This window comes from Pholis gunnellus, assembly GCF_910591455.1.
Source record: "Pholis gunnellus genome assembly, chromosome: 16".
Lineage (NCBI taxonomy): Eukaryota > Metazoa > Chordata > Actinopteri > Perciformes > Pholidae > Pholis > Pholis gunnellus.
In genome coordinates this window covers 11,801,676-11,945,854 of record NC_136543.1, presented here as the reverse complement: position 1 = coordinate 11,945,854, position 144,179 = coordinate 11,801,676, and the positions used below count along the sequence as shown (strand labels likewise).

General features: G+C 42.4%; 7 protein-coding genes across 8 annotated transcripts in view; 3 read left to right on the top strand and 4 right to left on the bottom strand.

The window, feature by feature from the left end:
• The window catches only part of rp9 (RP9 pre-mRNA splicing factor), a 5,891-nt gene extending 257 nt beyond the window's left edge, over positions 1-5,634 (top strand). The window contains exons 1-6 of the mRNA XM_079176496.1: positions 1-30; positions 243-273; positions 402-531; positions 2,360-2,451; positions 2,774-2,835; positions 4,952-5,634. The exon at positions 1-30 is cut by the window's left edge and continues 257 nt beyond it. Coding sequence (XP_079032622.1) covers positions 1-30; positions 243-273; positions 402-531; positions 2,360-2,451; positions 2,774-2,835; positions 4,952-5,141 — 535 coding nt within the window. The 3' untranslated portion in view covers positions 5,142-5,634. The remainder of the gene's footprint in view (positions 31-242; positions 274-401; positions 532-2,359; positions 2,452-2,773; positions 2,836-4,951) is intronic.
• A 25,921-nt stretch (positions 5,635-31,555) lies between these two features.
• On the top strand, positions 31,556-105,014 carry elmo1 (engulfment and cell motility 1 (ced-12 homolog, C. elegans)). The gene is made up of 22 exons (XM_079175710.1): positions 31,556-31,659; positions 40,261-40,448; positions 46,131-46,171; positions 46,365-46,437; positions 46,522-46,572; positions 46,713-46,882; positions 49,787-49,822; positions 51,371-51,470; positions 51,851-52,002; positions 52,179-52,257; positions 53,676-53,726; positions 54,194-54,316; positions 55,367-55,495; positions 58,543-58,647; positions 60,064-60,172; positions 74,766-74,902; positions 92,346-92,509; positions 95,099-95,211; positions 99,318-99,425; positions 100,447-100,529; positions 102,685-102,762; positions 103,519-105,014. The coding sequence occupies exons 2-22, from the start codon at positions 40,371-40,373 to the stop codon at positions 103,717-103,719; spliced, it is 2,181 nt and encodes a 726-aa protein (XP_079031836.1). The 5' UTR covers positions 31,556-31,659; positions 40,261-40,370; the 3' UTR covers positions 103,720-105,014.
• Positions 105,015-114,925: 9,911 nt separating this feature from the next.
• Positions 114,926-126,098, bottom strand: pex1 (peroxisomal biogenesis factor 1). The gene is made up of 24 exons (XM_079176150.1): positions 125,947-126,098; positions 124,858-125,004; positions 124,615-124,698; positions 124,317-124,431; positions 123,453-124,132; positions 123,229-123,348; positions 122,971-123,091; positions 122,703-122,809; positions 122,451-122,536; positions 122,210-122,342; positions 121,920-122,016; positions 121,092-121,262; positions 120,822-120,976; positions 120,466-120,652; positions 120,147-120,313; positions 119,219-119,353; positions 119,070-119,134; positions 118,792-118,934; positions 118,077-118,180; positions 117,751-117,927; positions 117,136-117,378; positions 115,935-116,126; positions 115,598-115,728; positions 114,926-115,185 (listed from the first exon to the last, which is right to left on the bottom strand). Exons 1-24 carry the CDS (start codon positions 126,052-126,054, stop codon positions 115,101-115,103), a joined length of 3,753 nt encoding a protein of 1,250 aa, XP_079032276.1. The 5' UTR covers positions 126,055-126,098; the 3' UTR covers positions 114,926-115,100.
• A 175-nt stretch (positions 126,099-126,273) lies between these two features.
• rbm48 (RNA binding motif protein 48) lies at positions 126,274-128,040 on the top strand (the record flags this gene model as incomplete). The annotated part of the gene is made up of 5 exons (XM_079176151.1): positions 126,274-126,402; positions 126,564-126,754; positions 126,841-126,986; positions 127,208-127,791; positions 127,902-128,040. The coding sequence occupies 5 exons, from the start codon at positions 126,274-126,276 to the stop codon at positions 127,962-127,964; spliced, it is 1,113 nt and encodes a 370-aa protein (XP_079032277.1). The 3' UTR covers positions 127,965-128,040.
• On the bottom strand, positions 128,028-131,649 carry clxn (calaxin). Of its 2 annotated transcripts, XM_079176152.1 has the most exons (7): positions 131,436-131,649; positions 129,489-130,891; positions 129,071-129,229; positions 128,810-128,914; positions 128,565-128,713; positions 128,278-128,382; positions 128,028-128,185 (listed from the first exon to the last, which is right to left on the bottom strand). In XM_079176152.1, exons 2-7 carry the CDS (start codon positions 129,550-129,552, stop codon positions 128,138-128,140), a joined length of 630 nt encoding a protein of 209 aa, XP_079032278.1. In that variant the 5' UTR covers positions 129,553-130,891; positions 131,436-131,649; the 3' UTR covers positions 128,028-128,137. The 2 variants fall into 2 exon arrangements, 1 of the variants encoding a protein (XP_079032278.1); XR_013767452.1 differs by lacking the exons at positions 128,028-128,185; positions 128,278-128,382; positions 128,565-128,713; positions 128,810-128,914 and having other exon boundaries at positions 129,109-129,229.
• Positions 131,650-132,797: 1,148 nt separating this feature from the next.
• sytl1 (synaptotagmin-like 1) lies at positions 132,798-139,649 on the bottom strand. Its single transcript, XM_079176513.1, has 16 exons — positions 139,618-139,649; positions 139,189-139,279; positions 138,558-138,684; positions 137,070-137,221; positions 136,846-136,960; positions 136,708-136,765; positions 136,590-136,626; positions 136,466-136,506; positions 136,188-136,292; positions 135,853-136,019; positions 135,656-135,758; positions 135,215-135,376; positions 134,773-134,851; positions 134,592-134,691; positions 134,048-134,253; positions 132,798-133,219 (listed from the first exon to the last, which is right to left on the bottom strand). Exons 3-16 carry the CDS (start codon positions 138,680-138,682, stop codon positions 133,077-133,079), a joined length of 1,593 nt encoding a protein of 530 aa, XP_079032639.1. The 5' UTR covers positions 138,683-138,684; positions 139,189-139,279; positions 139,618-139,649; the 3' UTR covers positions 132,798-133,076.
• Positions 139,650-141,881: 2,232 nt separating this feature from the next.
• Positions 141,882-143,288, bottom strand: cd164l2 (CD164 sialomucin-like 2; the record flags this gene model as incomplete). The annotated part of the gene is made up of 5 exons (XM_079176269.1): positions 141,882-142,045; positions 142,254-142,295; positions 142,385-142,477; positions 142,704-142,790; positions 143,210-143,288. The coding sequence occupies 5 exons, from the start codon at positions 143,286-143,288 to the stop codon at positions 141,882-141,884; spliced, it is 465 nt and encodes a 154-aa protein (XP_079032395.1).
• Between the last annotated feature and the right edge of the window lie 891 nt (positions 143,289-144,179).

Below are 144,179 nucleotides of genomic sequence, written 5' to 3'. Positions count from 1 at the left end.
AGTCCAACAGCTGAAACACGTCGAGACGTTGTGAGTAATATATTACCGAGAGAGTTTCTGCTCAAACCGGTTAAAAAGTTACCTGAATGACGCATGTAACTCGTTACTGCAAGTATTTTACACTCTTATTGTAAACTAATTCATATTTGAGCAGTTAAACGTTAGGTTTACGTGTGTTAGCTTCTACGTTACTTCTGCAGTTACGTAAAAACTAACGTCAGTATTATCTTTCTTTGGCGCAGCTATGAGAAACCTCCCCCGGGACTCATAAAGGTATAACGTCCCATTCACTGCACCACAAGCACATTTTAAAGAAACAGGTCGTTGTCGGACTTGGACACGCACAGTTATTGTTCTTTATTTCAAAAGACATGCTCAGAAAGTGACAGTTGCTGTTGCAGGAGCACGAGGACAAACCAGAGGACTGTATCCCCGCCGAACCAGGAAATGAAGCAGCCAGGAGCTTCCTGGCGAACGCGCCCACCAGGGGGCTGTGGATGCCTCTGGGGAAGGAGGTGAAGGTGATGCAGTGTGAGTACACAGCTGCACGACGAGAGAGAGAGATCACTGTCACATCTGCAGTTTATACAATGCAGTTTAATTAATCTAAAGCCTCTTTCTCACTGGACAAGAGAAACCCCAGTAACATCCATTGACATCTGGCGTTTGCAGTCAGTGGGAAAAGGTCACAGTCGGCATTCCTTCCCGGGACAAACAAATCCGCAGTCGTCTTGGATATTTCTTGGCTCTGTTCAGCAGTGGTGGAAACACGACACCCGGGTGGACACGCCGGTTTTCGCTCCGTTTCCTGCGCTGTGTTATGGTGAAGTTAATATATAGTCAGTCAAAATCAACAGGAATTTGGAGGTTTATTATCATTTATTCACGTACAGAAACATACAATTAACATGCTCTCCTCTAAGCCACCAGACTCCAGTCAGACCACAGTAATGTTATGTGGCTGAGCGTCGTAAAGCGCACTTCATTCAAACCCAACAGAAACAAAATAGAACTTATTCCACTGTTCCAGAAACCACCAACTCTGGTTTGAGAGTTTGACAGAGAGACTGAATAAGTTACAGATAGTTCAGGTACTGTAGATACGAGTACATCTCCAGCTGTGCGGATAGGGGACACATGTAGCTTAACAATTAGCACCACGTCTATTGTTTGTCCGCGTTGCTAGAGATTAATAATGGTGTTGGTGGAGATTACCTTCTGTCTTTGTGGTCAGACAAAGACTGTCCTTATTTTCAGTGTCCATTCATTCCTCCGTCCCACTCATTTTCATGCTGCATGAACAGCCAGGGACTGAGGGAGTCACACACATACACACACACACCCTGTACACAAGTTGGCATTTGTTCTACAGAAGCCGAGCATCGCTCGCTCTGCTCAATCCTTTGAGGAAGTGTTTCAACATATCATCCTGTTTTAAGGAACGGAGAGACGTCGCAGGGAACGATATGGACATGAAAACACAAGTAGAGGATAAACGGAGACGTTATAGTCTCACAGTAGCTTCAGTTATTCATGGCACCTACACTGTCGCTAAAAGTGTGTCATTTTGACACAAAATTCTTCACTTCTGATGTGTTGATCTATGATTTGTTCGAGGAGGTCTGTCTTTGATAACGAGGCAAACATTTAGTAACAGATTATTATATGAGCAGGCTTGTATGAGTATGTGATTTCTCTGGCTTTACCCTAAATTTATGTGATTTTTCCCCGCGGACATTTATGCTCCAGTGAAGGAGGGCAGTTAAGAAATAAACTACAATTAATGAAAATCTTAACTCAAGGTTCACTTACTTGCGTTCCCAGAGCTTTCAACTGCAAATCAGAGCCTTCATCAGTGAACAGAGTTTCGTCAAATGTTATTGAGTTGATTCAGTTGTCAGCCAGTACAGCCCTTAAATCATAACACGTGTGTGTGTGTGTGTGTGTGTGTGTGTGTGTGTGTGTGTGTGTGTGTGTGTGTGTGTGTGTGTGTGTGTGTGTGTGTGTGTGTGTGTGTGACAACGTAGCTTTCTCTGTTTGCAGGTGTCGGCTGTGAGATGCAGTTAAAAGCTCAAGAAAGAGCTTGCGAGTGATATTTGAATTAAAGATTCAGAGTGTTAACAAAGCAGCAAACAGCTATTTACTGTATAAATACATAGAGGATTAGTGTCCACCTGAGCAGAGAATGAAGTCTCTCCCTCTGTGTGTGTGTGTGTGTTGTCAGCAACCGTTTAAAGATTATTTTGTAAAACCACTGTTCCCAAGGTCAGCAATGTACTTCCATGCCCATATCTAATCTATTTAATAGCAATGATGTTGCATCAACTACACAGCTTTATATTGGTTTCCTTTGCCGCAGGTTGGCGATGTAAGCGCTACGGCCACAGGACGGGAGACAAGGAGTGTCCGTTCTTCATCAAAGGCAACCAGAAACTGGAGCAGTTCAGAGTGGTGAGTTTGTTTAGTTTACACTGAGGAACATGTGCGGAGCAGACGTCTTCACACAGCCTCTTCCAATGTGCCCCTAATGGAGCAATAATACACAGCCTCTGTAACATTACCATCAATGCAACTGTGTCATATTTTCATACCTCGTACTGTCATGGGGAGGTTTTTTAGAAAAATGCTGACACAACACTAGAATCGGTGGTTGGAATGCGTCGATGGGATAATTTCCTGGATCTAATGTGAATCGTAGCAACTGTTAATTGAACTATGTGTGATTTTAGTTTCTTCACAGTAGGTAACGACAGATTTTATTTTGTTCTTTTAGGCTCATGAAGACCCGATGTACGACATCATTCGGGAGAACAAAAGGAATGAAAAAGAAACCAGGTACACACTTGTTTTTTTTTTTTTTGTCTTTTGCTGTAACTTCCCTGAATAAGAGTCAGAATTTTTAAAAGTGAAATAGATTGGAAGGACAGACAAGACAGTTTAGAGGCTGCTGTCAGACACTTCTCCCACAGTGGAGTGGGACGGTCTCAGATGACCTGGAATCTCTCTCATGGTGGCTGCTTCTCTGTGCCCGTTTCTAGCAAATAGTGTTTGACGCCAGGGTGTTTGAATTTGATTTTTGTCTAGTATGAAGGGTCACTGTGTGTGTGTGTGTGTGTGTGTGTGTGTGTGTGTGTGTGTGTGTGTGTGTGTGTGTGTGTGTGTGTGTGTGTGTGTGTGTGTGTGTGTAAATGCAGAGCAGCAGCACATAGAGGCTTGTGTGTATTTTTTTTGCATGCATTACAGAAAGGTTATTCAAAGGCCAGCGGTGCTTTGAAGTCTGAGTTGTGTGTCTGTGCCATATTAACTTTGGCATCATCTTTGAAAGGGAAGCAAAACAGTCTGATGCCTGATTTCTACTCGTGCTGCTGTGAGCCGATGCTATTACTATGGCACTACGGTGGATTGCATGTCGCATCTCATTTATTTATTTTCTTAAAATCCTTTGTTAGTCGATCTTTGATTTATTTGATATGCGTGATTGAAAAGTCACAATTATGTGAGGCCGGACACAAGGCCATGGTACGAAGAGAAATGATGTAAGACTTGGATGAGGAGGCGGAGCTCCTGTTCCTAGAATTAATAAGGTGGTGGTTGGTGTTGTTGTTGTTGTTGTTTGAATTTGAGGTACTTGTCCCGAAAAACCCATCTCCGGTCTCTGATTCAATCTGGTCCAATCAAACTAATGCGGCGTCTGAGGTTGTCCTGTTTTTCAGCTCTGCAGCTCTCTGAGAGCTCCGGAAATCATCTCTGTGGAAGCTCGATGCAAAGCTTTTACACAAAATATCAAAAAAACAACCTCTCCCAGCTTACTTCCATATTGCATATTGTGCCTCAAGTTGTCCTTGAGAACATTTAATGATGAAATTGTAGAAATGAGCCCGTTACCAGAAGTACCTGCATCCATATTCAACAGTTTAAAACAGTTTCACTTGGTTATTTTATGATGCGCGTTCTCAAAGTGAAGTATTTTGCATAGCCCATTTATTCTTTTCTATTATCATTTGTGTTCCACAGATTGTTATATACACCGTTTGTGGTAACAGTCTCTACTGTTTGAGAGTTGGGCCCTTTTTTAAACTGGTTATTACAGCTTTTTTATTGAGATGTGTTGTGCATCATGACAAAGCCTCTGATAATCTCAGTGCGGACAGTTTCCAGGATTTTTTTTTTTATTTATTCAAAAGTGCATTTGAGGAAACCAAAATATTTAAAGCCGAGAGAGAAGAGACATTTGTATAATTCAGCTTTAGCTCCACTTTGAGGATGAGCGGTACATTTTAAGGAGTAGCATGACATCCCGAGTGCTCTGATGATCACGCTGCTTCGTGATGAGGCCTGATGGACACTTCACAAGCGCACGTCAACCGTTTTTACTCACAGAAACACTCTCTGCATTCTGGACGTCTTGTACATTTTCTGATATCATCACTCTGTGTGCCGGCACACTTCTCTGAGCTAATTAAAGGTAACGTACGCCACTGGCCTCTAATACTCTACATCTCTACTTCTTTTTATTTCACAGAGCAGTGTCGTTCTTCCTCACCCGTTCTGTGATGTGTTGCGTTTAATCTTCCTTCTTGAACCGTATTTAACTGTGGACAAGTAGATATTCAATTAAGCACCGTATTATCGTAAGTTATCTGATCTATTTTAGTGATCTGAGGACGGGACGACCCCGTTATCCAGGTGTGTCCCAGTGTGCTCTGAGAATCCTCCACACACCTGCAGTTTTAACGGGTAATTGGGCGCTGTTGAGGAAATGACTGGCAATATGTAACACGAGTAGGCAGTTGGCGAACAGTCCAGAAATGCCGGTACTAGGACGAAGGTCGTGTCCTGCTCAAGGACACTTCAGATGCTCGCCAAAACGGGGCATCCGAGTGTGCATCGGTTGCGTTTTCCCTGTACTCGACGCTAATCCCACCTCCTCTCCTCTCCTCTCTGTTTCTAGGATCCAACAGCTGCAGCAGATGCTTCAGGACACCACTTCCTCCAGTTCAGACAGCTCCTCTTCCTCGTCCGACCACCATCGCAGCAAGAAAAGGAAAAAGAGGAAGGACAAAAAGAAGAAAGACAAGAAGAGAAAAGGGAAACAAAAGCACAAGTCCTCCAAAACCTCCGACTGCTCGGATTCAGATTGAGTGGAACATGCACTACATGTACTTGTGTACTACTTGCTGTAAACACAGGAAGAGACTGAATGAAGTAGCAGCAGCGGTAGATTACACGCAGTAGTGAAGTGTGTTCTCAGTGAGAACTGCACTCTGAAGACCTTGTTTAAGCCTTTTCTCTGCTGGTTGAAACTGCGCGTGACTTCTCCCAGACGCTTAATTCTCTCCAGGGTGACGACTCGCATTTGCATCCTCTCTGTTGGATCGTACAACAACACAGAGCCATATGGCACCACTCGCTTTAAGTAAGTTTGTGCATATGTGTGTGTCAAAAAGCATTAGCCGCATGCGTAACGAATCTTAAGTGATATGAAATAAGCCCGCTGGTGTAAGAGATACTGTTCTTTTGCGGGGTCCAATAAGATCGCATGTCAGCAAATACAGCGTGTTATTAAGAGATTGTATTTTCCAACCGTATTTTTGTATCCTCGCCGTCTCGCTGGCATTAAATACTTTGATTGTAGAGTGTGTTAAATGCAGAGAGGTGGAAAAATGAGGCCGAATCAGTACAGTGATAGTTTGTCTTCCACACAAGCCTGAATGCTTGTGACTGTACACAAATATTTGGAATGATTTGAGGTTGGAATATGCTTATTTGCTCTGAAGAAAAGCCACAGAGATGGGAAAGAATGTATGTGAATGTGCTCCCTTATTCTGAGAATAAAGATGGCTCCCTTGCTCCAATGTTTACCCCGCTGTAGGCTGCAAAAACAAAGATGTTAACTATGTTGGCTTTGACTTAATGTCTACGAGACTTTTTTTTTTAATTCATATTGACGACGACTTAATCTTTTGAGGACGATGCAGTTAAACTCCAGGCGAAGAGGACGGATCATTAAAAAGTGCACCGCACCGCAGTGACCTTCCCTGGAGGCGGAGAAGCCATTTTTCTTTTGATCTCGACCTGCTATCAATCCGAGGACACTTCAGACTGCTTCTTAAGAGTCTTCTCACAGGTTTGTAACCTCAGAACGTTCCCCCACTTTGTGTCCCGAGCCGCCGGCAGCAGCTCGAGGTGCTCTTACCCGTTAGGCCACATTTTGAGGGAAGTCTGGTGCGTCTCTCCATCATGAGCGGGACTCCCTGTGGAAACTAACTCGAAACATTTCCCCTCTTTCTAATGACCCTGAGAGAGAGACAATTACAGCAGACCTACAGGGAACAAGCAAACTAGATTTCCATTTAGATTTGTGTCTTAAGCTTTCCGAGTAGCTCAAACGCTGCAGGGAGTGTGTGTGTGTGTTTGTGAGGAATTACAATCGTGTCAACGAGTGACTGACGATACAGCCACGAGAGCGTTTAACCCAATGATTGAGAGCTCTCTCTCTCTCACATCTTCTCTCCGTCCATCCCCTTTTTTTTCCTGGCGCTTTGACCAGCAACCTGAGATAAATCAACCTCATCGAAGCGGTCTGTTCCAGCGTTGACTTCTCTCTTTTCTGAGTACAACCATGAATCTCCCAGATGGGATTCGGTCACTAGCTGCTCAGAGGGAGCTTTGCGCCACGTAGAGAGAATTTAGTCAGCGGAGAGTCTTTATTGAAGCACTCTGTCTTCTTGGACACGGTGCAGGTCAGATCTAGTGCCAGGCCCAGACTCGTTGTGTTGAAGAGGCTCAGCATATTTTGCAGAACATTAAGTCTTTTGATGAATAATAATCCTTGCTTGCCCAACGGGAAAGATGCAGTAACAAGGGTTCGCTCTTTCTTTTGGTAATGTATCATCCTCACACGTGCAGAAGGTTGTGAATCAAGGAGCGCTCAAATCCAAGTGAGTTACACAAGCAGGTAAAAGTCCATTCATGAGGGAACGTTACCTTGTGAGACGCAACAAGAAACCAGAGTGACACTGCATTTTACTGGGTGCAGAGGTAGTGTGCTGCATCGTGAGTGTGCACTTTATGGGATGCACCATGCAGTAGTAGGCCTACTTCACATATGTACTGACTGTATGGGCGGGCTCAGAACCATCCCAGTGCCTCTTTGCGGCCTCAGATAAAATGGTCACATCCTCTTTAAGCCCTCTTGATGTATCGCTCTGAAGCTGCAGTCACAAAAACCCAAGGATGATCTTGTTTTGTTTGTTTGCTGATGTTCCCTATACTGCATTTTGTATTTAGACATTATTTATACACAATTTAAGCTGTTTGGATGTTGAAACCCTTCAATCTAATGCGACCCTCAAGGGTGAAACAACAGAATCATTTCAGACTATTGACTTAAGTCTGTTTACTTTCCTTCCTAAAATGTATTAAAATAACCAGTTTGCCTTCTGTTATTTTTGTGCCAGGCCTACTTGCCTTCACAGCCCATGTATGCAGTCAAATTAACAATGTTAGTGGAAGACAGGCTGGCGTTTAAATAGGCAGAGGTTAGCATCCTGTGTATTTCACAGAGAGACGAAAAACCTGAGAAGAAGAAAGATTTCTGCCCAGATTATTTATCAGGAGGGACGGGGCTCCCGTATTAATTCTCCTCCTGTTGAGTGGAGACAAGGATGGGCTGCAGGACTGTCTGCTATACACTGTCCACTCTCTCTTTCACTCATAAGCACACACTCCGGCTTTATATCAGAAACTGTATGTAATCACTGACACAATTAAAGGGAAGTGGCCTCATGTGGCTCAGTGACATAGTCCTACATCCTGCCTCGTACAATGAAATCCAATGAAACTAGAACATAATGCTGTGTAGGCCCAATGCTGAGCTAAATCAAAAGGGTTCCAGACATAATGTACCATTAGAAGGTCATAATCATACCCTCCAGTTCTCTGTGTATGTGTGTGGAGACCAGAGAGCGTTCAATAACCATGAATTATTGAAGTCATTGTTCCTGTTTGCCTTTGCCTCCTGGCTGCAAGATCAGAGGCAGTCACATCTTTGTGAGAGAGAAGATGTGGCGTCCTCATTGTTTGTTTATTCAGATACAATTTATTGTACATCTGCTTTATTCTAAAGTCTTTTGTTGAGAAGTTGTATAGGCACGGCTGCTATCCACTAGGGGAGCTCAGTTGCAACATTTAATACACATCACCCTTCTTATATCCAGCCTGTAATATTATCTCATTCTCAAAAAGCCATCAACAAAAAGCTAACTTTCAAAAGACGTAGCTACACGTGTGTTCTCTTTGTAAATTCTTAAAATTGCATTACAACACATTAGCTCAGTTAACACGTGTAACAGTTCTTGAAACCGTTAATCTGCTCTGAATTATAATAACTAGTGCTTAGATGTTTGGTAGCAATTCAGGTCCAAACAGAGCTTTCCCACTAATGCTCACTGCATAACTGAGGTGTGGTTGAGGTCTGGCTCCTTCTCACAGCGATGATCGAACACTTAGCAACAAGTTTATTAACTTGTTTAAGATATATAGAGATTTGAATTAATACAACATGTCTAATTGTAACTTCCCAAATTTCGTTTGTGAACACTGTCGTTTTATATATTGTCTTATAATTCTTTTAAAACCCTGTTTATGTGTATTTCTAATTTTGCCATATTTAGTAGATTTTGTGTGAATTCTATTTCATGTTTTATGTTTTTTTTATTGTATTTTATGTTTTTGAAAGGCGCCATACAAACATGTGACATCCTTTCCCTGCCTAAGAAAACAGAATAGTTATCAAAATAAGATTTATAACCAAAGTTGAACAAGACTGACGAAGTCAATACAAAGTCAAAACACACTTTTGTCTTCATTATCAAACAACGTGTCCAAATAAAGACAATCACAACTTTATTTATACAGCAACTTTACAAACAGGGTTACAAAGTGCTTTACAAATAATTCGAAGTGACAATAAACACTATGTGTGCCTACATGTTGAACTGCAGGGTGACATCACTCACACCATCTTGAACTATAACTTGACTTAAAAAGTAAAACAACTTCATATATTACTCAGTTTAAGGAAATCAGACCTGTTAAACGCACTCATCATCCTTAAATTCAAATATCAAAGTCCCACACATATTGTGATTCAGTTCACAGTGAAGTTGTCCGACTTCAGAGCTGCTAAAACAAAAATTATCATAATTGACTTCTTTATTTCTAACGGATGCAACGTCGCCATTCGCTCGTTAACCGGTGACTCAGTGAGAGAGGGAGCAGCCGAGCTTCGTGCATCCTCTCTAGTCTGTCTGGCATCACCGAGCCAGCCAGCAGACGGCAGAAGAAGAAAAGAGGAAGTGGAAACATCAGCGCTATCTCTCTCTCTCTCTGTGTACGGCAGAGCGGAGAGGGAGGGAGAAAACACCACTGGTAGGTGACACACACACATTCACAACACACACACACACACACACACACACACAAACTCCGGACATCAGCGCTTTAGTGGAAGAAGTGTCCTCGCGTCGTCAGGTTTGTCAGCCCGCTTTCTTCTCTTGCACACATTGTTGGTGTTTGTGTAGCTTCACTTCCCTCGCGTGTTGCGCTAAAATGTTGAAGGATTCACGGTGTTTGAGGGGGGGGGGGTTCGCTGCGCGAGCGTTTCTGTGCCAGCTATACATGGCAGCGAGACAATACTGTGTTTCATCTCGCCTGCTTTCTCTCCCCCCATGTCTCTCTCCCCCCCCCCCTCACGCCTTGTCTTTACTTTGGTCAAGTGGCCTTAGCGGCTTTGGGCGCTGCTCTTTTTGTTATTACTGACTGATGTCTGATTTCAAGCATCGCAGCAGAGACACATTGAACTGCAGTGCAACATTTAAACTGCCGCTGCATTGGTTCACCGTGCTCCGCTTTTACTTCTGGTTTGTTAAACCAATGCGCGTTAAAGCTGCGAGTTGTGTTGTGTTTGCGGCAGATATGTTTATTTTTTTATATATATATATATATATATAGACTGCAGACGCCGAGGCTGCCGCTGCTCCCCCGGCTTGTTTGTTAAGTGCATGCTGTTCGCTTGATGGGAAAAAAAGAAAAGGGAAAGAAAAAGTGGTGCGTTTATAGCTGACTGTGTTTCACCCCCACTGCTAATTAAAGAGCTGCTTTTAAGGGAGTGCGGTGTGTAACTCCTGCCCAGCTTGCATGGCCACCGTGGGCCTCTGATCAGACAGCAGTGTTTGAGCTCTGTACTCTCCTCCCATCAACTGCAAAGACACCAAGATGCGTTATAGCCTGGCAACAGTTCAGCCACTTATCGGGGTCTGGTGCTCAACATGTCTTCTCTCTTTTCAAAGCTGCACATCAGGGCTTCCCTGAAAAGTTTTCACGTGACCCCTAAATTGCTGTGTGCGTGTCAGATCAGTGTCGACCAAAGTTGTGTGGCTTGCAACCCCTTAAATCAAAGCAGCGACCCCCTCGACAACAGTTGCATTTTTTTCCTATGTGTCTGTTTTGTTATCCTGAACGAATTGTTGCACAACCCCTCAGCGCTCGCTTGCATCCACTGACTCTCTGGTGTGAAACGACTGTATTTGACCACCTTCATTAAAAAAAAAAAAGACATTTAGACATTTTATTTTTATTCTAACAGCATCCCAGAAATATTATTTACGTGGTACATCAGCGATTTGGTGTACCTGAGATGGTGCTTCTGCTTTTACCTGGTGAGGTGTGTCACAGCTGTAACCTAACAGCTGTGACACACCCAGTTTTCTTCCAACCAGTTGAGTCAGTTCACGCTGCAATTCATAGTATTTCAAATGTAGTCGGCACAAATGTCAAAATATTCAGCTGAAAGTGATTAAATGGTTGAAAAAAATGCTGCCGCTCTACGTGATCGCAGTACGAATGTGGACTTGACCAAAACCTACTGGGGGAAATAAAAAAAGAGACCCAGGCTAAACATCAATACTTTCAGGGTTACTGTGTCAGGTATGGATTCACGTGTGCAGCCACTGATCCACCACAGCCACTGTGTTTTCTCTGTAGTCGAATGCTCTTGAACAATTTCACGAAGCCATCCATCCAAACATTTCTAGGTAATCACGGCTGTAGATGACAAATGTTAGCGACAAACTGATATCGGGCTGTATATTGACTTGAAACTGCAGCTCTTCTTCTTTATGCCTTTTTGGTCCCACAGTGGTCCCCACGTTGCTCCCTATTTCCTCTGTGATCACTCGGTAACCAGTAAGAGACGGCGGCGGCATTGGGCCGCGGCTCACATCAGTGCGCGCTATCGTCTTCTCTCGGTCCCTCTGGCCCCTCCGGGCCGGCTTCTGATGGAAGCGAGAGCCCACTTACACGCCCAGTTAGACGTCCCCGTAGTGATGGAGCCGCACGCGTGCCGGCATCGCTCGTGTCAACTCGACAATAAACACATGCAAAGTCAGCCCAGAAGCACAGGCACATGTGCTGCCACGTCTCTGACACGAACACATTCGGGGCAGCTCTCGTATTGTCTTGTTCTCTCCTTGTTGTCCACGCGGATGAAGAGTGTTCTTTTATGTGCGTTTCTAGATTCTGCGTTGCATTGCGAGGTTTTTGGCCTACATTTGCACCCTGCCTATGCAACTGTGGTTGATGGTGGGCGACAGATTGATGTTTTGGTTTTTAGATCCAGGTCTGGCGCAGCTCCAGCAGTTGAGGAATGCAATTTTGAACTCGTACTTTGTCGCAAACCGCTTACTTGAGCGCACTCTCTCATTTAAAAGCGGGTATGGGAAGCTTCGTGTGTGCACGGCATTGGTCGGTAGCTGTCCGCTTTAGAATTGAAGCGTGCCCGGGTTGTTATATTTCACTTTTTATAGCCACCAGAGGGACCTCCGTGTCAAAAGGAATGCACACACATGCAAAAAAAAAAAAAAGTTTTATTAGCCACAGCAAACCTTGTTAGCTGGCTTTCCCAAGTAAATATTTCCTCATCCCTAGAGGGTCTTAAAGATCACAGATAGAAAGGCAGCGTTGCAACATGGCAGTTGAACTTGAGCGATTTTGTGTTTTTTTTGTTTGGAAATAGTGAAACAAAATCCAGGAAATCAGATTGGAGGACAGAGGCGGAGATGGCAGCTTGGAGCACTTTTTTGGGGAGAGGATGGGTGCCTGCCCGCCCCTCGCTTATTGAGTTGCATCACATACAAGATCCTGATTGTATCACTTTGACACTGCCTACTGTTTGACATCCTCTCACCACCTCCCCAAGTGCAACCATGCCAATTTCTGCCTCCTCTTGCCTGTCAGAGCTCCCTCCTCCCTCCTTCCTTCCTTCCTCCCTCCCCTTGCAGCCTGTTATCTCTCTCTCATTAGCTTACTCTCTTACACTTGCTTTCTAACACATTCTATCTGACTGTCTCGCTCATTTTTAGCATCTCTCTCTCTTCCCCCATCTCTTTGCACTTACTTCTCAATGGCTCCCTCTCGCACTGCAGCACACTCTCCCATCTCCTTCCTCACTCTCCGTTCTTGCTCCCTGAGGGAGATGGAGGTATGTAAATTGTTTTCTCCTCCATGTATGCTCGGGCCTGCTATCTGTCCATCTTAATGAACTCATTTCCCCCTTATTATCCTAAAAGATGGGGATTGCAGCATTTAAAGTAACACAAAAAAAAGAAAAGAAATCGGGGGCCCAAAGTTCCCTGTCGTCTCTCTGCCACTTTACGTCTTTATTTCTGCGCTAACAGCCATTGCTTATAGGGGGAAAGAACAACCGACTTGTCATTTGAAGTGCTGGCATTCTCGCTCGCAGTGCAAACTGGTGCGCCTGTCCTTCAGCAGCTTGAGGTTAGATTAATTTGCTGTTTCAAATGAGATGAATGTTGCCTTGCATAATTGCTCCCTGTGGTACGGAGTTAATTAAAACAGCAGGTAGGCACTGAAGGTGCGATGGGAAGGTGCCAGACAGCCAGACAAACCTAGGTGGGTGAGAGAGATCTCACAGGTACTCCTGCCATGTGCTGATCTTTAGCTTGCTGATTGTTGCCTTGGGCTGAATTCAAAGCCAGGCAACTCTTCACTTGTTAAAAAAAAAATGCTATAAATAAGAGAAACCGCTGGGAATACGCTCATGAATGCATTTCAACCTTCTACCCCCCCGTGCTTCTATAAATGCATATGTTTGTCCAAACATGAATATGAATCGGTTTAAGTGGAGCGCATCCGCAGGCGTGTTTTTCAGTCCAAGTCTAGACCTCACGCGGAGTGAAGCGGCCCTAGATGACCCAGAAACTGATACGGTTCCCTCTTGGGTGCTCGCTCTGCCCGCTGCATTCCAGCTGTGGTATACTGCCGCAGAGCTCTGTAAATATTGAGCAAGAGGCTGGACGGCTCTCTCGCCGTGTGTGTGTGTGTGTGTGTGTGTGTGTGTGTGTGTGTGTGTGTGTGTGTGTGTGTGTGTGTGTGTGTGTGTGTGTGTGTGTGTGTGTGTGTGTGTGTGTGTGTGTGTGTGTGTGTGTGTGTGTGTGTGTGTGTGTGTGTGTGTGTGTGTGTGTGTGTGTGTGTGTGTGTTTGTGCGTATGTGGTTTTTTACGTTTCTCAGCCTCGGAGCCTACTGACCCAGTAGGGTGAACGGTTCGGCAGTCTCTCGGTCTAACCCGTATGTCCCCCCCCCCCCGTCTCCAGCTGCGTGAGAGGCTTGACCTGAACTTTTGTGAGGATTGTCAAGTCGTGTGCAGGTGTTACTGGACTGTACGCAGCTGCTGTAGCAGGATTGTGCGAATGTGTCGGTGGCATCGCACCGTATACGATGTTTGGCATGTTTGCACGTGTGCTGCAGAGATCTGTGTTGCTGTGTCAGTTTGTGTTTTTCCTCCAAGGCTCCATCACTTTCTCAGTAGCCATGTGCTGAGGTTTTAGTGTAACCCAGGTGCTAAACACAGGTGTTTTTTTTTCTTTCTCATCTGCAACCTAATTATAGCTTGTGTGTCTCCCAGCCCTGTAGGTAGTGTGTGTGTGTGTAGTCTGGGTCATTTATGTTTCTGTTCATATGAGGATGGCGGCTGTCTCGCTCCCCTGCATGTCCATCAAGAGATCACAGGTGTGAGTCTGAGTCAATTCGGGCGCTACGATGTCCCCGTTTCCATTGAAAGTCTCGCCCGCTACTGTCTTCAGTGAGTGCGAGTCAGTTGAGGTTGCCCTAGTTTTCCGCACTGCTCTCCCCAAACTGTGCACTTGACTTTGAGTATCTATGTTGAACCGTTAGTTCATGGGAGTTTTTGTCTCCTGTGGTGATGAGTTTTCTGTTTGATGTCTGATTTGGGGTGGCGAGGGACTTTTATGAACCGTGTCTGTGTCTGTGTTTGTGTGTGTGTTTTAAAAATGTTTATTCACTTCACTACATTGCAGCAGTGTTATTTATCATATTGCAGAGGAAGTTTATGAACTGTTAGTGTGAGCTGAAACTTTATAATGTGCATCGGATTGTAAGGGCAGAGAGGAGGTGTCATGTCCCCTGCAGCGTTTATGTTGTGCTTTATGATGCTTGCCTGCAGTGAAAAGAAATCAAATGTCACCCAATTTATTTTCTGTCTTCTTTTTTTTTTTTTTTTTTTGGCAGAACAGAAAATACATCTCACCTACTGCTGTGTGTGTGTGTGTGTGTGTGTGTGTGTGTGTGTGTGTGTGTGTGTGTGTGTGTGTGTGTGTGTGTGTGTGTGTGTGTGTGTGTGTGTGTGTGTGTGTGTGTGTGTGTGTGTGTGTGTGTGTGTGTGTGTGTGTGTGCGCACAGTGAAAAAAGCCTGGAATAACCAAAGTAGGGTGTTGGATTCACTGCTCTGCTTCACTTACATTAAAGAAACGAAGAAGGTGGAGTGCACTTGAGGGGAACAGGCCTCATCATATCAAAATAACTTACAATTTCTGGATAATTTTACCTTCATCTTATAACTGAAATGCAAACTCATTAATGGGAACTCAAGCAATTTTTCAGTCTGTTGACTGTCTCGAGGAAGAAGTAGCTAAACCAAATCTGAGGCACAATTGGTTGGGTTTGAAGACCACAATGTATACATTTAAAGATAGGTATACAGTATATTGAGCAATATGTTGATATATTGAGTGTTATCTTTTCCTGATATTTTATTTATTTATTTATTCAACCCTGCAATATACTGTCACGATATCCAATTTGAGGTATTTTGGTCAGAAATATTGTGTTATTAGTTTGCCTCCATATTGCCCACCCCCAGTGTGTATATGGATGTAGATGTCGGGGTGTGTGTGTGTGTGTGTGTGTGTGTGTGCGTGCGTGTGTGTGTGTGTGTGAGAGCTTTGAATCACATGTTGAGGCCAGGGTCCAATCAGAGGTCAGCTGCCTGCTGTCTCTCTGCGTCTCACAGGTGCACACACACACTGATGATCTCGTCAGCGACGCCGTCCCGTGATGAGAGTGGACAGCACACACGGATGACTGGAGGTTCAGTGAGGTGGACCGGAAATAAAACTAGCCTGTTGTTTTTCTGGGTGGAGGAGGAGGAGGAGGAGGAGGAGGTGCTGACACTGTTTCTAAGAAACCTACAGACGTACTTGTTTGTTACTTATTTTACCTTTTTTTTCATTGCCAACATGCACTCTATTATCTGTATATCTGTCTTGTTCTTGTGCTCCCCGTCTTTCCTTTTTCTTTCTCTGTGTTTAAGAGTCCGTCTAAGCAATTATTATGGCGTCTTACTTTGCTTAGATTTATGTATTTGCTAGAAAAAGACTTGATTTATTCCTTGCTGTGACTGAAAGGAAAGCAAAAGACACTGGTAACGTGTGTGTGTGTGTGTGTGTGATCTTTGATATCGTTGATGGTGGTGTTGCCTCACAAGCTTCTCTAACATTTCTTATTATATACTTTCCCCATGCACTTGTTTGCTTACGGCTGCAAGCAAGCTAGTTCACTTCAAGTTATTTCTGTTAGGAAGACCGGAGGGTAGACCGAAGCGAGAGGTGCAATAACGTATTCAAAACGCATTGCATAATTAATGTATAGGCTTGAGATTAAGGATTTGAACCCATTCTGTCACGATGCGGGGCCTCTGCGATGTCGACGTGCTGCGGCAGTGTTTTCCGTGAGACTAGTCAAGGCTACCTCCTGAAGAGAGAGACGAGATGGAGGAGGAGGAGGAGGAGGAGGAGGAGTGGAGGGCCTCTCGCTACATGCCAAGGCCACCGGCTCGCTCTCGCTCTGTCTGGCTGGGGAACCGCAAGCCTTGGATTGAAGGTGTGTTGCTTTATGTGGGGGCTGCCTCTGAGTCTCTGAATAAATCACAACACAGAAGGACATTCGGAAACAAGACACTTTGATATCTCTCTCTCTCTCTCTCTCGCTCGTCCTTCTGCTCTCTCATGTCTCCCTTGTACGACTTTACTAGCCGATGCCCCTATCTTTCATTTATAATTTTTTTTTTTTCGCATTCTCACCCCTGCTGTCACTTTTCCTGCCTCCTCTCCATCTTTCACTTGTATGATCTCACCAGAACTTTCAGAAGGACTACTGCATCTACATATTGCTCAGTTCCTGACCCTTCGCTGCCCACACATTGTCCACCATCAGCAGCGTTCAGCAGGGCATCTGTAATATATCGACCCGTAAGGCTCCGGTGGTCGTCTCTCCTGCCGCTGCTTTTACGCTCGGTAGCAGCCTGAAGTGTTTCTGTTGGCTCCCACCAGCCAGTAGAAACCCGCCGTAATCACTCTCGCACCCCGATGCTGCCTTTCATCCCCCTGTTAGCAGCAAGGAGGTGTGATCTGTGGCTGTAATTCATCCGGCAAAGCACCCACTGCATGTGGAAGACTTCCTTTCGGCCCACCAAAGCCTTGCTCAAGGGGGATGTTGATCCCCTCAAACGGGTGAAGCTTGACCAGAGAGCTAATAATGAATAGCTCCTGTTTTCTTAACGCTGTGCAAAGCAGTCTGTTTTGTATCCACAGTGTTTGACAAAGGAGGTTTTAAATGAGTTTCTTTACATTCTCCAGACACATATGAATGGACGTTCATAAACGATTCATCAACTCTTTATGAGTCTCTTCTCTGCTTGATGTTGCGGGCTGATTAATGGCAACAATGTGTGAGGCCGTTGGCTCGCTTCAAGCATTAACACGATGCAGGAAAGAGCTTTTTCTTTTTTTTCCTGTTGGGAAAGACAGACATCCAGTTAGATTTTTCTTCCTCCTGTTTGTGCTTATCAGTGTTTTTGCTTCCTGTCATTCCTGACAGCCATGTTGTTGTGTCTATAGACAAAGGTTTTCCCCGCCATCTGAGACCAAACATCAAGGAGCGCTTTGTTGTCTCTCAGATTCAGCCGAGCCATTGTTGTTGAGCTCGAGGTTCTGTTGCTTTTTGTGGCCTGAGCAGATTCCCCATCTGTAAACCACCTGCCTCACCCCGTGTTACCCTGGCTGGTTCCATGCTGGCCACACGTCAGTGTTTTCCATTTCCTGTGGATGTTGCACGCTGTCAGGGTGCCGAGCCCTTATCTTATTCCCCAGCTAAAAACGGAAGAATAACGTGGTACAGCCCGGCTCAGCTGGGTTTAGCATGGCTCTGAGAGAAGAGGGGTATTGTAGTGGCGGACTAGCTGGGTTTAATGTTGCCTTCAGGGCTTGTTGCTGTGTCTGTTCTTTTGTTGTCTGGAGGGGAAGCTTAAACACTCCGTGTTTGTGTGTGTGTGTGTGTGTGTGTGTGTGTGTGTGTGTGTGTGTGTGTGTGTGTGTGTGTGTGTGTGTGTGTGTGTGTGTGTGTGTGTGTGTGTGTGTGTGTGTGTGTGTGTGTGTGTGTGTGTGTGTGTGTGTGTGTGTGTCCAAATTGTCTGGCAGCGTTTTACAGCCCAGACAGTGCTGTGGAAGAAAGGCACAGGAAATACCAACGGCGTTTTCTCAACAACGGGACAGCGACCGGATGCATAAGAGTTATAAGGCATCTGGTGAAAGTTTGTGATATATATATATATATATATATATACACGAAGCAGAAGGTTCCAGAAGTAGATTTTACTAAATGTACATGCCTCTTCTGAATTGAAGGTGGAAGGAGAGCCACTTCCTGCCAACATCTGCATGTGAAGCGATCCATTTCCTGTTGACAGAAAGTGTGAGGAGAAAGGTCAAGATGTGCCGGCACAACCCAATGTAACGTGGTTAGCTGTTATTGTTTTTCAGTATCCGTTACAGGGTCGGCTGACAAGTGAAACGTGTCATGTCTGATTTCTGTTTCCATGTATTCAGTGAATAGATGTATGGGGGGGGGGGGGGGGTGCAATGCACCGATTACATCATCCAATGACATCGTACCCACAGCAATGAAAGCCTGGCCTGAGGAATGCCCTCCACTTGTGTTCCCCCCCTCCCCCCCTCTCTTTCTCCATCTCTCTGTTTCACATAAATGTGGTTTACATGCAATTAACCCATAAAAGGCGAAGTTGAGGTTCTTTGACTCGTATGCCCCCAGTCCACAAATAGCCTGACTTCAGCCACATTTCTTGTTGCTGCCTCTGTACCACAGGCGAAGCCCTCCCCCACAGATTTACTGTAACGTGACAATAATAAGGCAACCACGGGCAAAGCCTCAATGAATGGCTTCGGAGGAACCGGGGCTCGGCACGCAGGAGGGATGAAAGTGTTTCAGCAGCGGCCAGCCACCACACTGTTAGGGTGGAGGCTGAGCTGGCATCGGCACTGGCTTGTGACTGACCAGACAGGCAGGGCTGGAGCCTGTCGGTGGGTAAACATAGGGAGGGGATGGCATGGGTGTAGCATATGGTTTAAAAAGAAGTCGCGGGGGGATAAATAAATAATAGGAAGGCTGAGGGCAGCGTTTAGGGGTTAGCAAATGAATGGTTGAGCCCAAAGATCGGGCATGGAGCATCTGTCAGACAGGGAGAGGGTGCTGTGGTGAAAGGGTGTGGCATGCATGAAGCGGAGGTTGGGCAGAGAGTCTCGGCACACGGGAATGAGCAAAAGAACAATAACAAGGACCTGTGCTTCTCTAGAAGGCACGAAAGACGGAACAACGGAGAATATTTAGAACAACGGCGCCGGTTTATTATTCGTCGCGAGCATGAGCTCATGTGTTGTGGCTGCGTGCAGTGGTGTGATACTGATGAGCCGCTGGTGGTGGTGATGAATAACATTGTGCCTCTAACAGTGCACTCAGTCACTCTGCCGGATAGGCAAAGAGCAGAGAGAGGTTTTTTTTTTTTTTTTTTGGTGAAGCCAGGGTCCAGAAGCCACTCAAGACATGTGTGGCATTGGGTGTGTTTGCATGTGTGGAATTAAGGGTAGTTTGATGTATAGCCACAGCTGGGAAAGGGGGGGGGGGGGGGCTGTGGGAGAGGACGGAGAGACAGCTGGCAGAGCAAAGGGTGAGTGTAACGAGGAGCGAGTGTGACAGCCACAGTGACTCCTTTGTTCCCACTCACTTGTGCCAGTCGCAGCGAGTAGATGGCTGATCTGTGAAGTGACTGAATTCTTTCACAGCACCTAGACAAGATACACAGTCTAGCATTACACCAACTCTCTCCTCAGTGTGTGTGTGTGTGTGTGTGATTCTATACCACAGAGAGCTGGCGGTGGCGGCAGGAGGTTTCCACAAGATAGCCCAATACCATCTTCCATAATGTCAGTGCACCGGTGCATCGGAGAGCACTTATTACACTTGTGATGATAGTCATCAGTGCGAACGTAATTGTAGCGCCAGCAAAATTGAACAGTAGCCCGTTCGCTATATGCTTAGGTAATGAGTGTTGTTGAGGGGCCTGTGTTCTCTCCTGAGTTATGGTTTAATAAGAGGAGTAATTTTTGCTCCGGCGGAGGATGCGTGCAGTGGTCCTTCTGGAGGATACCGTTGCTACTATGCGCGTCGAGTCTATCAAGGCGCAAGGTCACTTGAGACGGCTTACTCCACTTTTCTTTTATTAAACCTGTCTGCTGTGTTCACACGGGCATTTATCTTTCTCCGCACGTACATTTTTAGTCCTCAATACCGGTAGCCTGTAAATAATAGACCAATGGGTAGAAGGTGTACGCCATTTCTTATTCCCTCCAACTATTAAAAGGTGCTTTTTTTTTCTCTGAAAGCCCTACACTAAAGTATCCACTCTCTTACCACCATTTAGCTTTCCAGTTATTTTTTTTCCAGGAGTTCAATAAGCCTTTTCAGCGCCTGACTTCTTCCTGTGAGTATCTGAACCATTTAGTTCAAGTAGGACATGTAAAAATAGCCGAATCAATCCCAAATGTTCTCGGGCTTTTCGCACATCTCGATCTAGGCTAGCACAACCCAACAGGGGATCGAGTGACACGGCATTCAAAGCTGGGCGGAATGACTGGCAGACCGGCACTTTGGAGGAGGTCACGTTCATTAAAAATGTGACTGGTAGCAGTGATTCGGGCCTTGACACACTTTAAAAGCCATTAAAGAGGCAGCGGCGGATTATGGTTTGTTGAGTTATGATGATGGTATGACCTTTTGGTTATGACATGCTTCAGCGGCGGTGGTAATCCTCTGAGCTAAGTGGAGACCATGTTTCCATTAAGAGCTGTATATGACGTGTTCAACGCTGCAGCGGGAGTTCACAGCGGACCAAATAATTGATTGTGCAGAAATGTCACATACTGTAAAGTGTTGTGTGATTTCCCCACGCGAGATGAGGCGCAGAAAGACCCGCAGGGCGAAGCAGCAATGTGTTTTCAGTAGCATATTTTGATGTAGGGTGCATTCATATCATTTATAGATGTTACACCAGCCAAACTTTTGAGCATCAGCTCACATTAACAACATGATATTATTGTTGCTTCAGCGCTAATGTTAATGATAGAATTGAAGACGCATTTATTTCTATTTCCTATTAAAACCTTCATGCTATCTCGTTCTTACATGACCAGTATTGTGCAGTATTTGCAGGGAGCACCATTGCATCAAAGCAAGCGCACCTAATTACTTAAATTACCAAAAGACCAAAACTGTTGCGTGACATACGTGTGTGTGTGTTTGTGTGTGGCACAGAATGATCAGAAACAAAAATGAAGTGTGTGCTTCTTTTAGGAAGACCAACTTCATATCTGACTAAAACGCGCTCGTACTAAGAGGCTTGTACTTTGGATTCAAAGATGACAATGACATGAACAACTCTGGAAGCCATGTTTTACCATAAATGCAGCGATGCAGGTTAACACTGTATGTTCATACCATCAAGTTACAACAAACACGGATAATTGGATCCAATCACGACCACACCTGACACTGTTACTGAGAATGATGAGAGACGCTGAAGCGCTGCTATAGCAGCAGTGTTCAGTGCTTCGTAGACTTATGCTGAGGTGGCACTAAACGTATCAGAAACGTTCTGTTTATTGGAGTTTCATGGGAAAACTTGCACTGCAATGCAATTACGGCGGGAGCTAAATATACACCACCCTGTGTGTGTGTGTGTGTGTGTACGACTTTCCCTGATACCATATCGTCTGAAAGCAATCCTCATTGTGTATGTTTGTTTAAACGCTGGACAAAATGAAAGCCTGGCCTTGGTGGCTCAGTAATCATTTGCAATGGAAATTCCCTGACCCGGGATGCCCAATCCTTCACATCCCATTTAACTCGATGGAGCACATGCCGGCCCTGTGGGCAGCGTTAAGCTCCTATAATGTAACGAAAGCAGGTCTGAACCTTTTAACCTCACTAAGACAGATAGAACTGTAGTGCTTTTTGTAGAACTTTGTACTATTAAAATACTCAGTGTATCATGTAACATGTTGTTCAGCTGTCTTTTACACCATTTCACAATCAAATGTTAAGCCCCTCCCGATTTAAAAGATGTGTTTAGATTCTTCTTTCTTTGGTGACTTTCACTGTGCAGAATAATGCAGAAGTTGACAATTGTCCAATATGTAAGTTGCAGAAATGTGATGTGGTAACTTGAACCCTCTGACACACACACACACACACACACACACACACACACACACACACTGTGAAGTATGAAACATCCTTTTTTCAGTATAACTTTTGAAATAAACAATATTTACATATTCATAGATTTGGGCTTTTTAATGAGGCAGAAAGAGTAAATGTACTTTCAAAGGTTTTTTAACTAAATTGAGGGGGGGGGGGGGGGGGACCCACCAGACACACATTCCAAGCAGAGTATTTTATAAGTTTGTAGTTGAGTGAAGCTGCAGTCAAGTTGTTTTTCTATGCAATTGTCAGTTAAATTCTCCTATCTTGTTTGGTGTGGACATTGGATATGTGAGGAGAAAGACAAGGAGATGAAAGCACTCGTACAGTGAACACGATGGTTTGTCTTGCGGTACAGATGAGGCCCAGTTACAATCCATCCATCTGTGTTCATACATTTTGAAAAGAGACCATAACATACGAGGCCTAACACTTACAGTAATTACCGCACTCGGCCATAGAAAAGTTCTCTTTTCTTTCTAAATTGAGTGAAACTAAGCCTTTAGCTGCAGTATTGTTCTTGCATAATCCTCGCTGCTCTATTCTGGGACTTCCACACAGCTCATGCCTGGTCTGCAGAGTGCTCTGCTCTTTTCTTTTTTTTTTTTGTGGGATCGTGTGTGTGTGTGTGTGTGTGTGTGTGTGTAAGTAACTTCCCAACGCACCTGCCCGTTTTGGTTTTCAATTAGCACACAAGCGATGTGTCATTATTATCTTCGTCATGAACAGCACTAATCCAGTTAAGGGACGGAAGAATCCCTCAAGAGCTGTATACAGTTAGCTGTGATGTGATAACCGCTGTCTGTTTTATGAATGAGCAGCCTGTCAGAGGGGAGTCTACGTCTTTTGTCCATGGCTTGTGTATGCACTTGTGGTTGTGTAAGCATCTCTTCCATCAGAACCTTTTGTCTGGTACTTTCTCCCCCCTGCTGTGATTGACCCTGCTGAATTCAATGAGGCCAGTTAAAACATAGTGAGCGAGTGGATTTTTAAGGATATCTACCTTTTTCTTTTTATAACTGAGGTAAAGCATTTCCATTTTCCAACTGCTGCTCTTGTAAGAGTTATTTTTAATTTCCGTAACAGCATTTGTATGAGCCAGACTACTAAGCATGTGGTGGTAAAACATGCCTGTCATGCAGCTGTGTTGGGGAAGAGTTATTGATTTGTGGAAACTGTAGCTGGTCATAACTTGATGTCTGTTTTTTCAATGAGGGCCTGGCTTCGTAACACGAACGGTCAGTGTTTTTATAGACAAAAGGCAGTTTATGTTTATGCTGTTGTATGCCTTCTCTGAAATGCACCCACTTAGAATGAGAGAGAGAGAGAGAGAGAGAGAGAGAGAGAGAGAGAGAGAGAGAGACTGACTCACTGTTCTGTTAGAGTAGTCAAGGTCACTTTATGATGGAGGCGTTTTTCTGCCTGTGAATGAAGAATGCAGTGCTGGTCCCTCCTGATGCTACAACGCCTCTCGCCTCCTCCAGCACACACACACACACCGTAACACACACTTCACGGTTAGACAATGGGACTATAGACCTGTTTCCATGACTTCCCTCTCTGACCAACCAAAAAGCACCATTCATCCCCGCCTCGGTCACGTGACCTGGCAGGGTTTTTGTGTGGTCCCTACCCCTCCCCTCAATACATTCACACACACACACACACACACACACACACACACACACACACACACACACACACACACACACACACACACACACATCTACACACACATCTACACAGAGGGAGTCCAGTGAACTTTTTCAGGATGGCTTGTTCCTTGAAGCGTGGCCCCAGATGCTCCAATCACTGTTGTCTGCCGTGATCAGTCATGGGGAAGCTCTGGTCAAACCATTCCTCGTCCCCCCCCCCCCCCACACGCACACACACACACACACACACTCTCTCTCTGCTGCTTTTGAAGAATTGCACTTTGATGTTGTGTGTTTTTCTACTTCACAAACTGTTGTGTCTTTGGAAACGAGGTGCACGTTTGTTGTCTCTTTTGACTCTCTTGAGCTCGCCTCAGTTTCATGATATCAAAAAAGTCGACTTAAACTTCACTTTTGATGACAAAGAACGGAAAGAGAGCTTTATTAATACTCTTCCATCTTTTTTTTTATCTCGCATGTAGTAATATTGAGCAGATAGTTCTTTAATTGGATTTTAAGATAATATATTATTATAAAATATGAATTTATGAATATAAAATAAGTAAATTCAAACTGTAATTACATCCCAAAAAAGTCATAGTTCATATTGTTTTAATATATCATTTGTTTTGCCAATAACTGCAACTAAATTTTGTTAATTTACAAAGTTTTGAATACTTTGTTACAGATTATTAGAATGCGTTGCATGTATTAGAATGATCTATAACTAAATACAAATGTGATGTTAAGGACATCCTTGCCGAGAGTCAGATGAGATGATCGACATCACTCACATCTGTCAGTTTATTATAACGGATATATTGTTAATTAACAAGTTTAAGAGATGCTGGTAGATGGGTTTTTGTTACCATTTGACTGAACTGTTTCCCCCTATTTCCAGTTTGATCAAACAGATATGAGAGTATCAATCTATCTGCTACAGATACTACACTATTGTAAAAGTCAGCCTCAAACATTGTCATTCTCTGAGTGACCGTGAGATTTTATCATGATAAGAAATGCATCGACAATACACTTTAATAGTACCAGTGTCGCTCCTGGAGTAAATTTATACCACAATAAACATTTGGTTGAATCCCATCCATAGTCGGCATGGTGTTAAGATTCATACACTGCTGCTGTTTTTAGTATTATAACACATTCTAGTCTGTTCCTTCAGGCATCCAGGCCTCTTCTTTCCAGCTTCCTCCTAATGGTCCAGCTATGTAAGTTGATTACACCAAAGACCCCACGGGCCTGCAGCCAGACCAGCCGCTGTGGAGTCTTCTGGGGACGCGCATAGCATAGCAGACATTTTTATCTCCCAAACCCACATCTCTAGCTGAGGTAATTTAAGGTTTTAGAGACCACTGTTATCAGCCTCAGAATTTAAACCAGAGGTCCATAAAAGCCTTCTGGTGAGGATCAGAATGGACGAGTGGTTGAGTGCGCAGGATTCTTTGGGAGGAAAATAATGTTGTGGTGTCTTTCATGGTAACTCTAGTCGAATTATTTGGAATGTTGCAAATCCTTTTTCTAAGGGTCTCGGCCTGCTTACGACTAAAATAGATGCTAATGTCTCTTTGCCGATTGCACAAGTCAGCATGTACACTACGTGGTACATTGGTTGCTCTCATCACAGCTAGAATCCAGCAATCCCTGCAATGTTTCCTGCTGCTGCAGAAAACTCTCAGAGTTGCGATCGAGGTTTGCATATTGAATCGGGCAGTATTTCCGTAACTCATTCTTTTAATATCTGTCACTTTGGAACAAGATTCAAGAGTCAAGACGGAGATCAAAATACACTGTGGAAAGTGAGTCTTTGACCTGGATAGGCTGCTTTGAACAGAGCTGAGAAGCCCGAGAGCAGAAGGTCACACTGTCAGTGACTTTCTCAGCCTGTGGGCTCTCACACACACACACACACACACACACACACACACACTTTTTTCTTTTCCTTACTGGCAGTGAAAAGGCTTCCAGGGTAAACACCTAATTGTGCTCCTCTTTTCTGTTTTGAAGCTCTCACCGCCGACCTTGATGCTGACTGATATTGAGTTATGTAATGGGGGAGGATGGCTTGTTATTTTTAAATCTAAAGAGAAAGAAGATTGTGTTTGAACAGAGCACATAGCCTATTGTGTTTCCGTTAGCGAGGCAATGGAGGAAAAAAAAACAACATGTGTAATGGTTACCTTACATAACACTCTCCAACACACAAGCTGTGAGTGCAGAGGATTAAAATATACACACCGGGGTATTTTTAATGTTACAGGTAATGTTTCATAAGCACTTAAATATCCCAAAATATCCCGAGTTGATTGATCAGGGAGCAGTGATGAACGACGTGTCACCATGTTTGTCTGCTCACTGTTGGATACCGTAAACACTCGATCCATTAGAATAAAAATCCAAATTAATTCAGTCATGCTGTTGATAATGAGATAATGGCACTTAGCCGTCAAACACCAAACATCTTTATCAGTGATCCGTATTTACTGAATTTCAGATCAACCACGACGACTTTGTTGTGATGATGTAACTATTTGTTAATGTAGTATTTGGTATTATTATCTCCATATATTACTTAAAGGCATAGTTTGTCGTTTTGGGAAGTACATTTATTCCGATTCTTGCCGGGAGCAGTTGAGAAGATCTATACCGCTCTCGCACCTGTGAAGTAATGATGAAGCTGGAGCCATCAGAGGGTTAGCGTAGCTTAGTTTAGCACAAACTAGCATAGAGCTAGCCTGGCTCTGTCCAAAGGTAACAAAATCAGACTAACAAGTAAAATATTGTTTGTTCAGGCCATTCTTAAACTGAGGTGTAAAAACTTCAAGTTGTGAGTTACAAATAAGTGAGAGTTGAGTGTGCAGGAAGGAAAACCTTTTGGATAGAGCAGGGCTAGCCGTTTCCCCGTTTCCAGTATTTATGCTAGGCTTAGCTAACTCTCTAGCTAGCTTCATATTTACAGTTGAATTTAATCCCAGAATAGAAGTAGTATTTGTGAAGAATTGCCCTCGTAAATAAGCATACTGGCAGATAATCACACAAGCATAATAGACACAGCAGCACGACCAGTATAAGCTTGCTGTTAGCTGTGTTCGCTGCCTCCTTTATGCCATGTTTAGTTTATTTCACTCACTGAATGTGGTGTAAGTCTACCGTGAGACGAGCAGGGAGTCGGCAGCACATTAGCCTGTATGACCATGTTCCAATTATTTCTGTTAAAAAGCATCCCAGTGGACAATAAGAGGATAGGTTGCACACAACACGTGGGCAGTGAGGCCCAACTAACAGTGTAACTCTACTTGACATTTCATGCAGTTACATAGACCCAGGAGTGTTTGGTCCAATTAAATAGCTGCTGGAGCTAACAGGTTATTAACTCTGTATGAAAGGTGTGATGTGGGCTGTATTTTACTGGGGAAAGTCTGTTCTTAACTCATCAGTTTGTCCCATTTGTGTCCAGAAAATAATGTATTATGCCACATACATGTAACATTAATGGAAAAATCTACGGCCATGTTTTCAGTTCGGTGTTTTGAATTGTCATGTCTGTAATGTAGTCGTGCATTACTGTATGTTGATGTTTTGCAGACCAGCACACAAGGTCGTGTTGATGTCCAAACTGCAACTTGACGGAAGGATCTTCTGCTGTATGTGGGCCATGATAATTACATTACATTTAAATTAATCCAGTTCAGACTTCCTCCTCAGACTTCCGAGTAGGAAGTCTGTCTCTCTCCAGCATCCTCTCTGTGACAACTAGCAGCTTATGTTAACTTAGCAACCAGCCAGAGGCCGTTGTTTATTGATCAAGGCCCAAGGAGATGGTTACTGTTGCGCTTGTGTTGTTTTGGGAAGCAGCACATCGTGTGATCAAACACCTACGTGTGAGGTGTTGTTTTGGTGATGTGCAGTTGGGAAACTGAGAGGTGGCCCAGCTTTCAGTCTACAGTAACCATTTGTAACGCGGACTGCTGCATGTTGGAATGCATGGATCATAACCAATGGAGTTTGCCGATTTACAAGTAAAGCATGTCACTCCTCTTCGAGTGGAATACATTTGGAAGTGGTTTTAAATAATAGATGATCCCCTGAGGTGTAGTGGAATTATCTTTGCCCGACAACCTTCCTCTGCAAGCCGACTGTGGGAATGTGCAGATTCAATTCACGGTTGTAAAATGGGAAGGAAAATCTGTGAGTAACAAAAAGGGCTCTGAAACACTAATTGAGCGAATGACATTAACACCCGTCTGATATTATTATCCAGCATCTGCGTTTACATTTTTACACGTTGGGTTTTCATCTGACACTCTCATTAACGGCCATTTAGAGTTGAGTGGAACCATAAACTCAAACTTCTGACTCTCCAGCATTACAAGCCTCTGGCAGTAATGCTCCACAGCTGACTGATAATGGTCTCTCTTGAATAGTACAATAACGACAAACATATAATTAGTCAGACTGTTGTAACAATGATCAGTAAAAAAACGTACAAATTGCTTGTTTCTGACTGAGAAGGGACACAGGAAATTATTATTTAATGATTATTTTTTTTATTTGAAGCACTAGGTCCAGAGCCAGCTAGCTGTTTCCTGCTGCTTCCGATCTGTCTTGTCTGCAGCTTCATGTTTAACAGACATGAGTGGTATTGATCTTCTAATCCCACTCACTGCAAGAACATGAAGTCCCCCCCCCCTCTAAGATTGACTCCTTTAATACTATAGTTAATAGTCCAAAAGGGTCAAAAAAGATACAATGTTTAAGGTTTTTAAACAAACTAAGATTCAGTGCTTTTTTAGGATACATTCCACTGGGAGCTTTTTCACGTCCTCCTGGATCTGTCTTCCTATAATATTTTATATTGCTATTTTATTTATCATTTTGCCATATGGATCGTTGGTCTATTCTGCACACAACATCTACTGCACGTCAGGGAGAGGCATCCCTCCTCAGTTGCTCTTCCTGAGTTTTCTTTTTTTTTTTTTTTAATTTTTACCCTGTTAAAAAAAGTTAGGGGTAGTTTTTTCTTTATCTGCAGCGAGGGTTGAAAAGGACAGAGGGTGTCGTACGATACAGATTGTAAACCCCCTGAGGCAGAGTTTTTATATTGGGCTATACACTTTTGCACACTGTGGTTTTACTGCGACGCAGATTTAATTTTTTCTTGCCTTGTAAATAACACAATTGCCTCTAAATCACTGCTACACCAGCATTTAAGATTCCCGTGTTTTCAATAATATCTGATTTTCACAAACTTAAGCCTTTATGTTTGCCAGGAGTAATTATGTCTCACATTTCTTTAAAACACTGCTTCAACACAACCTGCCTTGCATACTAAGGCTGAATAGCTCCTGATTGGATCAACAAACAGCCTAGACAGTCAGGTTAACGCCACTCGGCCCAAACTACAATCTGCTGCTCTTTTGAGCAAGTTTAAAAAAAAAAATCATTCAGATCTGCTGATGGAGTTTATAAAACCAGAATAAATGACATACATGGAAACATAGAATAAGCAGCAGGTCATGATAACAAACCACTTCCAGAAGAGACTCGATACACCACTCAAAAACTCTGGTATCGACCACTTATCACACGTCGGCTTTAAAGCCGGCTGTTGACAGTTTGATCAGCTTGAACTGATGAATTGTTCGTCATAGTAGACTCCAATAGTGAAGAGCATTTACCACAAAACGTGTAGAAACTTCTCCAAATACTGGTACAAAATACTGTACTTCACTTCCCTGCTTTATACCCGTAGGACCTTTTTGACTATAAATCCAAAGTATGTCAGGGCGGACTATGACAAATTCCTCAGCAGCGTTTGACCCAAATATGGGATTTAAATTTTTACAAGAGCAGCCGTCGCAGGGAGCGTAAAGGACGGAGCACAGAGACCGGTATTCACCGGGGAGCTGAGATACTTTGGATAGATGATTAAAGCTTTGACATGGAGTTGGGCAGAGTCCCCAGTGAGATCTCTGACTCGGCAGACTTTCACTCCGTTTGTAAATCACAAAAAATATTCTCAGCTGTCCTGCAAGAATTCATTAGTGGCAAAGGTCCGCTGAACTTTTTTTCACTTCCTCAGATCTCCATGAAATTTGGTCGTTTTTTTTTTCGTCGAGGCCAAACCGAAGCACATGACGGCTCGACTCAAGCACAGCCGTGTCCTCTTTCCCTTATTTTCTCTGCTTGGCACAAGACAAAAACCAGATGAGGATGGGATCGGTTTCTATTAGCGTGTTGTTTGTTCACTGGTGTTGCTGTGTTGAAATGTTTTTCTACTTGGGGCTGTGTCTTGGACGCTTGTCTTTCTGAGGCTCTAAGGAGTTTGAGTCAGAGCCGAAAGTCCTGGACGCGTGCATTTATGAGATTCATACGAACCGAGGTTGACCTCAGCATGGGTGGAGTAAACATCTGTTTTTGTGTGACACTTGCACAGATGGCCCGTTGAGCTCCCAGTCTGAAATGAAGATGTCATTGCCCTCCTCGAACAGTAAATGTTTCATTTGGGCGTTTAGCCTCTTTGCTCGTGGATCGGTGGTCGCTTTGTGACGGTGTGTAAACCGTCTGACTCGCTCTGCTGTTGTAGACTGTTCTCACTGTTGCATCAGTGGTGACGGAGGAGAAGTGAAAGCGTTTGCCAGAGAGCAGGTGATTACAACAGTCTTTGAACATTAACTGCTTCATTGAATCTAACTTTGCTGTAAAAGCGACACCACTTATTCCATGTCTGATGTACATTCCTAAAGATGTTTTGGGGGTTTTATTGTGTCTCTCACAGGTTTGGTTGACTGCTGTGAAGAGTGAGATTCACTGAATTTGTTTTCAGGGTAAATCATTAAAGCAGTGGTTAAATACACATATTTACCTCATATCTGTCCAGCAAATGTAGGGCTGCAGCCAGCAGCCGATTAGCTTAGCTAGACTGGAAATAGGGGGAAACTACTTACTTGGCTCCTTCCAAAAGGAACCATATCGACCTTTGAGCACCTCTAAAGTTCACTTATTAACACCGTGGCTGTCCCTCATTCTTTGGTACTTGCCATCATTTCCCATTTTCCAATTAATTTGAGCAGATTCAGCCCAAAACTCTGGTTTTAAGGCCCTTCTCAATACACATTTCGAATAGGAATTTAGTTTATTATGGAAAAGGCACTTTTTCATTGTTGAGACACTTTCTAATTATTTCTGTATTATGTGGTTGGGAAGTGATTATCAGGCCTCTTCCTGGTCAGCTGAAACCTGGGGAATGGCATCAGCTACAACACCTTCTCTATCTTTGGTTTCATTCATGCAAAACCTGAAGTGCATAAACTTTGCTCACGGTAGTTATTTGCGCCCGGCCCAGAAGTATTCCAGCACATAACCCCAAGTAAAACCTCAACGTCTCGTCTTTCTTCGTACGAATTAAACAAACTAGCTATAAAGTGATCAGTGAGGTTCAGAGCTGCTGCTCGGGGGGATTTAGTTTCCTCGAGACAGATCCAGGCCCGCTGTGTCCAATGCGAAGCTAACCTGTTAAAAGGCTCCAGTTGTTTATTCTCACAGCAATGCACCTGAGCAGGGCAACACTAATGATATATTTATGAGATAGGTTTGCCGTTGATTTATCCAATCATGTTTAATTGCTAGGGATGCAGGGTTTCTTTCTTCCCACTTGGATTAGGTTTTTCTTACTCGCTGTCATTTTATCTTTAAATGTTGCCGCTTTTTTTGTCTGACAGACCCGTTTCCTCTTCTCTCGACAAAACGCCTACTTCCTCCTTCTGTCTGTCTCTCTCAGCAGTCTCGCTTTGCCCGCGGCAAAGCACTGCACAAACCGTGGTGAAGTCTTTGTCGATGGCTTATGATGCTGAGGGCACTTCGCTTGCGGGAAGATACTCAGACTAAAGTCGATTAAGAAAAAGAGTCGCCTTCTCTCTCCGCTTCAAGCAGTTGTTTTGAACAAGACGTGGCTTGATTAGGAGAAGAACGAGCAAGCCAGTTTGCTGTCAAGTTTTCCGGGTGAGTCCTCACGTCTTCATGGTGTTTTTTTATTTTACCGCTTCCTTTCGCGCTGCACACAGGATGCAGTAGGCCTCAGGGTGCGGCTCCGTGCACTCTCCTGCCTCCTCTCCTCTCCAGTGTGTCACCAGTGGGCACGGACGCTGTGGTTGGACGTTTGCAGTTTGGAGAAGTAAATGTCTTGGTGCGAGCTGTGCATGTCTGCTGGCCGATCCGAGATGGGACTCAACGTGGGGTTTTTTCCACATCTAACCAGAGAAGAATTGAAACGTCAAAGAACGGATGCGTTTTGAGACCGTTGAGCGTTGTGGCCTCATGGTTTTGGGGAGGATGGAAATGTGGTTTATGTTTATGATTTTGGAAAGGCTAGAGAGAGAGTATGCTTACACTGCTGATACATCTGCTGCATTGTAAAGTAGTTACTTGGCAATATGAAGGCTCCTTCACATTACACATCATGGATTAGTTTTCTGCCCGTAGGCCTAATTTTGCCTCGTGTTTTCTTGTCCTCTGGAAAGTGTCTCCTTGTCTCTAAATGTTCCAGTGTTTTGATTATCTGGGTGTGCAGGATCCCATCCAAGTACTTCCTAATTGTTTTCTGACTCACTTTGTTTACCTCAAACTGCTGGCTTGCTCTGCTCACAACACGCTATTTAGGCTACGCTTGTGCCGCGTTCAGCAATACACTGTACAGCCTGGTGTGCAGATACTTTCTAGATGCACATGCAGGAGATTCAGCGGTGTAGCTTGTACGCGCGCGCGCACACACCAGAGTCACTCTTAGCTGGTCCACGCCTCTGCGGGAGGTCGGTCGGCTTCTGGTACCAACGTTTGACAGGATATCCTTGTTGCAATATTTTTGTGGAAACCAGTTTGTGACACGAAGAGGCCCACAGAGAGAAGTCACCAGGCTGCCACATTTTAGAAGCTGTCATACTCAATTGGATAAAATCAACTGTCCTCATTTGATGCGTTGTTGTTTAAGGAAACTTTTTGGTGTTTTCTTGGCATATTGTTAGCATGTTAACCCTTTTAGAGCATGGCACTTCCTCCTTTGGTTGAATCTAGAAGCCCTATTTCTAAACCCTGACCTCAGCCTACCCCCCCCCTTTTCCTTTTGTCTTCTTCCTTTATTTGCAGCTGTTTTTCCAGCCCTTTGTCTTAGAGCCAGCAGCCTTCCTGTGGGCTGGGTGTTGGGTATGGATGTGTATTTGGGAGGGATTGGGTATTCCACAAGAGCGTTTCTCAGATTCAGTGTTGTCTTTCTGTCATGTTGTACTGTTTTGTTTTAATATTGTCAATGATTCCAAACCAGGGGTACATACTCCAAAAATATAATGTCTTTGATAAAGAAAACATCCACATATTGAGTCAACGCCTGAACAAACTAGTTTCGATGAAATTAAATGTAAAATCTAAAAGTAAATATTGGATACAAATCAACACATTTGGATCGTGATGGTGCTTGAGGCCGTACTTGAGTTCGTCTGACAGTTTGAAACTTTGAACCAGAGATGGTACAACACTGAATTTCAGATTGATGTTAAGTTACTATGTGAGTTTGTGTTTCTGACATGCACACACCTCTCCTCAGGGGTGTAACATGACCATCCTCCGTGTGTGTGTGTGTGTGTGCGTGTGTGTGTGTCTGTGGGCGTGGGCGTCACACTCGGAGCAACAATAACTCAGTCCTCAGCAACATGTCGCTGGCCTTTTGTATCAGCTCTCTGATAAAGGATGGTGCTCTTTTTCTCGGCTGTTTCTCACACTCTCTCTCTCTCTCTCTCACTCACACACACACACACACACACACACACACACACACACACACACACACACACACACACACACACACACACACACACACAGAGGCCCCTGCGGCGAGGCGGGCCCTTTGTAGAAGCATCAGATGAAGCGCTAGAAGGGGTTCTTTTGAAATCCACCCAGCACATAGGTTAATACACACACACACACCCACACACAGACGTCTGCATATACTAGAGCATGGTTATATATAGGCCCAAAATGGTGTTGTGTAACTTGATGTTGCACACACACTCTTAAGCACACAAGAGCCATAGCACAGGATGTGACAGTTCAAGAGGATTCGTTTTTGAAGCCTAAGAAAACGATTTTGATGTCAGGGTGGCCTCATGCTCTTGCTTGCTTCATGGTATGAGTGGGGTGAAAGTGGCTAAAAAAGGAGGTTTTTACTTTTTAGAATAAATACAGCTTAAAATTGGGTGGATCTAAGTATCGAATCAGACTTTGTATCAGGACCAGGCTGCTCAGAGTGCTCCAAATGAAGTGACAATTAAATGCAAAAGCCTGAGGTCATCTTAACCTCTCCTAACGTTGTTGACATAGTTTGGGGGGGGGGAAAAGAAGGATAACAGTTTAGTAAATGTGTTCACAAAGGCTGAGCGCTGGTTGGTCACATTGACATTGTGTGCAGAAAAACAACTGCTGCCTCATGTTCTCTCACACCATCAGGGTTCATAACAAAGCCCCGGGGGGAGCTGGCAGGAAAGGATGTGCTCCACTTGGATCATGTTCCCCTTGATATTCATGCCGCCGCCGCCCCCCCCCCCCCCCCCCCCCCCGGTCTCACTCTGTTTGCCACTTCCTCCACCAGCAACTCCTTAAACATTTTTAATTACACTTCAAAGGGAAGTCACGTAAATAAAGCAAATAGGCATATTTATTTCTTCACACCACATTATGTTTGAAAGTTGTTGCAAGATATTAGAAAGTGGTGGAGAATGTAGTGAGGCAAGTGCCATGATGCCATAGTAGCAGAGTTATTGCCAGTATTAGACCTTTCTTTCTTAAACCGTTCTGACGTTTCTCTTATTCTTCCCTCTCATCTTTATCTCTTGCTCTTCTATCATCTTTTTTCTTCACTTGCTCCGTTTGCTCTTTTTCCTCTCCTTTCTATTTCATCCTCTTGTATTCATTCAGTTTATCTAAAGTTTATATTGTCTTTGTCTGCCGTTCTTTACTTTCTATTATTTCTCAGTCCTTTCCTCCCTCTCTGTGTCCTCTCATGTGTCATTTCTCACCTTCATCCCCTCTCTTTCTCTTTCCCTCCCTCTGCCGACGCTGTGACCCTCACATTGCATGAATTATTGAGGTGAAACCCGGCACTCTTCTGCTGCCCAACAAATCACAAGCCTTCTCTCTTTCTCCGTTTCCTCTCCTCTTACCCATACTCCCCTCTTTATTGATGGTTTTGTTCCTCAATTTTGACCTCGGGCACCAGATCAGATCACAGGGTAACATGAGATTTTGTTTTTTTACACTCTTTTTTTTTTTTTTTTTTGGAGCTAATCCCGAGGACGCATATGCGTCTCTGGTTACGGCAGGTGGGCGATTGCTTGAAGACAGATTAACTTCACACACTCACAGATTACAATACCTTGCTGCACTGCAGCCCGGTCGGAGTGGTGTGACGGTTTTGGCAGCATGGTGTTGCATGCGTTAGTGCAATTAAACAATGGAAGGAATGAAAAAAGAGATTGTAGAGTCTGTTTAACGTTTTTTAACTGTCTGATATGTTTTGTGGTCATTCTGCAAAAACAAGCTGTACTGAGGAGAAAGAGACTTGGCAGGAAACGGAGAAACGTCAGACGTGGTCGACCAAATGAATGAACGGTGGAAAAGAGAGGAAAAGGAAGGAAGCGGGCTCAGATCCTGAAAATATTCTTCTGTAAATACATTTAAACCTCTGGCAGAGCGAAAAATAAACACACACTCACTCAACTGAACCCGGTTGCAGTAAATCAGCTGCTCTTACATGATGGGCTCTGACAGCAGCTAGCTCCATAACAAGGTTTCATTTACACTGTAAGGAGGCTGCGATTAGATGCCAGAGCGACAGATTGGGATTTGATACACGGCCCCCCAGGCTGTAGTAAACACTCGTGATGACATGTAGAGAATATATGAGACAAACACACACACACACCTGAGAACATTAGCGTGAAACCTTGTTGCGCCGAAGTTGTTCCCCGGAGCAGTGTGTGTCGATCGCAGGAAAAACAAATGAGAGCTGGACCATTTGTAGCCGTGTTCATGGTGTGCTGGTGTACTGACTAGGTCAACACATTGCTAAAAGACTGCAATATTGCACTGAAAACATCACCTTAAAATTCAACTATCATTTGTTTTTTGTTGGTGCCTTTCTGTATTCAGTTCAATAGATGTATAGAAATCATTTCCTTTAATTTTTTTTTAATAATTTATTGCATTTTAGCAGAATACTGTGTACACTTTAATACCCGTTTATTTATTGCAAGTAATATCATTACTGTAATATTCAACATCGCCTACCGAAAATGTCCCTCATATCGTGCGTCCCTGGTGTTGAACCGCTGCGTCGCTCAATTACATTTAGCCCATTTTTAAGGGATTCACTGTGGCTGTCAGCAATGAGGTGTGTGTGTGTGTGTGTGTGTGTGTGCGCGTGTGCGTGCGTGCGTGCGTGCGTGCGTGCGTGCGTGCGTGCGTGCGTGTGTGTGTGTGTGTGTCTCCAATCAATAAGCCTCAAGGCCGTCCATCTCTGAGTCATCTGTAGTTCTCGGAAAATGATGACAAGGTGCTCGGAACACATGCACGCGTACACACACACACACACACACACACACACACACACACACACTTGCTGTCTTTGCTGGAGAACCAAAGTGAATCCTCTGTCAGAAGAAAAGCCTTATTTTTCACACAAACAAAAAAGCGTTCCACTCTTGTAAAGTATAATCTTAGTTTGGCTAATCTAACCTGTGTTTGTTTAAACCTCTCTGACCAATTTCTGCTCATGTTTCTTGTCAAGTTGGACCGTTAGCACCACATTATCAGGCCTCATAAATTGACTTTGACATCAAAATTGGTGTTAATTTTAGCAGTGCCGATGGCCAAAACTACGAAGAATGACCAAAGTTGTCATAAACTAAAATGACCCTTTTTAGGTTTGCTCTTTTTTGGAGTTGAAAAGAGTCTCCAACCATACTCGCGGGTCTGTGAGGCTCAAAGAACTTTAAAATCGCCGTGCTTGTCATCTTAATTGAGCATGTCTTTGTGCTAAAATTTACAAAAAAAACACCAAAACACAAAGTGCAGCTGAGGCTAACGAGGACGTCATTAGTTTAGCAGGTATAACTCATCGTCGATCTCAATCTCACAACAATCCCTCCATAAATATAACTGGTGAAACATTTCATTCAAAACCACAAAATGTGAACCTCATGGGGGCACAAGTTGAAAAGCCGGAGGATCAAGGGACCAAAGTTTTTGCGATTCATCCTGAGGGGAACATAAATGTCTGTACAAGATATCGTAGTAATCCATCCTATAGTTGTTGAGATATTTCAGACGGACCAGCAGACCAACATTGAAATCCCTGCAGACGAAACACGGTTACGAGTTACGACAGTCTGTCTAAGAGTGGCAGTTGTATAGCTTCAACTGACTGCCTCTCCATGTCTTCAGTCAGTATTGAGAAGGAGGATAATCTGCATAGATGACTAGCATGCTGTTCTCTGTAGAATATAACCGTATGAATCACCCATTCACACATTCTCTGCATAGATAGAGTAAGGCTCGTCTTTAGAGACATTTTCTGTTCTGACACAGATCAACAGGATGGTGCTGCTGATATTATTACAACTAGACATGTTTCTTTTTGAGCAAGTAGTCCATCAAGTGTAACTATATGTTCAGTTCAAGTTTACATCTATCGTCTAATCCCGTCTCCGTGTTCTTTCTAAGTGGCTCTCTCCACATCTTATTCACCAACTTGTTTTTTTTTTTCAACAATGGTGACCAGAAGTGATTTTTCTCTGCTAAAGGTTGCAGATGAGAGGTAACGGAGGACAAAGTGTCTCACAAAGTAGTTAACAAAAGACACAAAACCACTCTAATCTTCGATGAACACACTTGGTCATATTTCACTGGTTGGAGACTCAAAGCCGAGGGGTGGAGTGAGTCATATTTGGGGAGTTGTGACAAACGTGACTTGAGTACGACGCGCGCTTTGGAAAGAAAGATGCATCCACATCTCCGGCTATTGATGCAGCGGCTGCCATGGCAACGGGCCCTTGAATAAAAGGCTGTGTGGATCATTATGGGGTGACTCACACACAAGGCCGGGCCAGTCTCATTACGTAAACAATCTTTAAATTAATACATGCTCGTCAAACACACGCAGACTCCAGACACACGCGCGCACACAAACTATTCTGGTCCGTGTTCTGTGCACACGCAGATCAACACTCGCACTATTCTGCTCATTAGTCTTCTCCCAGGAATTACCCTGAGCCATCAGGGATTGAGATTAAATATGAAAACGGGCTTCTAAACCAGGAACTAGGATGATCCGGGAAGGTAAATTATTGATGGCTTCCTCAGTCGGTTTTGGGGACATCTCTGGTACATTTTCCACTTTGATAACTGTGTGATGGTGGGTTTTATGAGACCCCCTGCGGGCACACCCATGTGGCTTTACCCAGCTACCCCTGTGGGGCTTGGAGTGACTGATTTGGCAGTTTTTTCCACCATGGAGCTTCTTCTGACTGGCTTATTTTAGAAAGCCACGGGGTTTCAGGTCAAGCCGGCTGTCGGTGTCGCTGTCAGATATCACAGTGGTCCTCTGCACAGAAGCCAGCGAGGGGCCACCCAGGAGGATACAGGTTCAATATTTGAAGGTGTGTGTGTGTGTGTGTGTGTGTGTTCGCATGCTGGTTTTTATGCGTATGAACCAAGGACAGATTCAGAGTCTGTTTGTGCATTTCAGTTGCGTTTTGACTAGTGAAAGACATGTCGGTCTTTATTTCTTGTGTCTCTAAGTGTGGCTCAGTGGGAAATGAATGTCCAACGTAAGCTCTTAACTCGCCTTACGATCTGTCCCTCCTTGTCCACTCTCCATCCATTTCCTTTGAATCCTGTTTTTAATTTCCCTGGCATCTCTACTGCTGATTTATTTGATATTGCAGCATAAGGAGGGGGGGGGCTTGAAAGCCAGGAAAATAATAATTAAAAAGCCCCTCCCTGCCTGATAAACACCCACATCTATAGTTTGGAGAAAACAACAAACTGTCTCCAGACTGACAGCTACTGGATTTATGAGACTGAACACCAATATTTATATTTGAGAATTTATAAAGATCTGATGGCAATATATCTGCCAATATTTCTAGGACAAACACACACACACACACACAAACACGCACGCATAAAAATAACCTTTTTGATAAAGAGCCCTTAAATGTGACTATTACTAAAGATATGTACTGAGCTAGACATTTTATAGTTGAAATACTCCCTGCTGGACAAACTATGCGATGGAGGCACTGTTTCTAAATGACTTAAAAGACATATTTTGCATTTCTATACTACAATGTCTTGTTACATATCGCCTGATACCTGCAATATGCTAATATTCACAGATGCTGTATAATGGTCCTGCCACAGAAGACACAAATGTTTTCACAGGCTGTCTTGTGCTGACCTTCATGTGTTAAATTGGAGGAATACTCCTACAAGCAGAGGAGGAATCTCTGTACTATAAGCTGCTTTAAAAGCTGTTTCTTTCCTGCATTGCTTACTGGCTATTGTAGCTAAAGTGCTGCATCATCACAGAGTTGTTTCATCTCTAGAACTGCAGCGACACTTGCACCTTTTATTCCTGTTGAAATAGCTAAAAGGAGTCTCATACTTTAAGCCTCGAAAGGTGGTTTGTGTCTTTCTGTGTTTAAATGACTGAACTGAGGAAAGGACTCAGTGAAACAAAGAAGATCTTATTAAAAAAAACAACTTTTCTATTCACTCACCTGCTGTGACCTCATTAGCAGTTAAACTTTGAGTGGAATTAAGCTGTCCCACCAGCACGTCTTAATGTTCTTTGTGTCAACAACTGCAAATTAAATAGGGTGCCGCTTGGAAAAGAAATCACCTCAGAGGACGGATAAAAAAAATCAGTTTGTCTGCTTTAGTTTGTAGAACATGGTGTTGGGACGATAAAATCATTTTCAAATGCACATTCTAACTGGTATTTTGGAGGAATTTGCACGGACTGTTTAGCTTTGAATGTCAACCTTGACGGCACACAAACAGGCTCGTGTGTTCTCGTTGTGGGCTGATGACGAAGGATGGCAGGTAATGCCTGTGTGCTTTCTATGCGAGCACTGATGATAGACCTTTTATACATTGCAGCTGGGAAGCCTGACCTCAGATGGTGATATAAGGAGTCGGTGTTTGAACTTTTTGAGTGTGGGGCACAAATATCAGTAAACTGGTGTAAGTAGGTAAATTGACTCATTTCCTCGAAAACCTTAAATGTTGCGTGAAAGTGAATTATTGGTTTGAGTTGTTCAGTAGCTTCTACTGCCAATGTGAATCTACCAGCTGCACTGTACTCACGTCTTCTGTGTTTTTCGACCACGCTCTCCTCGACCTTTCTCCACAATCACATTGGACACTAATAAACAACTCCAGTAACTAGACCATGTTCTTGACTAATGTGCCTTGTTGTCTCTTTTTCCCTCTTTTCATTCCCATCCACCCTCTGTCTCCTTTTCCATCCTCTCCTTCTCTCTGGTCCTGCAGGTTTGGATGAGCTACCGCCAGAAGTAGTGACCGAGGGGTGAGGCCGCGAGACCCACACCACCCAACTCCCCCCCCCCCCCTCCCTCCCTCCCCCTCCCCCCACGTCAGCCATGCCGCCGCCGGCAGACACCGTCAAGGTGGCCATTGAGTGGCCGGGGGCCTTCCCCAAGCTCATGGAGATAGACCAGGTAGGTTGTCTGAGCACAAAAAAAAAGACTTATCGGCACACTTTACTGTCCTTTAAATCCACAGAGGTCACATTTAGACGACAACACCGAGCAAACGTTCTGTCTTTGTGACACTCTTTTGTCTGAACACAGTATTTGTACAGTAATCTGCTGCTGCTGTGGGTACAGTGAAAGTAGTTAAAATGTGTGTGGGGGTGTGTGTGTGTACTGTATGTCTTGAAGGGGTAGGCGGATGTGATCGGATTGTTCCTAACAATTATACTAATGACCAAAAGGATGTGCCTTAATTAGAGAGGTTTAAGAGGCAACACAGCCGCGGCTTTGACATGACTATGAAGACATTACATTGAATGTGATGGTTGAGGCTCTGACACACTCTATATATATATATGTATATATGACATGTTTACTGACATGACATGTTTACTGTTACGTTATTATTACACATACAGTGTGTAAAATGGCCTATTCTCTGTGTGACTCACAGATGGGCTAATGATTGTACAAGCTGTGAGTCACCCTGGCAACTGGAGCCACGATTACCCTTCTCAATGGACTAACTACTGAATGAAACATTGAACTACGGAGTACATGTGCTTCTGGGTTTGCCATGAGGTCCTTAAGGCACTCGAGTGTGAATTTAGGGATGTAGTTTTTAATGACCCGTTATCAGCAGGGTGCTGCAGTCTGAATGTCTTTCGTTTTACTCGGCCACCTCTCCTCCTCCTCCTCCCCTTCCTCTGTTTTTCTCTAATGCTCTTATCTCTCCCTGTCATCCTTCTCTTGTTCCTCCTATCTGTTGCATCCTCCCCCTTGTCTTCCTTAGCTTTCTCTCCTTTTCGTTCCCCCCCTCACTCCTCCTCCCCATCTTTTGTTGCAACTGTAATACTTGCGCTTTGCCTCCTCCACCATCAGCCCCCACCTCTTCCACATCCCTCTGCATCTCCTCTGTACAATAGGCCCTGCAGCAGCATATGGCTGTCTGAGTCATGCGATGGGGAGTGGGCTTCATCTGCTCGTGCTGTCTTGAGACCCACAGAAAGTGTGTGTGTGTGTGTGTGTGTGTGTGTTTGGATAGATGTGAATTTGTGTGTGTATTTTGTTATTTATTTATTTTTTTCCGTGGGTAGAACTCTGCATAAGTGAAATTGTGCGTCGGTGTGTTTGCGTGGCAACACACATACTTGTTACTATTCATGCGTCTGTGTGTGTGTGTGTGTGTGTGTGTGTGTTGACATCCCTTCTCTGTGTATGTGTGTATCCATCTGTATAGTGTGTGTGTGTGTGTGTGTGTGTGTGTGTGTGTGTGTGTGTGTGTGTCTGTGTGTGTGTGTGTGTGTGTGTGTGTGTGTCAGTCATAAATTACACTGTGATTTCAGTATCTCTCCAAATACCTTCAATGCCCCAAAGGCACGAAAGTCCAACATTTGTGCTGGAACGCTGGGGAATTGGTACAAGTGCAGAGTATTGTAATATTGTTTTTTTTCATCAGAAATGTAATGGAGAACAGGGAGAGGACAAGGTGTTTATGTCTGCGGGGATTTTTGGAGACAAGCAGGAGAATTTCAGTCAAACTAAAGGGAAGCAAAATGTCATGGTATTTGATACACTATTGTGTGAGGCAGTGCAAAACTAAATGGATCTTAAACCTTTTTTAAAAACGGTGTTGTTGGTTATAGAAACATCTTTGTCGTGACTGACGAAGTCCTGTGACAAAAACATCGTTAAACCTGCATTAACTGATTTGTTTGGCCACTCGGGGCAGCGGTGACGAGCCGTAAACTCCATTCGGATATTTCCTCACCTTTTGAGCTGATATGGCAAACTTAAGGAAGCAGTTGGTTATTTACACATCTAGCTGTTAAGGAGCAACATTATCATTCATTCAGATGATTGTATAAGTCTAATCTTCACTCTCTTTGGAGCTCCGCTTTGTTCTCCACCAACTCCTGAGGGAAATATCAGCTCTCGAGCTGCCAAATGTTGCACTTTGTTTACCAGCTGGTCACAGACCTTTTCTGTCTGCTGAGCAGGTAGTATACAGCGAGTTTATCAAAGCTTTGTCGTCGCAGCCGGACGACGATATTGAGAGCATTGATTGGATCAAAACAATAGTTACGGCCGAGAAATGGAAAGGATGAGCCCAAAAAAAGCTCAACTGCTGTGAAGAGCGGAGCTGCAGAGTTGGATGATCATCATCTGTTCGTTCTTCACGATGAGCAACGCACACATTTGACATACAAGTCGTCAGTCAATTCACTTCCGATATGAAAGCTATTGGTTTTAGCAGCTTTTATACATTTTTGTGGTTTGGAAATCCATCACTTTTACATTAGATTTTGTTTCCGTCTGTACTTCTCATGTGTACATTAGATTATAAAGATTACCACTTTGGAAAATCTCGTCCATGCCATGTTCTCGCATGTTTTTAGTGTGTTTCTTCATTGTATGCTTTTATGACTTATAGATTGTAAGCGCATGAAGCAGTCTTCAGTGATGAATTAAATGTTTATTTGTCGATATTCACTATAGTGCAAAGGATAGTCATCTGTAATAAATAAGTTGCGTTCTTGCTGCAGTTGAATGCGGCAGTAAATCAGACAGGGACAGAATGTGTAAGAAACCCAAAATAAGTTATTTAGTTTTTTTATGGCCTCTTAGTGTGCACATAATGACTCGAGAATAGCAGCACAATTTAAATATTTAATGAGCAGAAAAAGATGCAACAAAATGTACCCTTGTGTGTAATAACGGTTTAAAATGTGTGTAATGAATGTGCAGACGGTGCTGCCATCAGTCAGAGACACTAGCAGGAGAAGTTGACTTGTTGTGTAACCATGACCGTGGAAAGAAAGACATGAAGTGTATTTGGTATCTTCCTAGTTAGAAAGCAGAATTGTGTCGGCTAACAGGAGCTAAAGAACATCTGATTTAATACAGTGTATGTTTCAGTACACTGTAGATTACAGCTTTGCTTATGACATTTATACCAATGCACAAGGTGAACACTTTAGCTAAGGTGGTGGTGGGAAACGTGATGGAGAAGGGGAAGAGTAGTATGTAAATGGGATAGTGGAGGTAATGTGACTCCTGCATGATGAGCAGGGAACATAAATATGTGTTCAGACCTCAGAGTAATAAGATATGAGCAGATAGAGGCCATAAGAAGAGGAGAAAAGAGCTGATCAAGGGATAACCGGGAAAACATAAATTTGTAGATTTAAATGTCAAGCCAGTCCAAATGAATTATATACTAAAAAAGGATGCGTATGATTATGTTAATAATTTCAATTTATGTCAAATAATCTCTGTTGAGATGCAATTCAGAGGTAAGGGATCATCTCAAAACAACCAGCTTCTAAGGCAAGAAAAACACATTTGAATGCACAAATCTAGCACTTAATCAATTAACTGATGACACTAATTGTTGGAGAATGCAAAAGATCTAAGATGTGCACCGGTAATGCAGAAGTTAGACGTGTAAAGACTTTAAGTAACATTTTTACTTATTACAAGTTCTGAAAAGTTTTCCACATGTGTTAATCTATTATTACCTTTTATGTTATTTAAATAGCAACTAATTTAAATATTATAAATGTATTAGGTTATTAATAATACAATTTAAAAACCGCTTTGATCATGTATGAGGGAAGGAATTGCTCCAAGCAATGCACGAGTGGTTTAATGTCTTTAATAAACCGTTGCTATTTCTTTGATGAGTGAGCATATTAATGATCTGCTCATTTAAAAACCTGCAGTCGAACTAAGAATAATTCAACATTTGCTGTATAAACCTAGATTAATCTAGTAGTATGTCCTTGTTTTTTAATGTTATGTCTAAAATTCAGTTCCAACATTTTTAATACATTAAAATGTAATAAAATTGCTTTTTGAAACCCACAGATACCCTGTTCTGTTCTAGAGTACTTTTGAACATGTGTGCGTGTTCAGTGTAGTCTGGCAGCGTCCTGTAGGTCCCAGAGAGCCTGAGGATGACTGCAGTGGCGAGCGGGCAGAGATTAAGCTAATACTGCCTGGCATTATGCACACACACACACACACACACACACACACACACACACACACACACACACACGCCTTATATTTGTCGCCTCATCCCTCCATATGCACTTTGCTTGCTCGTCATTTTCCTCCAATTCCTCTTTCTCTCTGTTCAACAACCACTCTGCTGCGCTCTCACTATTATCATCCACTCTCCTCCTTCCTGTGTTTGCTGTTGTTTTCCCTTCATCTTATTCAGTTTGCGTATTTCTCATTTCTAAAATCTTCTGTTCACATAAAAGCCCACTCTCTTCTTCTGTCACCTCTCTGCCTTTGTTTCCCTGTCATCCACTGTGTGCCCGTCATCCTGCCACCATTATCTTCTCTCTGTACATCTTCATCACTACAGCTTTTGCTCTTTTGAAGCAGCCTCTCTCGTTGCTCAGGGTAATCCCCGGTGAAGCAACAACACAATCATTGTGATGGATAAGACATGGATGTAAACAGGGCTGGTAGATGGAGGAGCGGTACTAGGGGCAGTGCTGTATTCAGAACTTTTACTTTAGTAAAAGTAGCTGTGCTACAATGTGAAAGGGTTGCTCCAGAGATTGAGCATTGTTCCTTTGAAAAGTTGGGAGACTCACAGAGGACAGAATTAAGAACAACACACAATGGTCAGACTTGGAGGGGTTTAGTCTTGAGCACAGATTTCCCAAAATGCAACTGAAAGTGGGTCACAACCGCTACTTGACTTGCATGATATATTGTCCCAGAGATAATATAATACCATAATAATGCAAGTCCTATTAAAAGAGCAATGAACTCTTAATTATTTTAGAAATTTCAGACATTGATAGTGGAAGGTTAAAACAATATTCTAAATCAATAAAACATAGATATAATATATATATATCCTTATGCTGTTTATTCTGGCAACACGTTAGCTAAGATGTTGGTGACATTGTTATGAAACAAACGGGCACGTAAACACAACGGGCAATATCGAGGACAGCGAAAATGTTATATGTGATCTCCAGAAATCGCACGATAAGTCGATACATTAAAATGATCGTGACAGGCCAAACCAAAAGTGCATCAAGCCATTGAGAAGATTTTCATATTTTATAAATGGGGAAAAAAACTGAGCATAACCGCATTATGTTCCACGAAGTATCCAAAAATGTTTCTTTGGTACCCAAAGCATCAAAAATGCTTAAACAGTCACCAGCCGTACCATAGTTTAATCAATAAAAACACATTATTACACATTAACACGCTATTTTAGAAACTGATCATATGTTTTGTATGTAACTATAGCTGCCTTATGTTTATAATGAAGTAAAAAGTGCAGTATTTCCTCTCTAGTATAGATTAGACGTTCCTCAAACTCAAACTTTTCTCGGACAGTACTTGAGTCCCTTACTTTCCCGCCCATGTGGAGCAGAACATCACAGCTGCTGATCTGGAAGCAGTTTCACATCCAATACTATGAAATGAAATGGCGCAGCAGACATGGTCAGTGATCCCACATCAGACAGTTAAACACAGGCTCCTGTAGAACAGCCTCTCAGTGCGTCGGTCCTGTTATATAAAATAATTGCAGCTCGATCTGAGTTGACGACTATTTTAGGAACTCCGAGTTGGACTGTGGTCTAAATGTAGTTTTGCCTTTCTCCACAGAAAAAGCCTCTCTCAGCCATCATTAAAGAAGTGTGTGAGGGGTAAGTCTGCATTAGCTTTTTTATGTGTCTGCATGCCTTTTTGGTTGGAAAATAATTCTCTTAGGGCTTCTTGCAAAAAGCCCTCTCTCTCTATCTCCGTACTAAAATTGTATTAGCTGTATTTCACACAGTATGTCCCCTCCTTTAATACCAATTATGCAAAGTTTATTTCTCTCCATCCAATGGATTTTAGGTGGTCTTTGGGGAACCATGAAAACTTTGCTCTGCAGATCGCTGATGCCACAAATTTCTACATCACAGAAAAGGTTTGGTTATCCGTTTTTTAACTCCAGGCAGCAGTATCCAAGGTAAAAAAAAAAACTAACTTTCATTCTTGTAAATCTCCACAGAATCGCAATGACATTAAGAATGGATCAATCCTGCGCTTGACCACCTCTCCTGTGAGTTTTATTTCTTTGCAAAATGTCCTTATAACTACATAAGAGCACTGGTCATTGTGGATGCACAGAGAGGAAACTTGTTTTTGTATTATCCCAAGGCATTTGTTATTTATTATTCACCTTTCTACTTTCCACTCTAGTACCAGACTGCAATCCAGCTCCATGAACGGATCCAGTCGTCCAGCATGGACGCCAAGCTGGAGTCTCTGAAGGAACTGGCCAACGCGTCGAGGGACATCACCTTCGCCCAAGAGTTCATCAACCTGGACGGCATCTCCCTGCTCACTCTGATGGTGGAGAGTGGGACTGAGTAAGTCAATCGTCCGACCATCTCTTTTGTCGGTTTGCATTTCGTCACTACAGTGTTCTCCTTTGATTTCTCGTTCCTCTTTGTGTGAGGAATTTATTAGGGCGGCCAAGGGACAGTAGTAGATTAGAAGAATATAGATCTCCAGTGGTTTCCTATACTAAGCTCGTGATTTTTTTTTATTTCACCTGATTTAAGTCGATTGTGGGTTTTGGCAAAGAATGTCTCGCTCTTAGTTTTACCCAAATCTGAGGTCAGTGAGACAGTTGCACCGTCTATTCTGACAGTTCAGTGCCACTCCTCAAGTCATCTTTTGCAGCAGCTGGCCGTCTGTAGTTGCCTTTAGTGTGGGAATTGATTGCACCACCGACACACTAGAACTCATTATCGGGCCGTGTTCATGAAGAAAAACTTCAATTCTTACATTCACCTTGTGACACTAGCTTGCTGTGGAAATACATGTCAAACCAAACAGGAGAAAAATGACAGAGCCTCTCTTTAAATTGTTTGAGGTCGTCTATCAACAAAAACACAATAAGCCCAACCTCGATCACAATTCTTCCCGTCTCCGTGTAATATCTCTGTGATTGCACTGTTACATGTTTGAGGAAGTCTACGTCAGCTACGCCCAGTTGAGCCTGCAGCATAGCTACAGAGGCACAGCATCCACAGCCAGGCCGTGATCCCTTTACACACTCTGAAGGTGTCATCCAGAAGCTGAAAAGAGCAGAACTGGCTTGAGAAGAACATGCCCAGGGGTTCCTGTTTGCCTTCACTGACCATGATAGTGACATTACACACAACAGAGGAGAAGAGAGTTTCTGACTGTTCAGCAGATCCAACAACTCGCCGCGTGTGTGCGTTGGCAGTGGAGGGCTCCGGAGACCGTCTCAACTGAAGGTTAAAGCGAGGACATTTTTCGCTGAGGTGGAATTTCTCAGCCGTGATGCCAGTGGGAAGTGTGTGTGTGTTTGTGTGTGTGTGTTTGTGTTTGCTTGCTCCGGTAGCATGCTGTGTGAGTGCGGGGCTTCAGTCAGAGTAATAACCCAGAGGAAAGTTACAGGAGGAGGGCAAATGTGTGCGCACACAAGCAGACATATATGGTGCAAACTGGCAGGGAGGGCAGCAGCAGCAGCAGCGGTATTCAACCGCCCGGGACGCTCTCGTTTTCTGCCTCATGCATCTCTCATTTGTCATCACTTTGTACCCAGCGAGAGAAGAGCTGGACTGAAGAATTGTTTGCTTGCATAAGGAGTTTTTTCTTCAAAGACACACTCATGTTGTAAGGGTGCACTCACTAAAGGTCAAATATGCTCTTACTATTATTACTGTATATATTATACCCAAACAAGACACAAGCACACACTGATTAACGCTGGCAGGGAACTCTGCAAAGCATTGCAAACAATTATTGGTGCTGGATTCTATTAATTGAGCAACACTTTGTTAAGCTGGAGGATTTCTCCTTTCATGTGTGTACATAAAGGGTCAAATTCCGGTCAGATGTCTAATGCCGCGTCTTCAGCAGAAACCACTTAATGATCTCCCATTTCTGGGTATGAGACAGCAGCACCTCCAGCATTACGCTCACTTCTACTATTTGACAGGAAATCATTGAAGCCTCTTCTCTTTTTGCATAAATGTTCAAATTAGCAAATATTTGACCCTTATCTGATCTTACTGCTGGGAGCCATCACAGCAGCACTGATGTTGAGTCCACTCTGCTCCTGGCTCTTTCATTAAATATGTTTTTATGTAGATTAACATCACATCAGCTATTCAGCACTGGAGTGTTTGAGAGTGGCATGCGTGTGTGTGTGTGTGTGTGTGTGCGTGAGGGAGAGAGAGAGAGAGGCTCTGCTGCCTTTCCATCTCAACAGAAGGAGCTTATGAAACACAGACACACAGATAGGTATCAGTGTCTAAAACACACACACACACACACACTCATTAGTGTGCCTGCCAACCAACTTGGTGAACTGTAATTATTCAAGAGGCTCAGTGCTGGAGACTCAAGAGGGCAGAGCGGTGCTGTGATCTCAAGCTTCTACCAGAGATGTACTGTATTCATGTGGAAATAAGTTGGCAGGCTGCTGCTGCTGCTGTTGCCCACACAAAGCACCACAAGGGAAAGGCAGACGTCGCCCTCTGCTGATTAAAACGTGGAACATGTGACGTGCTTTGACTCGGTAGGTGTTGAGAATGTACAGTGCAACCTCAACCAGCTTAATAAGAGGTGTTAGTACTTTCACAAGGGAGTGCCGGAGGGATTTTAGTTCACCCAAATTAAAATAATCAACACATTTTCTCACAGATTTTGTTGTATTAGCACAGCTTTAGAGTTCTGCTGTAAAATGGAGGTGAATTTAAATTAGTTCCCTTAAAGCATGCCCGTGTCAAGCATTTTCTTTCGAACTAATTTCTACGGAAGAAGTAGCCCCAATGAAGTGTCCTCATTTGTGTGTAACTTAATTGCTGCAGCATTTTATTTATAAGACCGAATGTGTGAAATGAAAGCGTTGTTTGATCATTTCTGTGCACTGTGCATCTCTACCAAAGCTCGCTGCGTGACAGTGACGGTTGGCAGCAAACTACTTTTTCATTTGTTTCTGCTTGGCATGCTTTTAAGGTCTGAGTGGGATTACTTGTTAAACGTATTCACCACAGGTCAGTGTATGAAAGTGTATGTTGAATGAAATGTTTAAGTATTCTTGTGTCTGAATTTATACAGTCAGAAATCATTTGTATGATGTGTAATAGATTGGACTTGCTGGGGCTCTGGTTTCTTCTTTCAGGGATGTCTTGACACCAGGTTGTGATGTGTGTTGTTTCCCTGCTCTGTGATGGCTAGAAGATCTGGTTGTTTGTTTCCCAACTGTGACACCAAAGTTTCTCAAATCTTTGCAGACGCTATCAGAAACTACAGAAGATAATGAAGCCCTGGTAAGCCCCCCCCCCCAGCCGGGTAATGTCTCTGTGCTCTTCCTAACTGATGGCTGAGTCTGCATGATTAAGACTCGAGCCCATGTGCCTTATGGGAAATTATACTTCCAGGCTTCCATTTCTAAATCGGTGTCGCATTTCTTTTTTTTCTGCATGTGTTTTTTGGGCAACGGACTCAAACAACTTCCTAATTCTTCAATCCAGACTGAAAGAAAGCCAAGATTTATTTCTGAAAACTTCAAAAATAATAATAATGAATTGCTGTTTTTAAATTAAAGGTTCAATACAGCTGCATGTATTATTACTGTACTTTTGGTACAAGTCCCCCTGAATTAAATCTTGGCGTTCTTTACACACGGTGCTGCTCAGGGTGAGGGGATTGTCTGCGAGGGGCTGTTCAGCTGCTTTTCTTACTTTCTCTTCAACAACAGTAGCCTCTATCACCACAGGAACTTAATCCATCCATCAACAAGGTTTCCTTTACTCTATTGACTCTAACCTCTAATGGCTATGATTGCATGTAGCATTGTGTAGTTAACGACAGTATGTTATCTAAATGCCCAGTACCATCTGCAAAAGTCTTGTTCTCCTGTGGGTTACTAATCGCCTATTTAACTGTTGATCCACTTTAGGAATATTTGTATCTTGAATATTTCTTCCATTTTTATTTTCCTTTGTGGTTGGTTGTCCTTGCTGGTTGTCCGTATTTCAGCTCTGCAGACTAACTTTAACATTCATTATGAAATATGAAACTGCATCATCAGATTATTGCGCTCTCAAAAAGAGTTTAGATTTAATATTACAGATGGAAACATATTTTGCATTAACTATAGCACCATAGGTCACCTTGAAACATTGCAAGTACAACAATAATAACCAACAAAAGCCTGAAGGGTGCAATGCCAATCCTAAGCAGTAGAGGGCAGTATTGTAAAACCTATAGAAAACATCAGAAAGTTTAAAGCTTACTAAACAGTTTTTTTTAACACAAAATAGCAGAAGTAACTTCAAGCTGTCTAACCATAAGTTTCATTTTTTTATTAGTATTTCTAAATTCCTCACTCAGTCCTTCCAGCAGCGATGTGTCTTGAATATAACAGCTGTTTAATGTGTTCCCTGCTTTGGCCTCCTGTGACTGAGGCAGAGTGATTTATTTCTCCTGATGTTTGTGTAACTGCATGACTTCACTCTGTTATGTAGCTTTCTGGTCCTGATTGAACGCCGCACTGTGCTGCCCGGCTCCTGCTGGCCTTCTGACGGCCCCTGCTGTTTGTTTGAAGGCCAGTCTGTCTGCACTGCATCGCAAAACCTCTTTCCCATTTCTTCCTCTCTACCTGTTTTCTCCGTCTTTTTTCAGTAAGCCTGGTTGCAGAATTAATCCCGTGGTCCTCTTGCCCCCTCTCCTCCTCTTCGCCACCCCTCTCTCTGTCTCTGCTGACCGCTTATTACCCCGTTATGCTCCACGCCATCTGGGCTTTGCAGCTATACACTGTTCCAAACCATCTGCTGGAGAGACGTTTCCTATGGTCTATGTGTGTTGTCTCGTAGTTTTGGCGACCTGCTGTCTTTCACTTTGACGGCCTTCGTGGAGCTGATGGACCACGGCATCGTCTCCTGGGACACTTTCTCTGTGGCCTTCATCAAGAAGGTCAGCCAAGAAAATGTCTCATTTAACAGGGCAGGGATTTAAGGGGGACTTTGTTTACTTCCATTTATAATCCTGTTGTTATACTGCGTGTTTGCTGGAAAAGTTTAGATTTTACAGTCAAATAATGTCTTTCAGGCCCTCTGATATATACACGGTTGGACGTTTAGTATTTGCTCCTGATAGTCATGTCCACGGGCAGCACATCTCTGCATTGATGCATGTGTATAGGTCCTGTTTTTTTAAGTGTATTAAGAAATTAAGCTGTAACTTCTTTGCAAACAGATACTCCCTTTGACACATAATTAGCTGCTACTGACACAAGATTTAAAGCGTTACATCTTATAAATGATTTAGTGATTCACGATCCGTCCTTCCTGCAGATCGCCAGCTACGTGAACAAGTCGGCCATGGACACAGCAGTGCTGCAGCGTTCCCTGGCCATCCTGGAGTCCATGGTGCTCAACAGTCAGGATCTTTACCACAAGGTGGCGCAGGAGATCACCATCGGGCAGCTCATCCCACATCTCCAAGGGTAAGTGGATCTGTAGGCTGTATGGACACTTCATTAGATTGATTCATCTTTGAAGCTATCGCTGTCTCTTACAGTGTGGTAAATGCACTTCAAACCACACATGTTGCTGATAATGATCTACTTATATGTTGCGATGTATAGTTGATGTTCTTGTGTGTGCTATTTTCCATATCCAGGACTGATCAAGACATCCAGACCTACACTATTGCTGTCATCAATGCTCTCTTCCTCAAAGCTCCTGAGGAGAAGAGACAGGTGAGGCTGCAGTGTGCACACACAGCACTTACTGCATACAGTATACTGTGCTGTAAATCAGTATCATGATGTAGTGAGTGAGCTTTAAATGCTACATTTACATGTGACACATCAGCGGTTTTTTTGTACCGTGCCTGTAAATGCATGTGTTCGTCATGTGTTTAACAGTCGGGATCTAAAAGCCCAACTCACCCCCTCACCCCTTACTTTCTCTCCATTCCTCTCTGCAGAAGTGACATGCATGTGCGATGCTCTCATTTCTCCGCTCATCCATCTCCTTCCCTCGCTCACCTATGTCACGCTTTGCCCCGTAGCTGATCACATGTTCCCTTGAATCCGCACCATGGGGTCCAGCGATGGGCTTTGACATTAATAATGAATCATGCTAACCCATAGCTTTTTCTCCTGTGCAGCATACAAAGTTAAAGGACACGCTAGGCAGAAATAAGCTCCACAGCATCTCTGCATACAGATTGGAGCGCACGCAGACGTTGCAGTGCTTCTTCTTTTTGCAGAGGCCAAATGTGCATTGTGTTCTATTTTACATCCGATTTAATGCGGTTGGTTGGCAGCAACTTTATTGGGTTGATTTAGGTGATAAGTGGGCAACATGTCCTCTCGCTCAGGTGCAGGCATGTGTGGTAATATAAGTTTATTGCAGACACTTTCATTTCTGCAGAGAGGCACTTTTATAATGTGATGTTATGGGATAGTTCCTGATCGTCATGTCAGCAGATCGACCACAGATGACACATTTTAAAGCATGCAAGGGCCTAAAGACACTATTTTGGTTGTCAGTTTGTGTGTGTTTTAAAAGACAGATGACTGTGTGTGTGCATGGTAAGGATTTGACCATCGGTAGAGCTATTATTATGATCCCCCAGTGTCCCACCATTCTGCTGACTCCGTTGCCTCTCCCCCCTCCTCCCTCCACAAGCTGCACCCCCCGACAGAAAATTATTTTTTTCAGACTCTCTTTTTCTCCACATTCACTCACTCACCCTCTCTGTCTCTGACTTTGTTTCCTCACTGCACACGATATGGTAGGTTGATGAGCACATTGTGGACATCCTAAATTGTCCCCTGACAGTAAGTGCACCCTTGATCAGCACACTTTGTAGTTTGCACTGTAGAAGACATCCGTTAGTGCATTTAGTATCCATTTTTTAAGATTAAGTTCTTCTTTGGGATGGCTTTCTTGTTTCATACGGCAGCAACACTGCATACTTTGCCGTGTGCTCTGGCAGTTTCTGTTTATTTTCTGATTCATTTCTCATATCAACATAGAAAACCCTGAACAATATATTTTTTTTTTGTTGAGATATATATATATACAGTGTTTCATTTTCTCACTCTCCTTCCTAAATGATGTCCTCCTCTCTCTCTTTATCGCCCTCCCTTTCTTTCTCCCTCTATAGGAGATGGCCCATATTCTTGCCCAGAAACAGCTGCGCTCCATCATTCTCAGTGTAAGTCTAACCATTTCCATTGTGCCCCTCTGTCTCTCTGTTTCTTTATCTCTGTTCGGGTTTATGCCTCTGCACCAGTGTGATATCGAAAAGGAAAATGACACCTGCCACTTCTCCCTCTGTCTCGCGTCGCTGGTTATTATCTACTGTACTTACTGTCTCACACCTGTTCCCTTTTCTCTCTTTCATCCTCCACCTTGTGTTTAATTTAATTTCTCCCTCTCCTGTTCCCGCATCTGACTTATGCTTTCTAATCCTCCTGATTCCCTGCCAAATCCTCTTATTCTCCGTCTTTATCTCATACCGCTTTCTTTCAAAATCAATGTCTCGTCTCTCTGACCCCAAAACCCGTCCTCTCACCTCTTCGACTTCTATTTGCACATCTAACACCTCCGCTCCCCTCTCTGTCTTCCTCTCCCCTGCTCTTCTTCCTCTCCCTCCTCCCGTTTGTCCTTCACACTGTGTAGAACGTGATCCGGAGCTCCACGCCCATCAACGATGAGATGTCCCACCAGCTGTACGTCCTGCAGGTGCTCACCTTCAACCTGCTGGAGGACCGCATGATGACCAAGATGGATCCCCAGGACCAGGTGGGGGACTGTGAATGATGCTGACAGGAATGGGTGACAAATGGATGGATGGACAAATGGGGAAATGCCAAAAAGGGAAAGGAGGGAACATCATTATCTTCAAAGCAATTTAAAACATATGATTAACACAGATTTGGTAGAATGACTAGCTGACTAGTAGTGCTGTATTTTACAGACTTGTCTTAAGGGAATTTACTGAGAAAGCGATCTAGATCTACTTTGTAAGCAATCAACAAAAGGAAGCATTATAGTGTGCAACAACTTACAGGCTGGTGATATTATATAGTTCTCTTATTGTCAACAAAGCCTCTTAACCAAAACCAAATACTGCTTTAGTTTTGTCAACGTTGACAGCAATACAGTGTGTGTATGTGGGATTGATCTCTGAGCCCATGTTCATCCTAATGAAGCAACATGTCCCGTAGTGGACAACGATGGAGCTCTATGGTTTAAAGGGATGAGATATGTCAGGCTCTGGTCACACAAGATACTTAGTAAGGGATCAATTCTTACATAGGATCAATTCAATGTTTTCTTTATGGTGTTTGTTGATGGTAAGAAAAATATATCACCAGACATGTCTTTTAAAATGAGACTTTAGCAAGACAAGAATAGTAAGCAGTCAGAACGTGCCTGTTTAACTGTAGCCTACATCACACAAGAAACTTAAGAAAACCTTTTCAGGAAAAAACCAACTGTGGGCAGTTTTGGCCTGATCCGGCTGAAGAAAAAAAAATATGTAAATAGATATTCTAGGTTGCCCAAGTAATAAAAACAGTGGAGAGTCATGGCGGTTAGCCAGATTGCCTTGGGCACTGCAAGACCCCAGACAGCGGAGATGAGGCTGAAGCATTCTGAAATTACAAAATGGTGAATGGAAGAAAAGACAGATGGATTTATGAGCAGCACTTTAATATTCTTCTTCTGTGTGTGTGTGTGTGTGTGTGTGTGTGTGTGTGTGTGTGTGTGTGTGTGTGTGTGTGTGTGTGTGTGTGTGTGTGTGTGTGTGTGTGTGTGTGTGTGTGTGTGTGTGTGTGTGTGTATGTGCAGGCTCAGAGGGACATCATCTTTGAGCTGCGGAGAATCGCCTTTGACGTGGAGTGTGAGCCCAACAACAGTGGCAGCATCGAGAAACGCAAGTCCATGTACACCCGCGACTACAAGAAGCTCGGCTTCATTGTAAGTTTGGCATGTGTTTCAAAGGGTCACATGAGATTCACTCATTCTCTCGTGACCATCTCTGGCTACTACACACACACACACACACACACACACACACACACACACACACACACACACACACACACACACACACACACACACACACACACACACACACCTCAAAACTGAGATCATAAAGTAAAAGAAGTGCCAGTTTGTGTTGTTGGCTGTTAATTGAATAAGATTTTCCTTCACTGCAAAATCTGTGGATTGTGGGATTAAATAAAAAAAAAAATGTTTTCAGCAGTAAAGTTTTATTCGTAAATTATATTTCAAATATAAGAAGTAAAAGTGTTCTGCAGAAAATGACATTATTGGATTGTTAATACCGATGCATCAGTGCATAGATAGCATTTTACTGTTTATAGCTGGTTTGAGGTGTAGCTAGTTTTTACTACTTTATGCACCCTTCAAACGGGTACAAGATCAATCTTGAGGATCAGGGAGTGATAAATGTGGTAGGAAAGTTCTGCTACACAAATTCCACGTATCTGTGATACGTGACAAAGGAGCCTGAAGTAGACGCAGGTTTTTGTAAAGGGGTGCAAGACACCAACAATGTGAACCACTGGTTTAATATGAAAAGAAATGCATTTCATATTTTGATTGCAGAATCTTAAAGGAATAGTGTGTAGCATTGTGGGGGATTTATTGGCTGTAATGGATTATAATTTAAATAAGTACAGTAAGCCACCATAGCGCTCCTACACACTTGGCACTCGGGAGAAGTTCAAATCTTACACACCTTTCGCTCTGAAAAGTAACTACTGCAGTGGCTCCAGCTGTCACATAAGTGTAGTGGATGAAAAATCATAAAATGGAAATACTCTAGTAAACTACAAGCACCTCAAAATGATTTAAGTATAGTACTTGTGTACATGTACTTTGTTACTTTCCACCTCTGGTTTGTATGTGTTTCTGTATGTTAATCCTCGTTCTCTTTTACTCACCCTATTATTATTATTATTATTATTATTATTATTATTATTATTATTATTATTATTATTATTATTATTATTATTATTACTACATTCTTTCCCATCTCTCCACCTTCAAGCATGATCAAGTGTTAACGTACTGTATATGGGAGAGTGTGTGGCTTTGTGTTGTATGCAACAGTCTAACTATAGCTTAAGAACTTGAACTCGACTCACTGTGGCTCAGTGTAAGACCAGAGCTGTTTCGGGGCTCTTCCCATCCAAACTCCCACTGCAGTGTGCTCAGTAAAGATAAAGACAATTGGACTGCCTTGTCTCCACTAGTGCGGAGAAAATCCACCCGAAAATCCTTAGTCTGCTTTCCATGCTAGACAGCTTGCAACACACACACACACACACACACACACACACACACACACACACACACACACACACACACACACACACACACACACACACACGCGCACGCACGCACGCACGCACGCACGCACGCACGCACGCACGCACACACACACACACCATAGTTCTCTAGATATATCATATCACTGCTGACATCATTTGTTGGCCTTCTAATGCCTTCGGGTTTTTTTTTTTAGGGATTGTTTCACATACTGGAATATATTTGACTCGTCCATATGAGTGTGTGTGTGTTTGTGTTTTAAAAGATGTGCATACCCCTGCATGTCTGTATCTGTTTTAAGCCTATAAGGTTGCTTCCTGTCAGATATAATTACAAAACTGATGAGCCAGATCTCAGTGTCCTCCATTCCTCTTTCATCCCCTGCTTTCCCCTCTCCTCTTCCTTCAACAATCTGTCTCATCTTCTTAAACTCAAGATTAGCTTCAGAGTGATGTGTTTGCATGTGTATCGGTGGATTTAATCATTAGTCGACTGAATTCTCTGCGATGTCTGGGAAGAATTAAGTCTGTCGGACTGTGGACAGCACAGGCGGCATCTATCTGCATATCTCATACAATATTCAGATGTTATGGGAGGTGGTATTTTTGCAAAGTTTTGGGTTTTGGTGGTTTTAGGCCAAACTAAAAAGTGTTTTCTGACCATTTTTAAAGGGTAAACAAGTTTGTATATTGATTCACTGCTGTACTTTCCAGGCATCAATCAATTTCAAAATCTATTCATTAATTTCTATTCAAGATAGCTTCACTGTCCAAGAAGACCATCCAGGTCCATGCCTCTTCAAAATATCAATTTTGTTTTTATTTTTTTAGAATTCAATTACTTTTTTTTGGGCCTAAGACAATTATCTGAACCTATAAAAGAGCATTGTTCGTTTATTTGATAACCTAAAAATAAACCAAATATAGATCGACTTTTTTTCTGGACAGAGCTAATAGATAATTGATCACCGTGAACAATTTGTGGGCTTTTTATGAAGTCATTTATTATCAAGCAGCGATTTTTAGAAAGATCTCCTCAGAAGATCGTTTAAGGACATTTTGACGCTGTACAGGATTAAAAACAAACTCAGAAGATGAACAAAAAGCAAGCAGAGACACTGTGATATGAACGATGTCCTTTACAAAATAATAATCCAAAGTAAAACGATTTTTTTTGTTATGCAACATGAGAAATTTTGGTTTCAGTCTCGCACGTTTTGAAGGGGGAGGGGATATGTTGGACAAAGCTGATGTCATGTTCCTCTGTGCACCAATCACAATTTCAAGCAATATTTGCATCAGAATTGTATCACAGTTGTGAGGCGCTTACTTATGGTGCCAGGCCACTGTGGATCAAATCCAATCACACAGTCCCGACAGAGAAGATTAACGGAGGACCTATTACCTATTACAAGAAAATATCAAGCCTCTGAAAGTTGATATTCATACTGCAGTCGACTTGTAAAGTTGGAACACTGCACTTTATGGTGTGAGGTTCTTGAACCTCCAGTTGTGAGAAGGAAACTGTTTGTACTGTGTAACCTTGTGGTTGTCTGACTGTTGCTTTGCGTCGGGGAAAATAGCACATTTAGTGGATTGTACCTAGAAGAAAGAAAGATTTGGTGAAAAGTGTTAAAGTACGTGTCTCCCCGTCCTCTTGTCTCTCAGAACCACGTGAATCCAGCTGTGGATTTCACCCAGATCCCTCCAGGCATGCTGGCTCTGGATAACATGTTATATTTTGCCAGACACCACCAGGACGCCTACATCAGGGTGAGCATGCACACACTCTTTCATATGCAGTTCTATCCCATGTGGACACACACACACACACACACACACTGCTCAGTGATTTCTATGGTGTTATATTCCTCCTCGTCACCTCCACTTCCTACCAAACCTTCTTCCCTCCAGCTCATTCACTTCTTTGTAGTTTCTGGCTCGTTCCCAAATTTTCTTTCAGCTAAAACTGAATTTCATGAAGTTGCTCAGCCCCGACGATATAAATGATTTGATTCCTTTCCCTGTCGGTCCCTGACTCCTGGGTAATAGACTCGTGTGATGTAGAATAACTATAGTGAAGTGATTGTCTGCAATGGGATGACATTCACTAGATTGGTGATTAGTGTTTGAGTTTCAACTTGTTAATTCAGGTTAGTTTGAAACATTTTATGGCAGTTGTCCAGCATTCTATTGTATTAAAACCCTTTTTGTTGATTTTTGTGTCAACTGTACACATGCAGTTTAATCACCACACCTGCACATCTTGTGTGTGTGTGTACTTTCCTAATGTTAGTGTGTGACTCTCAGTCTTTGGGTTTGAAAGCGACAAAAGAGATGTCTTAGTATAAGTGTCAGCTCAGCCCTTATCAGTCAACCAGAGGCAGGAAAAACAGCCTCCAATTTCCCAAATTAAACTGTCACCAGTTAAAATGATTGGGACCTTGATGGCCTCATGTATGGCACACTGCCAACATACACATAATTAGAGTGAATTTTTTTTTTTGGATGTTGAGATTTCGTTCCCTGTTTTCGGGCTTCAATGCGGATAAATTAGAGGGTCAGATGAGGTCAAATAATGAATAAATAGTTTCGACCATAATTAAATTGTGTTTATGTGAAAAATGGCCTTTCAAGCTGACAAACCAGCCACCGTAAATTAATGCACAAATATTTTACATATACTCAGATACAAATCACTCAGAGTACAAACCTGATGCCAAGGCCTCAGACATCTTTTTTGTTATTGTAATATAAAATGATAACGTTTCTGTTTTTGGCAGCTCCTCGTACTGCAGTGTCAAAACAGACACCAATGGATGCCTCTTCCATCCAATGACACTGAATGAATGGGTTAAAAGCAGCGAGATGCGCTGTCTTCACATACAGCCGCAGGCTTTAATCTGCATCTGGATCCAGATCTATAATATAACTTAACTTCCAGGAATAGTAGGAGCTCATCACAACTTAGTCATAGCAATTCAAATGTATAATGTTGCCGTTGACTCACCTATAAATGAGCGTTCTCACATTTTCAGGATATATCAGAGTTTTGTGCCTTCATTGTCATATCTGTTATTATATTCGGAGAGTAAATGCACCAAAACGCATGTCGTCAAACATTCGACCACGTTGTTCCCGTAGTCCTGATAGTTCTTGTGTGGCTTATTTGATTGATTGTGTTTCTAGATCGTCCTGGAGAACAGCAGTCGAGAAGACAAGCACGAGTGTCCGTTTGGCCGCAGCAGCATCGAGCTGACCAAGATGCTCTGTGAGATTCTCAAAGTGGGCGAGCTGCGTAAGTCTACATAAGCCACCTTCCACCCTCAATGCACTGTTGCTGGTTGAGCTTCTTTTGCACACAGTTTCTGCGGAATGAGCATATAGACCGTAGAAAAAAAAAAAGCTCAGTGACTGCTTTGCCCAGAGATCTATATACTGAAACGCACAAAAACACAAACATCTCTATCCACATCCTCACAAATACACACTTCTTCCTTCCTGTTCGGATGAAAGCAGCCATTATGCTCAGTAATTGTGCCGCCAGGAGTTCATTATTTAGTGATGCACCTCGCCTCCATTGAGCCCCTTTCAGCCTAATATACCACCTCTGGGAGGCACACTGTGCAGAGAAAGAGACGCTGTGCCCATGTCCACTCCAAATTGATGTGCCCTTTTCATTTGTCTTTACTTGTTTAAATGGGCGAGTTGGTCTCAGTTCCGCTCCAGACTGACCCCTGTAGCTCCCTGTCGGGAGGGAGACGGCATTCTCAGCTCAGTTTTAAACGGATGTGGCCTTTTCATTTGCTCATATCTTTTCTTTTTTCATGGAGGATTTAGACTTTAGGCTGCATTGCAGGGTTATTCACTCTGGTCTGCAAATTGCAGCGAAGGACATTAGACTTTTGTCCATGAAAGAATAGTGTCCACTCCTGTATCAATGCTCAAAGAAATGTCATCCCAATTCTCTCATCTGTCCTTAACATTGCTGATAAAAGTGCCAGGCGAGGTTTCAATACAAGATAAGAAGGTGCAGGAATACTTTTTAACATTTCTAAGCATATTGTAATTTTCCTGTCCTTCTTTTAATATGATCTTATCTCCGCCAGACTCTGCTCTAATGCAAAATGTGTCCACCTTCCACATCAAATTCTGAGCACATAGTCATACAGGAAAATGGATTTAGATATTTTATTTTAACCACAAAGATGCTGTCTACACTACAAATGTAGTTACCCAACAGGGTAACTGTGTCTTGACCCGATGGGGGAGACGGGGAGTAGAGGGTTTTAGTCCAACCGAAGGGACAGTCCGACTATTCTCAAACATTTGTTCTGTGTCCTAGAAGGCTTTTTACATTGGCACATATTGGGTAAGATGTAAACAGATTCTGATATACCTATGATCGGCTGTTATTTGCCGATAAAATCTGTCGACCGATGTGTTGGTCGTGCTCTAGTCATGTCTCCTGCGGTGATGTGACATGTCGACACACACACTCAGCTTTTAGTTTTACACATTTCAGTGATCTGGTGGCTTTTTATTCCTAATTTCTGTGTTTCCGTGCATCTACTTGTGCCTGTGATGTTTATTTTCTGTGCAGTGTGTCTCGGGGCATTATTGTTATTCTGAGTGTCTCATTAGTTTTTCCCCAAATGTGCTTCGCTGCCCTTTTGATCCTCTCTCTTCGTGGGCCGAAATTGCTTCCCTTTAGTCTCTCTTCGAAAATATTGCTTTGACCTCATTCATATCCTATCGCGGATTAAGCGACCAGACTTGTCCCAAAATGGGGAAACATCTTTATCTCTAAGGCTTTTCTAAGCATGTAGTTGAAGGCTTATGCAATAGAGCTAAATCTTTAGGATGAATGCCAGGCCGTCATTATGAATAAGACTTTGTTCTTTAGAAACGTGCTTGTTCAAATAAATAGAGCTGGGCCCAGTGTAGGATTTTACATTTCATTTTTCAATATTTCAATTTAACTTATTCAAAAGATGTGAACAGAATATGCTACCCGACCTACAAATTCTGCCCCAACATTTTGTAATCTTCCTGGTTTCCCTTTTCTATCAACAAATAGCATTTTCTATTGTTATTATTATCATTAAGATGGACAATGCATTATTTTATGATTCTAAAATTTCACTGCTAGACTGAGTTCAGTTCCAGCAGTAACCTTGACTCGTAGTTCTGGGCCTTTTTATTCCCAGTGGCTGTTTATCGTCCTTTTTACTAAGGCTGTTAGCCTGGGAGACGGAACCTACTATTAATATTTATTGTGTGTGTATAGAAAATGGTGGGACAGATAAGATTGCTACAATGAATCTATAACCTGCAGAGAATGACTTATCTGTATGAGATACTGTCTGCTGCTGTAATAACAGCACATGCTAGAATAACAAGACATGACAGGTTTTCACATATACACAAGTAGGTCATCTAAAGGTATATGCAAAGGGCATTAAATAAAACAAGTCCCCTGCAGGAAATCACAGGGGACGAGATAGGAAAGACGACATTTTGGGTATATTCGTATTTACTGTGTCCCAAATCATAATGTTCCCATCCATCTTTGTCAAAATGTCCAGTAAATATTTGCACACGCTTGCCCTCACAGAGCATTATACGCATCTCATCATTGTGGGAGGAAGCCGGTACGTATAGTCATGAGCTGCACTGCATCCTCTCTTGTAGATAGCTAAGTGCATTTTCACGCACACACCCCATTTGGCCCGCGGACAATAGCGCGCACTAATTAATGTGTGAGTAGGATGAATGCAACATGGGCCAGTCAGGTGTTTTTAAATGCTTGGTGAGTTAGAAAAACGGTGTAAGTGTGTAATGCAGAGGTATGAGCAGGGCGAAATGCGAGTCTCAGCTCTACGCCGACTGTCATCGTTCGGTTGACCTTTCAGCAGCGAAACGATGAAATACCTGATGCTAACGAGGATGTTGGAAGGTGTGTCTCTGTGTAGTTTGTATCGGCTCTGATAGTGTGGTATTTGAGTCAGAATAATATTAGAAACCGTGGTGCATTATTTCACCAATAACTTGAAGTGTAACAATGACCTTTCAGGCTTTTTTTTTGTTCTGCATAAGCGGTTCCTGTCATTTGGTTCCACTGCTGTAGTCCAGACTGAAACATCTAAACTTTCGGATGGATTGCCTTTTTAATTTTTGTACCGAGATCCGTTGTGGCTTTTGGTAATCCCCTTTTCCTCCACCATCACCATGAGGTTGACATTTGTGTATTTTAGTGAAAAATTGTGACAACCATTGGCTTTTAGCTGTCATTTTAGGATTTCTTTTATTGCCAATAACATAAATGAAAGTGTTGTTCTGTTCACGAGTCTGTGTCTGACAGTGAGACAGCATGCTCAGCTAGATGTAATTTATTCATTTTATTTTTGCCAGCTGTCTTTTTACTACTGTGACTTAAAAAAAAAAAGCTTAATGGATGAATTGCTGTAAAATTTGTAACAGACCTTTATGTTCGCCTCAGGATGAATTGTAATAATGTGGTGATCCTCTTGACTTTTCATTCAGTGCCACCATCGGGCCAAAATGCCAATTTGTCCAATACTTTAGTTTATGACCAAATACCTGCAAAACTACTGACATTAGTACTTCATGTTTAGTGCTAATGGCACATGTTGGCATGCCGTCGAGGTAGCGGCACCCTTTAAATGTTTACTAGTGGAGAGCAAAACTGTGACGCAAAGCTCCTGATGGACACTGAACACTTAATCAAAGCAGACCAGAACACAAGCATTCTGTATTTCTGGCTGTTGAAGTTGCCTTTCTTCCCTGCTTTCCTCTTAAATTCTTCTCACTCTTTCTCTCTGGCTCACTCTTTTTGTTCTCCTTCTCAGTGGGTCTAAAGAACATCTGTCTATCTCAGACTTGTAATTCTTTCTCATGCGTTCACGCTCTGGTTTTCTCTTTTTGTCAAAAATGACACCGGTACACAAGCAAGTGGCATCCATTTTCAATTAAATAACATAGAAGCCACTCAAGAGTCTGGCTTTGACAATTGTCTCCGTGCTCTGTGAGGCTAACGGATCATACTTTTCCATTTAACGCTATTCTCGTTTTGAGATGTTTTGACATTTTTCCCTTTTGGTTGCTGTTGAGATATTTAATTTCTATGTAGATGTGTTCTGGAGAAAGGCGGTAAGGGAGGTAGTTTGGTTGAATCAGTTGTCAATGCTGCCGCATTCTACATAATTCATAACTCCATTCAGGTGTCTCTCTCTCACCATATTCCATTATTTCTGTTTCTCTCCCTCCCTGTTGTTGTCCTGCCTCAGATCCCTAAAAGATTAATTGTCTTGCCATGTTTCTGCTGCAACACAGGGCTCAATGTGATCTGCGTTGGTGAGGTGCCAAGCCGTGACTTTTCCGACTCTCCTCTTTAAGCGGGTCCATGGAATATTTATGACGTTATTCAAAAGAAGGGCCAGGCATTGTGACTAATGGCCCTGCTTGGTGATTCACGGTGTTGCATCTCGTTGCTGAGATGGAGAGCCTGGTTGTGAACCGTGGCAGGTCCGGGCATGGACACACACATGCTAACAGAAGAACACACACACACACACACACAGAGCTGACAGTCGCATGATGTCCTCATATTTGTGCCTTGCATCAGAGAGCCATCAGCCAAGGTCAGAACACAGGGCCATGTTCAGCACCATAGACAGGTCCGTTGTACATCTTAGGTTATGATCAGAGCACACTAACGCAATACATCATGTGGGATATTTGGATTGATTTTCTTTTTAGAGGTGACATCTGACATCTGACAGACATATATATATATATATATATATATATATATATATATATATATATATATATATATAAATAAACCCCTGGCAAAGTAACCCCTGGCAAAGTACTCAAAGTGCTTCTGTGGTTGTTCCTGCTACAGGACCACATTTGACATGCTGACTCACACGCAAAGACTCAAAAGGTGAAAACAATGCCAGCGTCTCTGTCTCGATTGGTAATAAGATAAAGTCTGACATGATTTATAGCAGTATGATGACAATCGTATCTTTGTTTCTTAAAATTAAATTTGCTATAAACTCCGTTGCTTCCTGTCAAAAAGCGGCTTCAGCTGCCTCGTCCGATTCCTGTTCAGTTTGTCTGTTTTCTCTTTGAAAAAACAAACAACTCTAACACAGTATTCACTATTCTCAAAGACCAAAAACCCTTCATATGTCCCATCACCTGATAATACCAGAAAATCTACTATTTAATATGTACGTACATTCCAGTAATCCTGTGTGTTTGTGTGTATATGTGTGTGTGTGTGTGTGTGTGTGTATCCAAACCCAGCAGGTGATTCAGAGTCATCCAAACTCATTAACTGGACAACTCCCACTGTAATGACATTCCTAAGTTGCCTGCTGTGCTGTGATTAGAAAAAACAACACTACCTCACTTACACACACACACATATGTGAAATTGCACAGTGTGAGATTGAAATGCTGTGATGTGTTTGGACTGGCCCATGTGTGTCACTGAGATACAGTTTTAGCACACACATACTGACACTTACTGTTAACGCTCACAGTCATGGTCAAGCTGAAATATCAAGTGTGGGCGTGCAGCTGGGGTTGTATAGTAAACACTAAATGGCATCAGAAAATGTCACATGTCAGATTCTCAGATTGTATAATAGAGTTTTTAAATGTGGCCAAAATGTGTGTATCTTAAAAATGAAGAGAAACAAATGTTTTCTAGTATATCATTAACAAAGGAATAGTTTTTATAGGTTTGTTAAGATAAAGTTCTCTAATAAAGTAGATGCTTTCTGGCATAGGCGCTCTGACATGTGCCATCAAACACACATGACTTCCTGCAAACTTGACAAAGTTGTGCTTGAGAACTGAGCTATAGAAGTGAACGTGTGGATCATAATGAGCACACTACAGGACTGCAGAGAAGTATAATATTCTGAATGATTATTTTGAGACATTTGGATTTTTCTTTTACGCCATGAAAACTTTCAAGCCTGTAAGTGTTTAGAAGTTAATGGACTTTAAATAGAGTATCACTTTAACAGGATTAATCACATTTCTGACCCACTGAGAGAGACATCTTTCCCACATGCTGACAAGTCATTACATTATCCAGTAATTAATACGATACATGAGCCGTAGCTTTGGGCAAAATATGGAAAAGAATATGACTTACTATTAACCCTTGTGTTCATTTTCCATATTTGTTTCAAAGATCTCTGCCACTACTTAAAGAGTCTTATGAAACATGAAGGAAGGACATGCTTAATTATAGTAAATGAATTTACCTCTCGTGATAGGTTTGTGTCCCGTTTCATTTATCATTTCAGAGAGCTCCCTCTGTAAGCTGTTGCTTCCACTAACGAAGTACCGGTGAGAGGAGAATTTGTCTCCGACATCAAACATTAGTATGCTAATGATCTCATTTGAAATGACTCGTTAAGTCTCAAGGTTTTAGCTGCTAATCCCTCCCGTAGGTCTCCTTCCATGATTCAGGAGAGAAGTGGATGATGGCGAGGGGAGGAAAGGCCAAGCGTAGAATTCCAAGTATCCCTCAAGTCGTGACACGGGGAGCTATTTGGCAGTCAGCAACCACTTCACACAGTTGTCAGTTGGAGCCTCGTTTTAAAGGAGGGGAGCCGGCTTCTGGGTTTTCCACTTGGTAGCCTCGGGCATACACCAGCAAAAGTTTTTTTTTTAATTTGGAGGGCACAAATAACAACAAACTTGACAGATGACTCCTTGATAATCGCAAGTTTTAAGCACCCTTGGAGTTTTTCAGACGTTCCCTCGTCCCCCGTCAGCTCTCAGCAGCCCTTGGTGGATTGAAGTGGTGATGAAACATCACCCGGCATATGACAGTGCTGCCACTGGCTGCTGTGTGCTCTGAGCTTCTTGGATGTAATTTGCCATCAAACTCTCACCAACTTTTCTCCTTAAAACTCTTTTCTTTCTTCAAAAACTGCACACCGTGCCCTGAACAAACTGAAGCCGTTTTCCCGAAAGGCCCCTTACTAGCAGACCGTGTCAAAGATCAAATCAGACAAAACAGTACTTTTTCACACAAATAAACAAAGTAGTTGAGTCCTTGCTGAAGAACCTGAGATCTTGTAATAGGAAAGATTGTTTTATTGACTTTCCGGACATATTAAGATCTAAATACAACACAGGACAAAACCAACAGAACATATTTGGGCAAACAAAACAATAACAAACAACTGAGTACAAATAAAGGACAATGTAAATGTAATTATTTATGCAAAATACAAAGAAAGTGCATGCTGAATATTTAACTTCTAACAGTTACAGTAGTATCTTTGTCTATTTTTTTTAAAGTTGAACTGGTTTATTTTAGCATACGTCTAAACATTTTTCTGTGCTTTCACATTCTTGTGTATGTGCACACATGTGCATGTAAGATGGAGAATGTTCTGTTTTGTTGTGTTCAAGCATTTCTGTTTCTGCATCCGGGCAAACTCCGACAGATTGTGCGTTTGTTTGCAAAAGCAATCTGGAATGATGTGCACATCACTGTCCGTCCTGTAGCTCCTGATGTATTCAGATATGAGAGGTATGAGTTGTGCTAAGTGTTTTTAATGAATACCCACAGCTAGGTGCAGTTGCAGAAGCCTTATTGTTATTTGAGAACGCATGAGTCTGTGAGAACACTACTAAATTTGTTGGACACTTGTCTCAGTGCAGTGTGCTGATGGTTGTCTCCCTCAGTCTGATTTTCTCTTCTTTCCATCTGCTGTTCTGCTATCCCTCGCTCTCCCTCTGTCCTCTAATGCATCTCGACCATTGTTGGGGACTGCATGCTAAAATGGTTTAGTTACGTCATTGGAAAGCACAGAGGACGTAAGACTTTGACTTTTCCCTGTCTTCATTCATATCTCATCAAGGTTCTTCGTATACAGTATGCTTCTTGTCTTTCCTGAAATGGAATACTTTGAAACTTAGAAATTACAAATTCAAAACTGCTTACAAATCGTAGTATTATTTGTATAGCGTTGTATTATCTTGCAACTTAAACCAGTGACCTCATTCTCTTGGCATCATTATATAATGATAATTAATTTCAGGGCAGATATACTCAAAATTGAAGAGTGAGTACAACCAAGAAGCCTTGTTGGTGAGACCCAAATATTATAAAACTGACACATTTCACAGACTTCAAATTCAAAAACCCAAAGACATTTCATTTAAAGGAGACCTATTGGCCCAGAATCCACATTTAACAGGGTTAGCAACATGTAACGTAGCTTGTAAGCTAATTAGTTTCGCTGCTGAACCCAAGTGCTAATTATAGTGGTGGTTTTTCGCATTGCTAGACAATTATAGATATTTTGAGAGAGCATCTGTGTGAGTCCTCTCTTTGTTTAACCAATGGATATACAGTATGTATGAAGAGAACTAGATACTGTATTCAATATAGTGCATCATTTATTTCAGTCTCTCTACAGGTGCAAACCCTCGTATTGCCCAATCGAACACACCGCACAACATTCTAAATCAACATTGAAATGCTGCGCTTTTTTTTTTTGGCATGTATATTAATTATCTTTAAAACCGGTAATTCTGCCGAGTTGCAGATACAAATTAGGCGACACTAATAATATTAGTGTTTTACTATTTGTCGAATTAAATCCCAGTGATGACTGCATAGGTTTGTTTATGTGTGATCTCAACATTTCAAATAACTCCAGAGCGTTATAAAGTCCAAAAATATACATTTATTGAAAAAAGATAGATGTCATTATTTACAAAATGTACATGTTTTTATCGAACTAAATATTCTGTAACCTGGGATAAGCCTTGTATGCATTACCAGTATCTGTGGTGTTGTTTGCTGTAGCATGAGAAGTGCACAGTCAGTCTGCGAAGTCATCTAGCCGACTGTGGTTTGCATCTACCTGCTGCCATGGCGTCCTGCACACACGCAAACAGTGACTGGACCGGAAAGATGGTGCTGACGCTGCTCACTGGACACACACACACACACACACACACACACACACACACACACACACACTACCCTTGTCACAGTTGGACATCGGAGCATGCTGGTATTGTAATTAAAGTAAGGATGACACTTTTTGCTGTGTATTCATCATGTGGCATAGCTGCAAGGTGACTCGGAGGGGGTTGTTTTGCTTACGTTGTGCACACTCATGGACGCACATACACACAAACAAATACACACTGGACCTTGACAGATGTCATGGTGGCATTCAGCCCTCACGTCTCTCTCTCTCTCTCACTCACTCACTCACTCACTCACTCACTCACTCACTCACTCACACACACAGACATTCACAGGCAAAGCTGCACACACACTTTTGACAACCATGCTTAGTCACCTCTCTCTCTCTCTTCAGGACTCGCATGTGTGCCGGCCAGTTGACTAATTAGATTCTCAGTTGACGTCACAGAGCCCTCACGTTGAATGGACTTTCATAAGCGCGTGACAGGCGACAGCTGTCCCACACTCAGTCCCGCTTTGCATTCGCATACACATAAACCAAGTCACCTCAGGTCACTTGAAGCGTCAGCCTCATCAGTTGTAATTACTAACCGTGACATTATCTATAAAAAGATACAAGTGTCAACAATGTTGTTGCAACATAGCTACAAAGCTATCATCTCTGGCAGGTACATCTACCTAAAATCCAATGTGAGCACTGAGATAATCAATTCAGCTAAGCTATACAAGAAGCTATTTGTTTGAATATGGTTTCACTTTAGGTCAGTGAAGCATCAGCCTCGACTACGAGTCTAGCAGCGAGGGTAACAATCTGAGAAACATCCGTGAGCATTCATTCTGCTGACATTGTGTGAACGCAGCTTTACTGTGGACAAGAGATTTTGATTCTGCATCAGAAACATTGTCGTGCGCAAACTCGTTTATTGTTTTGGTTTCACTTGACTTGAAAGTTGATACCTCACGTCCCCGTCTTCAAAACAGGTTTCTTGACCCTTGAGCTAATTCAATTTCTAATTCTGAGCACTTTGTTCCCTCAGAAGAGGCCTGCTGTCAGCAGAATAGCATTCCAATTGTCAAAAATAACTTAAAAGGCCTTTCAGATTTCACCCCAGTAGAGTGTCCTCAAGCATAATATATACTCCGTCATGTCTGGGGGGGGGGGGGGGGATTGTGTGTAGTAGTTCTTGAACTATCTCAGAGTAGTGGACGAATAGACATTTCTGTTATCAAGTAAGTGTCACAAGGCAGACGGTTGTTCCACCGAATCAGATCTATTTGTCATTTTGTAGACACAGTATTGCACGGTAACCATAAAACCATTAGCTCTGATCCATATTGGCATATGGTCCAGCACAACCTAAACTGGTCATCACAGTGTCCTGTTACCTACTTTATGGGTGGTGCAGGCACCGACCATCTGGCTGTGCAGATGGATGAAAAGCATACAGGACAAAGAAAACCCATTACGGCCCATTTTCCATCCATCTAAGTGGTCTGCTGTGGACCCACATGCTCAGCCAAAAAGAGTCATACATTCTGAATTAAATTGAGAGAGGGTTCATATCTACCCTGCTGTTTTGTGGCGTGACAGCCAGCTACCAGCAGAGGTGTGTGTGTGTGTGTGTGTGTGTGTGTGTGTGTGTGTGTGTGTGTGTCTCTAGCTGTGTGACTCATCCATCGAGAAGTGTCAGACTCCTCAGGCACTTGATGTGTCCAGTCGCCCACCCCATGTCCATGACCGCGTTAGCCTGCCTGTGGGAGAGAAAGGCTTTCCTAAGTGGAAGGAAGGAAGGAAGAGAGGTTTTACATAACCCGTTTCAACCAATTAAGAGTCCAGTTCAGTGGTTTGTGAAGTGCTTAGCCTCGGGTTTCATACCCGTTTTAGGGATATAGGTCATAGCATTTTATAGAAAAAGATCAGTTGAAGGTGCTGGTCGAATAACTTAACTGAATGAGGAAGAAAACGGTTGCTGCACTGCTGTGTCTGGTCACCTGTCAATCAGTGATGTTAGTTACAAAAGCAGTTTTCCATGAACTGCAAAGACAAAATGGCAAAAATCATTCATTCACTACTTCAGGATAGACAACCACTCGTTTACTTTATATTGAGCAGTTTGGGGATTTGATTTCAGACAAATCATCGATCGTCACTGACCGGTCTAGTGTCCCGACCCTGTGTTAGCTTTATTCATCTGAATGTACAGGGCAGTAATGGAAGTTAATGAAATAAATGAATATACCGTAGCTCACAGCGTCACTGCTAAAGGCAGAATATAAAACCATAGCTCTTCAAGGAAAAGGCCTCAAGTATTGTGAATATGTCTCTTCTTTATCTTTGTCCCCAGGTTTCCCACTGGTTCCCTGTTATCAGACATACAGACACACAGGATGACTGCGGTCACCCTCAGATCACGGTCGTGTGCAGCTCAGTGATTTGGGTCAAAATCATTGAGCAGTCTTTTTAGTACAGTCAATCCGGCAACTAAGCCCCATCAGTCAGTGCGATGGGTGGTGAAGTATTTGATTGCATAGCGGATGTGTTATTTCATCATCAGAATGATGCTGAAGCATTGCTTTGGTAGAGAAAACAAGGCTGATTTAAGGCTTAAAGCAGGAGTTACCTAATCCCTCACAGTAACATGACTTTGCACTAACACTGGCCGTCTCCGTTCAGGTGGATAATTTTAAGTGCATTTGTGCAGCGGTGAGAATGATTCAGGCATGACATTTCAGCTAGCTGGAAAGCAGCTGAAATGCTGAGAAGGGAAGTAAATACTAAATTGTTTCTTTTCCCCCTCCGTGTGGACTATTCTTCTGCAAAAACTATACATTCAAAATTCTTAAAGGCTAAATAAAATATAGTGCAGTCTGTAAGAATTGGGATAGCATTGTTTTCCTTTGCATTGGATTTGAGATGGAACAGCAACTATGAGGTCATTTGAAATATAGTGTGATCTAGACTATATTTTGTCCCATAGATTCAAGTATTACACCGCCATACTGCTGCGCTGTCATCTCGTTAAAATGCAGAGCAGCTGCGCCTAGATTTCCCCCTTCTTCAATTATTTCCTAGCGTGGATGAATTATGTTTGTTTGATGAAATATTCAGTGATCCAAACTCCACACAAGTTTGCAATAGGCGTATTACAATGCAGTAGTTTGTGAACTATTTTGAGCATCAACACACCATAATGTTTGGGTTTTCTTTTTTTGCCTCCTCGCTGTGCTGCTTCAGGTCCTGCTGAGCCCTGCGAGAGGTAATAAAACTGTCTACGGCGCAGCATGCCTTGCAAAACCTGAGGATGGAGAAATTTCTGCAGAGCCTCATGAGACGGCTCACTGTCTGTATCCCCCAAATAAGCCTTGACGTGTAATTCCCCTCACCTTGCCACCTCAGGGCTCTGTTGTTCAATAAACAGTCTGTTTAGCTCAGAGGTCACTTCAAGCTTCCCAACAACTTTTTCTAGACAACTTAAAGGGTGTTTTACTTTTTTTTAAGTTTACCCACATATCCTATTTTTGATTTTTCTGTCCCCAAGGGCAATGCACTGTTGACTAAGCAGCCAGTCATCATCTGTTTTGGCTCACCTCCATTAGTTTTCTGAGTGACTAGCGGCACCGGTAGCACATCCCCCCGGATTTCCCTCGCCTCGCCCTCCCCTTAATCCCCCATCCATCGCTCCAAATCAAGGCTCAGGTCGCTGTGCCCGTGGCCTGCGGGCATCACTCATTATACTGTGAAGTTTCAATTGGTGTCTGACCTCCTCCGTTCAATTTCATGGCTGCTTGTGGTGGGCCAGTGCCCCTGCTGCTCTGCTCTGAAACTCTATAAATGAACCAACCTTTGGCTCAAGGCCACGACTCATCTCAGCAAGACGACGAGAGGGAGATGAATTTAGTTCAAATGAATGTCAAGCCTTGTTACTCCACCTCTTGGTTAATATGGTTTGGGCACTCAAGAGTCCTGGCTCTCCCTCTTCCCCCTCTCTCCCCCCCCTCATTCTTATTTCAAACACACTCTCACACAAATAGCGGAGAGGGAAGCGCTTCAGTGCACTGCTAATAAAGAAAAGAGACCATCTATGGCTTTGGAAAATAGAAAAACTTAATCCAATTAGAACAGTGTTTGCTGGTCGCAATTTGTCTCCAAGGGGTATTCTGTGAGCTAAATTTTCAATAACACGCAGCTTTGCTTCGTTGGGGAACTGTATCTCATTCTCAGGGGCTGTTTGTCAGAAATAAACTTTAAACGCATCAACTTTCTTCCACGTCTTTGATGCAGACTCGGATTGTCTCTGTCTGTCACATCATATATTTCTCTGTACTCTGTCTTCTGGAAAATGCTGTGTTATGCTTATTAATCTAGCATGCACAAGCCTGATGATTTATTAATTGAAGTTCAAGTGTCAGAATGATCATGTATGATCATTAAACATTTGTCACTTTGAATGTAGCGCTAATCCTTTAAGCAGCAGTGTGATGATTTCATCAGTAACATTTTCTAGCTAAGTGATGTTTATCTGCAGTCGCTGTGTGTGTGTGTGTGTGTGTGTGTGGGTCGCTTGGCCCTGTTGTTGTGCATTAGTCAGGTTTTCAGGTTCAGGCCACATTCCTTCAGGCCCAATTACATATTTATAGATTGAAGGCCACCATATGGCATGAGTTGCTCAACGGAGGAGAGAGGTAACAACTAAATGGAGCTTTGGTGGCCAACTGTTCCTTTTAGTGCTGGTGTATGGACATGTAGTGAATGTGATTCAGGGTCTGATTTATTGGGATTAGATTGTTTGAGCTCTGATTAAGGGCGTGCAGTGGTAACATACAAATAAAAGCATCCAGACTACGGTCAGATGGGTCACTGATAAGGATGCGTATTAAAGAAACTGACATTCTGGGAAATACGTTTTTTTTTACCGACAGGCCTTTACACACCGGGGCATTTAAAAAACAATACTTGTACGTCAATATATATTGTCAAACTTTTGTTTTTGTCATTAATACTTTTATAAAGAACACAAATATTACGTGGCTAAAAAGGGACGTCATTTATTTCTGAGCTATTTCAATTTGATTGAGCTTTCGCCCCATGAATAAAGGCATCAACCAACCGCATTGTGCTGAACAGAAATATTAAATACATACACTTGTATTGTACAACAACACAAAGGCTTCGGGGTGTGAACCCAGAGCCATATCAATTATTAATTACCATACAAGAGGGCAAACTTTGTTACTCCTTTCCACCCTTGACAAATGCAGCACAGACCAGATCGACTCCTTCTTACCTTTCACAATAAAAGCTCTAGATATATGCACTGCGTAACAATCAAATTCAATCAGTAAAAGAGTGAAATATACAAGTTAATTAGTATATTGTACTAGCAACGAGCAGTAAACTCAACAAATCAATAATCAAAAAACGGCTATAATAGTTAAAAACAAGGGCATTTGGGTCGTAAACAATATTTACTCTGTCATGGGTTTGACAAATGGTGGACGTAATAACGTAGTAACTGGTATGGAACTGTGCCAGTAGTGTTTGCTACTAGCGACACAATGTTCAACTGAAACCAACTGCTTACCCATTACTTTGTCAATGCTTTTATAGTAATGCTAAATACCAATAGTTGTATTGGTTTTAGCCTAATACAGAATAAGTACGAGGTAATCATTGCACCTATTAGAGCATTATTTAGGGCACTAAACTGTAAGTGATTACAGTTTAGTGTAAATTAGATGCAAAGTCATTTGTTTTGTGTTTAATCAAGTGTCACCATAAAATGGATTGCTGGCACAAGCGGGCTTTATTCACTGGTATCGTCTTTCATCTAAACAGCTGCTGTACTGTAGGTGACAACCTTTCTCTCAATTGTGTCCACAGCCAGTGAAAACTGCCACGACTTCCACCCGATGTTCTTCACCCACGATCGCTCCTTTGAGGAATTCTTCTGCATCTGCATCCAGCTGCTCAACAAAACCTGGAAGGAGATGAGAGCCACAAGCGAAGACTTCAACAAGGTACACTGTGTGTGTGTGTGTGTGTGTGTGTGTGTGTGTGTGTGTGTGTGTGTGTGTGTGTGTGTGTGTGTGTGTGTGTGTGTGTGTGTGTGTGTGTGTGTGTGTGTGTGTGTGTGTGTGTGTGTGTGTGTGTGTGTGTGTGTGTGTGTGTGTGTGTGTTTTGGGAGACAGGAGTTTGAGATGAATAAGAAACGCTGTGTACCATTTTCCATGCTACATACCGACTATAACTAGGTTTTGAGTTTGTAGTGCATTCACTCTGGAAAAGTGACAAAATGAAGTGCCCTTGATACCAGTATGCGTACTTGGCTTGTTTGATTTTTTAAGTGTGTTGTTGATGGACTCCCCACAGCTGGAAAAAGTTCAAACAAGTTGTAGAAACGGATGAGACATCTCCAGGAACATTTGTTTTGTAAGTTTCCAAATTTGAAATTGGCTAATTGCTTTTCCCAGTTTGATCCATGGCAGTTTGTTTTTTTAATCATTTCCTGTTGATTTGGGACACGGCTCATGTCTTTGACTAATTATAAAAAGTTAGAAGAACTGAACACAGTAAGGTGCAACATCATAAGAAATCACAGCATGATTTTCTTTTTCTATGCAATCCAAAATGAGACATCTATTGCCAGAAAATAAGTTGTGTATTTATTTGTTCATTCACCAATGAGCGAACAGATGAACATTGTTACATACAGATAAGCTGTGCTACAGATGTGATGTATAGAGGGCCTCTAGCTGGAGCTAATTTGCAGCTCCATCCGTGCCGAGGGTTTTAAATCGAGGTTAAAACAGGCGAACAAACAAGTTGATAAAACAACATCCACAACATATATGTTCCTGTCCTGTTTTAATTGTGATTCTAAGGATGTATATGATAATGTTTAATGATATGTATACACATCTGAGCTGCTTTGATAGATATACATGTTGTCATCAAACAAGAAAAGTCTAAATCTGTTTTGATAGTTTGGACACTTTCCTAATATTGGCTTCTAACTTGAGTTGAGAATCCAAAATGACACCTGATAGATGACACAGAGGAATTACGACAAAGTAGGATTTGTGGCACGCTTCATTGATTTCTGTTGTAGACACTGGCAGCTGTCACAGTCACACAGCTCACGCTTAAATACAACAGTTTTAATCATATCTTATTAGACTGGGATTGCCAAGAGTCCCATGCAAATAGCAGGCCTGATTAAGACATGGAAATGTTTTCTTCTTGTTTGCACTGATGAACACGCTTTAGGCGTTTCCTTTTTAAGGGCACAGATTCAGAGCAAGAACTGCACACACACACATCTCAGAGGCTTTTAAGACTTTGAATATTTGTTATATTGTTGTTTTTTTTTTTCTTCTCTTGGATATGAAACATTAGCTGCCGCTATTGGCTGAGCCACTGATTAAACTACTACATCATCATTTGGAGCTCATTGGAGTCTGGATGAAGATGAAAAACTCCCTGTAAAGCTGTCTAATGTTGAGTCGGCTCACACAGGAAGGATGGGGGGGTGTGTGTGTGTGTGTGTGCCACTGCCAGACGGTGATAGTAATGAGGTGTTTATGACCGATATTGTATGTTGTGAATTCAATTGGGCATCAGATGTAGCAGTCAACAGATGCCGTATCCCTTTTCCCTGATTTGTCAAACTAATTATGATTATCTTATGGTGTCAAATACCAGACTGTCATGAGCTTTGCTTCTATTTACTGGCTTCGATCAGCATAGAAACGGTTCCTCATACATGAATGAGCCGGTCCTCACGTCTTCATTTGCTCTGCAGGTCACAAGATGTCACACTACTGTAAATATACACATATTGTGCGACATGAAAGTGATACTGTAATTGCTTATTCAGCCTCCAGCATCCCCAAAATGAAATTTCTGGAATTTCCCACATTTTTGTTTTTGAATGAAGTGATGCTTCATGTGCAAAAATGAAGTGATGCTGGAGTTGCATCATCCTACGTTATTTCACCAGCAGTACAATGATGGAAGGCCGCAGTGTGGATTTTATAAGCCAGTATGAAATTGCAAACAGACGTTAGCACCCAGATGCAAGTGAACAAAGTCTGACTTTCACATAAAGGAAATAACTGAGTGATTGTGAAATGTATTGTTGTTGGTATTTCGATACTTGCTACAGCGTTTCAAACCACTGCAAGAGGCTACAAAATGGAGAATTATAACATTGCCGTCGAGATGCGAAACAGAAAAATGTAGCCATCCTCTGTCGCCGTTGTTGAATCCACTTACAGTCTTCTGAAGTCCTTACCACCGTCTGTGTTTTTACTTTTGCCAATGTTCAGCGTGACTCAGGATGACTTGTCGTCTGTGTTTGTCTGATTACCTAAATGTTGTCACAATGAACTGAAGCTTTATTTATTTAATGATGGATATGCCAGGAGAGATGGAACCATCTCTATTAGGCTTGGAAAGACTACCACATCTCATGTTCAACTGTATTTCTAGTTCACCTTGGAGGAGAATTCAACACACGTACCTTACACACACCTCCACTAGCAAGAGATCCTATTATCCAATCCCATCCTTCACACCCCTACCTTGAAGGCGAGAGTCAGTTTCGATTGAGTTGGGATAGATGATGCTTCCCTTCCCTCTTCCCTCCCCGACCTCGTCTTTCATCGCTCTGTACCTTGGGAGTTTGAAATTCAGCAGCAGCTTGTCGATGGTAAGACTGTTTGGTCTCGAGGGCTTCCTATCAGCTAAATGGTGCGTGCAGAGCTCTGCGCTGCCAGCCTCTGACGCTGAGTGTCTCAGTTTGTATCCGCTATGAACTTAGAAACACTCCGGAGACGTCAGCCCCTCTGATGATGTCTGAACGTTGTCATTTTGTACCAAATTCTGTCAACAAAAAGTTGTTTATCTGTAACTGAAACCGTCGCTGAATACACATTTCATAAAACAAAATGTCTAGAAGATGGAGAGGAGGAAGATGTTCCTAAAAGGCAGACTGGGGGAGATCAGTGTAAATCCCGCTAAACCCTGAGCATTAGCGTGAGCAAATAAAAATGACAAATATTAGTAACGACAAGAAGAAGGAAATTAGTTTAAGTTGAAGGGCTTTATGGGGTCAGTAAAGTGACTAATGATAAGAGAGGATAAGGGAAAATCCCCCAAATCAACATTTGAAGTCGCATTGAAACCTCAATTATGAGTTTAGCCTCCCATGTGAAGCTGAATATGTGGGGTACAATTACGAGTCGGATGTGACCAAAACATAGTATAAATATATGCCCCCAAGTTCAAGACCTCAAAAGTATTATGACCGTTTTACAGGAAGGGGAAATAGGGATTTTGTTACAATCTTTTTTTAATATATATATATATATATATATATATATATAATATATATATATTTAGCAAATACCAAGAGATAACTGAACAATTGACAAAGGGAACTTAATAGCTTAAAAACATGTTTTTTTTATTCCACTGTGTCTCCAAGGTGGATATAATAAATTGTAATAACTATTTGGTATGAGTTTAAATATAAATGGAGTGTAAAACTTCAATAAAACTTGACGGGATGAAACGATGACTTTCCTCAAAGGTTAGAACATTAATGCAAGTTTGGATGAATAATGTCAGAGCTAATACTGATTTGTGTTAACAGTAAGTGCTTACTCGCCTAATGATGGATGATGCAGGCATAACTGTGGACAGAGGCTTGGATCAGTGATACATAATAGTAATGATGTCTATCCTACTTGCACTGTTTTGAAGCAGTTATTGTCTTTTTAACTGCAACCAATGGGTCATTTAAACCGGACTGTTGAACTTTGTAGTTCAGCTGCCTCATCGTTGGCAATCGATCATATAATTGGATGTTGGTGTTTCAGTCGACTAAGAATAGTATTTTTCTTTTTGATGGTGTCTTGATGAAGAACGAGTCTTAAGTTGTCATTACTCATCTGTAGAAAATAAAAGTCACAATGGTATTCACAAATGTGCTTTTGTGTTTGCTTGGTTAGCAACAATCTCACAGATATGTGTTTTGTCTTTGTTGTAATGATCTGGGATTGTAAAATGTAAATGCCACATTCGATTCCTCATGTACATACAGTACATGAAGCTATATGCTCTCGAGGGCGTGTGGAAGGATAATAAGCTGCGTCAGGATAATCCTGAGGGCGTCCACTTCAAAACACGGCTAGTTGAACGGCTAGATTTTCCTGCAGCTCCCACAGTCGCTGCCAGACAGTGACGGCACTGAGCCTTCTGAGGTGTGGAATACTAAAACACCTTGTTGGGGTTTTATCGATATTTGAATGTACGTGCTGCTGTCGCCTGCAAGTATGCAAGCATTTCTTAAACGCTAAAGGCTCTCTCAGCCGCTTGCTCTTCATGGCTGACTGAGCATCTGCCCTACACACACACACACACACACACACACACACACACACACACACACACACACACACACACACACACACACACACACACACACACACACACACACACACACACACACACACCATAACACACCGAGGCTCTTACATGATTTTATGCCCATTAAAGACAAAAGGCACACTGGCTTAAATGAAGCTTAAAAACACTGTGGCTCTGAATCCCCCCACCATCATCACACACACACACACACACACACACACACACAGAGCCAATATGCATTCATGTTGTGTGCTTGTGTGTACGTGATGTGTGTGTGTGTGTGTGTAATGGAGGCAGGTCTGATGCTCTCAGGGCACAGCTCCGACCGTCAAGCAACCGTTTCCCTTGTTTCCATAGCAACCACTGTCCAATTACCGCCGCCGCGCTGCACTACTCTGGCTCTGTTTCGGTAAGATGGAGCCACTTCTACGCTGCGCGTGTACACGCTTGTGTTACAATGCGCCGGTGCTTGTGTGTGTGTGTGTGTCTATCAGAGACGCTTTCTTGTACGGCTGCATGTCGTGTCTTCATCCAAACGTCTGGACTGAGAGCTTCTCCTCCCTCACCTCCCCGCCAGAGGAAAAAAAAGACTCCATCTCACTCTTCTCAGCCGCTTGGAGAAAAGAAAAATCCCTCACTGATGTAGCGACTTGCAGCCACTCACGATACCCCTCCTCCTCCTTCGTCTCCTCTTCTCTCATCCCTCCCCCTCTGTCTAAACCTCTCTCTCTCTCCCCCTCACACACACACACACACACACACACACACACACACACACACACACACACACACACACACACACACACACACACACACACACACACACACACACACACACACACACACACATATATCATGTGATTCACTTGCTGCACCACCATTGGCGTCTCTGATCGTGGCGTGTGTCCAATCAGGGCATAAGCCTGGAGATCAACATAAGCGAAGCAGAGCAGCCTGGCTGATGCTCTTAGAGTCACAGAGGGAGGGAGCAAGGCATCTAAAGAGGCATACAGAAATATTATAGTAAAGGGGACAGTTAAAGAAGAAACTAGGAGACTTTGTTGTTAGTTTTTTTTTATTTTATTTTTATTTAAAGGGAATGTGCTAAAAGAGAGAATTAAACAGGAAACCTGAAGGAACAAAGAGCCAAGAGAGGAAAGCGCAAAAGGAGAAGATGATGCACACGCTGCGCTGACAGACGAGTCTTCCCTTATTGTGGCTAACGCTAAAGCTAACTGTCCACAATCAGCTAGACCGCTCTTGCTAGGAGCCATCTGCTTCCTGATTCCATCCTTCCATCCATCCCCGTCTCTCGGCGGGCGCTAAAACCTCCTTCTCTGGCAAAAGCACGAGGATTCACCTGTCACTGTGTGCCACACTTGGAAACATGGAGGTGACATGTAAGTAAGAATGGAAATGAGAAAGAGAGAGAGAGAGTGGTTTTCAATTAGCATGGCTGGATGGAGCAAAGGGAGGTGGTAGTAAAGGAGGAAGAGGGACTGTTTGTGTTGTTGCCTGGCTGCAGAGGAGGAGGAGGAGGAGGAGGGGAGGGAGGATGGATGGAGAGTGGAAGGAGCGGAGAAGAAAAAGACAGGGATGGAGAAGATGGGACAGGAGCGAAAGAGAAAGAGAAGGGACAGATGGGGCTGTGTAGACTCAGTGAGGCGTAAGCAGGTTCGACAAGGACCCAGATCACAGCCTTTTCATTAACACACACACACACACACACGCATAATCTGCTAGATTGCAATTTCACCAACACACACCCACACATCTACATGCACACGTACTCACCTACCCCCATCACTCCAGGCATCATCTGTATTCCAGTGTACCGTGTGTGTATGCAGTGTGTGTGTGTGTGTGTGTGTGTGTGTGTGTGTGTGTGTGTACAGTGTGTGTGTGTGTGTGTGTATGGTGGGGGGTTGGGCTTTGTTGTTGTGAATGGGATTAGTCCACAACACCAACGCCCACCGTTTGTCACCAGAGGAATTTGATGCCACTACTACTGATCTCCTCCCCTCCACCCTGTCTCTCTCAGCCTTGGATGAGCTTCAACCAGTGTTTTAGCCAGAGCGGTTTGACTCAGGATTAGAGCGGGGTCAGCCCCAGACTGCAGAGCAGGAGTCTGTGAAATACTGCCAGGACCGGATTTCATGTGTTTCGGACAATGCACAGTACAATTGTATCCACTCTCTGTGCTTTTAAACCAGGCTTTGTACGGAGGAACTGTGTCCTGGCTACTAGATGACATAATATAATGAGTTGTGCTGAATTGTTCAGCAGATTAGTAAATCAGTCGATTTGAGAAAAAACGTATTCTACAGTACATAAAAAAAAAAAAAAGGTTTGCTTGTTCCAGCTTTAAAACATAGATGTGTTTCTTATTAAATTGACAATGATACAAAAACATTTTCTCTGGACATTGTGACGGCAGTTTTTCACTATTTTCTGACAGTTTAGCAACGAATGATTCATTCATCTAAAAATATAAACAAATTAGAAGAAGAGTTTGACGTTTTGAAGAACTTAAATGAGAAGTTTGGTGCCATTCCCATATATGTTTGTTCAATAGGAAGCTAAAGCTAAAGCTAAGCTATAGTCTATAAAGACTGGAAACAATGAGAAAAAACTTGCCTGGCTCTTACCTATGCTGAAAAAACACATCTAGCAGCACTCTAAAGCCCACTCATTAACATGTTATATTACATTTGTTTTGTTTATAACTTTACTGGGGTGCTGGATTACTTCTTACTCTGTTGAAGGTACTGTTTCCAATCCTACATGACAAGCCAAGTTCAATCCCTGAGAAAAAACGCTGTTGTGTGCGTCTGTATCAATGTCCTGTAAAAGTGCCCTTGAGCAAGAGACCTTGAACCTGGTCACCCAGCACTTCAGCTAAATAAACCAAGCACAGATGTGAAGCAAAACAGTTTTTTGCTGGTGTTTGACATTTCTGCTCTTTGCCTGAGGTGATCCAGAGGAGAGTAGATAATCAGTTTTGTTCATCCAGGTTGAAGACTGACCTGTCCGATCCTCAAAAGCCCCCCCGCAGCTGCAGCAGACCGACCCCTTCATCAACCGTCTCACATCATTTTATGTTTGGCTACCATTAAAAGTTATGACTGTGTGTTGAGATGCTCTTCTAGTTTTATTTAAGTCCGCTCGCCGCAATTCAATTAAGGACGCTTTAATGCAAATCAATGCAAATGATTTCTGGCTCTGCTCTTTAGCATTGGGACAGTTCCTCCACTTTGCCAGAAGGTTAACATGCACGCATGCGTGACTAATGAAATGGGTGTGTCTGCTGTGTCCGGTCAGAAGGGATGTGACTACGATAATGTGAGTGCAGGTGTCAAAGGTTTTTTGGGTGGACTGCCGTAAGCCAACAGCTGTGACTGCTGCTGTCGTGCTTTAGCGTGAAGCGGTACATCTATGACTCGACTCAGGACACAGTAAGCCAGCCCCTCCCCCGCTCGTGTTCTGCAATGAGACCCGCTGTTTTCTTATTCCATACTAGTTTTATTTACCTCTACAAGCCTCTAGATCTCCCCTCTCTCTGTCCTTCTCTCATCCCTTTACAGCTCTTTCTCTTTCTCTGCCTCCTGTGGTCTCTCTCCCTCTTTTCCTCCTCCTCATTCTTGTCTCTCGACCCCCCTCCACCTCTATTGTTGAATTCAGAAAGGCTATTTATATCTTTCTGCCTGGCTGCCTCACCTCCCACTCCCTTAACAAGGTTTGTTTTATTGTTTTTGCACATGTGTACGTGCAAATCGGACAGTGCGTGAATGTGTGTTTGTACATGCATCGCAATAAATGTGTGTTTGTGTTGGAGTCGTAGGGTTGTGTGTGGTTGTATCGGTTTGTTTTTGAGTGTTTTTATTTTTTTTTTTATGAGCTTGTGTAGCAGGAGCACAGTGTGAATGCCGAGCTTTGTGTCTTCTGTGCATTAGTTTGTTTTCTGTGGTTGCCTAAGGGGGGGGGGGGGGGGGGGTCTCTGATCTCAAGCAGCGCTGGCCCACTCACACTAGAGAGCAGAAACTCGGCTCGCTAATCAGACCAGAGAGATCAGCAACCGTTAGCATCAAACCATCAGAGTTACATGAGCAGAGATGCTGAGCTAACATTTTGTTTTGTTGTGTTTCAACGTGATACCCGTGTCCCATCTTCACAGCCGTTAACTGGAAATCAACAGGGGAAAAGATGAGAAAACTCAAGTTATTTATCATTTATTTACATCTGTGTTTATTGATTAGTCCGTGTGCATTTCTTTGATAAATATGTGTCGTACTTTTGTGTACAGAAATCTACACAGTGTGGTACTTTAGATTCTCCTTGCAGACAATGAAAAGTCTCCACAAAGGCCCTTGTGTTCGGATGTGTTATTGTGGATACGTGCTGGAATATGACTGCTGTTCTCCTCATTATTAGTATCACCTGATCATTTGGTTGAATCTGTTTTTAAATGAAAGCACTTTAAAGCATCAGTGCGAGGTGTGATGACGCATGTAAGGAAGATATTTGGTACTCGGTAGTTTTCTGTTTGGGGGTCATGATAGATAGTCAACCTTGCCTCACACCAAAAGCAAAAAGGCAAGAGGTCGGCTGGGCCAAAGCAACACTCTCATGAATTAAACTGCTTTCTTTTGAGTCTTGCCAAACACACGAAAGTGAGAAGTATTGTGCAGAATGAAGAGCAGCACATAATTACACAAAGCAGCTCCATAACCCTGGATGCCACGTCAGTCCCTGAGTCCCGTTGCACATGGAAATAAGATAATTTGCCGCAAAACCTGGTGGGAAATCTGTCCATTGTTACAGTATGGCTTGTACAGCTCTCCTTAAACCCCAAAATGGCCTTGCTCTCTGCAATGTCAAACATTTGGTGTGAAAGGCCTAAATAGTTGCTCTTTCTAATGTTCATGGAGAACTTGACTGACCTCAGTTTTTAGACCACTTCAGATCAAAAAAGGTATCAATGCTGATATTTCAGATATATCATATATTTCTACTCAGCAATAAGTGCATTATGGGTTGACTCTTGAATAGTGATCATTCCAGATGGGGGTTATTATATGAAATATAATGAAATAATACTGTTTTTGATGTCCTTGAATGGATGTTTAATCACAACCAATTTACTCATCCCTCTGGGACAATTAATGCAGAACGTTCATATTTCCTGCAACAACCGTGTCATAATAAAACACTCATTAATGCAAAGCTGTGCACAAGCCAAGGTCGACACTTGGCTTTCGTCAGCATTTCTTGACTCTCAGTAAGTGGCGATTTCCCAGGCGACTTTGCTCTCCAGTCATCCATGTGGGCCGGCCGTGCTGCACCTCACATGGAGCCTGTTGTTGAAAAGAAGCTCCTCTGACAGTTTGTCTGGGCTTGCAGTGCTAGCACTCTAAATATGGCAACAGCAGCTAGCAGCAACAGCCGGCGTCGAATCAGCATCACTCATGTGGAAGGAAGAATAGGATTGATGGAGGGAGGCCTCCAGATGTGTTGTGTGTGTGTGTGTGTGTATGTGGGAATATACATGGAGTGCAGTGCCCGTTGAGAACATGTCCGTTCAGAACGAGTCATTTGGATATTTAGATATGAAAAATTATTTTACTATTTTAAGTCATTGTACCCCGAATATCCTAAAAAAGGCCCTTAAAGCACGTGTGTACTTCTCCTTCAGAGGAAAACATTGTACTAAAACATTTACCTGTTGTTAACAGTCACGCGGTCACAAACATCGGTGAAAAACACCAGACCATGGTCATTATCCAAATAGGCGTACTAGTCGCTTGCTTTGACCTAACGTTTTGCACCTAAAGCATTTATTCTTTTAACAGATATTTTGCTGGCAATGACGTTACTAGTGTTCTAAGTAAGTATCAAGTCATAAAGAAGTAAATGCGCACCCAAGTCGCGGCTTATTCGCGGTCATAGCAGTAAAATAAACTCTGGTTCAATCCTACTTTCAGTTGGTCTATCTGTTCCTGTTAACTCCAGGGAAGTGAAGAAGAGTTTGGTTGTAAAGTGAACTGTAGTCAATGCGGACGACATGCTGGACTCGGACTACAGACCCTGAAGCTCCGTCCCGGCTGCACCACAGAGCGCTATTTGCGTGTTTATTCGAAGTTTATTCTTATCCACCCTATCGCATGTCTAAATTTCACCAAATTTGACAAAACTCATTCCCTTGGTGTCCCAACAATACAACCACCAAGTGTGAAGTAGATCGGATGAGCAGTTCCTTGCTTTATTTATGTTTATTGTGTGTTGGTGCTTGTTCATACTCTATAATGCATGTAGGTGAAGGATGGATTAGTATGTGTGCGGTGTAAGTGTGTGTGCGTTGAGAATGTGTATATCTCTCTTGCCTTCTGTACAGTATGTGCTGTTCCATGTAATACTGTCAAACGGCTCCCTGAGGAATTCGGAGAGAAAAGAGCTGCTTTTCACTGTGCTTTAAAGTAACATTTACCCCTTACCACTCTATTTTGTTTTAATGAAATACCCAGATACAGTGACTTCTTACATTCCAGCTATGGGGGGTATATACATAATTGAAATTTTAATGGATGAAAGTGGTGCCTTTCCACTTAGTTGCTTTCAGCAGACTTGCGACGGGGTTGTCAGGAGAGTCTAACAAGAAAAGCTGAATATGCTAAATATAATCTTGGAATCTGTCTGCAGCACTCACTTCTTGTTCTTCACCCTCTATGTATTATGCTGTGAAAGGTCATTACTAGGGTTGCATATTTTCAACATCGATTAATCATTTTGTCTGTGAAATGCCGTGCCATGGTTATGTTTCAGATTACTTATCTTGTTTAACCAACAGTCCAATACCCAAATATAGTATCTTTACAGTTGTATAAAAGGGAGACAAAGCAGCCAATACTCTCATTGTAGAAGCTAACAACCAGCAATTTTGCAGATTACTCAATTAATCAACTAATTATTTTAGCTGTAGTCAATATTTATTAAGTGTATTTATTTATTAACAGCTGTTGTCAACAGTCTTTTACTCTTCATGCTGCCCGTTATGGGACCCATATTCATTTTGTCACATTTAACTATCCCCAGCCTGCCATCCAAGTGGAAATAAAGGTTGTCCCATGTTGTCCCCTTTATGTCATCTACGATGTCTCCAACCATTATAACCGTGACTGTTGTCTCAAAACAGCTTTTTGTAGCCCAAGTGGGAAGCCTTTGAAGCACTACACTGTGTTGTGACCAAAGCGAAGTGTGTGTGTGTGTGTGTGTGTGTGTGTGTGTGTGTGTGTGTGTGTGTGTGTGTGTGTGTGTGTGTGTGTGTGTGTGTGTGTGTGTGTGTGTGTGTGTGTGTGTGTGTGTGTGTGTGTGTGTGTGTGCTGTTTAACGCCTGTCAGACGGAGATCTGAGTTTTGTTGTGTCGCCCCAAAAGTCCTCTCACACAGACTGCGTGGGTGATGGAGAGCAAAAAACCGGCACAGTTTGCATCGTTGGCATAGATTAGTGTCACTATCATTTCATAACCAGAAGTAAACTATCTGTTGCCTACATAGAGAGTGGACGAACAAGTCTCACCCTAAACCTGTAAATACTTGATTTTTGTACCAGAGTGTGGACTACACTGCTGGTTGAATATTGTTTAATGTATTAGAATATATAATTATTAACAACTGCATATTTGTTTGGTATTAAATACATAAATCTTCACCCACAGCGTCATATTTCCAGTCCTGTCAGTCCTGTTTCTTTCTAAATGTAATACAACCCATAACAGCACTCCTCTTTCTGTGCAGCATTATAGGAAACGGGCGTCCTTTCATGTCCATCAATGTGGCATTGTTTTATTTTTAATGACATCATGGTCAACTTTGAAGGAGATAATTATTAATTGAACATGCTGGCAGGAAGGGGAAATGGAATTACCATTTCAATAACATGGAAATTGTTCCCTGTATTCTCTTTTTCTACTTATTATTAAAAAACACAGGCACTAGATAATCCTTCCTTTTGTATGTCGGCAAGCATGCGTGTTTTGTCAAGGCTTTAAAGGTGCAATGTGTAATGCCTAGCCACGTGTGCTCCAAAGAAATAGGGGTCAGTATTTCACCTTTACTACTGGGTCCAAACAATCTAAATTTAATAAGCACTTATTTAAAAAAAAAAAAAAAGCCAACTTCGAACTAACACCAGGGCAGGAATACGCAAAAAAACCCACTGCTATCTTATAATGCTATTTGCGCCACTAACCAGGGACTTTACCGTCCGTCTGCGATTTGATACTTCGTTTATTCAAACTAAATTATTGAACTAAACAAAATTTCGGGCCGGACCTTGCTGGTTGACAATAAATATCTCTGCAGCACAATAAATTGACATGTTAACATCAAAACTTCTTACTTTTTCAGTCTGTTTTGATAACGTACGTTAGTAGAAAACATTCTGGCCAGATCTCCCACGTTGCACCTTTTTAAACGCAGTAACACCCCTCACCGATGCTCAAATTATCACCACGTGATATCGACTTTTTGATTGCTTTCAGGGAGTATCAGCAAAGTCATTATTCTGTGATTACCACCTTATTTGCCCACCAAAGTGCCTCTCCAGCACAATCTCCAGATTTCCCGACCCGGGCTTGAGGGGGGCGGGTGAGCATTTGACTGACAGCTGGTAAATGATGTCATTAGCATCTCTTTTAGGTAAATGGAGCAGTGGCGGGCCGGCGACAGTCGATTGGTCGGAGAGAGGGAGGGAGGTAATTTGTTACGGTTGTTGCGCTGTCGATGATGGATGGTGGGGCCACTCCAGGAAGAAGGAACTGCCCAACTGTCCTGTTTGAGGAGAGACAGAAAGGAGGAGAGTGAGGGTGGAAGAGTGTGGCAGGCGAGTCTGTGTGGCCAGCTCTTCATTACGTGTACTAGACGGCTCATGGGACAGCGTTTAATTACTTTTCCTGACACTTGCTCTGCTGTCTAACTCTCTCTCCAAAGAGCTACAAGAAAGAATGATGGCCTGTTGCCTGGAAGAGATCAGGCAGCGTGAGAGGGAATGTAGAGACAGACAGAAATTAAGGTTGACAAGCTACAGTAGAAGAGATGAATCTTGGATCAGCAGCTATGACAATAAACAGTTCTGCACTTAGACCATCTGAAGTGCAGCCGAGAGGACCGCAGTACAAAACTCAGCCTTTAGGGTGTGAGCTCACCGTGCAAAAAAAGTTTGTTCCTGCGCTGATGTCATCTCACCTCTACCAAGGTGCTCTCTGAGCGATCAGCCGACGAAAAAGAAGGATGCACATAAAATATTCATAATGCCCCACCGCCCCGTTGTGAACGGACCATGTGTTCGTATTAAATGTGATGAATATTCGGGGTGTTAATTAGCATGAGTGCAGCCACATGGGCCGACAGAATTGTTTTCCTTCCGGAGACATGACTGCAAACACGGCATATTAATGAACATTCCCCTGGGACGGCTCTGCTGGAACACCGGGGCTGGATGGCAGTCGGTCTCCAGAAAGCAGGAGGTGACAACGAGATCTGCGTTAAAAAGCTCCTAAAATACAAACAAAAAAAGTAGAAGTCTCCTGCTGATTTCATGATTTCAGTGGACAATTTGTGTGTTTTGGGGTACTGCAAATGGATATCAAAGCTCATTCTTTGTTATACAATTTACTTTATTTTTAAATGGCTTCTTGAGGAAACATGTTCTTTCTAGACACTCTGACGGACCATTAGTAATTTTAATGGGGAAATAAATTAGTTTGAGGCTTAATTATCAGGATTACGTGAGTGTGTATGTGTGTGAAAATCCATGATAGGCCACTCTGTGAAGTTGTGATTGAAAGTAGTGGATAGGAGTGATGAATCTCTCGTTGCATGATTGCAAGCTGTGGCTCCATCAATTTGTCTGCTCATTTTTCACGTCAAACAGGAGGAGGAGGGGGAGGAGGGGGAGGAGGGGAGGCTGAGGCTGAAAGGCCGGTCCTGGGGGTTGTAAATCTGCTGTTAGCTGGACACACTGTTTCTCCCCATGACAATGTGGCGTACACAATAGAATACAAAAAGCAGCTCTCTGTGGAGACAAAACCACCAGAGTTAACTTAAATGTGTTTCAAGCTGTTTTAGCTGAGGGAGGAATGGATAGCTGTCTTAATGGTTGGATAAACCGATGGGACAGACACAAATGTATGAAAAGTAAAAGTCCTCCTCTGTACAACTTGCTACCACAAGCCTAGATCTCAGCTCGCAGTCTCTGCACGTAGTCTTCTAGAACAAGTCCTCGCCAACGGGGAGGGAAGGTGTCGACCCTCGCCCTCTAGTGGTTGCTCAGTCTTCTGTGGCCATTACACCATGGCTTCCAAATGATTTTGTGAGGTTAATATTCTGCACACAGGGCCTAGAGCAGCGCTTCTTTTCAAACGGAAAAGATCACGATCTTCAGTCTGCCTCTTTCAAAGGCGATTTGAAGGATGTACTTGTGCTGAGTCACTGATGCGCTGCATCAACTTTAATGCCGGTCAGGTTTGGATCACACGAAACAGGACCTCATGTGCACAGATGCGGGTCTGAGTCTGAGCTTTGCAGGTTAACCGGACTACAAAGGGTCAGAATCTAGACTCTGTAAGCGATTCTTGAGAATCATGATGATTCTAATAGTTTGTCATATCTGGTCACTAATATGTACGAAAGCTCATTTCAGAGCTCCGCTGGTGCCAAAAAACCACATGCTTGTTTCTCTAAATACCTCTCTATTTGACCCACCCGTCCTGGTTTATGTCGCCGTATTTGTTGCCCATTTGTTAGAAAATGCACTGTGATTACCGCCTCTGAACATATTTGTATTCCAAAAGATAATCCCTGGATTAAATTGTGTAATCGGAGAGAAAATGACATTTTTCCCAGTATTTTCTGTGAGTGTTAACTTCAGGGTTTATCAGATAACGAGTTATAAATGGGTTAATTCATTTTTGTGGCACTGTACAGCAGCAGTATCTCAAAGGGGGACTTTGAGCCCAGACCGTTTCCTGATGCATTTTTTACACAGCGACTGCAATGCTGATTCAAGAGGATTATCCTCGATCGCCTTTGTTGGGTTTATGCTGTTCATATTTCATTTTTGGCAGCTCAATTCATCTATTTTGAATGCTTTCACCCCTGGCTTAGTCCGACTAGTGAGAGTTCAGAGGTTAGCAAGTAGATGAGTAATCGCCTTGCAGTAAACCTAAACAGCGAGAACAACATTACATAAGACTGTGTTTGGCTTCTTGGCTCTCTGGGTTTTGGCATAGTTGAGGTTGAGGAGCCCAGATGAAACGGAAGAGTACAGAAAAGGAGAACACACCAGTTATAAGGAAAGTCCAAAAACTATCTCTGAGTGCATACAAAGACACAAGACTCATCCTCACCCTAAACTCTTCGAGTCGACGTAGTAATGTTTGCAGAAGCTTTTTTTTATTTTTTGTGTCCTCGAGCATTTCATTAACAAGGCATGTAGAGAAAAGAGAGACAGTAGAGTAAAATCGAAGCGAACAGAAGGGAAGACGAAGTCTATTTCTTTCTGTCACCTCAGTATGATCTGATCCAGTGAATCAGCATCTGCAGGCCCGGAGGTGGCTGCTAACAAGGCTGATCCGTAATCAGGGCTGCTTGGCACGTCTGGCATCACATCTCCTGCAGTAATTCGAACAGCGCCGCTCAAACTCGCTCGAGAAATATTATGAAGCCCAGCGAAGTTTATTTTTAAAGCCAAATATCACATATAGTGCATCAGCAGGATTTACAGGCTGACGTCTATCAAAGCTCTGTAAGATACTCTCAGTTTTGAGGGAAAACCACTGTTGCAGGTGATGTCCTTCAGCATATTAGGAATTATGTTTGCTCCCTTGTGTGTGTGTACTGAATATCTTCACAAATAAATAAATCCATCTATGAATTATATCAGTGCTCAAATTCTAATGTAAAGCAAATTAAATTGTGAGATTGCAAAGCTAAATGGAGGCAGCTTAGGACTCATTTCCGGAGGCTCAAGTGTGTGTGCGGAAGGATGAGGAGATGTTATGCTTTGATAAGAATTGGTGCTTTATTCACTGTGTAACAATCTGTGGGTTTAATTCCATTTCACATCTTAATGCATTTAAGTACTGTTTAGTTCAGAGAGTTGGTTTTGTTTGGTCACATCCAGTGTTACCGCGCTACAATATGAAAGCAATATAGTGCAAGTCTGCCAGGATCATGAAAAGTCCCACTTTATCAACCATTTTACCATTTACCATAACCCCATATTACTTATTGATAGCTGTTGATAGGTTTCTCCCATCAGATTTATTGAGAGGATGATATACATCCAACACTTTCACCGGCTAACCACCGTTTTCTAATTTTATTCCTTTTTTCTTTCCGTAAACATAAGATTTCCTCTTCAGCCTGTGTGTGGTCTGACAGTGGAGGAGACTGATATTGTTTATTCACTGTTGATGATTTGGTTTTCTCACACAGAGGTCTGTGTGTAGACTTTAATTATCTCTTGATACACTGCAGGCAAATTGATCTAGACATAGAAGTGTTTTCCTATTGTATTGTTACCTCGGTTGATCACAAAGACCCCTCAAGTGTGATAGATGACTTGGAACACCACACCATGTCATGCTTCTGCAGCCACAGCCAGACTAATGGTATTAGCTAGCTAGGGAGTTCATTTCTCTCATGCATTTCACTGATGCATGATACCGAGGCTAACAACTGACTTGCCACTGTCGAATTATTATTCTTTGCTCTTTTCTCTCTTAAAGCTCAGTGCACCAGACTGGATTACAGGCTCCAGTTCTGAAAAAAATGATAATAATCCTGTCGGGAACTAAACAGGAGTTTATATGCTCCCCTGCCCCCTGTAATAGGGATGGGGTTAGTTTTAACTTCCTGACTGTGCCGACTCTGTTTTTTGGCCGATACACACACTCTTTCTACACCCTGTTGTGGATCCTGCATCCATGATGATCTCACCGCGCCCTCCTCTGCCCTTTTGTCTCCTCTGCAGGTAATGCAGGTGGTGAGGGAGCAGATCATGCGAGCGCTGACTCTCAAGCCTAATTCCCTGGACCAGTTCAAGAGTCGCCTGCAGAACCTGAGCTACACAGAGATCCTGAAGATACGCCAGTCCGAAAGGATGAATCAGGAAGACTTCCAGTCCCGCCCCATCCTGTGAGTCAAGCAATCAATGGCCAGTATGATGTAGACACATTTGTCAAAGGGTTGTATTGGTCCCACAAAAAGCGAGGAGTGTGGGAAGTCGAGGTGGCAACAAATTGCTGAATTTTGTGTGAATACCATTGACTGTATTCATTCATACTGTAGGTCTGACAGCTTTGTTGAGTAAATCCATTCGGACTAGAAAGTAAGACATTTTCTGTAGCGTTGGAGGAACTGCTCAGTGATATTCCCTTGTCTTCAACTACCTAAACAGGTCTTAAGACTAAAATAAGGACGTCATTTGCATCTACAAAAAAGAAAGTTGTCATTAATATGCTTGTAATTGCAATTTGTTCTGCTTTCCATTTGTCAACCAAATGCCAGCTACTGACATAAAGCAGGTTGCTCCTGCGCTCTCCTCCTCTCATGATTGAAATATGCATTAAATTCAAATTGTCTGCAAATGGTCTTCCTAGTGAATACTCCATTAACGACCCTCCAGCTCACAAAGCATGGAGAGCCGGTCTGTAATGGATCATTCATTGACTAATCATGGTTGCAGGGCCTGTAATGGAGAACGTTGTTCGGTCCTGCCTGTCTTTAATGGAGTAGCTAGCACTATTGGAAAATTGTTTCACAGAGAGAGCTCGTCCCTCTGAACAGTAATCAATGTTGAGCCAACGGCTTATTGAATCGATATTGGAAGGGTAGAGACCAAACTTTTAACAGCCAATTAATCCTATTGGAGAAAGAACAAAAGCAAAGGGAGTTGCGAGAAATGTACCCTCAAACGATGTAATTATCTTCTGCAACAAACGCGGTTTAATATGTATAATACACTGAATTTCCTGTATTTAATAGGAAAAACAAGAATATATCAGAATGCAACAAATTCCCACCCAATCTCAGGCTGAGATAAACGAAAAAGCACATTTTGTAACATTTGATCACAGACTGAAGAGTCTCCTTCAACAACGTGAGACTACCCGAGGTTGGAATTTTCCTCTAATCAATACAGCACAGTCATGACTTGCAAACCTAATGAGCAGAGCATGTCAGGCTGCAGAGTTAAAGGGGCTCTGTGTTGCCTGCTTTAAGTGCTTTCTGCCATCAGTTAATGTAGAGAATGACTTTAGACATCAAAAGAAGGTGGCGAGGAGCTATTACGGCGTCAGATCAAAGCCGTGTCTCCGGTAGACGTCTTTTTGTCTTATATTTCATGTTGACTCTTTGAGGTATTTCTGCTTTAGTTAGTGTAATGTGGTTCTCTGTAATGCAAGTGGAAAGTTTTGTATTTACTGAAAGTTGCACTGAAAATAAAATCGACACCACATAAATTCATGCAGCAGGTCAACTCAGAACTGCTGAGGATACACTTCTGAGATGTAATACACAACTTAATTGTAATGCAGTCCCCAGAAAATTAGGATGAAAAGTGGCTGTAATGTAATTCATTATTGATTCCCTGCTCCACCTGTGCATACATATTTTACTGATATGCTGGTGTAGGTGCTGTACATTTCTACAAAGCTGTAAATTGTTCTTTTGCCTCACTTCTTTAATCATTTACCAACCAGAGTGCTTCCTTTTATAGAGGTCTACCAGTACAACGCCTCAGCCCTTTTTATTCAAATGTCTGTGATTTTCTGCATTTGCTGGAAAGAAGTTTTAAATTGAACCTGGAGCAGCTTCCTAAAAGGACAATGCAGCCAAACCATCAGACGGTCTCAGATCAGTTTCCTGTGTCTAGCTCAGTCAGAAGAATAGCATAAGAGGGCAGTAAAGCCGAACCATCATCATCCATCCTACATGCAATGAGCCACACCTCTCTCACCAGCTGCTTCTTTAAGGACGCCAGAGTGAAGGTCCGACCACAGATCAATGTAATGACCGGCGTCACTGATGAGGCAAACACACAAGACTGCCAGAGTGAGACAGATGAAGGGAGATGAGTGCGGATGAGCCTGAAGAGAGAAAAAAGGACAAAAATGTGATCAAGAACACCAGCAATGGAAAACATGAAGAAATGATAGAAATGCGAAGCTTTTATGTGACTAGAAAGGCTGAAATCCTGTCGAGCTCGTCCTGTTTCTAAAGAAAGGAAAATAATAAAAAGGTCAATTGTAAGAGAAAAGACTCAAGTATAATGATGAGAAATAAAGATGGGCAGCAGCGCTGCTCGGGCAGATAATATAAATAATTTATGTTGACTAGTGCTGTGTGCTCCACATTCATATGCAACACAGGCACGCACGAAATAATGACAGCGAGAGCTAAGGCAGCACAGCTTCCCACTGATCAGCCTTTTGGGACGCTACATGACATATTTCTGATTGTGTGAACATGTGCATGCATGTGTGGAAGTTTATTTTTGTATCTGGCGTTCTCTGTTCCCTCCTGACGGCCGTAAAACCAGAGGATTAAAATGAATAATGCATTTTTCCAGAAAACCTGGGAAATTGTAAAACAATTCACTTCCAGATCTCAGAGCATCTTGTTCCTCACCGTCGCCCTGCTTTCCACATCTGGAACGATGTGGTTGCTGGAATTTAGATATTTCTCTTAAAGCCAATAATGTTTTCATTTTCTGTTCCTCTAAAGGGAGCTGAGGGAGAAGATCCAGCCCGAGATCATGGAGTTGATCAAACAGCAGAGGCTCAACAGGTTGTGTGACGGAACCTGCTTCAGGAAAATCAGTAGTCGCAGGAGGCAAGGTGAGACGCGCAGCACTCGCATGCATGCGCACATGTATCACAGACACACATGCATCCACAGATTACAACCACACAGGCATGGAAATCAACATCTCCCCGTGCCGTGTTCCCAAAGGTAATCCATCCTCTGACTGCTGTCTGTTTGTTCTTCATCCCTCCTCTCTGCACTCATCGACTTATTCCCTCTGCTTTACAAAAAACCCCACAGGAAATGTGTATCACAGGAGATCTTTGAAGCTCTGGGCTGCTGTGGATCTGCTGTCATGAAAGTCCACACTCATTTTTCTGGCTCTGTCAGCCTTTGAGGCAGATGCACATGCGACACGCTGCCTCTTTTGCTGGAACACATACAGAAATGTGTTCCAGTTTATTTAAATTACACATGTTTTTATGTCTTGAGATGCACAAACACGCCATCTTCCCCTCCTTTTGCCCCTGCATGCAAAGAACTTCAAGGATACACTAAGCCGAAAGCAGGGTGAACACACATTTATATACACTTGTCAGGATGAATTCTAGAGAAAGCTTTAGAAAAGAAATGAAGGAGTGATAAAAGAGCCGACTGCGGTAACCCGGGGCTCCGCAGTACAGGATGGAGGGTGTAGTGAAAATGTTAAAGCAGTGTGAAACATAACACAAGTTAGACTGTTTGTGGGTTGGTGGATGTCGAAGACGGCAACTTTCAGAGGACATCTTGAGATGTTCACATGCTTGTTATGATATGTAGGAAGCACATGTCCGTAAATGCAATGTGCATTCATAGATATGCTCTTTTGACTTGATATAGTGAAAGTATTGATAATATTCCTCCCCAGTGAAACGGAAGAGGAGAAGGGAAGAAGGATAGAAAGGGGAAACCCAGCAGCCAGCTCAGATAGGACAGCATTTTATTCATTTCACACTCACTGCCACTAGAAAGAAAGGAGGGAGGAAAGAGAGAGGAGTAGCATTCATATGGAGTGAAACTGATCTCAAAATGGTCACAAATGTGAAATGAAAAATAACAAGTTGTGCGTAATTTGGGTTATTCACAAATGTGTGTTCCAATCTACACACACGTCAAGAAATGTAACCTGATCCATGAGCGTCAGGCAATCCATGCACACACTTCACACTCTGTAAATAAATACAAATAAAATTCACAGACCTGATCAGATCTGAGAAGTTAAAGTTAAGGATCTGTACTTGAAATCTGCATATTTAATCAGGTTTTAATGTGTGCATTTGTTTTACATATGTTCATATTGCTTGATGTTTGTGTGTCGATTGGAACATACATTTGTGAATACCCAAAAGTACGCACGTATACATTTATAATGCATGATGTAACGTTCCTCACTCAAAGAGGATTTCATCCGCTTTAAACTTGAACTCTTCACTCTTCTTTCCTCCCTCTTGCACTCTCCTTCACCCCTCTCTGTCTACTTATTCAAAAAAACAAAACAGTGACAGGCCCAGGTTGGAAGTTGGTTTGTTGTTATTGCTTTGTTGTCATCAGCTTCCTATGAGTCGAATCAAATTGAGCACAACCAGATAAGAGTTTTTAATGACACCAATGCATTTTGGCATTTGAAAGCCTGGTCACGATTTTTCTTGGCAGCTGTCATCCAGATGTTGTCAAAGCTGAATTACAGAAACAAACAAAAAAAACAAAACTGAAAAAGGAATGGAGTGGGGGGGGGGGGGGGGGGGGGGGAATTGAAAAGACGTTGCAGGACAGATGTTCAGGTGGAAAGCATCACCCAGATCCAGTATCTGATCGTCTTCTCAACGGCACGCTGACTGTAGCGGAGTAGTCTGCCTGCTCCAAGCTAGCTGTAGCTGTCTTTGCCTCTGAGCGCTCTTGATGGTGTCAAGGACATGCTGTTTCTCCCCAACACTCTCCTTTTTTTAAATTTGGTTTGCTTCTATTTTTCTCCTTGTGCATGTGCTCCTTCATTCATACGTCCCCCCCCCCCCCCTCTCTCATCTCGCTTTCCTCCACCCATACTCATCTATCCTTTCCTCCCTCTCCTCTCTGAGCCTTTGTTCTCATGCTGGTACTTATACGCAGTATATCTACGCATTGACAATGTGAAGAGCACTTTGTCTTGCGGAATTCAGGAGAGCTGAACAAGAATAAAAGGAGCCCTCCAGCTAGTTTCATTTTCACAGGGGGGTTTACATAAAATGAAACTTGGTTTATTCGTGTCCTATTCAATCAACTTGTCCTTTCTTTTTACAAACAGAAAATGTGCTGCCCTCCTCCTTCCTTCTCCCATTTCTCCCTCAGCATCTTGTATGAATATCTCAAAGTCCTCCAGCCTGCGGGGACTCAAGTACCCTTATCAAATATTAATTTGGTTGACTTCAGAGCAGATGACTCTTCAATCCACCTTCCAAAGTGCTGTTCTGCCCGTTGTAGGGGGATGCTTCTTTCTTAAAGCTCAGGTTGATAGTCTTTTGAAGTTTGGAAGAAGAAGTGTTACCTGTGCAGTCTTTTAAGTGCAGCTTACCGACGGGTAACGTGGGGCTCGGGAGAGTGTACCTTGTATAAATGCTGCACTAAAGCAAAAATAAACTTAGATATTTGTCCTGATTCTGTTTAATCTCACCATGTCGTTCACCCTGAATCACACAAATATAGTTTAAATTATAACAGAATGCAATTCAGTCCAAGATAGAAGAAGTACAGTGCCTTGAAGTCAAAGGAAGAACTTATGCGCTTGTGTAAAGACACACATGCACACACATCACGTCACGCTATCAGTTAGGCTGAACAGTTGATGGCGTCTTCTCCCAAAACACTCCTCACAGCCGCTGCACACGTCTCTATCCTCTCCCCGTGGACACGCTGCACCAGCCTGGCAAAGCCAACTGTCTATTTTCAGCAATTAGGATTTGGACTGTGCCGCCCATGCACGCGCCAGTCAGACCTCCCCAGTCTGTGCCCACTCACTGCCAGCTCAGCTTGGTGCCCACTTTGGCAGGGAACCACTAACCAACACCAGGCTGGCCGCAGAGGCCGAAGCTGCACTTTACAGACACAGCTGGTAGTTACGGGCTGCTGGAGGATTACACATCACATCAGCCAAGAGAAAAACACACTTAACTCATCATCATCAATTATGGATTTTTGGTCATTTGATGTCTTGCTCAAATTCTGTCCAGCCTGTAACAAAACCTGGCCAGAGTGATAGTATAATACAACCTATTTCTAGAGCTTTCTGTTTGTTTCTTTGTTTTTCTGCGTGAAACTGTCTCAATAACATGAAGTATCCAGTTGCATTATGTAGTAACGCTCCTTGTCAAGGCACTAAAACAGTGCGTCTCTAAACTGCTTCTCACTTTAGAAAGTGTGTGTAAAAGTCTTATAGCTGTCTAGTATGAATAATACAGCCAGATCAACTTCTGACCACGTTATCCTTCACATGCAGCACATCATTTTAGGGACTTTTGTGCTTTTTCACTTGTAGTTTTACTAATATGTTACTTGTGACAAATGCAAAACCATTGAGTCCAGTCTCTAAATGACCATGAAGTTGCATCCTCACCTTTTGAAACGGTCTCAGAAAGTGGATATGAGAAGTTTCAAAGTTTCAGTTTTTTGTATTTTAGTGTACATCTTTAGCTCCATTCACGAACTTGTAAACGGAGCCTTTATTGTTTAAATTAAAACATGTAACACCAGCAAACATTATTAAATGATCTGTCATTGTTGGTGCTTCCTGTAGGCATTTGGGGCCTCCTGCTTTACATGTTTGATTTTTATTTTCATAGTTACGGTTTCATCAGAGAAAGAAATCCTGGATGTCTTTGTTCTGTTATTTTGACTTCAGTGTGTGGATTGTTGTTGAATCATTATTAAGATGATGGAGAGCAGCCATCTGTATTGTTGCTCATCAAGATCCCTCCCTCATGCAGAGCATCACGGCCCATCTGTGGATTTTCCTCAAGGCTGTTTTCTTTTGTTTTTTTTGTGCCATGCTAATTTTGTCGATGACTCATCCAATCCCATATGATGTCTTATGCCAGCCACTGAATGATTTCACAACTCCCCTCCTCTCTCTCTTTTTCTCCCCCTTTCCTCCCCTCCGTCTTCCTTTCTACTTGTGTTTTTTCCCCAGATAAGTTTTGGTATTGCCGTCTTTCTCCGAACCATAAAGTCCTGCACTACGGAGATTTGGAAGAGAGCCCTCAGGGCGAAGTGCCCCACGACTCTTTACAGGACAAACGTGAGTGTCAATTTAAATTATTAATAGTCTTTACCCACTATTGTGACACGGTATGTATTTTAATTGCAGCTCACAATATTCCTTCAAATATATATTTTCTACAAGTCGGCAGTCTCTATCCTCGCTGATATTATACATAGCCCCAAAATACAGCGTGGCCAAGCGTCATTGACACCGACTGCTGGCGTTAAAGCTGCAGTCAGTAACTGTGACCCATCCGCCATGTTGAGAACAGTTAAGCAAAAACAAAGCATCGCCCATTAAACCAGAGCAAACTTTCTCATTTTACAGCTAAAGAGTACACTAAAATGTGTTCCTGAAAACATCTGAGAGTTCATTTTGAAAGTTTGATTGGAGTTCACAAGCTGTACAAGCAGTGATTGACAGCTGCATTTCGATGGGTTGTTTTTCTTTGTGTGCTGTATTGTAAATGGCATAAGGAGCCCTAAAAGAAGGCAGAGGAACCTGATTTGTATGCCTCTGTGCCAGCGACAGCTGTGGCCGGAGGCATTATGTTTTGGGACAGACGGCAGGCCGAGTGGTCCGTTCTTGCGAACGTGATATCTCAACTTGAAGGATTGTTTCTAAAATGTGACTCAAACGTCCACCTGGACTCGAAGACGAGCTGATTTGGTGGTCAAAGGTCACTGTGACCTCAACAAACATGTTTTTGGCCACAACTCAAGAATTCCTGTGCTAATTATGACAATTTCACATCAATGTCTAATAGGATGAAATGATGAAGTGATGACATTTTTAACAGACATGGATGTAAACTGAAACTTTAACGATAGCGGAACTAATTCTAGTTTCACATATTATCTGTCTCATGTATTGTTACCAATTGTAGCTTCAACAGACAATTATAACATCAGTTTTACTCGCAATGACAGATCTGAGGAGAATTTTAACTTTTAATCACTTGAATAAACCAGCCACCCATCTGGGACGACACAGTTGTGACAACAATGTTGTTGTTGTTGTTGTTGTTGTTGTTAACTCACTTCTGTCCTCTCTGCAGTGCCTGTGGCTGATATCAAAGCTGTTATCACCGGCAAAGACTGTCCTCACATGAAGGAGAAGGGAGCCCTGAAGCAAAACAAGGTGTGTTTGTGTGTGTATTTGCATATGTGTGGGTGTGTATCTAGGCGAGATTATGTGTTTCTGCGTGCGTGAGAGTTGTATAACATGTCAGTTACGTAATTTTGCTCTGAGAAATAACACAATAACTTGTGTCTCACTGCTCAGCACAGAAAAGACGTCTCCACTAGTGGCGTTGTGAAGAAAACAATTACAGAATTAAGCCGAAGACACAAATTACAAAAGAGTCGCCAAAAACATGCCACCTTCTTGTCTTTGCTGTTTAATTTGAAAGTAACACATCGGGCCTGCCCTCTGCAGTGCCTTAACCAGGATGAAAGAGCCATCTTGTGTGCGGCTGTGTACACATCAGCCTTTCGTCTTCTGCACTTTGCCTCTGGAAACCTTCGGCGTCTCCCCCCCACCCCCACCCCCCCCCCCCCCCCCCCCGCGGGACTCTGATATATTGGATCTTGGGTAAATAGCCTTGAAGACAAAGCAGCCCGCCTCCTCCCTGCTTTGTCTCCTTCATTACCCTGTCGATAAGCGCACCTTGTCTAGGGGAATGACCTGAGGGGGGTCTGCGGGCCGTCTAGCAGGCCTGTCCCAGCCTTGTGAATGAGAACACAAGCACATTTCATTACTCACTGTTACAAGGCCAGCCAAAGTCACCTCTATGGGCTTCAAGGCAGAGCTTGAATGTGGGACACTGAGACAGAGGTGGGCGGGTGAGGTGGCCAGCAGTGTTTTTGTAATAATTCCGTACACATATACCCCCATGAGTATGTACTCGGAGCCATATTTACTTTGTTTCAGACGCCTAATGTGCCTCAAGACATGCGTGTTATTTAGCGAACAGGTGCACCGACCTGGAAGTGCAATTTACCTGTCGTCTGTGCGGTATTTCGCATCTCGCTACTGACGCACATCTTCCGGCTTTACAGTATACATTACAGTAAATTACAGTACTATAATTTAAAGGGAGGATCACCAAAATGACTGGAGGAGCTGTGATAAGTCTGGATTATCGCATGTTCTGCTGTATTTACTTAAGATTTGCAATGGGTCCGACTTGCGTGAAGAACCCTCTGTCTAAAAAGCAGGTGCAGAATTGTGCAGCTTTTAAGCACCAATGGCTGAGGTGGGGAATAGAAGATTTAATTAAGCCGTATTTTATGGAAAACTCAATAATGGCAGTGAAACTACTGCAAGAAAGTGAGGGCTGCACAAAAACCAGCTAAAAAAGAGCATTGATAAATGAGCACAATGTTACACCAAATAAAGAGCGTTGTGGCCATAAACTGGAACTGCTAACTGCGCTGTTAATGTACCAGTCCGTGGGGATTACACTTATTTCATTTACAAAAGTGTATTTGGTTGCAGTTGTCCCGTGACTCTATGGAGACTTCAGCTGTTTCACTGTCATTACGTACATGGATTGTACGGGCATTCATGGTCCCCTCAGGATGAACTGGAATCATTTTGGTGATCTCCTGACTTCTCCATCAAGTCGAGATGTTAATTTGACCAATATCTTTCTTTTTAAAAGTCCCATAAATATTTCTATGTCCTCATCAATACATCTTTACTCTTCGGAGCTTCCTGACCTGAGACAAATTCCACCACTGAACGACATCTTTTAAGGTCTCACCCTCACAAAGGGCAGCTAGACTGCAGTCCCGGTCTCTGACTGTGTAATTACCTGCTGCCTTAGTAAATCAGATGCTAATTTCACACAGATTGCAAGCGAGCGGTTAATGAATTGCTTTCATGTACACAAATTTGGCTCTCGGTGTGCCTGTTCCATTTCCTACAGTGGACCACAGTGGGAATACACCAGACAGCATATATCATATCACATCATATTCCCAACCTCCCCAGGCATTTTTCAATATCTTGTATCTGAGGGCGTCCCATGTATTTCTCTCTGCGAGCTCTACCTCGCTAATACCCGATGAGTTGATATGCTGCTGATGTAACAGATGGTGATAAGACGTGTCGAGGACGGGGAGATTGCATTGTGATGTAAATCTCACCTGTTCTTTATTTATTTCTCTCTCTCTCCTCTCTCCGTCCCACCTCCTCCCCTCTGTCGCTGTCTGCATCTTCCGCTCGGTCTCTGCACCATTTTCTCTTCCTCGCTCCTCGCTCTCTGCCTTTCACTCTGTCCTCTCTCCAGGAGGTGTTAGAGCTGGCCTTCTCCGTCCTCTATGAGTCGGACGAGTATTTAAACTTTATCGCTCCTGACAAGCTTGAGGTAAGCCAACCGTGACAACACCCACACTTTTTATTTATTTCTTTGTATACTAGTGCATAAGCAAGAGTACGAGCCAGATATGTACTGGATATTATCATCACTTTACCGTATTTAGGAGGTTTATTTTACACTGACACAGTGGACCATGTATGTACATTTATCTCAGCAATGTAAAGACACTAAGCATTCAGAGACATGAAACATGTGCAATTATGTTTGCTGCATTGTCCATAATGGCCTAAAACACTAAGATATTCAAGGCTTAGCTAATGATAGTTGACACATTTATATTACTGGCTGTATGTGTCATCATATCACCCAAACCTATTTCCATGTCACTTAGATTTCCAACATGACTATTATTATCTCAATTGACTTGATACTTATACAAAAACTATAATCATATACTGACCATAATCTTGTATTTTCATGTAACTAACTTCTCAAGTTAATTGATGCCAGGAACTTTTTATACATTTTTTTTTTTTTTGAAACATAGAAGTTTGTATTTAGGACAAGAGAGAAGAATGTGTCCCTGCTCTGTGTCTCCTGAGTCGCGGTGTTTGCTTCTGTTATGCCTGCGTGTCTCTGTACCAGGCGGAGTCTGCACAGTGTCAACCAGCTCCTCTAAAAACACAGCATGCTTCATTTGTGGATTTGGAAGTATTTCGTTTGTTAGTTATGACTACGAAGTCTTTCTAATAGCACCATTTTGATTTCATTTCATTTTGGATCCACCTCCGTTTGTCTCTGCAGTACTGCGTGTGGACCGACGGTCTGAACGCCCTCCTGGGGAAGGAGATGACCAGCGATTACACCAAATCGGACATGGACACCCTGCTCTCCATGGAGATGAAGCTCCGGCTCTTGGATCTAGAGAACATCCAGATTCCTGAGGCCCCGCCCCCGATTCCCAAAGAACCTAGCAACTATGACTTTGTTTACGACTGTAACTAGAAGAACAACCCCACGAGCCCGAACACAAACCTTCCCAGCTCCTACTGTACTCCCTGGACCAATTCCCTTTTCTTATAAACTGGAACAACACAAATAAAACCATATAATGTAAAAAAAAAAAATGAACTGTGACTGAACGAAAAAAGGATTTATTGAACAATTTTCCTCTTGCTTCTTGCTAGACCTCTATAAGAGAGAAAACGGTGCATATTAATAGGCTCGCTGCACTTGAGGGGACTCTGGTTTGATGCGGAGTCATCAGGTTGCCATGGAGAAGACAAACCGGGAAGTATTTGTTTTGCCTGTCGTTGGTCGTCCTCCGTCTTTTTCCTCACTCTCCTCCTGTGTCTGATGTTTTGAGACATTCACTTCTTCTTCTCGACCGAAGGCCCCTGCAGTCCTTATGCTTGAAGATTGTGGTAGACAAATGTTTAGAAATGTATCTTCCTTGTCGTCCTTTTTTATGTTTACTTTTTGTTTTTCCTCAGGGCTTCTTTGGAGGGATGGTTGTTTAGTTCAGGATCAGAGAGGAATGGGGTTTTGTGCTTTGTTATCACCTTTCCAGCAGTATTTCCTGTCACATTGTCACTTACAGTATTTGTGGCAGCTAAATGTTTTCCAAGAGGCTGAAAGGAAGATTGAAGTACATTTTAAGTGGAATACTTCATGGAAATAGTCTCTAATATCCGCTCTGTCCTGCTACACATATACTGAAGACTGTAAGAGTAAGTCAATCGTCAAAATAAAGGCACTGTACTTTAGTAAAAAAACCTTCCTTTTAAATAGTAAAATGTTAATGTTACTATCCCAGCGCTGCTTATTGCATATTGTACACAACTACAGAGTGGCTTTGCCAAAAACAACCGTAAGAGCACCACCATTGTGAAAAACACATACAAACACACTCGCCCCTCCCTCATTTGAGTCTCTCTCGTTGTAATGACTGCTGTACACAACATTCCTAAGCAATATTTGATCTTTTTTTTTTGTTGTTTATCATTTGTAAGATGTTCATAATTTAGGGATTTTAAAATTGTGAATCTGCCTAGTAGTTTGTATTACAAAGAGAATGTTTTGGTCAAGGGAAGTTGTCTTTTATTTTTTTGTTTGTTCAGGACTATATGGCCACAAAATTAAAAGTTGATGTACTTTTTTAATTTAAAAACAGATCATGGTTATTTGAAGTATGATTTATATATTTCCCCCTTCCTATTTAATACCTTCGGATGCTTTTTCTTTAGGATTTTTCAAAGCCCCTTAAAAACTGCTGTTTACATTAAAGATGTAAGAACTGTAACTACTTTTTCCTTCTGTTCCTGTCTTCATTCATGAACCACATTCACTTCAAGGATCATATGGTGTTTTGAGCCTGCAGGAGAAAGGGCTTGATCAAGAACAGCAAAACCTCTCAACTATTTAGTGACACTATATTGAGTCATTTGTGCTGATTCATCTCCCAAATAGACTTGTGTGGACAGACTGTACCTTTAACAGTTGAGTAACAGATGGTGTATAGATTAGGACCTTTATCATCCCAGAGGCGGTTTTGTTTTTACAGAAAAGCATGCAATTAAAACATAACTAAATGTATCCAACCTTCCCACATGTATTTTCAAACAAGTTAATAAAGACCTTTAGTGCCAATCCACTTCTGGATTGTCTTTGTTTAGCTGTTGGGCCTGGTTCAAGCGGCACATGTTCAGGTATTATTGTAAATCAGAACTAATCCAAAACCAAAGCTAGATGTTTCAAAGCATCTGCTAAACTCAAATAATAAAAGAACGACACATTGTAGACTGCACTCCAATTATTTTGTTCACTGCTAACTACAGTAAACAAAGTATGCAAAGATATACGACATTAGATGAAAAATTATACTTGCACAAAAAAAACGTAAGCCCTCGTGGTACACTGAGGACAACTATCAGTCCGTAGTAACAAGGAACAAAGACACTCATGCACGCTGAATTTATTTTCTGTTTTCTGAATAGAGGTGGTGTCATGCACAGTGGCACAGTTTCTCTGCCCTCACATCCATAGACCCCAGGTTCATATCCTTCTGTCCAGCTTGCACAGTCTGCAGCTGTTCTCTGATCTGCAACCAGAGCAACATGAAACGTGGCACTGGCCTCACCAGACCCAGATTTATTTTAATAGCATTTTATGAAAATGCCTAGGTCGGCTCTGTTGTGTCATTTCTGAAACTCTTATTGAATTTTTCATGTATTCAGGCTTTAAGCACAAACGTCATCAACAAATCTTTATCGAAGCTAAATTTACTCCATATAAATCTCTCCTTTTAGCTTAAGTTACATTTTGTCCATGCTAAAGTGGGCTGCAAATGCTATTTGAAAAGGTGATATTAGGACTGGTTCATAGAATGTGCTTTACATCTCAATACTACAGTAAATTAAGCAGTATTTGAATGGCAAACTCAAACTATGCTCAGATCAATCACTGCAAAAGCACTCGTTTAAATATTTTTCTATGTGGAAATAAATCTGTCAAACACTATTGATTTGATGACCCAGAATGAGCGAGAAGCTGCCTTTGTTTTTCTGCTGAACATTTTTGCACAGTGTGCGTTTGTGTGTGTGTGTATGTGTGTATTTGCGTCCTTGGGTTTTGGTGCCTTGGTTTTTCCATTACATGCCTGGCTGTGTCAAACGATATTTATTTCCCTGCACACAGGTCGCAGCAGTCCCTTACTCCTTAGCGTGTGACACCATTTCCTGCTTGACGGCTCTATCTTCCACCCAACCCAAGAACCTCCACTGAGCTCCGTCTTCAGGGGAACATTGTTCACTCACCAATGGATACTGATGCCCCTGTGCTCATTAGAAATGTAAGTCAGTTTCTAACAGCATCTGTCTCACACTCTCTTGGGCAAAGTAGAAAACACTCTCTCTTGCCTACCACGCAGTCTTTAATTCACTCACCCGTCTCTCTCTCTCTCTCTCACACACACACACACAGCAGGCAGACATGTCAACAGTCACTCTTAAATGGCTCCATTCCTTGTAGGGGAAGCTGTGGTTATGTTGCGGACCGAGCAGAGCCATTCGGTTAAGTGGATTACTCATTGGAGCCGATGAAACCATTAGCCACTCATTAGCAAGACAGAGTAGGAAAAACAACGGAGAGTGACAAAGAAAGAGGGAAGAGGAATTCTGAGTCAGAGAAATCCAGAACAACAGACAATCTTTCAATATTTGTTTTTCTAAATATAAGTACATCGACCTCCGACATATCAAAATAACGAAAACAGTGTTTACTTCAAATGTACAGGAGTAATAGAAGCCACATACAACTCTGAATACCTGTTCTGAACTGCAAATATATGTGAAAGGAGGAAAAGTCTCAAACATACTTGCCTAACAAAAGAAAATTCAGACTAAAAAATGAACCATAATGTTTCATAAATACCTTTGAGTGTGTCAGCTACACAGATATTTATATATTATATTTGTATGTAAATGTGCTGCTGGAGGCAAAGAAGCTGTTTTAATATATTTACCATATCTTGATGCCCTACTGGTTGCCAGGTGTGTGCGTCTGTGTGTGTCTGGATTGAGACGCACGCACACCCACACACAGACTCGCCCGTCAACGACAGGAGAGAGAAGGACTTGGCTGGCCTCATTACAAGTTCTCGGAGACTTCACGCAGAGTGTGACAGCAGCCTAAAGGCTGCAGTCAGCAGGGTGCCGCTCCTTTCCTCGTCCAACAGGACACACTAATCAAACCAGATTATGGCTTGAACTGATTCTATGGACGTGCATTCCTCCACAGCAGGCTCTCAGACAAGTTGGCAGAGCATCCAGACACGTCCGCCTTGATCGTGTTTGCAGGGTCACTTCAGTCAAACAGAAAATACTTTTTACAAAGATAATCGTTCTAATTAAAACTATTGGCAGTGAGAGCTGTGGATTATCCAGCGCGTTCCGTCATTTGAGTGTGAACATTATATACAATTTATGGAACCTCCATATTGGGGTGACAGCTGATGGGTCAGATGCAGATAATCTCAATCTTAGCAAATTAAACCAAATTTCCAATGTTTTTTTTTGTTATATGAGTGAACTAATCCCACAACCTTTCTCAAAGTTGTAATAGATCTCGTGCTGGCTGTTTGTTCCTGCCTCTATATCTACATCATAGCAGCATCAGAATTCAGGTCAGAAAGCTTGTGAACATAAAGATTTTATGCTGCAGCTTCAAAGTAGGGAGGGCTTAAGGGTGCAACAAATACAAACAAAGAAACTAGACTTGCTGTTTCTCCTCTTTTATTATCGGCTGCCATAGTTTAGTCGTTTCCTAAGGGCGTTATTGACAACATGTCGTCTTACTGGAGTAAATAACAAATCTAATGGTGCCCAAGTAGCAGCTAAAGGGGCAGATAGAACAAAATATGAGAGAGCTATTCTAAGTTTTCCTGCTCATCATTTGTATTGACTTATTTTCTCAGCTTGTTCTCTCTCTCTCATTACTGGAGACATTTGTCCAATGTGAAAAGCTCTGCTCCACTGATGTTATTGATTACTGGAGGGACAGATCCATATCCCTTGTAGAACATTATTATTCACCTGGCCCGAGAGCAACACTCTTCAGTCAGTGTGGAGAAGAAAGAACGACGCTGGGTGCAGCATTTCTGACGTCAATGTGACGGACACCTGCAGAGCAGAGAGCTATGGATTAATAACTCCGATTTAGATCACAGATACGTTCATGTTTGTGTCTTTTTTTAATCCAAATAAAATAGAGAAGTCAGAGATAAAGAAACCTCAGTCGATGTGTCACTAAGAGCAATGTGGTCATACATGAACATAACATTTTCCAAAGTTGGAGCAGATTTGGTTATTTTACATGAATGTTTTGTTTTGTCTGGTCTCTTTTTGCTGGTTTGAGGTGGTCGGGGCTTAGTTAGAAAAAGGTGATGTCACAGACGCCTATGCACCAATCAGAGTTTAGCAAAATGTTTAATCAAAATCTGACAACAGATTAGGGATTGTTTGCTATGGTCCCAAGCCACCGTCTATCAAATTTGATCAGACTTCACCCATGTATCCCCGATGAAGCAGGTAAGCTGAGTTGTTGTGTTGTTTTACACTTGTAATTAATAATACCTGCTGTTCTGCTTCATTTTCCTTGTATCCACCACACAAATGTAAATTTAGTACCCAAGTACTTTTCCCGCGGTGTAACGCAAGCAAATATTCCATGCGTCCGGTTAAACTTCTCACGTTGCTGCAGTGACGTAGTACTCCAGGGTGTGTCAGTACACTGTTGGCCGTGGTTACAGATGCACAGCGATGCGCAATAGCCAGGGATACTTTATGTTCATCCCTGCTTCATATTTTAATGATAATTAGGTGAGGAAACTAAATGAGATACACCAAAAGAAGCTGCATGTTAGTAGTTTAAACAGTGAGTTTGTAGGTACATTTCCTGAAGAGGCAGATGAGCAGTGGCTGTGCCTGCTCCTCCAGCTGCAGCACCTGGCGCCCTGGGCCAGGATTAGCAGGGCAAAATGATTGCATTAACCCGGACAAAGATCATCCCAGCAGAGTGGGAAACTGTGATTTAGTTAAACGGATATAACTCTGAAATTGATTTCCATGTCCACCCCAACAGTTGCTGAATCTCGTCTATCTTAGTAATGAATCTGAAAGTCTTGTCTTCGCTGGTGGTTGTGTGGTGATTGATTGAAGCTACTGCTGCCGTCAGTCAGCGTTTACAAGGGTTATACAAGCACACCTTGACTAATGCGTTTCTAATGGGCAACAAGAGGAGTAGTCTGCCAAGATGCGTTCACTCTGCATGAGTGAAAAACTGTTGTAGATTAGAGGAAATCAAGTTGATTTGTATCACCAGTTGCCAAACATGCAAAAAGCTTTTCTCTTCTCATTCTTGACCTTGGTGTGTATCGCCGCAGAGCACTTTTAGCCGTTCTCTTCTGGCTTAGAAGCTGCAGTTATAAATTAATTATTGACCTTGGAAACCAAACTCTGCACTTAGTTGTTAAACCATTTGTGTTAAATAATTATTTGGTCGTTTAAGTTTGAATAAGATGTCAAAAGAGTACATATCATAAACTATGTGAACTGGGAAAATGCATCATCCAGAACTTGTTTGTCTTCTAATTACGTGAGCTTGAGAACAATGCTGTCTGTATTTCTAAAATGGCTTACTTACTTTCTTTGCACTTTTTGTCATATTCCTGCAGGAAACACCTGTCAAGAAGAAACAAGAACCTAATGGAGCTAAAACTGTCCCAAAGTCACCTGTCATCTGTCTCTCTCTCGTGTTTTTTACTTATATATTTAAGTCGAAACCCACTGCATTGTCTTTTTTTATGTCTTTTTTTTCACTAAACCACCTTCATCTCTCCCCACACATCAAAATCTTTTGTTCTATTTTTGGTGAAAAACAGTCGCAGCAAGTGAACATGTCATACTCAAGTCTTTTGTTCTCTTCTGCGTCGCTCAGGATCTAATTCTGGTGAAGGTTGACACCTCTTGATGTTGTAAAACGGACGGGTACTTTGTTGTAAACCGTAGCCCATGAATCACTCTGGGTTTGAAGAGCAAGAGCTCCACTGAGGAGGTGAAGGTGATAAAGAGGAGACAACAAATGAGCTGAACTTGAGCCGTGAGGTTTGCTCCTCTAATTGCTCCCGAGTCTTTAAAAGTCACCATATGTTCGGGCCTTGATAAAGAAGACATGTGGGGGGAAAGGAAAGATGAATGGTGATGTGAAGAACAGGGGATGTCTGTCTGATGCACCAATAAATCTTTTAGATTTCCCCGCTGCCAGCCCCACCCAAGGCTGCACCAAATGAAACAAATGCCTGATGGGTAGAGGGACTGTCCTCCGACCAAGTGACCTGATGGGTTTAGGACCAAGTGAGAAACACTCTGGTGCTGCTCCCTAGCTGACCCTCAGCTACTGTTTTGCATAGGGATAGCGAACAGAGAGTTTCCCCTACAGTAATCAATAAGGCATTACGCAATCAATGATTGTTACATGGTGAAAACTCAAGCTCTTTTCTCTCCGTCTGCAAGCCCACCAGACAGTCCCCTTGTGACAGAGAAGCTTCTCATCAAAGTCAGAGATGTCACTTTTGTTTCTTTTCCTCGATGTTTCTGTCTTTTAAAATAGTTTCCTGGAGTGACAGTTCTTAACTTCTGATGTCACTTTTGTTTATTTTTCTCGATGTTTGTGTCTTTTAAAATAGTTTCCTGGAGTGACGGTTCTTAATTTCTGCCTTTTGTCTCCTCACAGGTGTGTGAGAATAAAGCGGAGGAGAGATCGATAAAGAAAGAGAGAGAAAAATCTCCCATTGGGCCATTTTTTTCCATGCTGCATTGTGTGGGATTGACACAAGACTAAGGCGAGGCAAATGCAGTCCTGGGCATCTATATTTACCACTGCAGAACCTGCCAGTGCCAGTGTGTGTAGGATGACAGCGGGCATAGTGCCTCAATAGGAAAACATTGTCAAGATGGCTCGCTGCAACAGCAAAGGAACAGACTGAAGTCTACTGTTGCAATCTCAGGTAAGACTCTCAGCTGTTTAGGATGCCCTGGGACCCTTCAATCAAGAGTTACTGAGACACAGAGCATGCAGAAAGTTTCTACTCTAAAGGTGAACCAGGGAATATAAAAAAGAACTGAGGCAGCCAAATAGCTTTTAAATCTGTTTAAAGTTGTTTCTTGTCTCTCTCGTTTGTTTTAGACATACTACCTTATGACTTTTTATCACATTTTATAATATGACTTTAATTTATTTTTTCAACATACTATACGATGACTTTTTTGACATGCTATACTATGACTTTTTTTCGACATGCTATACTATGACTTTTTTTCGACATGCTATACTATGACTTTTTTGACATGCTATACTATGACTTTTTTCGACATGCTATACTATGACTTTTTTCGACATGCTATACTATGACTTTTTTCGACATGCTATACTATGACTTTTTTCGACATGCTATACGATGACTTTTTTCGACATGCTATACTATGACTTTTTTCGACATGCTATACTATGACTTTTTTCGACATGCTATACTATGACTTTTTTTCGACATGCTATACTATGACTTTTTTCGACATGCTATACTATCTATGACTTTTTTTGACATGCTATAAGATGACTTTTTTCGACATGCTATACGATGACTTTTTTCGACATGCTATACTATGACTTTTTTTGACATGCTATAAGATGACTTTTTTCGACATGCTATACTATGACTTTTTTTGACATGCTATACTATGACTTTTTTCAACATGCTATACTATGACTTTTTTTCGACATGCTATACTATGACTTTTTTCGACATGCTATACTATCTATGACTTTTTTTGACATGCTATAAGATGACTTTTTTCGACATGCTATACTATGACTTTTTTCGACATGCTATACTATGACTTTTTTCGACATGCTATACTATGACTTTTTTCGACATGCTATACTATGACTTTTTTTCGACATGCTATACTATGACTTTTTTCGACATGCTATACTATGACTTTTTTTCGACATGCTATACTATGACTTTTTTCGACATGCTATACTATGACTTTTTTTGACATGCTATACTATGACTTTTTTCGACATGCTATACTATGACTTTTTTCAACATGCTATACTATGACTTTTTTTCGACATGCTATACTATGACTTTTTTCGACATGCTATACTATCTATGACTTTTTTTGACATGCTATAAGATGACTTTTTTCGACATGCTATACTATGACTTTTTTCGACATGCTATACTATGACTTTTTTTCGACATGCTATACTATGACTTTTTTCGACATGCTATACTATGACTTTTTTCGACATGCTATACTATGACTTTTTTCGACATGCTATACGATGACTTTTTTCGACATGCTATACTATGACTTTTTTCGACATGCTATACTATGACTTTTTTCGACATGCTATACGATGACTTTTTTCGACATGCTATACTATGACTTTTTTCGACATGCTATACTATGACTTTTTTCGACATGCTATAAGATGACTTTTTTCGACATGCTATACTATGACTTTTTTCGACATGCTATACTATGACTTTTTTCGACATGCTATACTATCTATGACTTTTTTTGACATGCTATAAGATGACTTTTTTCGACATGCTATACTATGACTTTTTTCGACATGCTATACTATGACTTTTTTCGACATGCTATACTATCTATGACTTTTTTTGACATGCTATACTATGACTTTTTTCGACATGCTATACTATGACTTTTTTCGACATGCTATACTATGACTTTTTTTCGACATGCTATACTATGACTTTTTTCGACATGCTATACTATGACTTTTTTCGACATGCTATACTATCTATGACTTTTTTTGACATGCTATAAGATGACTTTTTTCGACATGCTATACTATGACTTTTTTCGACATGCTATACTATGACTTTTTTCGACATGCTATACTATGACTTTTTTCGACATGCTATACTATGACTTTTTTTCGACATGCTATACTATGACTTTTTTCGACATGCTATACTATGACTTTTTTTCGACATGCTATACTATGACTTTTTTTCGACACGCTATACTATGACTTTTTTTCGACACGCTATACTATGACTTTTTTCGACAAGCTATACTATGACTTTTTTCGACATGCTATACTATGACTTTTTTGACATGCTATACTATGACTTTTTTCGACATGCTATACTATGACTTTTTTCGACATGCTATACTATGACTTTTTTTCAACATGCTATACTATGACTTTTTTCGACATGCTATACGATGACTTTTTTCGACATGCTATACTATGACTTTTTTTCGACATGCTATACTATGACTTTTTTCGACATGCTATACTATGACTTTTTTCGACATGCTATATTATGACTTTTTTTCGACATGCTATACGATGACTTTTTTGACATGCTATACTATGACTTTTTTCGACATGCTATACTATGACTTTTTTCGACATGCTATACTATGACTTTTTTCGACATGCTATACTATGACTTTTTTCGACATGCTATACTATGACTTTTTTCGACATGCTATACTATGACTTTTTTTCGACATGCTATACTATGACTTTTTTCGACATGCTATACGATGACTTTTTTCGACATGCTATACTATGACTTTTTCGACATGCTATACTATGACTTTTTTTGACATGCTATACTATGACTTTTTTTCGACATGCTATACTATGACTTTTTTTGACATGCTATACTATGACTTTTTTTCGACATGCTATACTATGACTTTTTTTCAACATGCTATACTATGACTTTTTTCGACATGCTATACTATGACTTTTTTCGACATGCTATACTATGACTTTTTTTGACATGCTATACTATGACTTTTTTTCAACATGCTATACTATGACTTTTTTCGACATGCTATACTATGACTTTTTTCGACATGCTATACTATGCCGTTTATAACTGCAGCAACTCCCTTCATCAACACCACGACCAGTGGCTGGACTCCAGCTGGATTATGCCTTATCTGACCTCAGCATCACCAGCCCTCGATTATCTTCCTTCAGGATGGAGTCCAATCGCCAAAGACGTTGCACTATTCAAATTTGTACAATGTGTAATAAATGTTTGCGACATGCTATACTAAGACTGATTGACTTTTTTCGACATGCTAAATCGAAATTAAATTACGTTGAGTAACTAATAAAGTTACTTTTAAAACTTTTTCAAATTCAACACAGATTTCACAATGAAAAGCAGCTGTATCCCTAAAATATGACTTTTTTTTAATCAACATACCATTCTGACTTTATATTTTTTTGCCTCCCTTTAGAGGTTTTTAGGGCACGTCCAACTGATAAAGGGCCCCAGGATATGCAGGAGGGACTTTATACCTCATCTGGCCGGGGAACGCCTCAGGGTTGTCAGGGATGTCTGGAAGACCCTCCTAAGCCTCCTGGCCTGACCCTGGATAAGCGGACGATGTATGGATACCGTGTCTCTTTATATGCTATTTTCATGGCAGACTATACTATGATTTTTTTATTGCATACTAGCCTATATAATGAATTTTGTCATGAAAGAAATTATAAAAATGTTTCATAATCAGTGCTTAATCAAGTAATGCTGGCAAGATTTGTACAACGATTTTATTTGAACAATTACATATATACAGTGATTACATTAAAAGTAGATAGCTGTCTCACTCAGAATCAAGTCAGTAGGAAATATATTAATTTACATCTTCTTCAAAGCTCTAGAGCTATTAAACTACACTGATTGTTCAATTATTAATGCAACACTGCTTTTATTAAATCATCAAAATAACAAATTAGGTGTGTAAAACTAGCATGTCTGATCAAGCTAAAGTCACACGTTGTCCAGGTTTTAATTTGGCCGAGTGAAGAGATTTTCCATCTTCTGCACTGTCAAAGGCTTCATACCTAAAAGAAAAAATAGAAAAGATGAATTCAAACAGTTAATTCATGATATGAATATCTTACAATAGTTAAAAGTTCCCATCAAATACCAAAGAAACCAAAACAAAAGTATCAAATGAGAGGTATTCATTTATATTCCTCTATTGCAGCTACTTGACAACAGCTTCATCACACACGTTTTTCATTTCCTCCTGCAGGTGAGACTCTAAAGGGCTCATAATATGCTTGATAAATTCCATAGCCAATTGAACCATAAAAAGCTTACTTTTTGCAAAACTAGATAGCAGTGATACAATTTATTCACTTCCGGTAGAGCAAACAGTTTCTGTCACAGTGGTTTTGTATACCAATATCAGCGACATTTGTATTGCTGTGACCGTAGCAGTGCAGTCCAAACTGGTATCCTCGTACTTACAGTTTTGCGTATCTGTTGCAGTCGGCTTTGCTGAGAGACGGTCTGGTCACAGCCAAGGCGGAGTTCACATGAGTCCGACACAGCAGCAGGCCTGGCTGGCTAGAGACTGAATGCACCCGGACACAGGCATCCTGCACCCAAAGTACAAGAGTTGTCATGCAATCTGACAACACTGGTTGATACAATTGCTATGAGTAGAATTAACTAGATTTAAGTGTATGTTACTGAGCACTGAAGACTGCAGTATTGAAGCCTATAGCATATAGAAAGCATTAGACTAAATAAATAAAAACAGAGGTATCAGATTTTTCTTTTTTTCCTAATTGTTGTCACCTACGTTGGCTCTCCTGCAGTTGTTCTTGATGTTGTTAATGTCTTGTTGTAGGCGTTCCAGCTGCTCCGGGCCAAGATCTTTGTACCCGCTCTGGAGGGAGGACATGTAGGCAGGGGTGAGTGAGCGTCCAGGTTCCCGCCCTGATGCCCTTAAGTCATGGGTAATGGAGTTCGGTCCAGAGACGCAGCGGGAGTTCTGTCAAGGGAGGCGAGAGAAAATGGACATACCCACAAATCATGAGAGAAGCCACTGAAAAGCACCACTACATTTTGCACAACATGATTACGAGGCCTGTGTGAATGTATATACATACAGACAGGACAGCATTTTGTAAATGTTTAATACTTTGACCGGATGTGTTGAATAGTTTAGATTGCAACATCACACCACCAAGTTTCTACAAAGTGTCCCTCCCAATGTCAATATAATAACATTTTCATTGAGATTGCTTCAGTATCACAACATTTGAAATACTATATTTAGAGGTGTATCAATTCAGAGTTTGTTCCGAACCAATGCTTAGTTAACTCAAGATTTGCTTTAAATTGAATCAGAAATGATTTATGTTTTTCAGTCTGTAGCAGGTCTATCATATTGATCAACAAATGACCTTTCTTTCCAAGAGCGTATGAGAAGGTCAACATCAATGTAATGTCTACAGAGCTGGAACCAAGGCATTGTTGGCCTAGCTTAACATAAAGACAGCAAGTCTGGCTCTGTCCAAAGTAAAAAAAACTAAAACCTACAGTAGTAATAGCTCCAAAACTGACTAAACCTCTAAAGCTAAAATATATATTGTTTCAATTGTACAAAAACTGAAATTAAAAAACAATACATTGTGATTTTACGGAGAGTAAAGTGTACGATTTATTGTATGAATCACACAAACAAAATAAAGCACGCTAATCAGGGAGTTTCAGAGGTGTTGGAGGGCGTGTCTTTCACTTTGGACTATTAATGCTATGCTAGGCTAACCATGTCCTGATTGCAGTGAATGCACAGACTTGATACTGTTTTCATCTCACTCTTGGAAGCAATTAAGTGTATTTCCCAAAAATGTTGAACTATTCCTTTACATAAGTTGTTAAGTTGCCAGACAACATCTCAGCTTGGAAAATATATTCCACTATGAAATCTGTGAACCCATCGTTGAATTATTAAATGGAATTAAATAATAGAAACATGTGTTGCCAGCACTGCTCACCAGTCCTGAAATCGGTGAATTCTCCAACTCTGACTCGTAGGAGCTTCCAAAGTAGAGTCTCCAAACATTGCCACGATGTGGTTCGTCTTCTGCTTGAAGATCACTGGGCTCCAGGAGGATCATGGACTGGTCCAGCCCCACGCCTGTGTCCCCCTCCCCAACTGAATCATCTGAGCCACTGCTGTTGTTCGGGAAGATCATGGAGGACAGGCTCATGTCGCTGTCTGAGCCGGAGGTCAGCTCCTAGGTTAGATTCAAAAGTACACAAGGCGTTTGTTATTGCAGCTCAAGATATCTTAAATGTCTGCGTATCCTGCCTCTGGTAGCCCTTGTTGCTTAACTTATTTAATCATATCCTTGTCAACATGGTCGGGGATCATTTGAATTATGTTGTACGATGATGATTCAATAACGAGTAGAGATGCTGAGATGCATACACAATTTATCATTTCATTTAAAAAAAACCTGAGCTTGGCTGCTTCACTGTGAACCATAAATAATTTGAAAATGGACTGGCCAACAGTTTCCTGCCTTCCTGCTCTATTAGCCCACGGCGACTCCATCTCAACAAAATGAGCTCTTCAATGACTTGTCTTTTAAGCACAGTAGACCTACAAGTGGTGTGCTGGAGCCCATGCTGTTGTGGACGGCTTCCAGCTGTGCATTGTAGAGCAGGGCCTTCAGGTCTGCCCCGGTGAACTGCTCCGTTACTGCTGCCAGCTGCTCAAAGTCCACGTCAGCGGCCAGGGCGATGCCAGCGCTCAGAGCCTTCAGGATCTCTACACGAGCTTCCTGGAAATGTAACGGTCGGATTTACTAACAAGGACATGTCTTGAATAAACACTGAATTTCTTAACCCCATGTCTAAATTACAGTATAAAGTGTCGTGTTATTATGTTACAACATGGCAATTAGAAGTGGTTGATTTCATTGCAACAGACCAGGTCAGGAGGGGGGCAGTAGAGGGACTTGTCCAGTCGTCCAGGTCTCAGCAGGGCCGGGTCAATCAGATCTGGACGGCTGGTGGCTGCAAGCACATATACACCTACAAATACAAACGTAAAGAAATACCATCGAGGTAAATTAAAGCAATAGTTTGTCATTTTGAGAAACACCTGTACGCTAGGGGTGTAACAATATACCGGTAGTGATGAAAACCCTGGCATTTAAAAGTGAAATATAGGTAAATACATACGATAATATTGTGTAAGTACTCCGGTTAAGGTTATCTAAATAATTTATTATTAATTATTTTGGCCACGTTAATAGTTTAGTGACAATTTCACATTGTGACCCCCTACTGAACACATACATTGTCTTGCCGGTTTGGATGAGAGGACAGGTACCACTGTCATGTCTGTTTGATAAATATGAAGCTGGAGGCAGGAGATGGCTATCTTAGCATAAAGACTGGAAACAGCTCTTTCCAAAAGCAACTCAATCTGCCTACCAACGCCTCTAAAGCTCACTAATTACCTGTGGGCAGCTATGAGTGCTATTGATCTTCTCATCTAACTCCCGATAAGAAAGTGCATTTACCAAAGACTGCAGCACTGATCAGTAAAACATGCCACTAGAATCTGTGCCCTTATCTCTTTAAAGTGAATTGTCAATATACAGAACTCACTATTCGTGGTACACTGCTGTGTGACCTACCCTGCAGTCCCTCCACCCCGTCCAGCTGGGTGAGGAGCTGGTTAACCACACGGTCGGTTACACCTGTGCTGTCATGGCCTCTTCTGGGAGCCAGAGAGTCAAACTCATCGAAGAACAGAATGCATGGCTTGGCAGCTTGCGCCCTGGAGCAAACAAGAGGAATCTCGGTGAATAGCTGTTAGTGGAGTTCACAATTACTATAAATATTTGATGTTACTCGTTATAACTAGCAACTGCTGGAGTCATAAGAAGTTGACGAAGTGACCATGTTGACTAACCTCTGGAAGACATCACGGACTCCCTGCTCACTAGCTCCAATGTACTTACTCAGAAGTTCAGGTCCCTAGAGGGAGGTAAACAGCCTGCGTCAGTGAGGATACAGGTTGCTCTGATTAGGAAAGACTGCCACAGCCAAAGCCCAGTCTACCTTGATGCTGATGAAGTTCATACCACTGTCTTTGGCCATGGCCCTGGCCAGCAGGGTCTTCCCTGTACCAGGAGCTCCATACAGCAATATTCCTGAGCGATGGCGGATAGGAAGATTGGAGAAGAGGATTGGATACTGCAACACAGCAAACACTCACAATCAATTACCACGGATATACATTTTATTTGTATTTTATACTTAAAACAGTTATTGCTGTGATTATCATATTATTAAGCCAATACAACATTAATCAAGGGTTGTCATAATATAATGCTGTGAAGAACACTTGACAGTGAATACGCCAAATTTTCATCACTAACTTTGAGGTATCTACTGTATAAAGTGAATGTTTCGTCTGGTTTGGAACAAACTAAATAGCAGCAGAGAGATTTAAGACTATGAGAGCTGATCAAATCAAAACCATCTAATCGTGAGACAGCCTTCCTTGTTTGCTAATAACTGTACATAAAGTGGAAATAACAAAATCTTAATAATAAAAATAACTAGGAAATGGTGTTGGAACTCAAAGACTTTAATCATTTATCACCTCTTTCTATCGTAATTCTTATAAATAAAGGAAAAGGTTTACACGTTTATTGTTCTGGTAGAGATGAAAGCTTTGAAAGTCAATTTAATTTGATTAATTAAATGAATTAGTTTATGTTTAATTAAAATCAATTAGTCTGCATTTACTATTAGTGTTATTATTACTCCCACTTGTGTTGAGACTTAATGGCTTATTGTTGCAACAATCAATAGAGCAATCATGGTGTTGAAATGGTAATTGGTAATAAATGATAAATGGATTGTCTTCACATTTACTTTTATTATTGTATTTCACTTCTGTTCCTCCTGTATGACACCGTGGTGCTTCCATCTGACTGAAAACACGCCCGTATGTCTTGTGATTACTCATGCTGACACTGACCTTAGCAGGGAGCAGTATGGTATCCATTAGTTGCTGTCGCACTTCCCTCAGCCCCCCCACCCTCTCCAGCCCAACGCCACTCGGGGTGTGGAGGTCTACACCCCACAGCGAGGGAGGCGTGAATCCCTTGAGAGCCTGCGCAAAGTCCCTCCACGACAGACACACACCTGAGGGATACGGAGCACACGATAAACTAGCATTAGCTCGATTAGAGACATGAAGCAAAGGACACTTAAAGAACCTGAAAATCAACTTTAAATGAACAACATGGAATACATTGTGAATTGTATAACTTGAGTGTAACCAAAATCTTTGGTACCCTGGTCACTGTGTCCTCCTTGTACAGTGTTGGCATGGACCGCCCGCTCCAACAGCAGCAAAAGGTCTTGGGGCGTGTATCCCTCTGTCTCCTTGGCAACAGCTGCCAGGTCTAGAGTCTGTAGGGTCTCACCAGATATGCTGGTTTTTCTGAGTATCAGGCGGTGCAGGATTTCAGCTCTTTGAGCCTACAAACAGCAGCAAACAAGAAAGCTGTTGGTTTTTATTTATTTACCAGTGTGTGCATGTCTGTGTGTGTGTGTGTGTGTGTGTGTGTGTGTGTGTGTGTGTGTGTGTGTGTGTGTGTGTGTGTGTGTGTGTGTGTGCGTGTGCGTGTGCGTGTGCGTGCGCGTTGACCTGGTCTGATGGCTGGATGTGTGCAAAGCCCTGGATGAAGTGGGACCCCTGCATCTCGGTCAGGGAGGGGTGGAGGGAATGCTCACTCTGGCTGGTGATGATCAGACACACCAGACTGCAGTGAACCGTTACCTCATCCACGACATCCTTCAGACCTGCAGCCACAAACAAACAGAACAAGAGGAATCAGCATCAAGGCCGGTGATAATAACTACCTGTGAACATACATGACCACACACACAAATACAAAATAAAGAATTCATGGCTTACTCTGTGCAATGTGCTGTTGCAGCAGCGCCTCAGCACCATGCTCATGCTCTGGGGAGGTTGGTGCCCCAGTCATATGGTCCAGGTCATCAAGTAGAACAACTGATGGCTGCCTCCACTCCGCCTGTTCAAAAATATCCTGCAGCATCTGTCGCACTGTTTCTGCCCTTTTGCCTGGAGAAGAAAAAAATAAACCCCAATTAGATAAGAGCTAAGATAATCCTTTATTAGTCCCACAGCGGGGACATTTGCTGGATTACAGCAGCAAAGTGGACAGTGCAACAAGAGACATCAGTAAAAAAACAAAACAAGTACAATAAATAGTCAAACAGTAAAGATAAAATAAAAAAGTAAATCGCAAAGAAACAACAAAAGCTAAAAATACAATATAATACACATTGTTGCACATATTGCAGAGTATTAATCTTGCACATACGTACACTGATAATGAGATTGCACATGAATGAGTGATTTGCCGGGTTTTTATACGGTATGAGTGCTCTATTGGGAGCAGTGTTGGTTGAGCAGTCTGACAGCGGCAGGAAGGAAGGACCTGCGGTATCTCTCCTTCACACACCGCGTGAGAAGCAGCCGGTCACTGAAGGAGCTGCACAGAGCTGATAGAATGTCCTGCATGGGGCTGGGAGCTGATGTCCATCAGGGATGATAGCTTGGCCATCATTCTCCTCTCTCCCACCACTTCCACTGGATCTAGTGGGCATCCCAGGACACTGCTGGCCTTCTTTACCAGTCCGTTTAGTCCATGATAAACACGTTCAACTAGATTTCTTTGATACACAGTATCTACATGTACATCTACAAAGTATCTACCTTGTAGTTTTTTGCAGTCCACCAGCTCAACATGTGCATCCAGATCTTCTCTAGCTTTTCTACAAAGAGCTCGGGATAGAGTGCTCTTTCCACTTCCCTGAGAGGATATATAATAACATAGTATAAGTTATATAGTATATAGTATACAAAACAATATTGTTAGGGATAGAGATGAAGTAAAGTAAGTCTGTCTGATCAATTCAGCACTTCAAAATCATTGTAGATATTTGAATTTACTCTCTGTAATGTGTAGAACCATCAGTGGTGTGAGCAGTTGTATTAACAGATACCTTAGCACCAGTGATGAGTAGAGCTCCTCCCTGGAGTCCCCGTCCAGTTGTACCAAGCTCTCTTGAGAGGGGACTACCCAGAAGGCTGTGGGAGATGAAGTCAGATCCAGTCCCACTAAGCTCATGGATCCCACTGGGAAAAGACAAAGTTAGTGGAGTGAGAGATGCAGAGAGAAATTAATCCTGACAAAGATCCTTGTTTTTAAACCACACATGGGCGAACAAACGGCTACACGCTTACCCTAGAATACTGAGGGAGGGAAGCTCCGGGTCGGGCGTTTCAGTTGTAGAATTCACAGCTGGCAATGTCGCTGGCTCTCTGTCAACCTGTAGGTGACACGTAGTGTGAGCTTTTTGAAACAAAGAAGTTTTGAGATATTCTGTTTTTTATCAATCGCCTGCATGAAACTTATGCAGAGCACAAACTGCATGCAGAAATATGTTCTTATTGCAGAATACGAACGGGCAATTTACATGACATGCATGCTTGTACCTGTATGTTTTCCTTCTGGATAACAGCTGATGCTAGTAAAAACAGCTGGTCTGGAGGGTCACTCTCTGGTTCCGGTTTCAGTACAGTTAAGGCAAACTCTAACTTTGCTATAAATAAGAAGAAGGAAAAAAGGTGAATGCAGCTGAAAGTATTGTAATTTGAATGTGTGTATTATGGGATTTTTGGTCTTCAGTTGATCGGTTATTTTTATAGAAGTGCGATTGGTGGATTTACAATAATTTGCAAAAGAGGAGAACAAATGAATCACCATCAGTTCCATGTAGGAGGATGGTGCCAGACCGTGCAGTCAGACAGGCTAGAGGTTCATGACTCTGAGTGTGTAGCCAACCGAGGAAAGCTGTTTGGATCTCTTCGTCGTCCTCGTCGAGCTGGACAGAAGAGAGAGAGGAAGATTAAATTACATGCAGCTTTGACAATTTACCATTTTGAGGACTAATAGTTGAATAAATCAAATGAAAATCTCTAACTCCATACTGTAGTCACATATGGTTACTTCAGCACTCACCAGTGGTGTGAGAGGCTGTAGACGAATAGAGGAAGCTACTTTGATGGTTGATTTGACTGGCTTAATTCTAACTGTTGAATGTGGGATGATATTCAACCTGAAGGCCAGGGGCTGTGGGATCTGAAAACATAATAACTATATGAGATATGGCAGCATATAAAGAAGCAGAGGACTGAGCTACAGTTAAAGTACCATAGTCATAAATGAACAGCGAGTAAACTCACCCACACTCTTCCACTATGGATCTCTCCCTTGCTGTGACTTCTTCCCTTGCGTGTCAGCTTCTCAGTATCATGACACACCACCCTGACCACCGTAGCGTCCTCTTCTTTCACCTCCTCTCCTCCGGCAACTTTAGTAACACCGGCATTCTTCTTTTTCTCCATAGCCTGCTTGGCTCTGTCCCTTGATTCTTTAGGAGAGAGAACTTTGGAGAGCAGGCCATAAGTCACCGGTGACTGACCTCCAGTTGGCCCAGCATTCAACCCCTGGCTCCAAGGAAGTAAATGAATAGCGGCAGTTGCAATATGGCTTATAGTGCAAAGGGAGTCTGGAGGTGCACCGCACACTCTGTAGATAGAGTCCGTGAAGAGGACGGGGACGTCAGGTAAAGGTGGTAGCTCTTTAACCGGGTCATAAGTACCTTTTATCATATAGCGTAGCAGGCTCTTCAGGTCAGCTATGCCACCCCACTGGTGGATTTGAGGGACAGGGGCGGTGCTTTCTAATGACGGTCCTGAGGGGTTTGAAAGATCCATATTCTGCTGTCTGTGAAAATCTTGTTTCTTGCTGTTTCTCACTGGAGAATCATTGAGGTGGCCAATTCCAGCGCGGCTCTTAGGAGAGACAACTAGTTCTGTGAACTGCTCCAAGCGACCATAAGGCACAGACGGCGAAAGCGATGCTGCACAGAGTTAAGAACAGATCATGCTGTGTTATGAATACTGTCCCCGGTGAAGAACAATGTATACAAAGTAAACAAAAAGGAGCTGAACAAACGCTTTAAGAAGTCGGCTTAACTAGTTCAAACCACGTCGTCTTCAGATTATTTAGTAACAAAAGATAGTAATTTTTGGAATAATTCTGACCTATTTGGATGTAGATGACAGTGTGGCTGTCCACCCACACAGGAAACACGGCATCTTGAAAAACAACTCTGATCTGATCCAACAGCTGCTGCTCCAGTGCAGCACTGTGGAGCTCCTGAGGGTGACAGTCACCAAAAACAGAGTTAAATATTGTTTGATGTGAATCTGGGTTGCAAGCCTATCCCTGATGTTTAATTTTCTAGTGGGACGATTGTCAGAAAAAAAACATTTATACAAACAGTATATTTTCTCACCATGAAGACATTGGGTTACTAATTATGTCCCTATGCTCACCCACCAAGATGTCCCAGTCATCAGACGACAGCGGCTCCACAAACACTTGATGCACTGATGAGACCTGGTGACACGGTCTCAGGAAGCCCTGAGTGAAATGACACAACAACTCAGTCACAAACACCTAGTCCGCCTAGACAGAACTGACAATTATATTAAGCTGTCAAAAGACTGCCAGCATGTGTCATGTAGAGATTATGGTTGGGAAAACAGAGCACAGAGCAAAATGCTCATTGTGAAGCCGTACCTGCTCTCCGTCGCTCAGGCCAAGCTTTTCTCCCAGTTGTCGACACAGCTCCACTTTATGGCTGTCCAGGCTGCAGGAGGTTCTGTTTTGAGTCCAGCTGAGGAACACCGGAGATCCATGGCCCCAGGACAACTCCAAAGCCTGGTTCTGACCAGAGACACACACAAAGTGTTTGCTGTTGTATTTTTGGGATTGCCATGACACTTTATCTATTAAACGACTGCATCGTAATCGTCCTGCTTTTCTGCTCATTTGAGTCGTTTTACACAGCTTCAATCACAGAGCTAGCACAAGTTTGACACCTGTGTAAAGATGAAGAAGAGGGCTGAGCCTATGATTCTCCACACCACCCATTCAAACAAAACAGGAGGAAGGCTTGTACAATTGTCATGCAAGCGCTCTCATGTACACTCATTCCCATTATATCACACATCCTCCTCTGAAAGATAGTGGTCTTTGGATGTATACAGGTGTTAATTGACCACCTTGTTACAAAACCATGCAGTCATTTATAAGAATGCTCTGGTATTTACTCACTCGCCTGTGCCACCAAAAAATGTTAGGTTTTGTCACCACCAAGTGAGAATGCAAGGGAACTACTACTAAAATGGTTGGGTCAAAATGTAATAGTGAAAAAGTATTTTCTATCTGCTTATTGTTGTATTGATGTTATTATTACCTCAATTGTTATTAAACCCAAGGAGAAACCAAGTGGATTAAATCTCCCATTGCTACAACTTTTTCTTGTGTTAATGTTGACTGATGCATTTATTCTGTCTGACATACAACTACATAGTAGTTACGTATATATCCAATGCTCTGAACGGTCTCTCAGAAGATGTCTTTGGCAGAGCATGTCACGTGTGAAAAGTAAACTTTAACAGCAGCGTTAATTCAGTAACGTTAATAAATAAAGAAGTAAAGGAAACACAAAAGCACACGTTCACTCACGCAAGAAACACCGCTTTCAAAAACAGGGCTATATTTTTTGCTTGAACATTGTTTCAGCAAACTAAACTTCCACTACTGGTAATTGCTAGCTAGCTGAAACTGACAGCCAGGTAACCTTAGCTAGCTAAGTTAACTTACCTCGTGCAGGGAAAGATGCGATATCAACTTCGAGGAGAGCTGAAGAAAGCAGTTTTTGGTGTTGTTAAAAACAACCGTTACGGGTTGAATGCCCTGATTACTAAACATTATTTTCACGCAGGTTACTCTGCTGACGTTCAATGTGCAACAAACCTAGACGATCGATGTGCTCCCTGCGCCTCGCTAACGTTAGACCAAAGCAGCTGATTTCGAGCACGTTTCAAAATAAGATAATTAGACACGAGCACGCAGTCGATGCGTGAGTATTCGAAAGAGAACGAGCTTTTATTTTGAAAGTGTGTCAACCGGAAATGTATTTCCATAAACATGGCGGCACCTGGCAAAAACAGTTCAGACTGTTGGCGCGTCCCAGATGTTTATAAACACCACGAACAGCAGAAGATATGCATTTCTCGACCTAAATATAGAGATGGAAGAAAAGATAAAGCGGTTAAGGTAAGAATTAGCTCGATATAAGTTATTAAAAAAACAAATCTGAAGATATGAGACGCTGCGACTCTTATCTTAAAGGTAACGTCGTTATAGACAATACAAACATATTCTTGTGTGGCTCATTGTCGAGTGTAGGTCATCATATTTGTCTTGTGCATCATCAGGTGTACACCATCAATTTAGAGTCGTGTTACCTGATGGTCCAAGGGGTCCCAGCCATCGGGGTGATGACAGAGCTGGTCCAACTGTGTGCCCTGTACGGAGCTGTGGAGGAGTACAGGCCCCTGGACGAGTACCCTGCTGAGGAATTCACGGAGGTCTACCTTGTTAAGTTCCAGAAACTCACCAGCGCCAGGTACAGCGTGTTACTAACGCACCGTGTTCATTGTACTGTACAGGTAAAGTGGAATAGACTAAATAACGTTGAACTTCCTGTTTCAGAGCAGCCAAACGACGCATGGATGAGAAGAGCTTTTACGGTGGTGTGCTGCATGTTTGCTACGTCCCAGAATATGAGACTGTGGAAGACACCAGGCTGAAGCTTCAAGACAGGAGGAGATATATTATCAGGGCTGTTCAGAATAAAGGTACAATTTAACATCATGTATAGATGTATGCACTTAGACACCAATAAACTGATGTGATATTGGTAGATACGTTGTAGTTATCTAGTATCGTGTTCTACTACTTTTAATGCACTTTTATTTGAAATAACTCAGATCTCTTATTTAATTAAATGTTTTATTTTGTCTTTATAGTTGGAGTGACAAACATGAATTGTTTTTTTTCCTCTTATATTGTTTCAAAGCAAGAGAACGGAAACAGGAGGCCATAAGCAAGGAGACAGTAAACAAGGAGACCACATCATCAAACACCACCTCATCAAACACAGCCACCACGTCAGAGACGGTCATCCCCAGACGTGATAAAACCTCCGACAATGATAATTCAGACAAGACGTCAAACATCAGTCACTATTCAGACTTTCCTCTACTGCCATTACCTCCCCAGGAATACCATTACTACTGGCATAAAAATCAACATGGGACTATACCGATAGAAGACAAAATGGGGACATTACATAATGCCGTCATTGACACAAAACAGCAGCAAGGGCACAGTTCAAGCTCCGGCCAAACCTCTTCAGACAGAGACACAGAACACAGACTGACCTCAAGTCAGTCTTCTGCAGTAGCCAGATTTGTCCCTAGAACCACACACTTGGAGAACAGGAAACGCAAGATGGAAGCTGCAGCGGAGCACTCACCGACTGATGTTACTAGAAACAACGAGCCACTTATTGGGCCAAAGCTACCAGAACCTCCCAAACTGGACATGGAGGATGAGTCACTAAACACAACTGTAAGCCTGATCAGGAACACGATGAATAAGGTATCCTATAGTCAGATTTCTTTTTTTAATGAAAGTCAGAATAAAACTAATTCTTCACTGTAGCTTTAATTCCTTTGTGTCAGTAAAATACATTTCGTCTTTGTTCTCAGGTGGAATCCGTTCCTGGCCTTAAACCAGTAGAGAAAAAGCTGAAACCACGTCGTCGGATTTGATCTAACGAGCTGCCTTAATGCTGGAATTCCTGCAGAGATTTTTTGGGGAAATGATTATAATTCAAACAATTCGGCAGATTGCTTTTATTTACAAATGTTGCACCACAATTCAAACAGCTATTACATTTTTATTAAAGAATATATTTCTGAAATAGCAGGTGAATGTGATTTCTTCATTGTTTCAGGTCTTGAAATACATGCTGCTCAAATGTCACAATTCTCTGAAATCAGGGGGAGAAAAAAAAAAAGAGTGTAAGATTAAGAATTTCTGACGTAGAAATTGTATTTATTTAATACTTTAATTTGTAATTACCGTGAAGTCAGGGAGGCAAGTTCCAAAAGCCTGACGTAATAGATTCTCCTCTCTGACTGACTGTTGAAAGTCAGCTAAAGACAGTCTGCCATCATGGTTATGGTCCTACGAAAAATATAACATGTGTTTGTAGCCAGTTGTGTACATAAATTAGAATCTCAGATTGTTTTTACTTGTCACCCTCTGAAACACAAAACTTTGACATCTGTTTGAAGGAGCAGAGAACATATGTAGAGGTAAATCAAGGTATATTTAAACCAACAGGCCAGCAGCATTCATCCCCTCACCATCTTCTTGAGCGTGATCTCCACCAGGTCTTTGACTCCTTCGTCACGTTCCTCAGAGGACAGTCCGGGGAGGCAGTCCTTCAGCATGTGATACATCTTCTCTCTGGAGATGTCGCCATCGTTGTTCAAGTCATACACTTGGAAGCAGTCTGAGCCATGCAAGAAGAGAAGAGTTATTACCTGAATAAAAGCTTGTAACGCAAGACATTTGTGTGTAAGTCAGAGCACTAAGGTCGAGAGCTTACATTTTATTTGTTCTTCCAAGGTCCCTCGAAGGAAAACAGATAGTCCCTCAATCCACTCTTTCATACCGATAACGCTGTCGTTGTCTTTGTCAAATGTCCAGAAGACTGGGGAACAGATAATCTCTAACACTCAGAACATGGTCAGCTTATCAAACAATCACAATACTCTGCATCCAAACCACTGGTGGTTATCCAATTATGAAATATGTGTCATTCTGTACACCTGTAATATATAATATCAACGTGAAACAGACGGATTACCTCTATCCATCACAATGTCGTCGGTTATGCCAAAGGTGTTCTGCAGTATGCTCCTGAACTTCGATCTGTCCAGGCCGGTCACTGCTCTTCCGGGAACAGTCGGCTCACTCAGAAGCCCGTTAAAGGCATGGATGAGACACTCCACCTCTGCTTTATTGACTGGAATCATTGAAAATAGTGGCTGACATTTCATATGTTACTTCATAAGCTGTGTGCCCACTTTGTTTTAGTTGCATGGTAGCCGATTGCGTGAATTAGAAATATGAAAAACAAAAGGCTTAAACACCGGCAACGGCCGTCGCGCCTCTTCCTAACGGCCGCTGCCACAATGTGAGGCCGCCCGTACGGGCGGAGGGGCCCACCGCTTTACAACATGAAGATAACGTGTTCGGTTCGTAAGTCTGAGCGGAATACTCACAGTGCTCCACTTGTTTCGACATGGTTTCGATCAACCGTCTCTTCACGGAGGACATTTTCGACATTGTTTACAGTCCGTCACCAAGGCAACCACACGACATAACGTTCCAAGTCAAAAGCGTGAAATGAGAAAAGATATGTTGTTTTGGTTAAGAAAAGAAGTTTACTGAGCAGAACCCGTTTGTAGGTGAAGTCTGTAGTGGCTATATTGGTTGGTTGGCTCAGCATTAGAGAATGGAAATAAAATTAACATTTTAAATCAGGATAAAAGATTATTAACACGGTCTGATGGGTTGCTTCTCCATACTGATCTTTGGGCTACAGTAACCAGGATTTTAGAAGTTAGATCATTTGATGGTTTAACCATTATCAATGTACAATGATTAATCTACAAAAAAAGGTATTAAGATGAATCACAGCTTTTAATTGTAACTCATGCGTTTTTCCAAGGACAGATTTGCCCTTTGTCCCACAGAAAACTGGATATCCCACCAGTGCTTAACTCTCATGAGGTCATGCCAACTGACCCTCTTCTCAACACGCTCTTCGTGTTCAAACTCCTTTCGCCCGTGTGTACAGCCATGTGTTTTGTCATCAAATTATTTCGACTGAACTTCTTCCCGCACACTGAGCATGTGTGAGGTTTCTCTCCTGTATGGATTCTCGTATGTACGTTCAAATTGCCCACGTGGCGGAACTCTTTCCCACAAATCCTGCAACGGTATGGCTTCTCCTCCGTGTGAATCCTCATGTGCACGTTCACACTGTTGCCGTGTCGAAACTCTTTACCACACACCTCACAGATGAACACTTTCTCACTGGTGTGGATTTGTGTGTGTGTGGCCAGATGTGCGCTGTGGCTGAATTCTTCGCCACAGAAACGACAGCAGTAGGATATGCTGCTGCTCTGTGTCTCTTTATTTGGTGGAGTTGGGCTGTGTGGTTCGCAGCTTTTAGTCAGCTGCTTTCTCCCTGTGGGGCTCTGCGTGTGGACGTTACCGATACTGTAGCCCGTCAGCGTGGATAAACCCAACTCAGGCCCCATGTTGTTCAGACTCACAGAACAATCTGGCAAAAGAGCCCAATATTCACTGCTTGACTGAGCAGTTCCCTCAACCGATGCAGGCTTTCTGTCTTCATTTCCTGTGTCATGACTTTGTAACTCAGTCATGTCTGAGTAAATGCAACTAGTCATGTAAGTGGGCGTCACTTTCCCAGCGCTGGTATCAGCGTCATCCATATCCGGACTGCTCCACGGCTGTTCCTGTTTGATTGCTGGAGGCTCTGGGGCCAGCAGGCCGGTGTCATCCTGGTCCACACTGGGGTTGTCGTGGCAGCTCTCAGGACTCCACTGCTGCTCGAAGTGTTTCGGCTCATGTGTACCGACAAAGACCTGAGGGGCGTCTGTGGAAGAGGAAAAAGGTGAGAACGGTGCTTAAACTAACGGTGCTTAAACTCAGGTTTGCCACCATTCACTTATAGCATTTTATTATCAAGTCTGATTTGCAACGACCCCGGATTGAGTTTGTGCAGAGGCATCCCCCATCTCTCCCCTCATTTCTCTCTGCTCTCTTTGTTTTGAATGGGTTCTAAATTGCTGAAATTATGAGTGTATTGTTTATTTGTCTTTGATAAAGGTAAGTTTATGTTTTGGTAATGGACAAAGCCTTCTGGACTCCACCGCAGTAAAACACATTATGACCCTTTACTAACTGCAATGTCAAAGTTCATTGAACCAAACCTGTTTTTTTCTCAGAAAACCGCGATGAATTGGCCAGACTTGTCCTCTGATTTAACATTACACTGATTTAACATTACACTCCTAACATTTAGCCTACACTCAGTTTACCAGGTGCACATAGCTAAACGCTCCTTTCACAAATGCAGTGGGACTCCGTGAGAGCTCTGTAACACTGATTTGGGACGTGACAAACGAAGGAAAACAAACCGTCATTGTGCACATGCACTTCTTGTTTGAGTCCACGTTGGTCAGCGTCTCGTTCTGAGCGAGCAGCTTCTTCCTCGCGCTCTGTCACCGTCGTCTGCACCGCAGCGAAGATCTCCTCCGCGGCCGCACTCAGCCGCTCGCTGATGAACAACCTCAACAGCTGCATCTGGGACATCTTTATCAACTTTCAAGGCTCACCGACGACCACAGACACTGTGTTGGCTTCTGTGTCAAACTCAAAGTGGTAACGCAGAATTAGGATGGTGACTACATCCGGCTACGATCACAAAATAAAAGTAGTATCGCGCGACAGTTTGGAAAATCGTGTGGCTTCAAACAGTTCACAGGAAATCTGTAGTCTAAATGGTTATTATGTCATTTTACAAGATATAGATGCATTGCTATAACCACGTAACTGACTGGGTAAAGTAAGCAACTGCAAGGCAAAGGCTCCACATTAATTGCCACTTAATTTACAGTGTTCTGGTTACCTCAAATTAGAAAATAACAATAAAATCAGCAAAGAAAAATACAGGATCCGAAGAGTGACCCTTTATCGGGCACATTGAGGGGTCCCTCTACGACCAAGAACGGATCATTCTCTCCCCAGGGGGTCTTAGTGTTGATGTAAATATATAACGTTTCAGATCTAGGGAACATGACTCAAGACTTATTAAAATAATACCAAGCATTACTTTGAATAAGCACAGCATGGTCTGGTCTGGCGTCAAAAAGTTGTAACTTCTACATTCATGAATTACAACGGTTAAAGCCTTAAAACGCCAGATCCAAAACACTTTATTTTCAAAGGGCTCCACTTCCGGTCTCATTCCATGTTGAAAGCTTGAATGTTGAGATCGCCATCTGCTGGACAGGAGTTCAGACTCTTCTGGTAAAGGCCGTACTCCATTGCCTGTTGATGAGGATTGGGAGGATGGACGTGTAGAACAGTTTGTTTGTTTTGTTGCTAAAAAGCGAGGTTACATTTCAGGACGTAGTCTTCTCTTCTTGTGCTCTTGACCCTATTCTTCATTGTCCCTTCTGTAATTTGCCTTTAAAGTATTTAGAGTAATTATAACATCTGACCACAAGGTGGTAGTCAGGTAATCCATCAAAAGGGGAAAATGAATACATGCAACTGCAGACCTTTTCTGTACTATCAAACTATAGTAATGACACTTAAAAATCGGAATAATCAGAATACAAGGTTCTTGGTGAATAGGTATATTTTTAGAGAGTTTAAGAGGTCTGGGGAACAAACTTAAATTCATGGTTACTAGTTTCTTTAAATAATCTATCTCCTTGGTGTCATATTTCAATTTGGTAAGTGAAGAAGAACACTGGGTGATTCATCAGTTCAGGTTTGATCTTTAATTAATAAACTACAATGGATTACAACACTTGTCAGATAAAACAAACTGAAACAAAAACATACAAATAAAACATTTTAAATTTCTGATCAACGCCATTAATTCACAATACTGCACCACTACTTACTCCCATTTGTGTTTGTGTGTGTGTGTGTGTGTGTATTGTGTATATGAAATACAGAAATTGTGCCAGAGAGGTTAAATGTGCTGAGGGTGTCCTTTCAGTCCAACGATTATTTGAACGGGTGTTTGTGTGCAAGGTGTGTCTGAGTCACACGGACCGCTGTGCAAGGTTAGTTCTGATTGATAGTGTTGCGTCCACCCAGTGGTTTGGGTTTTCAATCATGGAGGTCCACACAGCGACCTCCTCTTCTGTGGAGTCCATCCAGCTGACAGCCTCCCCATAACTCTGACCTGCCATTAAAAAAACAACAACACCAATATTCATTATTTATGTTAAAGACATTACCACAGAAATCCTCACCGCAATCCACACACCAAGGAGATGCACCACTCTTAATATTTAACAATATGTGGATATTTAGCAATACACAGTAACACTGGTAACCTAGAAATGACCCCGCTCTGATGACAAGACCATCTGAAATGCCTGAAATGCCAACTGGACAAAATGCAATGCAATGTGAAGCACTGGATGGGAATACTGTCACCACCCCACCACTCCAAAACACCACAATGTCTTATCCCCTGACACAGAAACTGCTGAAGCCCAAGAAATGTCAAGGGACCCATGAGATAGCATCAAATCTCTGATCCCAGCTCAGGAGATGCTCAAGATTTATTCATCACCGTACAAACTTTTAGTCAAACTGAGTCTACAGTCACGTATTGACTTATAGAAGTTAGCCCAAGATAAACATGAGGAAGTTCATTTAAAATGCACACCGCCAACAACAGCCGGAACTGAGAGTGACCTGATAAGAGATAAGATAACATTCTCCGTACAGACGAGGCTCCACGGGAGAACAAACACGATCCCTAATCACCAATACTTTGAGTACAAGGTAAAGATAGGAGCATTGTTCCCCTATCTGGTCCCTTATTGCGCCATCCATCACAGAACGCTTCACTGAACCTGGAAAGAGCCCCAACACATGACCAATCTGTCAAAATGTTCACTTTTGTATGCTCATACTCTAACACCCACATGGATAAACAAAAGCATCTGTGTGATTTTGAGCGTGAATCAATGTAGATGTCATTCAGTGTAGAGACACCCACCAGTTCCACAGCTCAGACGGATGCCTCCTAGGACGTGGGGCTTTAACCCCTCGCGCTGCCAGAGAGTCAGCTCAGCGCACGCCTCTCTCAGGTCGCTGGAGTGGAAGCCATCGTAGACCATGGTGTGGTTGTAGGTCGGGCTGATGGAGCGCTTCACCACCCGCGTCTTCTGACCGCTCTGCCGACTGGCGTCTGGGAGTATGAAGCTTGAGGGGTGTAGATTAGGATTATGAGACAGTTAAATTCAGATTCGAACCAGGATTCAGTTATGTATTGATATTATGGGTATATATATATATATATATATATGCTGATAAGATGTGTAACTGAACAAATTGTCTATGCTTCTGTAGTATGCAGGACAGTATGTGTGTTAAAACCTTTAGTCAGAAATACGCATGTGAAGGTGGAGAATTCAACCTAATTTATGAGTATACATGTCCTGTTCCACCAATAATTTTCCACAAAATGAACTGCTATAAAAACTGCCAGGATAGCTAAGTGATGGCAATATATCAGGTAACATGTTGCAGAGCTGACAAACCTTCTGACAAAGGAGTCTATTGCCCCCCCTTTGTTAGCCAGGAGACCTTGAGCCTCCCGAAGCCAGATGTGAAGCTCTCCTGTCAGAGGCAGTCCACCACCTTAAAACACACACAATGTGTGAGACACACGCGATTACTGTGGGACATAACTTTTATCTATTATGTATGCGCTCTGCTCACCCTCAGATCCGTCTGGGACAAACTTAATAGAGAGCAAGATGAGCCCCCGGCTGCTAATGGAGTCTGGATTCAAATTAATCTGCGATGGGGGTGAGAAAAGAGAACAAGGCACAGGAAGCGAGAGAAAGAAAAAGCAAGGGAGAGGGAGGCAGACGTGTGGAAGCAGGAAAAGATTACGGTTACATAAAACCTTAGTTGAAATTCACAGCATGTCTTCCTCTCCCTCCAGCTCTTCCAGACACAAGACACACTCCTTGTACTCCCAACAAAGCTGCCGAACTGCTGTTACACATACACACACACACTACTAAACAAATATAGATGAGTAAATATTTGAAATAATAAATATTGGTCAAGGAGGATTCATGCTCGCATGCTAATTCATGTTACTTTACATGACTTTGTATTTGAAGGCAAATGCTTTACGACCGCTCTTCCCTACCCGTGGCTGCAGGTCCTGCCACTGTGGCAGAGAGCACGTCCAGTCCCAGAGGCCCAGAGACACCTCCACCTCACCCAGGAACACGTTTTTGCTCAGGGGCTCGGCGTGCCACACTGACAGGTTCAGGGTCCGGCTCCGCAGCTCTCCGACCCGCACTTTATACTACAACATAAGAGCCAGAATCAGGCAGGCAGCACAATGGAAGGAGGGAAGAGGCAGGTGCAGGTCAGAGCATAACATGTACTCTGCCACCTCTGCCACCATAAGCTACAAGATGTAAACTTAAAATCTGGTCATTTTTTGAATGGATATCTTGAGACTGGAGAAATAAATGACTGCTGTGTATGTTGCAGGACACGCGGAAGAGTGCTGAGGGACAGAAGGGGATTTCTGTGAAGGCTGTAACTTATCGTGATGTGTAAATGAGAGAGTGTGTCTCACTCGGAGCGTCTGATCATAGACTGGGTTTAGTGTCTTCTTCTTCACTGCAGTTTTCTTCTTACTGTGATTCGACTTGTCCGGCAAGAGATAGGTTTTAACGTATCTGTGAAAAACGCACACACGTAGACATTTTTGCCTGATTCTTTATGTGACATTGTTGCTGCAAGATGCACATTCACACACGCACTGTCACTTACGGGTCAGAGCGATCCTTGCGTGCTGACGCGATTTCCTCGCAGCGATACACTTTGACTTGCAGCTCCTCCTTCTGGGTGTCGTAAACCAAAGAGAATTGGATACGGCCCCTCACCTCCACCACTCCAAAATCGCCTGAGCTGAACAGACTCATCATGCTTCCACTGAGCTATAACGCACGCAGAACAGAGATCAGCTCCTACGACATTGTCTGCAGCTGACTCATCCTGCGTCGCTGGATAGCCAATTAATCAAATGTGCTTGTGTGTGCATGCACGAATCTGTGTGTGTGTGTGTGTGTGTGTGTGTGTGTGTGTGTGTGTGTGTGTGTGTGTACCGTGTAGCCCGAATGAAGGCTGCCGGTGGAGCTGCCGGATTTCTGAGAGGCTGTCAGGCAGCTGCTCAGAGACTCGCTGTCCCCGTTGTGACTGCCAAAGTCTTCCTAAACACACACCCATGCACACACACACACACACACACACACACACACACACACACACACACACACACACACACACATTATTCTCAGATACAGCGTCACCAATGATCGTCAACCAATCTACCATTAAAAAAGGGCAAAATGTGTGATTGAATTAGACATTTAAAAAAATTCACCTCAGGTTCCTCTGAGCGGCCATTACTTCTCCTTTCGCACTCTATGAGACGAATGCATTGAGAAGGACTTAATAAAAACAGTAAGAGAGAGGCAAAAAAGAGACAGAGAGACACACTTCCATACCTTTGGATGAAGAGAAACCATTTGTATGCTGGAGACCCTGGAATTGAAGATGATTGTTAATAATTAGACGATTTGTATTTCAAGTACTGAATACGTAGACAAGCATGCACACACAGACCTGTGCTACAGGACTGTTTTTTCTGGGTGTGGGTGGAGGTTTAAAACTTCCTTGACTCCTGAAAAACACAAATAAGATATTGGAAAACACAGCTCCACACAAATGTTACAAAAGTGAGAAGATTTTTCTGTGACTAACCCTCCACTCTCCGCTTCTTTGCTGTCCGTCAGTCTTCTCTCTGCCTCAGGAGAATTGTTACTGTTCCGGGAGGTTTCCTCTCTCTCTCCATCGAATAGTCCAGGCAGGGGCACATCTGTTACCATGGCAACACACACAGCACCATCAATGGGATGTCCCTCTAACAGCAAGAAAACAGCTCCACAGGCCTGTAAGAGTAACACTGCAGCAGCTTAAAAACTGACCTCTGTTCTTGGTCTTCCTGTGGCGTATGGTGGCGTGGACGAGCGTGCTGCCCGACGGCCGGTTGTGATGGCGTTTGCCGCTCTCCTCGCTGAACCATGCTCCGGACAGGATGCGCAAACGTGCTGGATCGGTCTCTGTCTCCTGGAGGACCCTGCAGTGTTGATTGGGGCCAAGTTAAAACAGCAAACAAACACAAACTAATATATGCAAAAGTCAGCTAACGTCGGCCTACAACAAAAAGTAAACAGTCACTGTCGTCACTTCTGTCGTGCAAATGAACTACAAAGACCTGTCCATTCTACTAACAAAAACACTAAACTTAGCTTGGAAAGTTTCTATTTACATTGACAACATGTAACACCCTGATAGAAGAGCTGAAACAAGTAGTCCATTTATCATATTCACAGACAATTCATTGGAAACTATTTTGAACTGATTCATTGTATAAGTTAAGCTTATAAAATGTGAGCCTTTGTTCCATATCTTTGACTCTAGGAAATTGCGATGAGACTAAACAAACTTTAATATAGTAATACCATTTTGTTGTCAGCTGAGGCCCCCATTTGAAGATTAATCAACACAATCATCACAAACAAGAGACAACAAGTTGATTATCAGAGATATGGGGCTCTCTGAGCATGTGGTAGTGACCAGCGATCAATAACATTTCCCAGATGCAGGAGCTGCTCGGCTCCGTAGGCAGAATCGATTTCACTGTGTAGTTCTTTGACTTCCCTCACTGAGGCAAGGCTGAATTTCCCACCAGGCAAAGCAGACAGCTGCATCTGAGCCCCAGACCCCTGAGAACCCCCCAAAAGTCCCACGTTCACAGTGTAACAAGTGATTTGTGTTAACTTGACTAACTGGTCGTTTGTTTGAAAGCAACAGAGACCCCTGACTTGTATTGAAGAGGTTTCCTGTACCAAAACCTTCATTATTTCAGCTGATATCGAGCTTACATGTTTGTTTTGTTACTACTTTAAACTAAAACAAACAGACAGGAGATGAATTAAAAGAAATCATGAATCAATTTAGTGAAATTACAAAGAATGCTGATAATTCCTGACAGGTGAACTGGATAATACACTTAAGGTGTCATCCTATCCTATCACGCTCTGTCACTTGACTGAGACTTGTCCCCTTTGAATGGAAGCATCAAATCAATTCAAAGTTATTCTGAGAGGTCACCTTCATCCAAACGATGAAACATTTCTAGATGGAAGTTCCGCCATGATGGCGATGCCCCCCATTCACAGGGCACAAGAGATCACTGAATGGTTTCACAAGTATAAAAATGATAAATAGTCCCCAGATTTCAACCCACAAAAACAATATAAACTAGGAATGGTGTAGAGATTGATGTAGTCTATCTATACCATTGAGACAGTTTACGTAGTTTTCTTTTCTTTTGATTTGTCACCTGTCTGAGTGTTAGAGCTAATCACTGGACAAAACTGGCCTAAAAAGGATAAACAGTCACCTCTGACCTTACACGTCCTTCATCAAGATGACGCAAATCCGAGTCACGCTGTAAGACCTGCAGGATGGTGGACTGCTCCTCTTCTGTCAGGTGGCTCAGGTCAAGAGAAGAGTCAACCTGCTCCTCCTCCATCCCTGAGTGAGAGGCAAAACCACAATCCCTAATTACATTTAAATATGCTCTATATTATAGTTATGTCACTATATGTCTCGTCTGAGGTTGCTCTTGCTGCAGGGAAATATGGCTCGTATATCTCAGAAGACAGTATATGATACAGTATATAGGAACATTTTGGCTCGCTAAACCAGTGCTTCCCAACCTTTTTGCCATATGACCCCTTCTCAGATTGTTTCATTTGAATAATTATCGAGGCCCGAAGAGGTAAAAGTGTTCAACACCTTATTTTATGGCACAGTCTTATGTTTTGTCTTCTATCTTACACTGTTAATTATGAATACTAATTGTAATAACATTATTTAAACAGTCATGATCTGATTTGACACTGAGGATAATGATGTTAAAAAAGAGGAAGGCAAACGTCTATATGATATTATCTAAACTGCTGCACCACAATATGATTATGTTTGTCTGTGCATGTGTGTGTGTGTGCGTGTGGCCACTGCCCTGAGGCAAGTTACCTCCAAGTAATTAACGCATGCGCAATGCGATTCTCCTTGTGAGTTTGGCAAACAAATATGAAGGTGCAACACAGCTTTCACAGCATGACACCTAAACAAACACAGAAATAATACAATGATGTTATTAGAGTGTGTGGTAGATGACATAAGGTGTCGGTTTCTCATAATAATAATAATTGATGTTCTCATATACAATGATTAAATAGTTGCTGTGATAATAAAATAGTATTGACGTTTCTGGTCATGACCATTTTGACCACCTTTCTGTTTAGAAAAAAAACAGCAGTTTCCTCATCCTGAACAGCGCGAGAGAGAGGACACCTGTCGCCACATTTCTCCTTTTGGATCAAGTTACACTCACCTGTCTCACGTTCAGTACATACACACAGCGAAACATAAAGAAAACAAGCCCAAACTTTTTTTTTTTACCTTACTTGAGAGCCTCCGACACTTCCCGTCTGTGAAAGGTTAAGGGAAACGTTGTCCAGAGTGCGGTGCGGGTCGAGGTCTGTGTGCAGAGTAAACGGAGTGAACACGCCCTCCGGAGTTACTCCGCAGTCAGCTGAGAGGCGAGCAGTAGGCGGAACAAAGTAGCCGAACTGTGCGTGCATGTGTGTTTAAGATTGATATATTGATACGGTGTGTTTGTTTTAACGTATCATATGACTCACACACTCTCACACACACACACACACGGATGTTTTACCAAATGGCAGGGTGGAGGTGGGAAGTAGTTCTCCTCCTTGTAGCTGCTGTCCACACCTGCTTAACACACATTTAGCCAAACACCGAGGCTGCTGCTGCACCTACTGTATAGCCTTCTTCACACACATATGCAAACACCACGCAGATCTATGCTTGTTTTAAAGGGAGTGCAGCCAGCAGCACGTGAGGCCTGCCTCAACTTTAGTGTGACAATGTGTGGGTTTCCTTTCTCTCATTGGAAATGTATTTGTGTGTGTTGGGGGAGGGTGCATTCAGAGTGTAACAGACCTGTATTCAGTCCCGTCCTTTGTCAACAAACTTGGATGACAGCCACACACTGCCCAGTTGGGAAACTTTTTTGTGTGAGCTCATTCAAGCCTGCGTAGGTCCTGGCTCAGACAGCGCTTGGTGCATCCAACCAGCCATCCTGCTGCTCCCCTAAAGGCCTCCATCAGCTCTCTGTCCCTGCGGCATGCTGGGACCCTTACCGACACTCATACAATGTGAGGATTAGTAGGTGATTCTTATAGCGGATACTGAGTATGTCTCTGGTCACACCCAGATTACAGCAGAATCAGTTCACTCACTCTGCTGGTATGGGTAAATATGCACTCATATACTGTACAATCTCTTACAACGATTACCAACTCATTTGAATGCAAGAAAGCACACACACGAAGAAACAAGTATTTATTCTTAGTTTATTCAGGCTGCCAGCCTATTTAAGCATTTTCACACGAATGGCATCACAAAAAAATAAGTTAATGTTAAACTTAACCAGCATTACCATAAGTAAACACGGTCACATCACATCTCTTTGAACTGTTATTAAAGGGTTAAAGCTGCTATGTATATGATATAAATATGTGCAGTCAAAACAGAAATCTCCTCCATGAAAATGAATTTATAAAAAAAAAGCTATTGACAAGTCAAAACAAAAACACTCACAAATCAGAGGAGAGGTGCTCAAGCTACTATTGCTTAGATAATCTATAAATGTTCCCAAAGGTGGTCTAGGGATCTCCAAGAGATGTTTCCTTGGGGTCCACAGTTAAATGATTTAACTCACCGCAAGTAAATAAATGAAAGATATAATATACATAAATAGTAACATTTTTGGTTTCAATAAAACACTAGAAAGTTATGCAGCTCCACATGAAACATACATGTCCTCTGAGATAATAGACAAAGTCATTCAGAGTCTCATTTTGGTTTATTTTAGGATTTTTGAAAAAAGTCTAAGTGACCTTGACATTGGGATTGTATCGCTATTTCCCACAACCACACTGTACTATTTACACAGTTGAAACAGCTCACTGGATACAGCTAGTTGCTTGTTGTTTGTAAGAGAACAAACACTCAACATGTTCTTTTGGTGAAAAGTGATGGTGGGTTTAGTCACAAAGGTGAGAGCCTTTTTGTTTCTCATTTCTCTGATTGTATGAATAAAGCCAAAATATCTCCAGAATGTAAATACTTTACAAATACAGTGAACACATGCAGAGACACTCGTTACACAATGTGATATTCTGAGAAAACATGTCCTCTTATAAACACCACCCATCCCCCGGGGGTACACATGGAGAGCAAACAAATTAATGACAGGGCCTCAGAGGGGGGGGGGGGGGGGGGGGGGGGGGACACTCTAGCCGTCAGAACTCGATGCGTCACTGCGCTGCTGTCCTCCAGCCTCGCCTGTTTGCCCTTCAGACATCTTGTCTTCATTGTGGCTGCTCTCTGTATGAAGACAGGCATAATTTTGATGTGGACAGATGGGGTTTGTGATCAGAATCAAAATACAATCTAAGGGATGTTAAAGGGGAATCCCGCTGTACATCGCCTGCTGTTGATCACTCCTGCCACCAGAGGCTGCTGTTGCACCAACAGACTGTCCCTTAGCTCAGTGACACGGTCACATTTACATGCACATACTTAAACTAATACAGTCACGTTAAATTCTCCGTTCTCTAACACCTACGTGGACAAACTCACATGGGGTCGTAGGTGCTCTGCTCTTTGGATTTGAGGAAGCGCATGGCGAAGAAGCCGCCTGCCTGCACACACAGCACGAGTATGATGCCTCCGATGAAACTGGACATGTCAAACTTGGCCTGAGAGAACTCTGGGGATGAGTTGGTGTTACTTCCATCACCTGGAGGGTAAGATAAGGAAGAGGCTGATGGCTATACAGTCATGAAAGTAGTGTGTGGTGGGAAAAAACAAGAATGTCAGCTTTTCTTCCTGGTGGAATTGAAAAGGCTTTGTGGAACATTTTACTCAGCTCTTATAGGAATAATAAATGTCTGACGCAAGAGAGAGGGAAGGGGGTGGGAGGGGATGATGGTGCCGATACAATTTACCTGAGTCACCTTCACCTCCTCCATCAGCGACAGTCTCGACAACTGGGAAATAAAAAAGATGAGAAGAAATGAGAGTTACTGACGTTGCAGATAAAGAAGTTGTGTTGATTCTGGAGTGTATTGTCGGCTACCTGAGCACAATTCAGACACTCTAGTCCAGCTACAGTTCATGCCGTTGTCTGCCGAGTTACCCTCATCGGTCATACACATGCCTGTATCATTACCTGAGCGAGAGAGAACAAACATTTCTTTAGTATGTGTGTGCTTGAGTGCGCGTGTATCACGTGTGCGTTCCTGGCATACTGAATAATTCAGTCATCTTGTACAAACCAGGGAAGCTTATGTTACAGCAGCTTTGATGATTGAATTACTATCAGAGGTCAGGGGTGTGTGCGTCTGTATGTCGTTCATGTGTGTGTGTGTGTGTGTGTGTGTGTGTGTGTGCGTCACCATTTGGACAAAGCCTCCAGACACAGCCTGTCAGGTTGAGCATGGAATCGCCAACACACAGGTCACATGACTCGGCTTGAGAACAATCTGTAGGAGGGACAAAGCTGGCAATCAAATGGTTGCACAATTATCTTCCCACAGACACATTTTAACAGCTTTATTATTGCAAGACGTCCCGCCAGTCTGATAGGCAAAAGCAATTAGGCAAAATTGTCAAGTTATGCCAAAGAAAAGATAGCAGATTCTCATTCACCTCTCATATTTTTACTTATTGTCGGCTTGAGAGAAAAACTGGAGAATAAGCCATCATCACGGTTAATAAGAGGAGATGTTATCAGGGAAAGACTCCTGAAGGAGATCAAATGGTGGCAACAAGCCAGTCAAGGAAAGGAGACATCAGAAGCCAAGTGTAGGAAGACACACCAACAGTTTTTTGACAAGGCCAAATGCACTGAGCTGGTCACACAGTAACACAATAAATGTAAGACATGTGGATGGACCCATACCTGGCTGTGAGTACACAGAGGGAACCACTGCTAGAAGCAGCAGTGTGGAGAAGAGGACTTTTGACACCAACTGTTGCATCCTGACAGCCAAAGATCACCGACACCTGCAAATGACAGCTGAAGTTGTTTGGTGCAGCAAAAAAGTTTTGATTAAAATATCTTCTGTAAGTCCTCAAAAAAGGTATCCAATAGTTGCAAATGGAGATATGGCTCCTGGCTGGGACACAGAGAGAAAGACAGGAGACACAGAGATCTGTGTAACATGAGCAATACACCCAAACCTGTTTCCTGGCAACCAATTGGCCCACCTCAACCCTCCTGAAATACACACCTGTTTGGACGGAGTGACACCTGATTACTTCGGCCGGCAGCGCACACACACATGCGCACAAACACACACACCAGCGTTCACACATATGTCCTTACAAACACATAAACAATGGTGGGATGAATGGGAATAATGACTGCACATTTACGTACATAATAATTTGCAATGAATTTACTTTCATGGCCCTCGGGTGTATCTTTACCATATTTAGCATTTTCCTTTCACACTACTCACATTCTCAAACAGAATGGATCCAAACCTGGGGGTCCGGGACTCATCAAGTGGCCCCAAGATCAATCTGAAGGGTCACAAGATCATTTAAGAGATACATGGGAGACAGAAAAAACTATTTCAAATAAAGTTTATCCTCTGAGCACCAAAGATATGAGATATTTCAGTGTGGACCAGAGCACCACCATGAGTAAAGTATATTCCCGATACACAACATTTCATTCTGTCTGATGTTTTTCTTTTTAAAGAGAAACACAAGATACTTTCACCTATCCAGGCCTCTATAAATCCTTGAAATGTAACAACCAGAGAGGAGGAAAAATCCCTCTAAAACTATCACATGTTACTAAAAGGCCATGTGACAAGGAGTGTCAAGTCTTTATTTGACCTTTCGCAAGCCAATTAAAGGTG

What these genes read in the sequence shown, in the direction of transcription:
- elmo1 (XM_079175710.1), top strand. Translation starts at nt 40,371, where the DNA reads ATGCCGCCGCCGGCAGACACCGTCAAGGTGGCCATTGAGTGGCCGGGG. An exon ending in CAGAAGATAATGAAGCCCTG is followed by an intron (nt 49,823 to 51,370) that starts GTAAGCCCCCCC and finishes GTTGTCTCGTAG; the next exon opens with TTTTGGCGACCTGCTGTCTT. An exon ending in CTCCTGAGGAGAAGAGACAG is followed by an intron (nt 52,258 to 53,675) that starts GTGAGGCTGCAG and finishes CTCCCTCTATAG; the next exon opens with GAGATGGCCCATATTCTTGC.
- clxn (XM_079176152.1), bottom strand. Translation starts at nt 129,552, where the DNA reads ATGTCGAAAATGTCCTCCGTGAAGAGACGGTTGATCGAAACCATGTCG. An exon ending in GTCGAAACAAGTGGAGCACT is followed by an intron (nt 129,230 to 129,488) that starts GTGAGTATTCCG and finishes CAATGATTCCAG; the next exon opens with TCAATAAAGCAGAGGTGGAG. An exon ending in AGATCACGCTCAAGAAGATG is followed by an intron (nt 128,383 to 128,564) that starts GTGAGGGGATGA and finishes TATTTTTCGTAG; the next exon opens with GACCATAACCATGATGGCAG.
- pex1 (XM_079176150.1), bottom strand. Translation starts at nt 126,054, where the DNA reads ATGTTTAGTAATCAGGGCATTCAACCCGTAACGGTTGTTTTTAACAAC. An exon ending in TCCAGAAGGAAAACATACAG is followed by an intron (nt 122,537 to 122,702) that starts GTACAAGCATGC and finishes TGTCACCTACAG; the next exon opens with GTTGACAGAGAGCCAGCGAC. An exon ending in GCAACAGCACATTGCACAGA is followed by an intron (nt 120,977 to 121,091) that starts GTAAGCCATGAA and finishes TTGTGGCTGCAG; the next exon opens with GTCTGAAGGATGTCGTGGAT.
- sytl1 (XM_079176513.1), bottom strand. Translation starts at nt 138,682, where the DNA reads ATGGAGGAGGAGCAGGTTGACTCTTCTCTTGACCTGAGCCACCTGACA. An exon ending in AAAGAAGCGGAGAGTGGAGG is followed by an intron (nt 136,766 to 136,845) that starts GTTAGTCACAGA and finishes TGTGTTTTTCAG; the next exon opens with GAGTCAAGGAAGTTTTAAAC. An exon ending in GCCGCTCAGAGGAACCTGAG is followed by an intron (nt 136,293 to 136,465) that starts GTGAATTTTTTT and finishes GTGTGTGTTTAG; the next exon opens with GAAGACTTTGGCAGTCACAA.